Source organism: Channa argus, chromosome 15, assembly GCF_033026475.1.
Source record: "Channa argus isolate prfri chromosome 15, Channa argus male v1.0, whole genome shotgun sequence".
Taxonomy (NCBI): domain Eukaryota; kingdom Metazoa; phylum Chordata; class Actinopteri; order Anabantiformes; family Channidae; genus Channa; species Channa argus.
In genome coordinates, this window is record NC_090211.1 from 10,051,870 (window position 1) to 10,160,843 (window position 108,974).

Sequence of the window (108,974 nt, forward strand, 5' to 3'; positions counted from 1 at the left end):
AAAATACCTTTAATCCCTGACAAACAAGCATCTGTGGCTGTGAGTGATTTTTCTCTGTGTGTTTGATGGCGAAGCAATGGGAGGGTCCAGGTTAAACAGAGGCCTCTCAGTATCCGTAGGAGCCCAGCTCAACACAGATAAGGATGATCATGCTGAAAATGACTCATAGGTAAGACCCCTATCTCTGGATGCCCAGCTAAAGCAAACTTTATCAAGCCTCGTCCTGATCTGGATCTTAAAGACAAAACTGCATGAATTCCCTGTGCACAGAGGTTATATAGTGGAACAGTGAATGCTTTACTGCTTTTCAGATGGAGGGTTTACGTTTAGAAGGACCCTGGGTTTGCCACTGTAGGTCATCTTCAACTTACAGGATTCAACTCTCTATTTACCTTTTTTCATTCTCCAAAAACAAAAACTGGCTAGGCATTTAAACTTTTACATATTCTCCCATCTGTCACAGATGATAAGATTTTTATTTAGGTATTTTAGTTTGTTTGGCTAAAAATGTAAATAGATCAAAAACAAAAGCTCATGTTATTTTTGAGCCCTGCTGAGGCCTTGTTTTTCACCTCCCGTCCTTTAATTTCATTTCAGTACAAAAAAGATGGTAGCTGCTGATGGGAGGCTTTTACTTTCCATTATATCCTTGGAACACTATTGTACACCAAAGCACCCAGCTCAGGTCATCTGAGTGTGTGGTGCTTAAGTGCACAAACCTCATTTTCAAATTTATTTCAATAGTGGAGAAGAGATAACAGTGTTTCAGTGAATCATGAGTATTCCCTTTCAAATCACATCATCCAAGTCCCAACACACTTGACTCTGGATTAGAAGAACCAGATTAAAAAGCTCAATTTAATTAGAGTGAATGGATAGATCTACCACTTGAAAGAGCAATAAGTAAGGTCCCACTTATAGAGAGATATCTGCTGGCCCACTGAGGTCTGTACACCCCAGGTAAAATTGAAGATGTAATCTTTCCAGTGCGAAAGACTGAACTCCTCTGGCTGCCAGCTGGGGATATACAGAGCCTCATGATGTGCCCTGCCTTCCAATCACAGCCTTGTAGCCTTAATGTAGATCAATTATAGAACAGAAGAGTCACTGTCACATATGATTCACAATATCAATTTCATGCTCTTGGAAACTGTTTGGCAAGTGTTCCCTCTTTTTACATCTGCTAACCAATCGGAAGGCAACATGTCAACGTGAAAGACAATTTAATGGTGTGACAGTTAACCAGTGAGTGCAATGTAGAGGAGATTTTCCCAGCAGTCACTGCCTGTCATGGCCTGATATTTATTTATTTGCTGCATAGCCTCACACAAATAAAATGTCACATCTCATTTACACATCGAACCCTTTTGTGATGCAAAGATTCGCTTTAAATGCTAACTGTGGGGAACACTTGGGCTGATTAAAGACCCCTTGAAGCGTGTTCATATAATACATTGGATGTTTAGAGAGGGACAGCAGAAATGTTGCAGCGGTTAACGTGGCTAAATCTCCTGCTCTGAACATATTTTAACAAATATGTGACCAATCAGACGTGGCTCATACTGACTGGATGCTGGTTTTTCAAAACATAAGGTTTATTGCTTAAAGGAATAGTTGTACAGTTTAGGAAAATGGACAATGAGTTTTAGATGAGAAGGTTAATACCAGTCTTTTTTCAGTCCAGTAAATATGAGTTAGTTACAGCATGCAGCTGCAGCCTAAAGACAGTTAGTATAGAAGCTGTGCAAAGTCATTTATAAATGTATAAACTTATTTAGTTAAGGTATATGCGAGTGTTATCAACGTTCATATTTAACTTTTGTCAAGAAAGTGTTTTCACTAAAACACCAAACAACTCATAAAGCAGAAATTGCACCATTCTCATTCGTGTTGGCCTAAAGAATGATTCTGGGTTTAACAAACAACAACAACAAAGGCAAAAAGAAGTCAGACAAATATTTCTCTGAATTTTACTCTGTTAACACTTTGCAGACATGTCATATAATATCTCAGGAGAACACTTGAGCCCCAGTAAGATGTAACTGAATTCCTCTGTGTTCACTGTCCTCACAGATTCACAGACAACAGAGGCCACCGATTTCTATGTGCTCATGTGAGGCCAAGTGGTGGTGCTCTGAAGAAAAGGACAAGATGCTCTCCTCATCCTTGGAGGCACAGGTTTTTGAAATAAACATGCAGCAGTGCCAAAGTCATTTCACATTCTGAAAAGGCGACAGTCCACTAATCTATGAATAGGGCGCCTAGGAACCCCAGTGACAAATGTTATCTCAGCATGGCATAGAGGGTTCAAACCCATTCAGCCCCTGACTCACAGGCCAGTGCTAAGATTATGTCACTATAATCCCCAAGCAGGCTTTTTGTTGCCTAGATGGGCAGGTGATTCTATGTGTGAGCAAAACAGCACTGCAGGGGCAGCAAGGAGAAATTATTATTTATTCTTGGCCGGATAATAGAGGTTTGGACAGTCAGAGTGTTGTCATATTGTATGCACACATTTGAGGTTTGGGGAGATGTTATTCCAAAGGTATAAAAATACTGTAGAAGATGGTTTATGTTTTCATGTCAGGCCTTACATTTTACCTGTATCAGTGAGGATGTATTGGGGTGGTGGAAACAAACGTTTTTTTGAGTTGATTGATAAAGTCTGTGTCTCCTTTTTCCTTATCGGTGAGCAAACATTTTTGTAGAGCAGCGTGGTTCAATTTTTACACGTAATATAGTAAACAAGCAAATGGAGACACAAGGGAGTGGGATGAGGTGAGCGTAAATGGCACATAGTGCTTTTCTGATCCCAAAGGGAACCCGACGTACTGTGAAAAGCCTGTTTTAATTGATCGCCATAGAACTACAGATATCCTAAAAGCGTCTGTTTTCATAATAGCTTGTTTTCTCACCATAAGGAAACATAAAGGAAATTCCCCAGTCCACTAGCACTTAAGTTGGATATACCAAACAGGCATTCAGCTGGTGATTTTTTTTCACCAGCTTTATATGGTTTCTATTGCCTTTCATTTAAATGATGATGCAGCCTTGGATGAAGTCACTCACAGGGTTGTGATTCAGTGCAAAGTAATTGAAGTTCCCTCATTTGGAAGAGGTTTGGGGAATTAATCGCTGGATGCTCAAGGACACAGAACTAAGATGTCCAGAAATAAGACAGGATTAATTGAAAATCTTAATTACTTTCTAAGGGCATAAACATCTCAATATCAATTAAAATGTGTTTCCACTGCACTTAGAGGATATGAGGTGCAGCAGTTAATTAGATGTAGAGACTGACAGGTGAGCTCACCGGTTTTCAATATAAGCCCTTCAATTTAACCGCTATAATTTAAGGGCATAAATAATACATGTGACGCTTTACTTTCACACTTTTTTAAAACATTTTTTTTTACCTGTTATGTGTAAATGTTCAGAGCCACTAATTCAAAGTTGAACAAAGTTGAAGGTTAGATAGATAATGTAAAGCAAGGCATATTCGGGTTATAATTTAACTTTCTTAAATTATAGAGTGCATATTAAGCAGAGTTATATGACTGGGGCCAACAGGGAAATAATATCCTCCAGCCCCTTCGCTAGTGCTGTGCGGTTGACTGAACAGATAAAAGCTTGGGTAAAAATGGCTAGTGGATGAGAAAATGTTTTGGAGGTGTAGTGATTGTTATTCAAGGGACACCCTTCTATCACAGCCAGCAGTGAGGCCTTGAGGCCTGCCTGTCATCTCACTGAATTTCACACTTCCCATTTTTCCCTCGTATTTATTCATTTATCTATGATTCTTCTTAATTCCAGTTTATCTTTTGGGAATTGTTCAAGGCCCTTTGTTTCACTGTATGTTATTCCCCACCCCCCGCCCCCTTACCCCTCTCCTCCAGTTGCTGCTGCTTTTCTGGTTCAGCTGAGAAAAGCGACCAGTCATGAACCATTTAACCATGGGAAAGCAGGAGGGCCCCTCTAAACTGGTATTTCTGAACCAATCTAGGTAGTGTATTCGAATTGCAGAGTAACAAATGGACAGTGGAAGGGGTTTGTAATGGTGATTAGAGTCTGAAATTGGTTCAGATTTACAGTGTCAGTCAGAGATGGAGAGAGAGGAATAAGCAGTCTAAGCGGTCTAATGGATCCATCAGCTTGCTTCGGCTGCTCAGTGGGCCGAGTGGGGTCACCAGCCATCCGCAGGCACCACAAAAGCACTTCAATTTTGTTAGGAAATGTATCAATTTAACTGACTCGAGCGGCACACTGAAAACCTAATGAATCTGGACTCAATTTTCCAGCACACTGCCTCTATGAACCGGAGGAAACAATGTTGGTGGTGAAGGGGTGAAGTCAGGCCATCGTGATTGGCTGCCTCTGACTTCCTAGCCCTCAGCACGACCAGTCAGGAAAACAGGGGCAGGCCTCCGTTTATCTAGCGATAGTGGCAGCACCGACTGCTGTCACTCATCTAACAATCACGTCATTAAAGGTAAATTGGCTTCTATTTCACCGGGATGATAATGCTAATTGAGTGGCAAAACATAATACCAGGAACTGTTGTGTGTCGTTAAGGGGAGGAGGGGGACAGATTAAATGGCCATACAATAGTGGGCGTCAGGCATGGCAGATGTTGCTTTGTGCTGAGGACCGCATTGACATATCTCTTGCTTGTCAGGCCTGGGCTTCAGAAGAGACTTACAGGACAGGGGACCAGATGGTCTCATACAGAGCCTGAATAAAGCAGTTAAACAGCAGCACAGTTTAAAGACAACTCAGCTACAAGAAATGTGCTAGTTGTTAAATAAAAAAAGAGGGACTGCTTTATCGATCCAACCACAGTGAGCCAGGCCTGATGGCCAGCTAATGAAGGGACTCTGGTCTGTGGTTAGGTGTTTATTTAGCAGCCAGACCCTGATCACTGCTCACCCTCCCTTTATTGGAGCTGTCAGCCAGTTTTTCTTTTTTTTCCTATACTGGCTGCAGAATGACAAAACCAGCCAGCTCATAGCCGAGGTCAAGGAAAACTGTTAACTGGCTTGTATTCTCTTCACGGGAGTTTAGCCCTTTGATAGATAGAATCTAATGTTGCATAAGTAGATTAACTAATTCAACTGACACCCATGTGGAGGATTACGTTGACATTTTTTTAATGATACAGCAAACCTTAAATGTGAATCAAGTGTATCTGTAGTTTGTAATGTGTAGGACTGCGTGCGCCTATGCACTCTATACTTATACAGCATAATATAATGCTCGCTGTCAGGCTGTTATGGAGTTGAGAGGCTGCCCCTCCACTTGACCCGACCATTATGGCGAGCACTGATCTCATTTGACAAGGCTGGGTGAAGTAGCCCCTCAATGTCTGACAAGTCTTTGGAGAAAATCCTCCTCAATGCAGTATTAATATTAAATGGAATGAGAGTGAAGGTCCAGTTGTAATCAGCGTGCATCTGATCCAAGAGTGCAGTGTAGTAGACTGTGGCCCCTTCCTGTCAGCGGTGAAGGATGTGAAAAATTCATTAGAGAGCTTGTTAGCTGAGGTGTTCAAGAGGGGGGAATAGCATGTTACTAAGTCATACTTTCTGTTAAATATGATACCAATGGGGGAAGGAAATCTAGTTGAACTTTGAAAAGGATCATTCACAAATTGTCACACTTCACAGAAACTCCTGTGCAAGTCGAGGTGATTTATCTTTGAATCCGCGTCGACACTGTATTATTTAGACAATGTTTCCCCTGTTTTGTTTGACTGGCTATTATTTATAAAACTGTTATTGCCCAAAACATACTGAGAAACTCATGGATTCGACAGTGCAATCTGTTTTGATAAAAGGGACAGATAGATTACTCATGATCTCACCAAACTGTGAGTGTGATGTGGGATTTCTGGACCGTTTGCTGTCTTTTCTGTTTTTCCTCAATGAAAATAGACCCAGAGCCTTGTTTATTTCAGCAGGAACAAACATAAAAAAGCAGATAGATTTGTGTTGAAGCCCCATGGAAAAGAGAAGTTAGAGATGCTATTTTACAGGTTCGCAGTGACTATTTTATTTTTTCTCCCCTGTCCATCCCCAAGGTGTTTGACTGTGAGACATTTAATCGAGGGACTAGCAGTTTCATATCAGTAACAAAAATCAAATAATGCAAGATGATTTACTCCCCCTAGCAACTAGGGAGCGTACTCTTAGCAACCAGCCAAGCCACAGGCTTCGGTGTAATCAGCTTGAAAATATTTCAATTATTGTGTTGATTTTAGTGGATTTGAGAGGCGGCTGGTGTGCGCCTTAGTACATTCAGCCCATGACCTGCAGAGGAAGGCATTGATTTAAACAGGTGTCAGAAAGGAAACGTAGAAGCAATTTAAATGGGAATAGGATAGCAAAGTCATTGAGCATTGTTCAGTGCATGTGTGACATCCACCCGATGCTGCCAAATCAATGCAGCTCAGCTGAACTAAAAAAATCTACCTGGAGGAATCATCTGTGTGCCATGAACCACTGTAGCAAAAGGATTGCTTTTCTTTTCCCGTATAACCATGTCTCCTCTATTGTTTAAAAAAAAATAAAATGGCACTCTTCAGTACTTTAAACTGACTGAAAACCAATTGATTCTGTCATTAAAACAGGGCCAATGGACATTATGTATAATGGACATTATACCTTGTATAATCTTGTTATCTGTGTTTTTATCATTTATGACAACTTTCACAAGATAAAAGGTTTGAGGGACAGTCTCATGTCATCCAGATGTAAATAAAAAGTTTGAAAAAGAGTTTAGCATTTAGGCCACAACCACATTTTGCAAATTGTAACTTTTAATACTGTATTATTACTGTTGGTGTTAGTGGGAAATGTTTACTCAATTGGTTAAAGTGTGTTTTAGGACGTATCTAACCTATGTTTCTCAGTCTGCTGATGTATTTACATTTTTAAAAGTTGCACCAATAATCACTTCCAGATTTCCCGCTACTACCAGGAAAAGTGAGGCTAAAGTATTTGTTTAAAAGAGGTTTTTTTTCTTAGTTTTATGAAAATTTGCATATTCTATATTTATTTTAAGTTTTAAACTTTAACTCCACAAAGTACAATTATGTCAAGAACTTAATGTCGCTTTTCTTTTCTGTAGCTATTGTTATATTTTCCTATTTTAAGGGCTTTTTTTAGATAATACAAATTGTTCTGGTTTCGTATAGTGACACCATACCATACAGCAATTAAATGTGTTGCACTTGTTTTGTACTGCCACTGAATTACTTGGATTTACTTCTTAAAATCAAGCCTCATGTCGATAACAAAGCACCAACTGTTATAATGTGGGCATAATGTGTAGGTGTTATGTGTTATGTGAGCGTGTGTGCTATTGTGTTTTTTTGGTGCTGAAATATGATTTCTGTTCATTTGGAAACTACTGTAGTACTGAATTACTACTATAGCTCAAAGTTCACTATTTATTGAAAAAGGTGCTATATCTTTGATTCTGTGATGGGGTTGGCAGTGGCTCAGTTGGTAGACCATTGGGTCGGAGGTTTGCGCCCCGCTCTTCCTGACCACATGTTGGAGCTTCCCTGGGCAAGACACTGAACCCCCAGCAGTCCATCCCCATCCTCAGCCGTGCACTCCCGCTCCAAAGCTCGGTAGAAATTGGCGAGGGGTGCGTCAGGAAGGGCTTCTGGCGTAAAAAAAACAAAAAACTGTGCCAAATCTACATGCGGAGAAATGATCCACTGTGGCAACCCTGAAATCACAGGATAAGCTCAAAGGACAATATATATATATATATATATATATATATATATTCTAACTTCATAATCATCACAATTGACATACGGCACAATGAGAAACACTGAAAGGCTTCTACTTATTTGTGCTGTGTGTTATGAGCTTTTTCATCCGTGCTCCTTAACATCCATTGTTGTATAAAAATTATTAAAAACCTACCTAAAACTTAAAACATCAACATGTTTCTTTAATCCAAAACTTGTCCTTTTTACTTGTGGTTCCCTCCATAAGTACTGGAACAGCAAGGCCAATTAGTTTGTTGTTGCTGTCCACAAAAGGTGGATAAATATGATAAACAGAATGAGAATGATTGAACTAAAGGTAAATAATTATAGATAATAACAGAGAATCCTTTGTTTTAGCCCTGGGTTCTAATTGCTTAAAAAATGCAAATCTAAATGACAAGATCAGCAAGCTGTCTATAATAGAAAAGCAAAGCCTGAAAAAGAAAGAAAGCACTGGTGTACTGAGCATGATATAGGTCGACCAAGGACAACAATCAAAAGATGATGGCATACAGTTACCACAGTAGAGGCATTGTCATGGCTCGTGCTTGGCGGCTTCTGGCTTATTAATCTTTATTGAAGATGTACAATAACTCATTGTGGACACAGCTATTCACAGTTGTACAGAAACCTTTTGTCTGCACATTTACAGAGAAATGCAAAACTAAGTGGTATACTGATGCATAAATTGATACGAAAGGTTTAATGTTCTATATTGTATATCCTGACCTCTCATATTTCTCAGCTTCTTTAACTCATCAGTTATTTGATGTGAAAGCATCAAAAAAGATGATTTTATGACTAAGTTATAGGTATGCAAATCTTGGCGAGATGCAAAAAACTAAAAGCCAATATAAAAAAATCTGTACCTGAAGATTTTCAACTTAACTAAAACTGCCACCTAATGAAACTTAGCAGCTGTAGCCAACTGACAATCTATTAGCAAGCACAGTGTTACTGTACGTATTAGTTATGAGACTGGTTACACATTAAAATACACATGGTCACAACTCCCCTCCATCAGTTGATTGAGTACTCCTTCAACCTCTCAGTGGGGAGGCACTGCTCTAGGCAGCTATTATCACTGCTGTTGAAAGTCTCTTAATTTGGGGCACAAGCGGGTCTCGGGAAAATGCGCTGACTGTTCTTAATAGAACACCAAAGTGGGGGTTGCGATTGAGGTGCTACTGTTTTATAACAGGGTGGGGGTATCCAGAGTGACATCTTGTCAGAGGAGCTAGAATTTAAAGTTACCCTGCTGTTTGTGAAACCTTGTAAGGTTTTTTGACTGCTCCTATAAGTTAACAAATAATTACCAGACACCACATGTTAGAGGAAGGAGGAAGGGGGAAGGAGTTATTTTTAATAATATGAAAGGCTTTTGTGCTTGTTCAATATATAAAGCAAAGGTGTTGTCTTTTTTTAATAAAGTAATTAATGAATCTGGTAAAATCTAGGACTCTTGTTTATGTGTTTATCCATAGTGTAACTTCTAGTGGCAACCATAAAGACCTTTATCTCATTCCATGCAAACATTTATTGTTAAAGGAGACTTTGGGATGAGATTGGAAACTACCTAAAGAAGCTCAAGCAAGTTCAGTTGCCACTGAGAAGTGTGTTTAGGATAGTACCAGCTTGACTTCTTATGTGCTGGGTCAAATATAATTTTTAAAATTAAAAGTTTGAAAAAAGAAAAAGAAATTGGAAAAAAAACGCACAATGTGGCAACCACAACTGCACAACATGCAGTGTTTGAAAATGTGATTCCAGCTATTTGAAATCTTTCTCATGGAAAGGTGTTCTGTAAGAGCATTTATTAGTTGGTCTGAAAACACAGTGGGTGCACAGCAGAAACGGAAAGACGGGGCTGTTTCTGCCTGTAACCAATTGGCTACCTGCTGAGGGTATGCTCTTGTACTGAGACAATGACTTAATAGATGTCACATGAAGGAGGCATAACACACACTTCTAAGCTTTAACTATGCACACTTTCTATAGATATCTATCCTGAGGTCTTTATGAAGAATAGAAGAAAAAAAACATCAAAAAAATGTCAAGTTAGAAAGGTGCTAATGTGTGTGATCACATTAATCGTCTGACAGGATCTCACTTTCAGCGGTTAGTCCATTATGATTCGCGCTGATGTGAGGTCTAGGTGTCAGGTGTCATAATTTAATTGTGTTGTTTTCTATTTCTCTGGGATACTTGAGGGACTGGAAGGCAAAGTAATGCAGAGGAGTCCACCTCTGCTCTCTCTCGTTCCCCCTCTCTCTTTCTTTCTCTCTCTCTCTTCTTAATTGGAGACACTGGGGGTTCACATTACTTTTCACTTTAATCTTGACCTTAGAAGATAAAGCACTGATAAAGATGAGAATCATTATCTGCCCAGAGAATTCATGGAATAATTTCCTCGGCTGCTGCTCTATTCATTAATAGGGAAGCACTTTTGTAGTGGAGGATATCTTGAATTTGCAGACATGCTACAATATAGATGACAGAACAGGCTTTTGTCAAAAATTGTGTTGTCTAGTCAATTATTTTTAAAAAATGTTACTTTCAACCATATCTGGAAATTACATTTGCCAAGTGAGTTGATTTCTAAATAGTTTCTTAGAATAGACTCAGCAGGTAAGCTATCAAGATTAATACAACATCCAAAAAATCTGACAAGAACTTGAAACATGACCATTTTAAGAACTTGATCTGTTGTATTTGTAAATTAAATTTTGTTTAAGAAACATCTTAATCAATTAATGATTTGAAAATGATTATATTCCAGTGAGTTTACAACATTGACTTGCTGTCCTGTGTAAACATTAGCATCGTCAGTTGATAATCCATGTAGAAGACATGAAAAATAAATACATCGTTCTTCATCTTGTTCACAGAGACCTGAAGGTCAAATGTAAGATCAAACAACAAATAGATTTGTTTGGTTTTTTTAAAGGCTGATTGTTTGATGAATGTCATCTAAGAATAATGTTGGCTGAGATGTTTAGGGGTAACTTCCCTGAACCAAACAGCTTCTAACATCAGCCTTTACGCTCTGAAATATTGTATTAAGAGGAGGATCCATGAATGTGATAATTAGCTATTTTCAAAGCTAATAATGTAGATTAGTTTAGGCTGTTATGTAGGTAGGACAAAACAATGAAGCAAGGAACACCCACCCAAACTCTTGGCCATTGAGAGCTACCTATTCAATATCAACATCAGTAATACACCACTGAGTACCACCTGCTGTTCACTACAGATTTAGCCTGAGGTCAGTTATACAATAGAGAAAAGTTTGGGAAAGTTCAACTTTATGGAAATATGCTCTGACACAGTTCAGCTACAACCAGGTTAGAGCTAATTAGGAGCCAGAGCACAGATTGTGGTGTAGGCTACTACACCACATGGAGGAAAAATAAACTAAAATAGGTGGTCACTGCCATTTCATTATTATCAACTGTTTGACACGCTATGGGGCTCAGTAGGTCATTATCATCCATTAATATGCACTGCAATGTCTTTTGTTGTGACCACAAAAATATAGACTCTTTAGTATTAGGGAAATACAGTGGTTTGGGTTAAAACATTGGTCATAAACATAAAAAATTGGTTAAAAGACAATTAAGCAACAAGACTGACCACTGGTGCCTTCTTCCATCTTCCCCAAACAGGTGGCTTGAAACACGTTGTGCGCTATGAATCATGACACCAAATTCAATTCTTGCAGGCTGTCATATTTACTAGATTCCATATTTCGCCCCTGTCCCACACGTCTCACTCATAATAATTATGCCAGTAGCTAGGCGTTGACCTGCCAAATCATAACTATAGGTTAATATTCATTAACAGTGTGCTGTTAAATAGACAGTCAATGCTTGAATTGGCTCCAAAACTTGACCGACTGCCTGTAAGACAGACAACCACAGTACAACCCTTAAGGACACTAAACTTTTGTTGACTATTAAAGGTTTATCAGTGGGGGATGGTTTTTAAGCTTTGGTACATAAAAAACACACACTTGCTAACCCTCACCACTACAAACTACTGTAACAATGATCATATTTTCAAAGCTTACTTCCTGGGTCTTGACGTGTGCATGTGCCTGTGTAAATGAAAAACTTGCTTTGCACTGGAGAGGGCACAGACTGCCTTCCATCAAGGACAAAGTCACCTTGCTCTGGAGGAGAATCGAGTCCTCTGAGACACACTGTGGCTTGTGAGTGTACTGCCAGAATTAGGTCATCTCACCTCTTTGCTGGAAGTTATACTATTATTTCCTTAATGTCGTCTCCCTCCTAGTGTGTGACTTTCCTTGTGATTGACTTGTTTGGTGTATTCTCAAGCCACTAGTGGCAATGAAACCACCAACAAACATTTGTGGCAGAGAACAGTGACCTAAGAGCCACAGGTGCTGTGACACCAACAGACAGATTGAGCTACACATTTGGTTTTGCACACAAGCTTTTAAGGGTCTGTGTAGTAAATTACTTGATTTTTGTTCACCCATGGGCATTTAGCCATATTACCATTTTTCAACACAAAACAAAAAAGAAAATCTGGCAAAATTTGATATCTGTAGTATTTTACAAATGTATGTTTGATTTGATGTCTGCATCAGCATTTTAGAAAAGACTAATACTTGAAACAGTAAAAATTACAGTAGATATCATCCAGTTCGTACAGAATGCTCCCCAACCGAGAAATAAAGATCTGCTGGTAATGTGAAGAACATTTCATTTTAATGCATTGTATATCTTATGGCTCATCTCCTTACATTAGTGTAAGGAGATGATTTATTGATTCCATAAACCGTTCAAACATTACATTTTATCATTACAAATTTAGGCATTAGCAGGAGTCACTGTCGACATACTGTTACTGTAAGACTGTAACCGTAACTTATTTATTGTGTTCTGATAGAAGACCTAATAATACAGTATATAAATGATACTATTTGCTTTTAAAGAAAGAGAGAAGGTCAATGTAATGTATCTATTCAGCGTCAAGCTTAAGAAGCTGTAGTTGGTGCTTAAGTTATTTCCTCCCTTTCTTAATCACCTCTTTGAAAGCCCTGTTAGCTCATCGATAGCAGAGAAATGAATGTTATGTCTTAAAACGTTCCTTCCTCAGGTCCTCCTCAAACTGTCAATAACGGGTTGGGAAGAAGGGATCCTCGGCCATCCTCAGCACTGCTGATGGATATGCTTACACCTCCAAGAGGTAAACAGCATTGATTCTGTTCCACTATCACCTCTAATTTGCCTCCAGCCTCTGCACAATAAGCTTCTTTATGACTAATCACACCCATTTACAGGACTGATACAAAACATTTTGTATTTTCAGAAGTGTGCCTGAAGCTCTTAGACACACTGTGCCGGTATTGAAATGTTTCTGGGCTGTCACATCTCACCACTTCCTTGGCCCTAATGTGATCGATTGGGTTGGTTACAGAGCCATAACATGCTCCTCTACAGAGCACTTTTATAGTAACATTTCAGGCCCAGTTGAATCCTACTTCCCCTGGGCCATTAAATGAAAAACTGGACCTCAAGTAGATCTCTGAGTCTGGTCCATCTCTGAGCTTACAGGCACGTTAATGACAGAAATTGTACATGTCAGTACTACCAGAGAGCCCAAGGATTAAATAATGTGCATGTAATAGTGAGATCTGAGGTCTTGGCCTTGATGTGCTAAGAACATTTGCAATACCACTTTAATGACTAAAGGAAAGAGACGAGTCTGAGACACTTGCCTTAGCGGAACCATTTTTAATTGCAACAAAAAATGTCTATTAGTGAAGACTCCTTTAGGCGGACATTGTATTCATTACACCAGTCAAATGTTTAAGTGGTATCCTATTAAAGCTTGTATATTATTATTAAGGAGTTTATTATTGTAGTCAAAGAAGTATTTTAAAAATTAGACATTTAGTTTTTAAGCATTTACCAAGCATAATAATATTATGTATTATCAGTTTCTCACATTTATCTTTAAACTGCATAATGCTTGGTGTCCATTAAACCCACTGCATCTAATAAATGTAGTTATGTTTACCAAGTGACATTTAGCATTTATTTCCTAGCAAACTCAAACTGTGCTAAAATCCAGTACTTAATGACAGATGTGTTGGTTTTTCCTCTGCATGCAAAATTTCTCAATATATTACATATTATAAACACAAAACAGTAAAACAAATGTCAGTAAATTCCATGAATTCAATTCAAATTCAGACGTAGATGGTTATTACACCCATTTACGCAGACTGACTGGAACACACAATATGGCATTAGCCCCAATGGTGGTAACAGATGGCCCATGGGGGGTGTTTGCCAGATTTAAGAGTTATAAAGAACCGACAAAAACAAATAAATTTGGACAGTGTTGCTTTAACATCTGAGAACACTATTTAACTCATCCCATCTCAGGAAGTTTCCACACTTCACACTTCATTAACCTCTGGGGCACAGATTCCCTGGGAAGTCAAGGAAGGAAAATGCTTGTCTTTTTCACATAAATCACCACCAAACAGTGATCCCCCAATGACAACATTTACATGCACCCATTATTCCAGATAATAGCTGATATTCCAGTAAAGGTGCAATTCAGTGCTGTTTATATGCACCTTCACGCCTCCATCACATATATTCATGAACACGTGTATGAACAGAATTTTCAAAACACTACTGTGAGAACAATGCTCACACTAATTGTGAACAAAGAAACAATTGGGATAAGGCAAAGTTTACTTGTCTCAGTATTTCAGATTAAATTCCCATATGCCACCGAACAAAGCAAGTGTTTACATGGACAGAATAGTCCAAAAATGCCAGTTTATAATTTTTATAAGAGTCATACCATATGTACACTAATGATATCCAATTAGATATATTCTGTAGCTTTAGAGTTTTCCCTGTGAATACGATGCAAGACTAATTACTTTTTATAGTGCGATAATTAAAAGATAAGATCAGAGATCCAGCCATTGAAGGTTTAAATATTTAATAAAGACAAATTACCAAAGAATGTGTTGTTGTTTGCAGGGTCACTTTTTTATTGTTTATTCCTTTTTGGACAAAATTGTACCTTATTTAAAAATGCCTAAAATAACATGTTAATTGATTCCTAGCCATAATTCCAAACTTTTGATTTTATTTTGGGATAGCAAAACCCAGTAACAAAAATGCTAAATCTAGAAAAAGGATGCTAGCCAGCATGACATTTTTGCTACACTACTACAGGCCACAGAACCACCTGCACTGACACCAAACACTGGGACTGGACATTATGTGGCCTTACCAAAATCAAATTAACACGAGTTTTCACCATTTCCAGGGGTGGCTGTGGCTCAGTTGGTAAGGCAGTTGTCCACGGAACACAGGGTCATCGACACTGAACCCCTAACAGCCCATTCCCATCCCCAGCTGTGCAGTGACGGTCCAAGCCCGGTAGAAATTAGGGAGGGTTGCGTCAGGAAGGGCATCCGGCGTAAAAACTGTGCCAAATCAACATGCGGACGATGATCTGCTGTGGCGACCCTGAACTCACGGGATAAGCCAAAAGGACCAAAAAAATTGTTGTCACCATTTCCACAAAGCTACTGTCTGTCTTAACAGGGAAATGTGTGTTCTGGTATTTAGTTGCCATGCACTGCACCAACCATCTCTGTTTGGACTGGGTTTTATTTGCTGTTGGGTATAAACCCCTATATTAACCTTTAGTGACAAAGGCAAACAAATGAAACACAATATTCAACAACAACATACAAAATAACCATTTTCACATTTCACTACCTTCTTTTAGCAGTTATAATATAGCAGTTATAATACCATAATAATATCAATAATATTAGGTTGCACATAGTGAAAGTTTGTATTGTTGTTCATAAACCTCATAATTATTATTCCCTTTGACAAAGTAATTTTATATCCATGTCTAACTTACCAACCTTTAACATTTTTCGGTACAAACAAAGTGTGTTTGCCTCAGGTTTTATCAAACTATGAATGAATCTTCAAGCTCCAATTGTTCCTGATTGTTCTGTCTTTGTCATCCTACACTTATACTGGGCAAGTTGGATTTCTATGATGGTGGCTCATCGGAGCAACTCTGTCGAGACCTTAATGGCGGCCAATATGTTGATAGTTCAACCTTTCCCTCAGAATTTTCTGCCTCACTTTAGTCAATATGATGGTCATTGCATCGCCTTAATTCAACCATCTACTGCTGTTTTTGTGCCGTTCCCATGAGACTTTGCTCTGGTGTCTCCTCTAATCTTCTTTCTTGGTTCACCACTGTGTCTCACCTTATGTTGCCAGTGCAGGCCTTTGGGATGTGGTTATTGAACAAAAAATAGTTTCACTCACCCAACAGCTGAACATGTTCCTCCTACAGTGTTTCTCTTCTTAGCTATAGGGAGCTTGATGGTGATTCACATTGATCCAGCAAGAATGATTGAGAGAAATTGTAGGCTTATTGATGTATAAAACTTTATACTGAGACCTCGTGAACCGAGGTTGTCTGGCTGCATTAATTTGCCCACCAGTACAAACTTGTTCCTCTACTTCTGTCTTCTCCTCATATGAAGCCAGGGTCTTGTTTGGGTTTGGTACTGTAGATGTTGGTGTTTGGCTGGAAATTGCTAAAATAAATTAGTCAGACCATTAACTATTATTACACTGTGTGCAAGTGTTTGCACCTAACACCACAACAGTGTGCACAAGTGTGGTCTCTGCTTCCCTTGGATGGACAAAATTGATGGACCAAACTACTGTGTCCAAAATCTGTATTTTGACGGGATGAATGTGGTACCACAGGGTCCCCTACTGACTGGATGAGATGTGCCAAAGCACTTCTATTCAACAACCCATGATAAATCACCATGCCTTTATTTATTTTTTTATTTTAAATAAAATGTGTAGATTCCTTCTACTTTTGTCTGTAGATTTAGATCCACAGACCTATATGCCATACTTTGCATTCCGCCTCCTTGAACTGTGGTTTTAGGGGCCAACTCTTGTCTCAGCTGACCATGGTGGTCATCACATACTATACCAAACCTTTTAGAAGAAAGGCCATTTGCTTTTATTGCCTGGAGTTTGTGTTTTTTTTTTTTTTTGTTTGTTTGTTTTTTTATCTGTCACCGTCACACTTCTCTGTTAAGAATTGCTCTCTCATTCTCCTTAAACTACAGTCACTTGTAAGTGACAGCCTAACGCTCCCCACATCTTGTACTGTGCTTTGACTTAGCCTCCAGCACATGGAGGATCTGGTGATTGTGTGCAGCCTCATCACCTGGCAGATCCTCATTCTGTTTTTGTCAGATTCTTCCACTAGCTCCTTCACAAAGCATTTCATCTGGGCTCTGTGTAGATTACTTTCTATAGCTCTGTGACTCTGTTTCTTTTGTTAACATGCATCTAATGCAACATCAATGCGGTTTCATAAAGTTGGCATGTAAAGCTTGGAGACAAATGAAATGTGTGAATGAAGTCACTGTCCGTGTCTCATCCCAGCATTTAACACTGACCACCATCTTTCCCGACTTCATGTGCTTTAGTTGCTTAAACTTCAACCCTGTCACAACATTTTCCATTTGGCCAACGAAGCAGGGATGTCCTGGTGCATTTTTTCACACCAGTATATTTAGTACTGGGTTTCACTGATACCAATACTTAAACTTACAGTAAATGTTAGTTAAATATATATGTGACATAGTGAATTGAAAATGAATCTGACACACAATATTTTTTGAGTGTCTACATTACATTTTTTTTAAAAGGTGATCAGTTTGAACTCAGTAATCCCGGATTTGATATTGCATTTGGAGTTGGTTCACTTTGGAAACGTGTTTCAAATACTCGCTTGCTTTTAGCTCTGTTTTTCACCTTCACCAATTCCTACATTTCTGTCTGTGTTTGGTCCTGAGCACTTGGTGAACCGTTTTTTTTTTTACTAACAACAGTTGCCTGCTGTGGCTGAAAACAACAAAATGAAACCACTGAGAATAAACAAACAGGGAGATTTTTTTGTTTGTGTCACTGTGACATTACTTGCACATTATCATTTGACAACTTGTTAGTAGGAAAATATCTAACAACTGAATCATGCTTTAGCAACTATGAGCAACTTTTGCACAACAGAGGAAGGGAAATATTGATACTAAATATGTGCAAGATAACTTTTTTATTTTTACCTGCTGTATTTCTACTAGTAGTGGGTATTGTGATTCTAAATATAGAGGAATGCTAATTTTGCTATAATTGACTCAATTGATTTGGAGACAGAAAATATCACATTAAATGGCAGATATCAAGAATGCTAAGTGTAAACATTATTTCAGTCAAATGATTTTTCAAACAAAAATAAAATGTGACATCTAGCCATCTATCTTCAAAATTCATTACTTTTTCCGATTTTGATGGCACTTAATTCACCCACTGTTAGTGTTATTAAAATAACTTACACTGTAGACCCCTAGCACACTTAACTGAACTGTACTGTACTGTAAAATAGTATACAGTAGGTTTACTGGTCGGCACTGTCTTGGGTCTTGTGTCTTGTGTCCTGTCCTGTGTTACTTGTGTTGTCTGTCTACACTGTACGTCTGTACTGTTTTTTCGTCTGCACTGTTTGCACTTGGTTGCACTCGATGCACTTTATTATAGCTTGTGTTGTTTGTAGCACCTTGGTTCTTGGAGGAACGTTATCTCGTTTCTACTGTGTACTGTGTACCACTGTGTATAGTAGAAATGACAATAAAAGCCACTTGACTTGACTTGTATATACTTATCCTATTTTGACACTAAGGTATAGAAAAAATCCTTGATTTAAAAATGGATTCCAGGTTTAATGATTCACAATGTAACTGAATAGGTAGTCTCTATATGCATATAAGCAATAGTCTGCCAATTAGCCTACACATGAAATCAGAGCCAAACAGAGACCAGGGTTTTCATTGTAAATTGTTTTGATAATTTTTTCACAAATAGGACAAACTGAGAATGTGATAATTGGTATGGATACGGTAGATGTATACACAGATAAATGTATATTTTGCCATATTGCCTTACAACATTTTGCATTTTGGGAAAGCATCAACATTTTCATACAGTAATGTAAAACGGTATTACTCACAGACTTAACACCATTGATTGTACCAAGACTTTTAACTATGCACACCTTTGCAGTTTTTATCAATAAAAGTGAATGTTATTGTTCTTCTCTTGAAAATATTTATCAGCAACTGGAGATGAAGGTCTCAGGTGTTACTCTGTGACACCTGAGAAGATACCACTCCCCCTTCACATCTCACATCTCACACCATTTGAAACCTGTTGTCTCATACTGGCTTGTAATGCTCTGGTTTGCCAGTCAAAAGTTGGCAGCCTTGTTAGTTTGGAAGATTTATGGTATGTTCAAAAACTCAGTAATGCACTTTTAGTATACAAATCACACTCTGTGACGTATAAGTTACTCTTTAAATGCTTACAGAACAGGGGCATCAAGCCTTACCAGACACAGAAATGCAGTTCAAGTTGAGTTTGTTTAGTTTATCAAGATATGGCCTGCTGGTCTTAAACCTACTAAGGCAAGGAGTCAAGTCAGGCAGCATGCAACTGTTACTGCACAAGTGAGGTTTTGAGCTGTAGGGTTTACTGTACACCATAAAGTGTCAGATTTCATTTTAACCAAACACGTCTGCTGCAGTAACCTTACAACCTACTCTTATCCTTATGCCAAGACTTCAGATCTGTTTTGTTCTTTGTCCTATGAATTGTTAGGTTGTGTAATTCCAACACACAATACAGATCACCATAGATAATTAGGCCAGACAGACAACAACAGTTGTGATCATTTTGAAAAGACTCCAGTCACCTTTCACATCATCATACAGGAATGCAAGTGCTCTTATTGTGAAGAGCAGACGAATATTTAATCCTTCCCTACAGCTATTCCAAGACAATAAAGAACCAGCAAAATGTAGAAATGAACACTATTTAATGAGGAAGGCATTTTAGGAAGTGGAAATTATGAGCAAAAAGAGGATTTGAATTGTTTGACTGTCACCATAAGAATCATACAATAGTATGTGTAGGCTATTATTTTTATTAGTATTATGTTAAGTTTGTTTTGTAGGTTAGTACCATTTAACCACAATGTAGGAATCACTATATATATATATATATATATATATATATATATATATATATATATATATATATATATATATATATATATATATATATATATATATATATATATATATATATATATATATATATATATATAATAAAATAGTATCTACTAATGAGTATATACCTCTCATGTCATTTTCAAATATAGACATTTGCCCTTTTGCAAATATTTATCTCCAAATTCAAATATTTTACAATTGTTTCCTTGCTAATATTATTTTTTATTATATATTTTAGCTTAAAGTTGTTTTTTTCATTTCACAATATGTGATTGCATGTAGTGTATATTTAAAATATCAGCCTTCATGATGCACCAGTGAACTGCACTTGTTTGCTGAAACGTTTTTGTGAACTCTGATGCAAAGAATGAAACGTATCCTTACCCCCAGCTTTATGTAGATCAACGACACATAATGTAATAAAAACGTGAGTTTATCCCTCTTTTTCCATTTTTTGCTCTGTATTTGTCAGAACACAGTTCTCAATTGTCTTCATTAGTGTTGGAGATTTGCTTACAAAGATAATTGGAATGGGATAAAAAAACAAGATTTGAGGGATTTCAGGGCTAAAACATTTTGTTATGTTATTGTCATGATCATTTAATTCCCATTTTATGCCAGTGCTGACACTGAGAGAAATATGTGTCTTATAGGCTATTTTGTAAGTTTAACTGTTTGAAAGTCATCAACTTTAAAACATTTTTGTTCGTTTTTTTTTTTTTTCTCCAGGAAATAAAATCAGACCACAGTCAAACTGCAGATGGCTCAGTGGGAAGAAAGGTCACTTAAGCAAAGACCAAGTACGATTTTAATGAATGTTATATTCGCAGATATTTTATTTATTTATTTATTTTAAGAGGACACAGAAACCTGAGCAGTGAATGTTCAAGCATTAACAAAATTTTGATTAGGGGGATGTTCGCGAAACACTCGGAGATAATTAAAATTATTTTAAGGATCGTCCAGAAAATCAATGCAGATGGTAATTTCAGACTTATCCCAGGTATGCACAGGAAAGATAAGAATGATTAAATCCGCCGGCGCATTAATGAGTATGAGATGTAAAATAATCCTAAAAGGCATGGCAGAGATGCTGCAGGAGAAGCCAAATGTCAAGTGCCATTTTATTTTATGGAGGATCCCCTTTAAAGAGACACGCTTCTTTCTTATCCAAACTGAGCTTTCACAGCCTCCAAGATCTCTTACAGCAACACAAAGCGCACAAGAGTAGCCTGTAGTGACAGGCGGATTTGTGACGAGAACACAGGATGTCCACTGGAGTTGATTTGAACACAAAAGTGGTTTAACCCACCACAGTCACAGGTATTCAAGTTAATTTACCACTAGTAATAGATAATAATAGAGCAACTGGTTATTTTCCTGACACATATAGTGAAAGAGAAAACAGTAATTGGCATTTTGTAGCCGTAATGACAAAAATCGAGACAGTTTTTTAAAGAAAATCTAAAAATCAAAACGTAAGATAAAACCGTTTCTCCAAGGACCAGTAAGTAGCACAAATCTACATTTAATTTTGCCACCCGGCGCAATGAGATCAAAACGTCTAATCTGACTTAGTTTTCTTGGATATGATATGGAAAATAAACCGAGATGATGTCTGTGATAGACGCTGGTATTGGCTTGGAAATGAGAGGCTTATTTCTGAGGACGCAGATTTAGTCTGCAGCCCGCAATCTGCAAATGAGACTCTTAATATCGTGGCCATAATTAATTGCGCAAATTTGTTTCTATTAAATAAAACTAACACATACTGAGAAAACTCTATTAGCCTTAATTAAGCTTGATATCCTAATTTAGGAAACGTGTGGTTGAAAACAAGCCGTTTTGGTAGATTTTTTTTTTTCCCTGTCTTTCTCCGATAGTGAAAAACCTACCAGCTTTCTGCCTTTGGGCTGCTTTTCCTCCTTTGAGAGTTGGAAATGAGAAATGGAAATGGAAATACCAGGAGGTGCTAAATTAGCTGCCTGATCTGCACTTATTGCAGCATACAGGCCCCTATTACTTTGCCAATCTGTGCCTCTCTTTTAGCATTCCGGGCATGGACAAGCTTCGAGATAGCAGATTTATCAAATGGGAAAATGAATGCATTATGATCAGTTAAATTGAAAATCAGCGTCTGCATGACAGCCCGACCTGACACCTCCGTAATTAGAAAGAAAAATGATGGCGTCCGATGCATAATAGAGCAAAAACAATTTACACTCTCCCATAATGATCCGGCGTTCAAATTGAAAATTTCTCCGGGTATAAATTGAATTCATAAAGTATGATTCATGGACGACACATCTCCTGGAGGCTGCCTGGGCATATCGATTGATAGTTTGTCTTGAATCATGCAGCGTGCAGCTCTCAGGCAAGAAAAGCTTAACTGCTTAAGCAAATCGCTAATTTCACCTTAAGGCCACCAATGTGCAGCCAGCGATACTCCTATTCAGTGTGCTAATGAATTATGGATGAACTGGGCATACGTCCCAAATAGCCCAAGAGTTGCATGGAAAAATACACATCGAAGCATCTTAAGGGTTATTTCAAATTGGCCACAGTTATCCCACAATTCAGTAAATAAACCCAGAATTTCTGAAGAATTGACAACCTGCGCATATAGTAGTTTCCATGTGCAATAGTGTGAAAACGTTCCTAATTTAATCACAGAGGTATTTGAGCCACTAACATGACCAAACTGCAGAGCATTTTAAAACTCAACAGGAGATTAAACATATAAGATGCCTGCAAAGTCAAATGTTAAGATATAATGGAAGTTGGAAAACAAACTAATAAACACCACAAAGTGCAATAATGGATGTATGATCTCAGCACTAAAGCACCGTGCAGACACAGAGGGGACACCTTTAACCCCCCAGTCCATGCAGGCCTTAATGTTGTGCATGTTCACTGTGTGTGCCATGTTGGCTGTATGTGTCCTTGCCCTCCACCAACCTAATAAGCCATTGCTTCCTAGAGCAAACAGCTGCATGGGTTGAAATTTATGTAAATATTTTGAAAGGGACACTGGCTCAGAAATTCATTTGCGCCGGCTCAGACATAAAGCTCACCCCTCTGATTATTTTCAATTTATTTGCAAATCAAGGCCCAAAGAGGACACTAAAAGGGCTTGTGGATTTTAACAAGGGTGTGGGCAGCTCTACATGCAGCTCTGCTGGATGTGTTTTGTTTGTTTTTGTTTTGTCTTTAAAGTTTCTTTTTTTTATGTTCCCACAAACAGCAGCCTCCACATTTCTTTCTTGGGTCGTCTCGATATTGTGGTCAACCCTGCTAATATTGCAAAAGGGAGCAGATGTCCCAGATCCTGCACGGCGTCCCTGGGGACCACTAGCCCTATTAGAACAAATGTGTTCTGCTATTGTAAATAGGCACGTTTGCCTCAGCCCGTCCTATTACAGCCGACGCATGATCAATAGGCTGATAACACAGAAACATCAATGTAAAGCGACAGAACAATGAGGGATATCATCGAACATCTATCTTAATATAGCCCTGCTACAAGGGGCCCTGAAAAAGTGGAGAGAGAGGGAGAGAAAGAAGAAAAAAATGCTCATGAAAATGCCTCCCCACGAATCCCCATCTTCTATCCAATATGCACAAACACACACACTCCCAGCTGCCGGGGCTATTATTTTCCTATTTCAATTTGACACCCAGGCCTTTTCATGCTAATTCTATTATTCTTGGAAGTTTATGTGATTTCATATCACTAGAAATCGGTAATGTATTATAACCCCCTTTGAGCTAAAATAAACTGAATCCCCCTGCAGTAGCCACCGGGAAAATAATTACTTTCATATCAAAACTCTGCAGGAGTCGAGCGGGTCCTTTTCGCCTCAGGCTCGTAACCTCATTTCAGTGGGGGCTTATAGATGAATAAATTTGTTAAGGCAATATACAAAGTACAACATGAGGTTTTTTTTTAAGAAAGCCCTTCCTGTACTGTAGTCCTGCACCAGTATGCGCTGTTATTTAAGGTCTCACACGGTTTGAGGTGCTTGTATACAATAGATTTATTTAAGAAAAACCTTACATATATAAATAGTATAATACCTTTTTACAGCTCTTGAGGATTTTTGTTGGTCTCGTGGTCTTGTTTTCTTGACAAGTTATCACACATTAAAGGATATCAAGAGACTCCTGACTCACACGCGCACACACACACATACATACACACTTGCAAAGAGAAAGGGAGAGAGAGAAAGGGAGAGAGGGAAGAGAGGAGAGAGAGAGAGAGAGAGAAGTGAGCGTCCCACTGTCCAAACACCAACAGAGTGGAGAAAACTAAAGATCAGATGCAAAGATGAAGTTTCTGGTTAAGCTTTGGCCTAATGAACGTTGTCGTTTCGAGGCTATATCAGTATATTTCTGCTGTTATTATTGTTTGTTTCTTTTACCCCCTATTATTTATTCCATATCGACATCTTCTTTGGAGTCTGTCTCTGCTGGCCTGTCACTGAGGACAGACTCGGGCTTGTTGTCTAAATGCTCTTTTCTGTCTGCATCGACAGCTTTCATGAGTTGTGGACCGTGTTCGTGAGCGAAAGCTGAGTCGCTGCAAATGACAGAGGTCTGAGTACTTTTGCCAGTGGAAAAGGCGGCCCTGGACGGGCTGGTGTGCGCTGAACTTGTCTTGTCCTCTGATCCCACCTGTCTCTTTTGTGCGGCGTCTGCAGAGTCCGGCGAGCTGCTCCTACATCCCGCCGAGCTCGCAGAGACGCTGCAGCGGACGCTGGGCTGGTTTCTCTCCGCTGGCTCGTCGCTGTCAGAGTTGGTGGCCGCCGTCGATGATGTGGTTGTCTTCAGAGCAGTTTGAGGAACAATGAATCCAAGCGGCTGTGTGATGGGGTAGAGGAGGAAGTGTCCTTTCCCTATCAAAGGCCGTGAGGAGGGTAAGGCTGCGGGGTTGCGTCTCGGTCTGGAATCCGAAAGGAGGCTCTCGACACTAAAAGGGTTGAGTTTCTGTAGGCTGGAAGCTCTGTTGTCGTTGGAGCATATGCTTGACCGGTGGCTGGCGTCGGGCGAGTCCAGCTCGGATCCGCCAGCTCCCCGGTCCACGTGTCTTTGGTTCTGGTTTTGAGTCTGGAGAGAGTGAGGTGTTTGGTCGAAGCTCGACTGTGTTTCGTTTCCCTCCAGAGAGTCAAAAGGCGGGCCTGTGGTGTGGTCGCTGTCGGTCACATGCGACACCCCGCTGTCGCTGTCTGATCCCGGGGTGTGAAATAAATCCCTAGAAACGAGCTTGTTCTGGGACTTGAGCAGCCGGCGCTCCTGCTTTCGTTTCTTCTTCTCCAGCCTGTCCAGCTCTCTCCGGGCGATCTCCTCGGGGTCCATGGGCTCCCCGCTGCAGCTGGTGGGGTGGGCGTTGTGAGCAGGTCGACCTGGACCTTTCTTTGTGTTTTCCTTTTTCCTCCATTTGGCTCTGCGGTTTTGAAACCATACCTGCAGAGAAGGAAGGGGGGTGAAAATGTGTGTAATGTGCAATTCTGTCACTACAAGGGGAAAATTAATTAGTCCAAAAATTGTCTGTGTCTTAACGAGATGGTAATTAAACAAATAGTGATGATACATGATGCTCCTGTTGTTTGCAGACCTTTAATTAAGCCTTTGGTAAAAAACAAAAAACAAAAACAATCTGGTATCATAGAGACACCAAAAAGTTGGGATCAAACCTGAGAACTGAAGTGTCGGTTAGTTTTGCCAGTCATTATAAAAATGAACTTTTTCCAATGGAACATCACATTTAAATTGTCGTTTTATCAAAAAATTCTTCAGTTAAAATCGATTGTAATACACAGCTAAAACACATCATACACTGTACACTGAATGTTCCTGCTCTTTGTCTGTCCAGGGTGGTCAATAGATTTGGGAAATCATGAGTCAAAGTTTCTGAGAATTTATTTTTAGAAAAAATAAATAAAAAGACAAAATATCAGCAAAAATTAAATACCATTTTTAAAATAAAAATTGTAATTTAAATATAATTGATTTGACTAACATAAGCCATGAAAGGTCAGGCAATACACACCCATGCAGTGAGTGGTTTTAATTAATCACTTTAAAAATTATTATGGAGAATATAGCATGACCCCAAATTGACCTGTGCTACTTGGAGGATTTATTCTACAGTTTTTAACAGGCCTGACCATAAAATTAAAACACTGAGCCTTTGCCATGATTAAAATATAATAAACGAGTAACGATGCACACACACACACACACACACACACACACACACACACAGGCTTACTGTATAAAGGAATAGAGTTAATATTTACCTGAACCCTCGATTCTATCAAGTCCAATCGAAGAGCCAGTGCCTCCCTCATGAACACGTCTGGATAGTGACTCTCGTTAAAAGCCTTTTCTAATTCCTCCAGCTGCCATCCAGTAAAATTTGTGCGAGTTCTTCGTCTCTTGCAACCGGGGCTATCTTTGTCTGGGTCCCCCGAGTCTGACAGCAGAATGAGAATAAATGTAAACAAAGGAATCTTTTTTTTTAAATGCCACATTTTACCATCATTTTAAAAAAGACTGGTGTGATACACAGGCAGACATTTATTTCTGTAAAGTTCACAGCTGAAGAAGGCGACTGCATTTAGACATTTTGCAGCGTGTCACACACATGGCGCTGCAGCTCGTATCAGACCTTTCACTTTTTTTCTGCATTAAGAGCAAAGCTTCACGTGTTCAAGCCTTTCAATGCTCTGCTATTTACTGCCTGACAGGTACATTGTTTTTGCTCGGATGCATCCTCAGCTTTCCGTCACACAAATAAGGTAGGAGGCGAAGAAGAAAATAGTCCTCTGTCTGTGTATGTGTGTGGCTTGTCTGGCCCTTTAAACACACCACCAAGACGATCGCTTGTATCGCAACATCCAGTGTTTGTTTCTTTCTGTGTTTGTCTCTGTGCAACCAGCCAACCTCGAGGAGAGCTCTGCCTATTGTGTAGTGCAGACGGTGGCTTACCTGTCAGTTTGTACTGCTGATTATCTCCATTCATCCCGCAGCCCGAAGACAAGAGGGGGTTGGAATTACCCACTGAAGCCGCGCAGGAACCATTAAGTAATCCGTCTATTGAGAAAGGGACCGCGGACGCAGATTGAAGTTGATGCCCGGCTAATTCGTAAACGTGATGGTGGCTCAGATGGTACGGGAAGCCCACCATCCCGCCGAGAGAGCCTCCGAACTGGGCGTGAGGTGGATCCAGTATCCTGCTGTCCATCATCCCGCAGGCAAAAGGAAACGACGTCTGGAGGCCGGTGATGGAAATTTAAAAAGCATGCAGCGAGTGTGGCCAACGAGTAGGGGACATGATGTGAAGGGAGGGATGAGCTGTACTTTATCCACATGAACCTCCCAATAATTAGCCCAGGCTCTGGGAATATGAGACCCAATGAGAAGCGGTAATGGACTCTGACGTCAGAGACGCGCTCTGCAAACGCTCCCGTATCGATTGCTAATTAAAGCTGACATCCACCTCAATAAACAATATCAGAGCTGTCACAACAAGACAGGAGGGCTTTGATAAGAACTACATCGCAACTACACGGGGGACCCGCCGGGAGGAAGGGCTCACTGAATTCCGGAAAGAAAAGGCTACAGGCGGATAGGTTAGACCAGAGGCTCCCGGACTTTTTGTTCACTGCAAATAGATGAATGTTGGAGCAGATGACAACAACATGTATTGCATTTTATTCAAGTTAACGCTGCAGCTGTTTGTTATCAGCTATATTATTTTGTGTGTATTTTTCCTCTTGTCATTAGAGGCACATTTCATGAGACAGTAGCAGAGAAAAGTGAAAGCTCATAAAAACATCTTGACTGAAGAGGAATGTTGAATAAAAATAGATATTTTGCAGTGCATGAGTGTGGGACCCTTTCCCGTCCTCGACTGCAACTTTATAGGAAACACACATGTTAGTTATGGTTCACCATTAAAATATATTTAATGTCTGACACATTTACGGACATGACGCAAAACAAACAGGGGTGACTGCTGAAATATGGGTGCGTTCATGGTGGAGTTGAGATAAAGAAAGACACAAACTATAAAATATTACTGTAAAGAGAAAGCTTTTTTAAACCAGCGCTGTGTGTTTAGTAAAAAAGGAAGACCCATTAAGAATCAATACTAAATATTCTTAATAGCTATTAGAGACTAATAAACGAACAAGAATAACAAACAGAAAAATAGCCATTGCATACGATATTCAGTTCAGCAAACCAAATTGGAAAGCTCCTCCACTTGTGCAACGCCTGCATGTGACCAGCCTAAATCCTATCTGCTCATTAGCTTTTCAAATAATTAATTCGACTTTATTTATCCCAAGTCTGGCGCTGTCATGATGTTAATCAGAGTTGAAATTTCGCACCCCACTCATTCCCTGACCCTTGGCACCCGGATTGGCATGTTGTAATAACCTGAATCTCTCAACAGAAGCTGCGATAATTGTTACCCTATTAGCATGCAAATTGTTTAATTAATATTATTATGAGGAAGTATATAATCCGCTCGTCACTTGACCCCCAAGCCCAAATAACAACCCTCAGTATTTCAGTGTGTAGCCCTACATTTTAATGAACTCCTCAGAAATGATCTCGCTTATTTATCCAGTCGTGCTTTTTAGCAGCAGTGGGCATGCCTTTGAAGCGTCCCTCTCTTTGTATTCTAGCTTTTAATTTTTTTACACACATGGACAAGATCTTATGAATAATTCCTCCCCATCCATTTCTTTTTTGAACATCTAAAATTCAATAATTGCTTTTCGTCAAGTCCAAGCATATATATGTACATGCTGTCCCGAGCACACAGGAGCTCAAAGGAAAGCAGCCTTAGACACAGTCTCCAGAGACACTGCATTTAAATCAGTTTTTCTACAACCGGATGACATTGTCAGATTCTGACTTTAATTAACCTGATAATGAGGCGAACAAGGCCAGCATTCAGGCGCGCTGGTGCCCTGCCTTGTTACCTTTTTATAAGTGGTCCTTTGACAGCTGTTCAGAGGGAAAATAACAATACTAACAATATATGTTTTTCTCACTGAGACTTCTGAGTCTTATGTTGCAGCGTCACACTACCTCTCTATTACACTCAGGCCTATTGTTGATCTGAATCAATAAGAGCACAGGATCTATAGACTAAATGATTAACTTTCCACCCAAGGAGTAAAATACCAGGATAAATAAGTGGTGGAGGATGACAGATGCATATCAACGCATTTCAATATTCTGTGCTCATAAGTGCAGACGATCATGAGTGACATCAGTAACATAGGGAAACTGCCTTCTTTGAATATAAACCTAATGTAAAAATGTGGCATTTCCAAACAATTATGTGGGAAAACCATTTTATAAAAACAACTCAACATTAATACTTTTGCTGCCATTTGATATTTCACTGCAGGTGGCTGTTTGTAACCTCGAGGCACAGTCAGCTGTAACCCTTCACCTGGAGCTCAGTTTATAAGATCAAACAGCCTCTTTTCCCTTTAGAGATACACTTAAATTCTTTCTTGAGATTGGCTCAAAGGAAACATGACCAGGAACACACACTGAAGCCTGCAGACTGTGTTATACCAACCATGAGGTGATGTTTTCACTTGATACTTATAAATACACTCTTTATTGTTTTCCACATCATATGTAATAAACCGCTTTTGCCATCAAAGTGTTAAATGTTTCTTCACTCACTTAGGAGTGCCCTTAAGTTGGCTGTTAAAGGCCACAGGGATGAATTAAGTGAAGGGAAACACTGATGGAGCACATGGGAAAGTCACTCCAACAAACCAATTCTCTCATTCCCTTTCATGCAAAAGTTCAAAAATCTAAAACGTTACATATTTTCTTGACCTTTTATATCCATCAAAGTTTCACTTTGCAGCTAAACAAGCAGGAATCTATCACTTAACCCTCCTTAATACCAACTTTTGTGTGCTGTTTGTCTCCTTGAGTCTCCTAAGAGGATTTTGAAACTGCGCACTCACCTAACTCCAGATAACCAGATAAGTGAAATTCATATGAGTGCCAAACTTAATGTAGGTGTTCAGTGATACACCCCAACTCTCCCCAAAAAAGACAGAGGCCTTATCAACACAGCCATCCAACAGTGATGCCTACTTTAGCAGCACAGAATCAAATTCATTTTTAATTAGGCAGGCAAATTAATAGGCAGCAGTTTAGGAGTTTAATTACTCAATTAACTTCACGCACGTTAATTTTTAACTATCTAAATTAGGTTGCACATTATTCGATTTGATGATAATTATAGAATTAAATCTAAATTAATTGTTTTGGATGATTTGGATGAACTAGATGCAATTCCAATTAAACAGTGGGAGGAAAAAAAGCTGGTTGCCATTTTAAGCTCGCAAATCCTTTGATTCGATTTTAAGGAAGAAACTCTGCCTCGAAATTTTCCTCTGATCCTACAAATTCTCTCTCCCTCTAATCCCACAATTAAAAGTTTCCTCCCATCTAATTATCTGTAATTGTGCCGCTGTCAAAGTAGAATGGAGAAGTGAAAGCGATTGATTTGGACTTTTAATTCAGTTCATTTCTGATAGAAGAGAAAGTAATTCCCTTCAAATTACCTCATTCATTCCTGACACCCTAATGCCCTTCAAAACCTTTTTTTTACTCCCCAGCATTTATATATTAAAAATGAAGCTAGAATGACTGGTGCCTCCTAATAATAATAATAACCAAACTTCCATTAGAATAATAATTTCATTTCAATTAAAACTGACTTATCACCTTTGCTAAAACGTGCTTAATATGCCGAAAATTATCAATGCTTGAAGGAGCCCAAACTGGGGAGTCTAATTGTAATCAGCAAATCAGAGGTGCTTGTCGCTGCCGTGCCTTTGCAGAGAGGCAGTCTCGGAAATAGAACTAATTTACTCAACTCCCCCGGGAAATCCGCTCAACAGATTAACATTTTCAAAATATAGTAATGATATAATTTGAGAAATGGTGACGCCAATTTGTGAGGAGCCTTTGTGGAGAATAATTTGCATTTTTCCCCTTCGCCACCGCCTGCATTTTGCCCCCGTTAATTACAGCTCCGCAGATGAAGGGTGTGCTGTTTAACTCAGTGCTTATTATTCAACTTCAATCGGAACTCCACCGGAATATATGAAAAAACATATAAAAGTGTAGCATATCCAAAATTTTAAGCCATCCTCTGTATAATCCCAAATGGGTTGGTAAGGGGGCGAGGGAGGGAGGGGGGGTGGATGTGGAGAGGTGCACATGTAGTCCGCCTGTCACTGAGGGAGTGTGTTAACTGCAGCTCATGTACAGGAGCTTGCGAGCATGTATTTAAGAGAAACTTGTATTTCTACAATGATGGGGGCGTTTGATTTTCGGCACCAAGAACAGTCAAACATCCAAAATCCTCCTAGTAGCAACATCACAGTCTCCTGAGAGAGATATCTGAGCAACAGATAACTTCCCCTGTCCGTCAGATCACCTGTGTGCAGGTATATTCACCTGTGTGATGTGTTTGTAATTAAGAATCATACTATGTTCACAAGAGCTGTGCACAGAAACTTTGGAGGCTAAATAAAGTACAAAAACAAGGCATGAAGTTGAGACAGGACTAATGTAGCTATTACTTACCGTCACGCACTAACCTTGTCTAGTTTATTTTGGTTGTAGCCAAATTAGAAGTGGTGGTAGGATGACCAGCAGTGCCTGGCTACTTCCTCACATTACAGAGGGCTGGTAGACAGAGCTGGTGACTGTACTCTGCAGCACGGCCATCTGCTGCACAACACAGCAACAAGACAAGACAACATGCTTCAACACAGACAAGACAAACTGAAGTTTAACATATACTTCTGAGATGCATAAGCAACTGTTGCTATTGTTGCTTTTTCCAACAGAAACCTGAGTTATAAAAGTGTTTATTGTGGTTTCTAATTGTGCTTGTTCACTTCCACATTCTACAGAAAATACGTCCTACATCTTGTGCAGTCAGTGACCCACCACTTATAGCTTATAGACAAACCAGTACCACCCACAGACCTAAAAGGCCTCCTTGACCCTGCAGCAGGGCTCCATCCAACCACAGTATCAGAGGACTTGCTGTAAAATGCAAAAAAGGAGACCTGTTGTGCCCTCTAGTGGCGGTTTGCCTTCCTTTACTTTACTTTTTCCTCATGACCTGCCACATGTGTGTAAACACATGAAATGTCTGTAGTGTAATGTTCAAAGGGTTATAGCTTTATAGAGCATGTAAACTGACATTGTGCAATGTTTATGCCAACCATTTTCAGACATAAATGTGGTAGAAATACAAGCAGGCTGTATGCACTGTACATAGACACGTACACGGACGCACTCTCTACAAAACACCGACTGTGCATATGTATATAAAGCTACATATTATTTACCTATTCATGTATCTAAACTTTTTCCATTTTTGTCATTGGCACACACTGTTTTGTGTCCTTATCTATGTTCAGTGTCATGCTTGTTTTTTATGTGTCTCTTTTTTATAAGTACATTAAGAGCCACTACAAACCAGAATCAAATTGGTTTGCCCAATAAAGCAGATTCAAACACAGACACACACACACAAACACACACTCAAAGCCAATTAAGTCTCAGAACCACACGATGTAGTTATTGTTAGTTGATAGTTGATTTGAAATGCATTTATTTTTTGTCAGCACCTTATTTTTCCTAATAAAAGACAAACATTTTAAATTATTGAATCTCACTGCTGATTCTTCAGTCGGGGGTGTACGTAGCTCAGTTGGTAAGGCAGTCGTCCACGGACCATAGGGTCAGTGGCTCAGTCCCCAGTCCCGGCTATATTTCAAAGTGTCTCTGGGCAAGACGCTGAACCCCCAACACCCCATCCCCAGCTGTGCAGTGCCGGTCAGAGGGGCCAGGTGTTTTCAGAGTGGTGCCATCTGGCTGCAGCATTCACATCTCATGAGGCAGGTGTTGCAAAACCAGACAGAGAAATGTATGCTTTCTGTAACTCGTGCCACACCTTTACATCAACTTTAACATGTCACAGGACGGACAGTTGAAGTTGTGTCATTTAAATAAGTTACTTTATTGATCCTTTCTTCATATTTTTTTTCCATGTGAATTGTGCAGAATAAGAAGACTTTTAACCTGTAGTGACAACATATGGACAAATACACATGTTCTGTCAACCATGTGTATACTGTGGTCTCACAGTGCTCTGGGAGACACATTCACCGTCCCTCCTCAGCTCAGTGAACAGTTTGAAGAAGAATCCTGCTGCCATCAGCTGGTAAACCCTGTAAAGACACCACTCAGCCTGGAGGCATTAAACTGAGAGGTTCTCTGCTCTGATAAATTAACACTATAAGCCATCAGTTTGCATGAGATTTAGTCTGATTGCCATCTAAAACAATGTTGAGGCCAATTTTACTCCACTACGCTCACTCATCTGAGAGTCAAAACTTAAATTCAAGAATATAATCAAAGATCTGTTCTTGGCAAATTGTCAAAAGATTGGATGATTGGACTTGGGTTTAAATAATTCATGTCAAATTGTGATATTGGAATTATGTGGCTCTATCTCACTTTTTAATGAAATTGTGTTACTTTCTTTAATGCTGTATATTACGTTCAAAGACTGTTTAGTGGAGAAATATTTAAAAGATAGATGGCACATTATTATTTTTCTGGAGGGCATGTCAAATCTGCAGCGATCAGTTTATCAGAGCTGTTGTCAACCCACTAAAAAGAACCTTACACTTCCAGGATTATAAGATTGAATTTATTATGACTCTCATAAAGTCTAAATCAACCCACCACTTGGCTAAATCTAGAAGAAAGTAATGTGGCTTAGAGAGAAGGGCATTTTTGGAAATTAATATTCACCCAGAATGGATTGCACTCTAAGTCCGACATGGTCTTCAGTCTATTATCTTTTGCTCTAGTGGACAGATGAAACCATCACATCAAACGGCAATACAAAAAAGTTAAAAAACAGACATTTCCTCGCACCCTCAACACATATCCATAATATTAATGGCACAGTGCAACACTCACAGCTTGTTAGGCTAATGATAATGAGAAAAAGAATAATTGCAGGATTCATTGAGCACATTTTCCCCCTAAAACAGACCATGAATTAATCAGCAGGAGCCTACAAATACCTGTAGATGCCAACTTGGCTTTTATTAAGCAGCCAACTCAGCAGCTGGACTAAACAGAAGTAGGGTCTCGCTTCCCTGTGTGTGGGAAACTGCCTCTCTGGTAATTAGGTCCTGTAGGAGCCCAGCCTATTGTTTATGCATGCTCAGTGAGAGGTTGAAGGTTAAAGTAAGTCTGAACCCCCAAAAAGAACCCCCAAAATATGGGCTAAGGTGATTTTAAAACCTCAGATTACAGTATAAAATTTGTCTGGAAGTGAAGTCATGTCAACTGAATTTCTTTCTTTCTTCACTGCTACTCTTTCAACAAAGAGGTAAAATGCTGCACTTTTGATATACATCTGCACATCCATATGTAAGAAATAAATGTGAATAAATCTGCACTGTAAATTTATTTAAGTATTGACTGTTAAATAGAAAAGAAAATTAGCATCAAAATAATAATTCAATAAAAAACAACTCAAGTTGCTGTTACACTTTAAGTCTGACATCTTCTAGCTTACATTTAAACAAAATGATTTTCATGACAACTTAACAAACTCCATCTGTTGAAGACCATGTGATACAATTCAAAAGCCCCAGAAAGAATACTAAATGGAACTCATATGTATGGAAATACATCACAGTCACATCCTGTTTTTGCTGAGGGGGGACAACAAGACAGGATGAGCAACAGCTACAGTTGAATTAATTTACAAGTATCTTTAAGTGAGCAATTAGGTAGTGGAGAGGGTATAAAGGACGACACAGGAACCAAAAATCATGACAAGTGGAGTGGTCTTGATTGAATTTCTAATCAGAAAAAGGTCATCTGAATTTAAAATGAAACTTCAAGAGAGATGCAAAGTGTCATTTCATCGCCCCAGAGAACCCCAGAGAAGAGTTATTTAGTTCAATTCAAACCACTTTCAATCCAGACATATTTTGAATTACCATAGGTAGGTGTTCCTACAGAGCAATGTGATAAATATATGAATAATAACCAACACATTGTATGACACAATCTTTAGGCCATTAATAGAAATATCACCATTAGTGATCAAAAACAAAATAATATGGTATGTGACCTAATAAAAATGATTTTGGGTGCGTTATTTTGAAAGTAATTACAGGAAACTGATTAAGTGTGTATTGATCCACAAGTTCACATGATGATACTACTGTTTCGAAGGGCTGCTGTAATTTGAGAAACTACTTACTTGAAGTTTAATTGAGTGTTGGATTTCCGCCTGTGGTCACTAGAACAAAGGTGGTATCTTTCTAAAACAACAAAAAAATAAGAGATAAACATTCTTGATAACCATCAGTTACATTATAAAATAAACACCACCATTAACTTGATGAGTAACGATGAACAGAGTTAAGAACCTTCCAGATTTCGCCTGACGTTTCTTCACCTAAAGTGACGCAATACGCCGGACGCCGGGCAACGTCACTTTCGTGGGAGGAGCGTGCGTGACACATCAAAATTTGATGACAAGGGCTCGGAGCGGATCAGATCGTGATGCCGAGGGTGTGGGGCTCCATCGCTCGCTCTTAAGAAGGCTTGTTAAAGTCCGAGTTGAAGGAATAAGATAACATAGTTAGGATCCCACTGAAAACAACAGATCGAAAGGAAACCGGGATTTGGTGAGTCTAACGAAAGCGAGCTGTGTAGCTAACCTAGTCAGCTTGTACCGTAAAACCGTGTTTACCGTGTTTATCTGTTTTGTTGTAGTTGTTTTTGTTGTTTACGCTGAAAGTAAATGAGAAATGTCTTCATCCCCGTTAAATAGTATTTTATCCACAGTGTAATTTAATGTTGCCGTAGCACAAAGGTAGCAGTTAGCATTGGAGTGCTTCTAAAGTGCAGTTACTTAACGTTCTAAACGTTGCTAATGATATTTGCTGTTCGGAACCTGTGTATCTACAGTACGATCGTAACTAATGTGATCTGCGGTTGTCTAATCAACCTAAACGTAAAAGTTGTTGTTCGCTAGCTTTGTCCTGGCCTAGCTAGCCAGCGTTAGCAGTTAGCTAAACAACATCTTGGATCCATAATAATTCAGTTGCAGGTTAGCCAGAAAGCTAACGTTAGCTATGAAACTTAGCTATGTCATTCACAAGTTATTGCGAGTATGGTGTCCCAGTGGCTTATATGCAGTGAGCTGTCCCCTTTTAGGGGTCGGGGGGGGGACAGGCAACTAAACATTGTCACAGTGTGTTTTAAACCCAATATATTTAAAATATTAAAATGTTTAATTTTTGTCCTTCAGGTTGCTGAGATTACACCTCTGTCAACAATAGACTTTTTTCTACAATGGAGCTTCCAGATTTAGGAGAGCACTGCTCTGAAAAGACTTGCAAACGTTTGGGTGAGTATTGTTAGAAAAATAATTTGTGTCCTGCTTTTTGATTTTAAAACCTGAATTGAATTCTAAGATCAAAAACCCCACTTGACATTACAGATTTTCTTCCTATGAAATGTGACGCCTGTGAGGAGATTTTCTGCAAGGACCATATAACCTATGCAAATCACAAATGCACCTCATCCTACAAAAAGGTAATTGATGACTATTAATACAGCTCCTGCACTATGTTGAGCATGTTTTTATTAGTATTATTAACTTGACTTTCTGAACTTGAGTAAAATCAACCTTGGTTTGGGTGTTATTCTCTGTCAAAACTATTTTAGAAAATTGGTGTCAAAGAACTGTGATGGTTGTCACACCTTGCTTTTATTGTCACTCTTAAAGTTGACAACAGTGGTTATGTGTTATTATAATCAAGTCTTAAGGTCTTTAATCATTTGTTTGTTTAATGCCTGATTTTATAGGATGTCCAAGTCCCAGTGTGTCCTTTGTGCAACACCCCCATTCCCATCAAGAGAGGAGAAATGCCTGACATTAAAGTCGGTGAACACATTGATCGAGACTGCAAATCAGACCCTGCACAAAGAAAGAGAAAGGTGTGTGTTTATTTTATAAGTATAAGATGAATTTGTTATGCTTTACATGTAGTTAGATTCTCAATTATAACACAATTAAAGACTATTTTTCCCCCAATTTGCGTTTCAGATTTTCACAAACAAATGTTCCAAAGGAGGCTGTAAGCAAAAGGAAATGATCCGAGTCACTTGTGACCAGTGCCATTTAAATTACTGTCTTAAACACCGGCACCCACTAGACCATGATTGTAACACCAATGGGAAACCTCTGTCCAAATCTGGGTGGGTTCAGTTACTCTGTGCCTATTGATAATACTGTCTCTTCGTTTCCAGTGTGACAAAAAGAATGATATTACTTTTGTTGTTTATTTTAGACATGCTGCTGTAATGAGATCACAAGGTGCTTCCTCTACCTCTGCTTCTAGTTCATCTGCTTCAGGCAATTCTCGACCTTTTTCAAATGGTGTGAGTTCAAGTAACATAGGCCACAGCAGTGGGTAAGCACTTTCCAATCAGTATTTATTTTTAATTTTTAATGAAAAAAAGTTGTTGTAATTACATTTAAAATACTAATGTCTCTCTATTTGTTGTCATCTTTTTACCCAGCCCTACCCAGCGTATCCCTTCTTCTGTTTCAGCACAGAATGTAATCCCAGCCTCTGCATCATTTCAGGCTGGCATGGTATGGACTTCATTTACATGACATCAACCGATTCCAATTTCCCAAATAGAAGTAAAATGTAAAAATGTGTGTGCTACTCTGCTGGTACCAATACAGACGGAGGAGCAGGCCTTACAAAGGGCTCTGGAGATGTCTTTGGCTGAGTCAAGGCAACCCATTCAGCCAGCCCTTAGGTGAGTACATCAGCTTGGCATCAGTCCCAGTATGCCCATGTTAGTGTGATGCTGTTTAGAGCTTTAAACAGTGGTTTCATAACTGAAAGTCACTGAAGCGTATGTGTGACCCGTAGTGAAAATGTGGATTGTAACAAATATAGATTGGTTAAGTTGTTAAGTAAATAAAAAACTATGTTCTGCTAGCAAGGCTAGCAAAATTCATGTTGATATGTATATGAAAGAGAAATATTTTAAGTGCAAAATTGCCTTTTAACAAAAAGAAAACAGATGAGCAAAGGAACAAATCCTCGGTCTGTCTTGCTCAAAAGTTTACAATTGATTTTCATTTTTATCTGACTAAGTTAGATTTAGTGTTTATTAAGGTTGCAGTGAGGTGTATGAACTTGATGGCAGACCAAACACTTCGGCGCCACTGGATTAAAACTAAGGCTACAACAATTATTATTGTCAGTTATTCTGTCGTGTAATCTAGAATTTCCGATTGGTTTGGTCAGTTTAACAAAGGGTGGATTGTCATCCTTTTGCAGCACCCTAAAGGTTGGTGAAAGTACAGACGGTATTCAGAAAAAGTCTTGCTGCAATATCGTTTTAAATGCAATAAAGTTGGTTTTGTCGTGATTAGGCCAACTGGGTGTTCCTGTGAGATTCTTTATTAAGTGCTATTTAAAAAAAAAAAGATTTGATCTTGTGTAATGGATATTGGAAATTTTAGTTTTTTCTTTTTGACAATTGTTTGTGTTTCAGCCCTCAGGAGCAGGAGGATCTGGCTCTCGCTCAGGCTCTCGCTGCCAGTGAAGAAGAGTACAGACGCCAGCAGCAGAGACAACAGGTACCCGGAAAGCTTAGCCGTCACTAGCTTGCTAAAAGGAAAATGTGTAGGTACACTGTTGTCATGAAAACCCATCTGCTTTGAGCTTTTTTTTTATTGACAGCAGCCTAGAGTCATTTGTCATCCATTTTCAATGACCATAGGAAATATTTGGACTGATCTGACTTCCTTTCTAACTGTTTTTTTTTTTTTTCCTTTTGTCTAGGGAAGAGAATCCAGACAGTCCAACTGCAGCCTTTCTTAATCTCAGACCACTCTTTTAATTTCCAACTGTGCTAATTACTTACTAGAAAATGCACATCTGCGTCCAGGATCAATGATTGTTACATGAAGAAAAAGTGAAAGTTTCTGAGATATTATTACTTTTTCAATATAAGCACATACTTTCCCAGCAGGATCTGTCATTTTTACTAATTATTTGCTTTGTACATATTTTATATGCTAATCATGATGAACCATTATATTACATATATGAATACTGAATAAATTATTTCAAACACACCATAGATTTAGATTTTCTTCTTTATCATTCAGATGATGATATGCAGAGACTCTAAAGGTGTAAGACCTGTTATTTGGACAAATCAGCAACTGGACAACAACAGCAACTTAAATTTATTCAGCTTTTCACAAAGAGGGTCAGAGTTAGATTACAGGTGATGGTCTCCATATTATTTTATTCAAAACATTTTATTCAGCACAATACAGTATCTTGGGGTGGTGGTATACTGAGAGTGGACGTTCTTTTGCAGCAAGTTTTTAACTGACTTTTTTATGTATAAAAAGTTATCCAGATTTGGTTCAAGGCACTAAAGTGTATGTTTGATTTGTTTAGAATTTATGACTTTTAACTTAATTAACTAATTTGGCAGAACAAAATCTCAGGAAAAGTTGCAACACAGTATAATTCACTTAAGTTTATTTTTAAAACTACTTTTGAAAACTACTGTAGCACATGGCGTTCAGGATTTGTACAGCAGAGGGCAATAAGATTTCATATTTCAAAGTGGGTTTGATTTTTACAGCTATTTGGGGAAAACAAATCTAAGCTACTTTGCTTGTAAGCTTACTTACAGATATTCCATTGTTATTTAAAATGTGGCAAATGTTTGTTTTGTTCTCATATTTTGTTTTTGCCTTTTGCTGCCATTTTAAATGTCCACTGAAATGTTTGATGCAACCAGCACTGCCAGCAGTGGAAATGCTGCACTGGGAATAAGGCTGTTGTGACAGTAGCTGACCATGCTGTTTACATAATAATATTTAATAACCGGAGTTGAAAAGCATACAGCTGGCAGGCAAGGCCTCTATAACCACCTGCAACTAGTATGTGTCACAACATATCCAATTACCTTTATCAGCCTGTAATGGGAAGTTACTGTCTTCACTTTTTGTCAGGATATATCAAGTATCCATTGCTGGTATTGTTTCCTCAGATTCGTGCCCACGGCTCTTTCCAAGTATTACCTATAAACATGAACAAGGTGATGGGGGCTTCTTTACATTTGCACTTTCACAAGTGTACAATTCACGATTTGGCTAATACTATGTATTTAGTTAAATTAATAGAAAAAAGTTCCAGTTTTCACAAATTGAATTCAATAATGTGTATATCTCAAAAACACTTGAAGCCTCTCCCAAGCTGGAGTGCGAAAGTTTGCATCCCCTTATTTTCAAAATTTTTTTTAAAATGTTTTCACCAGTATAATCTTTAATGCACATTTAGCTAGTACAAATGTCATTTAATCAGAAATTTATTTAATGTACATTTTAAAGAAGTTATCAATATATTTTTTTATTTTTACACTGACTTTTTTCTACTTAACCATTTTTGTTAATTCTGATGATGAAAGAACATTTACTGAATGTGCATTGTTATTATATTAGGTTTAAGTTTGGATCCTCTTACATTGAAACTGCTTGTAGGGGGATGCAAAATTAATCCTAAGCCTAACATACAGTCATAATGAAACATAATAAGTAATACATTATTAATTATTAAACACAGTTTCCAAGTGTCTGCAGGCCCTAAGGGGAAGACACTGTCAAACATCTATATTTTTTCCTTATAAGATGCTTTGTGTTTCACTATGATCAAAAGGAAGACATCTGCCACTTTCAGCAGTACAAATGGTGTTAGAAATGACAAAAAAATAAAACATTCTGGTTACTGTGACATTTTAAATTACAAGTTATTCAATTAGGTTGTTAAAAAAATGATATCCAGTATGTCGTGCAGTGCTGTCACATTGGCAACCAGTTCTGACAGCATATTTTTAAGCAACTGTTGCCTAAAAAGCAGGCCAGTCCTGTTTTCGTCACATTCGTGATAACCTGATTAAAACAAGTGCATCAAAATAGAAAACTACCTTTAAAAATAGGAATTCTCACTGCAATTGCTGAAAAGGTCATTTCTTCAGGCGGAGAAAACATTCAGCCTCTGGCAAATGTAAGGTAGTTTTTCACCTCTGTCACTTCACTTGTCTCTGTGGGTTTTAGTGCAGGTTGTGATGAGGCTTGTTGAGGCATAAGGTTGATGCACCTGGTCCCTGTGACACAAACAACTGCCTTGTTAATCTTGGTGAAGTAAAGCGACATGATCTTTGTTGTGTTTTCTGAATTAGTTTCAGGTTACTTTAAGGCTTTCTGGCGGACTACTGCCTCGCCAGTTGAAGACAAACAGTTTCTGAACAAACTGCAATGATTCTCTTTGTGGGGAGAAAATGAATTAGTCCTGCTGACTTCAAAATGTGGCCATGAATCATGAATGAATAACTTCACTGCTACTCGTTTACTATCTGACCTTGTACTGCCAGCGTTTTTGTAGTGCTTAAATTCTTCCCAACATCTTTCAACAAATAACAGTGTGGAAGTGCCTCTAATGAATATCAGCTTGCAAACATAAAGACATCATTTTAGACATTTTCTTTACTGAATGTTAGGAGCCACTGTATCACCCAGATGTTAAAACTGTACCAGTTTATAATAGGCAATGTTGTGTAATGTTGATCTCCACATATTTTCCCCATTAATGTCAAAACATATCTTAAATTTATTGATGCAATATATGAGTCAGTGTTAGAGGCACACACGTGTTTCCCAGCTTGAGATTTATGTCCTTGAGGCTGAGGGGGAAAACACAGTGCTCTAACGTGGCTTCAATTTCCCGGGATCGCAAGTGTCATTTTGAAGCACAGCAGGAAAACAGGAAAGTGGATCAGAAAGTGTCCTTGTTGTGTCTGTGCTGATGGAAAAGTTGTAAGAAGTGGCAGACACCTTCTGTTGACAAGGTTTATTTAGATCAAATGCACAAGTAGTTTTCCACATACACAGCTGAAATGTTCATTTTTATGAGTATGGTGTTTTAGGATTGGGATTTTAACATAATCCATTACTATGGTAACACCATCTGTGTGTGAAACAGATTCAAGAGGAGTAACTAAAGGCAGCAACAAATATAACATCTAAAGAAGATCTTGCAAAAACAAAACATAAGAATTAAATCGTTGGAAAACTTTAATCTTGGGAAATGTATTTGGCAGTATTGTTCACAATTATCCAAATGTCAGTTCAGCTCCTGTATCACTTCCTATTAGTACTAAACCCAATGTATGTAAACGGTTCCCTGCTCGGACACCACACAGACTCTAAGGAGATGGTAGAGTCAAGCCAGTTTAATGCCCAAACCAACTGACTCAGACATTTTTGTTCTAACATACAGCTCCTCTGGGATAAGTTAAGGGTTGTGGTGCATGTCTGGAAGCAGCCTCACTGTCTTTCTTCAGCTGAGCAGCAAAAACACTGTTCACAGCTGTGCTTGTTTGAAAGGTTTGTCAGGGGAAGTTAGTGTTAGGCGAGCTTGTCCTTGCTTATCTGGTTTGGTTTGATTTCTCAGTGTGCAGTGTTCTAAAATGCAACACTGTTCAAGTATTAATTGGATAAATTAATACCAAAACTTGACCAAAGTATTGTTCAGAACATTTGCTTTGATATTCAAATTTGTGATTTTCTTCCATTTTTCCAGTGCAGTCCTGATTTTAAAACATCGGTGCAAAACTGACAAATGGTTTTTCACGATTTTCTGTGTACAGAAAATAAAACATTTCTGCATTGACAGCCACAACCAGATAGCAATAATAGCATTAATATGTCCTTGTGGTTTTAACGATATGGTGGACTGAGGCCAACATGGGAAGATATAAATGTTGGCCCTGATCAACAGGTGTCAGACTGTCACAGCTTGCAGATCCACCATGAATTTTAAATATTTACTGCTTTTACTCTAAGAAAAATTGTGTCATTTGTGTCACTGGATTTTATTATGGATTAAAAAGCAGTGGAAAAAGACATTAATTATAGTTTTAAAACACTGGAAGCCCATGACTCAGTGAGAGCTCTAAAGCTCAGAAGGGATCATTTTATTCCAAGCATTAAGTATACTTGACACTCGCTAGGGTATCAAAGTGGGACAGACTGGACAGGAATAGCACTGACTGAGTGTTATTTCCTCTCCCACTGAAAAATATTCAGTCATTAAATACATGAATGGTGTACAAGAATAAAGTGGGTCAAAGGATGGGCCAGAGTAAAAGCTGATTGTAAGCTCTTGTGCAAAATGTGTACAGGACATGCTTAACTAAATGGGCCTTGACTTCAATGATGACAGAACTGAACTCACCTTTTAACAAAGTGAGTACAAGTGTACAGATGAAAGAAAGGAGCTGAGGTCAACATCATTCCAACCCGGCTCCGCTGTCAGTTTTCATGCGATCAAGATTTATTTGCACCTACAAACAGAATAACTCCAGTTTGATCTGGAAAGAAAGATGATTTGTTGCCCAGAAAGGGCAGAAATATAAGCATTAAAAACACCAGTCAGAAACCTTTTGTATCAAACAGGTAGCAACACCCATTCCATGTTTGCTGTTTTGAGTTTTGGCTTCACTTTAGTGAACAAATCAATACAGGAACACATTTAATCTGTTGCCGTCAACTAATTGTTCACTAAGCTCCCAATTCTTTACACAAGTAGTGTTAAAACCTATGAATCAGTAGTAGTAGTATTTATTAGAATCAGTAGTAGTAACATTTACATTTTTGTATTCATATTTTTATATAAGTAGTATTCTAATGGTTTGTGCAGAAATTCTAATCTTATCTAAAATGTTTCATCAGTTCAGAAGAGACAAGTATAATAACTCTAGAGTAGAGTTGTTGTATCTTTGATGCATGTTGGTCACCTGGCACTTGTTATTCTACCTGGCATTCAAGTCAAAGAAATAAAATGGCTAAGGGGTGATAACAAAATGGAATTGTTTTAGGCCACTTCCTGTTTGAGGACCCCCTTTACCTTTCTCGTCAAACCATCAGTCTTATCTTTCCAGTATGTGGACGTTGCTGTCCTTAAAGAAGTGACCATAGTGCTGAGTCATGAGGAGCTGTTTCTCCTGTGTTGTGTCATGTGTTTGTGAAGTTTGTATTTTTTAATCTCCGGTGGATAAATCTGTGCATTCTTCCCTGCAGTGAACTGCATACACTGCTCTGCTTATGTCTGTGTGTTTGTCTTTGGAGTGGACAACTTTGTGCCTCAGTGAGTTCCTGGCTACGAAAAGTACATTCCCCACTTTATAGATAATCCAGCAATATTTGGAAAGACAATGTTGTTCTGGTTGTTGTTCTTACTTCTCTCTTCTTTGTCTTCTCTGGATCTTTTTGTGCATTTGTTGAAAGCCTAGTTTGCATCTCACAGTGTTTGCTTCACAGATTGGTCAAAGAAATAATGTAAAATCTTGACCTGGAAGAATACCAATTTTACAGACAGAATTAAAGTAGTTTTTGATTCCAGGCTCCAAGGGGAGCAACAGCAGCAGCAAATATAACATCTAAGGAAGATCTTGCAAAAACAAAACGTAAGTATTAAACTTTAATCTTGGGAAATGTATTTGGCAGTATTATTCACAATTATCCAAATGTCAGTTCAGCTCCTGTATCACTTCCTATTAGTTCAAAAACCAATGTATGTAAACGGTTCCCTGCTCGGACACCACCCAGACTCTAAGGAGATGGTAGAGTCAAGCCAGTTTAATGCCCAAACCAACTGACTCAGACGCTTTTGTTCTTACATACAGCTCCTCTGGGAAATACCTGGATAAGTTAAGGGTTGTGGTGCATGTCTGGAAGCAGCCTCACTGTCTTTCTTCAGCTGCACAGCAAAAACACTGTTCACAGCTGTGGGCACAGTTTTAAAATACAACACTGTTCAAATATTGATTGGATCAATTAATATCAAAACTTGACCAAAGGATTGTTCAGAACATTTGCTTTGATATTTGAATTTGTGATTTTCTTCCATTTTTCCAGTGCAGTACTGATTTTAAAACATCAGTGCAAAACTGAAACCCTTACAGAGCATTTCTGTGCAGGGTCTATTTTTCCACTTCAGCTTCCATTCATTCAATTGTCATTCATTTCACCCTGTGCTCCTGCTCGTATTTAATTATCTCTGCTTGTCATTTCTCCAACATCAGATTTATACTTCAACAAGCCTGGGGACAAAGGGGAACATCTTTTTTGACACTGCACCATGATCAAAAGGAAAGCTCAGGTCAGACATGCTCAGTCACAGTGAAGCACTCCTCTTTGTCTGGGCAAAATCAAATTTGCATGACAGGGCAGATTATTTTCAGCAAGTCACGTACGCTGCTCATAAAGAAATATCTGAAGAATAATAGAAAGCAGTTTTTACTAAGAAAATGCTTTGACATATTATGGCATTGTTGGAGCCCCGCATTGGTTTCATCACCCAGGATTAGTTGAATCAATGGTTTGGCACCTGTGGGCGCAGCTGAGCATTAGGACTTCTGTCCATCAATGAACTGGCTCTAAACACAAAGAACATGCAGATGCTGCTGATGGGAATGTCATCTGAGTAATGGACACATTTAAACCTTTACATGATGGTGGTTCTAGACCAAAAGCAAAAGGTTCATGAAACTCAATATAATTCAACCTGAGGAGGATGTGAATTTCTGAGAAGCTCATGACTGAGCTTCAAACAATTAGATATGGTACAGAATAAGGCGAAACTTCAAACTCTTTGTGGCACAAGAAAAGAAAAAGTTGTGGAATTGTTACGAAGTCAGTGGGATTCATGCTCTGGGAAAAGCTAATTGACCACGTTTACTTGCTGCAGCCTGTTTTTTCTTGCATCTGTCTTATACCATACATGACTTTGTAATCAATTTGCTAATACAAATATACTGTTTTATGGGTAAAAGCTAGTAATATTTTTAGGTGGAACATATTTTCCTAACACATAACACAGCGTAACCCACCTCTTTCCAGTGGCTGGACACAAGTATGTTAATTCAATACAATACTATAAAACCTTTCTCCAAGTTTTGCGGTTTTTAATAAATGGTAAAGGCTGATAAAGTTTTAGTTTTCAGGTGAACAGCAGAGGCTGTGCTGAGATGTACCACAAAGCTTTATGTGCAATCATAAAGCTTTTTTTACCTCATTTTTCTCAGTTTAATTCAAAGGGCAGACGTCAAGGGTTTGTCATCTGTGGGTTCACTATGTTCTCAGCGGCTGCAGAGAAAGCGGCTCTGAAGCTGGGGAGTTACAATTTCTACGTTTCAACAACAGCATTTTAACAATAACACTGTGCGATGACACATATCACCGTCTCCTTTGAATCCAAACTAAACCACGTGTGATCCTCCAGCTGCAGTCAGCCTACAGTCCCCCTCCAACTTTCTTTGTCTATTTTCCTTCAGACTTTAAATTATACAGAAGCAATAATTCGTTTATGGTACCGTGAGCACTGTTCCTCTGTTGTTTTGATTATGTTTTCTTTAAAGTGGTGTTTCTGAGGGCAATGAATGCTTCTCTTTCCTGACGATCAATTATTTCAGTCAGCCGATGGGCTTTTATTAGGGATTCTCCATGGAGCTGGGCGTTCTTCATTCAGCATTACTGTGACACTATAGATTGGGGTCACAACAAACTGATTCAACTACATTGGCAGCAAGCCTGACCACTCACCTCTGTCTGTTTTCTAATGAAGGCCTGTTGAAAGGCTGTTATTCTCTTAAATCCATATGGCTGTCTTGATCACATAAGGTGGGCTGGACTCTGTTACTGGATGCTTGAGCAAATAAAAGTAATTGTGTTTATAGTGTAAATAAAAATGCTTGTTGGGGAAATGGTGGAAAATGTTGTTTTTCTGTAAAGAGGGGACAAAAGTACAGCATGATGCATTTTATACACTGACCAACCTTAGTCCTAGAGGCCATTGTTGCTCTGAGATCAGGTCGATGGTGGCATTTCTCCTGCTTTCACTGCTCTGATTACCGCGGTGTGAGCACAATATGAGTTCATATTATCTGACACCACTGTACTGTCCATTTTTAGAAAGTGGCAAAGCTGAAATTCTTCGAAGTTGACATACTGTCAACCTCATGCACCATCAGAGGTTGCACAAAAGGCAAAACAGCTCTTTAAAGGAAATATCTGATTGCTCAATATCATTTGCTTCTCTTTTTGGAACTATTAAAGGTGCTGGCTGAAAGGTGGATACACACCTCACAATTGTATCGTACTCAAAAATAAGTGAAGATTTGACATCATCTGCATTGGTTTCCATAACAACCATGGGATAATAATATAAAGCATGTTGTGTAGACTTGGACTGACCAGTGGTGGTAATTTAAAATACAATGCTGTAGCATTTTCAATGCAATCAAACCGTTTTTTTATACCACTGCAATGAGTCTCCTGATGAAGCCTGTGACTCTCAGTCCCAGAGCTCATTGCTGCTGAAACAAATTTAAGACATGAGGTAAACTGCCTACTCATGACTGATTAGCACCAACATCATTTTTTGGTCCTCATTTTAGCTTTTGGTACATTTGTTTATTATTGATTTGAGGCACTTTGAACTTTATCTGCTTCTAGTTTTACTATATACATAATAAGGAATATATACAGATCTAAGGGATCTATACACAGATGTGTGAAACAATGGTTCTTGATTGTGATTTAATTTTCCTTTTCAAGTTTACAAAACAGTGTTGTGATGGTAATCACGGTTTTCTGTATGTAATTATTCTTTAACCCTGCCAGCAGTGACATCATCATAAATGGCAGGATTTTGTCATATTGTCCTGGGGTATAACTGTTTGTGACACATTTTGTAGCATTATTTTAAAAAATACTTCTTGATCCAGTGCCTAACCTAAGGATAGAATAAGAATAGAATAAATGATCTCATTTGAACCATTGAAATATGTATTTGCAGTCACTGAATACTTCTCTGCTCAGTCATCATCTCTTAAAAGAGAACTTTTCTAAATGTTTTTGTCATTCGCCTTGTCAGGGTATAATAAATTATTGCATGTGATCTCTTCTTTGTAACACCTAATTCTTGTGGGATGTGAGTCATGATTCATACGCTGCCTGTAGCTTTGAAGACTTCCTACACAGTTTCAATAGAGGGGTGTGTGAATAGAAATAGTTTTTTTCAACTGCACATACTTTCTTGACTCTCTCTCTTTATGCATAAAGGTCATTAAACCTGGAGCATTTTCAGAAATAACAACTACAAATCATGCAGCAGGAAATAACACACTATGGGCAGGTTCAGTACCAATGGGTTTCAATCTATATCTTAAGAAAAAACTTGAAAAAGCCAGTATGTTTAGAGGCTCGATTTACAGAAAGAACACAGCAATGAAACCTCCCAGCATTAGTTGCAGTAGGGGTATTTTAGGTGTCAAGTTTTAACAGGCAGAAGGCAGAAAAATTCATGAAATTAAAAAAAAAAGTCAGGTTCTGCTGCACTGATTTGGGCAACTTTTCTTAAAGAATTCACAATGAGTCTGATAATATTACAGAATTATTATATTACAGACCTATAATGCTAAATAACTGGAGTATTTTTTTTTCAACCAGATACTACTGTATAATGTTATTTTGACTCTGATGTGTGTGCATCAAATAATGCAATATAACTTTGGGCACCGTTTTTCTGCAGGATGAGTAGATTTACTTTGTATATTGAGGTGGTAATAATTTGGTGCTTTTATTTTAAGTAAAGGTTTTAATGTATGAGCTTTTTAAGATTATTTTTATATTGTGCTTTGCATAAAAACTTCCCTGTATTTCTTTCACCAGCGCCCTTATTCATCAGCACAATGTACACTGCCAAGAAAAACACATTTTTGTATTTTTATTGTCTTCTGTTAATTTAATGAATCAAACAGTTGTACATGGATCCCAAAACACACAATAAATGAGCATCAATTAATTTCTAAGCATATTTGACAACAGAATATTGGTCAAATCAAGTTGCATGTTAAACTTTATCCAAAAGAGTTTTGCAGCAGTAACTGCCTGACAAAGCTGTAGCATTCTGCTGATCTGTGTATGTCTTTCTGTGTTGGTCCAGAGATAGACTGGCGACCTCCTCAGGGTGTACCCCGGCTTCAGCTCCCCGCGACCCTGAAAGCGATTAGCAATTAAAGATAATGGATGTATGGATAGACCTTTTTTCAAAGTAATTTAACATTGAGGGGGTTAAAAGTTTTGAAAAATTAGACAATTGTTACAGTATTCTAAATTTAAAAAGAAAGTACCATGTATTTGGTAGTACTATTTGTACTACAATTTTATTATAATTTTATTACATAAATGTATCAATTGTCGACATATTATTATTTACTCACACTTCACTTATCTCAGAAGTATTGTCATTGCCTGATGTTGCTGCTCCACAGTGTAGTCTGCATTTTCTGATACCGTGTACATTTAGCTTAACCCACTAGCTTAGTCTAACAATATAAAACAGGCCAAATATAACATCCCCTTCATCCTTTACTGTATCCGCAAGCCTATGATAGCGGAAAATTCTCACCAAGGCAACGCGACACACCCAAACTGTTGCCTATAAGCTGCCTTTTAATAATTCACTTATTCACTGCATTTTCATGTAGACTACTTTGTAAAATATAATGCTAAATCTTTGTGTTCAGCCTGGAAATCAATGCTGTGTTTTTGCCATGCTTTCAAAGTGATCCCTCTGTGGTTGCCATGGAAACATTCACATGAAACAACACCCAGAGGTATTCCTGAATGGTAATATTCTTGACACTGAGGCCAGAATCCATCATTGTCCAAATTAAGCAGTTTCTATCGCTTTCTTCATTCAGCTTCTCAGATAAGGGTGGTCCTGTCTCACGATGAACCGGAAGGTTTTATCTCACTGGTGACATTTTTTTTCTTTTTGTTTATTCTTAAATGCAGCGCACTTGAATAAGGATGAACCAAGATGTCTAACATACCATAAAAGAAATGTTATAATAGGCTTTGCTGTGGTCTTAAGCTGTTTCAGATAATCCATGTGCAGAAATAAGACAAAAGATTAAAAAGTATGTTTGGGAAATAACACATGACAATACGAGAGCTGTTCAAATCATACTAATGTAAGGTTGCTCAGGGTGGACCCGATGCTCTATCCTATCATTTTGTCTGACCCGGTGGATATTGTTGAGTAGTGGATGTTACAATATAGCAGTGCAGGTTGCCCGTCTTGTGAGGTTGCATCTAATTGTTACTTAATTCAAAATTTAGGATGTAGAGCCAAGTGAGGAAGAGCAGCTGGCCCTGGTGATTGGGTAAAGTATTATCCACTCTCACTGGAGCATGCTGGAACAGGCAATGATGCCCGAAGACTTGAATGATTCATCTGAGTTTACAATTGAACCAGTGAGTAAATAAATGAGGTCCTTTATTTAACAACTTGTTTTCAGTTGTTAGGGCCTCACCATAACAAGAACTGAGCCCATGGATCGTTTATTAATGGTGACAGAAACCTGCAGGTGATGTTGTGTGCACATTCGACAGTTGCAGAGGTGGCTGGGTGGCTCAAGACACTGTACAATTACTCAGTTAAAGGAACAAGGACTACACATCCACATAAAGCTAAAGAATAAAGCCACGTCTGCAAATGTGTCAGGTGTCAGACCCTAAAAAACAAAACAAAACAAAAATAAGCATTGTAATGATAAAAAAACAAACAAACATAAAGCCAATAGAAATTTAAACCCAATCGCTTGATGCATTTGTGTCAGAAACCCACAACATTGCCATTAAGAGGCTTTTTATTTAGCATATGTGTTGGTCATAACTAGGTGAATCATAGGTGAGATTAACATGATTGATAGCACCACCTGTCTGCCTGTTCTCTGTTGCATGTTATTCCTGTCGCCTTGTTATTCTTGAATTTTTTTTAAATGACAATTTCTCTCATTCATTGACAGGATACAACACCAACTCAATGGGTATTGTTGTTTATTTGGATCTCTAGCACTGCCCTGACAGCTTCCTACAGGGCGCATACGATGGTGCTTTATAGCTTTAATTATGGCTCACATTCAGTGTGGCATTGTTTTTATGAGCTTATGCAATGTCACTTTTACTTCCATTCAGGGTTCTTGTACTGATGGCAGAGTTAGACCACTGTGTAAAATCTTGTCCAGCACATCCCAAATATTATTAATGAAGTAAAGGTTCTTGTGTGATGATGACATATCATGCCCCAGGCACCACTCCTTCACTTTTTTAGCTTAATGAATCCTGGCATTGTCATAATAAAACATGCCTGTACCATTGGGGGGAAAATTGATGGAAAAACCTCGTCATTCAGTATATTCATGTAATCATATACTCACTGCATAAGTCAGGGTTCAACAACTTCTTAACAGCTAATATGTATTAATCATTTCAGTATTTTTTTCAATGGAAGACTCTTACCTATTTGCTTCGTTTTATCCAGTTAATTGCCTTTTTTTTTTTAGGCCGGTCAGTGTATGAAAATATAAATAGTGACAATACACTTCAACAGGCAATTCATAGTTATGTATGGACTGTGCATTACGGCATTAGATAAAAACCATGAGCCAGACACAAACTGCAAGAAGACAAAGAAGTGCCACTAGTAGCAGAATGACAAATACAGATAGACTGAAATGTTTATGTGGAGTCACTTTTCTGGGGATGTTTTTCAACCACAGTTGTAATCAGACACACTTATGTTGTAAACTCTGGATGGAATTTCATTTTTTTTTTCATTTGAGGGCACTCAACTGAAAGTGCTTTAGTTTTGTATTAATTACACCTGTTTTTTTTTTTAGAAATCTAATGTGTTTCAATATATTTCCATATTTGTACAAGATATAGACAGTTCTATATACAGGTGGTGCTGCTTTAAGTCAAATGCAACCATCAAGTCATGGCACGGAGATATGTACTCCTTTTGTAAATACAATTTAATCACGTAAATTGTTAATTGAATAATAAGCGTGGTTAAATGGAGAACAGTATGAGAGGTGTGATATCGCTATACTTCACCAGTCAACAAGACGCTCAAATAGTGTGAGTCTTGACATAAAAAGGAAATCTTCATTATACCAACACCTTTCGGCACAAGGCTTGAAATCCAGAGGTGTATATAGAGAGACTCAGCAGTATTAGGTGTCCCGGGCACCGATAGTTACAAAACCACCCCCTTTATTGATGTAAACCTGATGCTGAATTAACATTACACATCTACAGTTGCTAGAAATACAGTAGCAATAGCACTGTTTGCAATTTCCTAGTTTTCTGCCTAAAGTGGTCATGAAATGTGATCTGATCTTGAGTAAAGTCACAAATATGTGTAATATAACGCAAAGTGATGGTGGAAAAAGAAATAATAACCGATTGAACCAACTGATTGTGCAATAACCTCAAGGAAATACCAGTAGCTGTGGCTTAAACCTGCACTTCGTTCAGGAGATATTGGACCATTTTTCATTCGAGAACTACTTCAGCTCAGCCAACACTTATGATCTCTGGTGTGAATGGCCATCTTGATATCATATTCAGTTGAGGTATGGACTCTGGCTAGATCACTACGAGAGTATGTGTCACTGAAGCCATACTGTGGTAGATTTATGTGAGTGTTTACAGTCTTTTTCCTGCTGCGTCACCCAGCTTCTTCTGAACTTCAGCTTGCAGACAGCCACCCTAACATTATCATCTAGGATACCTTGATAAACTCGGAAAATCATTGCCCTTTACAAATACAGGAGGTCCAGATCCAGAGGCAGCAAAGCCCCTGTTCTTCACTGTTGGGATGATGTTTTCGTGTTGGTACTCTGTTTTCTTTTTAAGAAATATGCAATATTGTGTGTTCTTCCTAAACAATTTTACCTTTGTTTCATCTGTCCATAAGACTGTCAGGATGTCAAGGTGGTCTTTGGCAAACTGTAGTCAATGGTTTCCTCAGTGGTGTCCGGTCACATGTTGTCACAAGTGTCCTTAAGTAAGACACTGAACCGCAACTTAGTGGCTCCGTTGCAATACAAGCTGCGTTGGCAAGATGCATTGCAGCTCCCCCATCGGTGTTTGAGTGTGTGTGTGATTGTGAGTGCAAATGGGTGAATGAGAAGCAGTGTAAAGCGCTTTCAGATCCAATAGGTAGACAAATACAATATAAGTGCAGAACATTTATTAACATTAACATATTAACATTTATTTTAAATCAATAACACTGACAGTATTATTTTTCTGTCCCCTTGTGTTGGTTGACTAAATTGAATCATGCTGCCTGAAAGTGAGCAATGGTTTCATTTACTACACTACAACATGGTAAGGATTAATACAAATGTAAAGGCCAGGGAACAGACTCTTCACAGGGACACTCAATGTGCCTATTATTTGTCAGCAACCCTGATTACTGTGAAAAGATTGCTGGGTGCTGCAGCTTCCCTCCGTACCTTCAGTTTGTAACCCTCTTCTGCAGTGAAGTGTGAACATTAAAGTGAATGTGGAGGAGGAGTCCTCACTAGGAGGAAATGGGTGGGGGGGGGAGGAGAAAGAGTAAGATACCAGCAACACAGCCAGATACCGATGTACGTTGAAAGGAGAGAGGCTTCAGTTAAAAGAGTATGACCATCTCAACAGAGCCAGTCTGCAGGGAGTGTCGTTCTTAAACTGAGCTGAGCGCTGAGGCTTTGGATACAATCCACCAATCATCAGCCTGGTATGTTTATCACACTGCATCTGCCTGATCTGCATGCTGATTCTGCTGTTTGTGCAGAATAAAAATCTGAAAGGATCTGTAGAGTATTTGAAATTCAAATTATTGATCCACAATTAGCATTTTGTTTTTTAACCTTTAATTATATGTTGCAAAAGTGTTATTGCTCATAGGCTGATATTTAAAGTTTGATCGCTTAATCTTCCCCTGAGATTATGTAGCTTTGTTGTTTATTGATAGTGATGCAACATATGCTGATGCACTTTTTCCTTGTATCAGCTCATCAGTTTGAATGATGGAGCGTCTTCGGTCAAACTGTAGATTTTTGCCCACTGAGTCTGCTTTAGCTGTGCTGCATCGCTTTCACCCTCACTCTCCTCTGCTCTGCTGTTTGCATTTCATTTGTTTTGTCTCCAAAAATTCTAATTATATCATCACATCTGTCAAACAGAGCTCAGCCAAAGTCTGTGAGTTGCACAACCTGTCAGGTCTCACACGCTTTATTACCAGCTCATGAAGCTCCTGTATCCTTGTTTTTTCTGATCCCCCCTGAGACTTCTGCACAGGTTCTGAGCTAGCTGGAGTCTTAGCCTCGCTATCCCACTGCAGTCGGATATTAGATTATCTTCTCTAGTGGGAAGAAAGAGGAATGAGCCACACCATAAAAGTGGTTGATGAAGTAGGGCATGGCTGCAAAGCTGAGAAGAAAATTCCTCTGCAGCAACAATCAGCTATTATAACCCTGCTTCTTTATAAGGTTAATAAAAATACATTGCCATCACTGTAGAGTGACTGACTGTGATCAGTGTATCCTCTTCATTTTGCTCTTGGTCACAAATCTGATTATGCAGATAGACTGGAAGCAGAGTTTATAATCAAAGGATCTTCAAAGTTTAATAATATTTAATTATTAATTTGAAGCTGGATATTGCTGTGATTTGAGTGTTGGAGGAGTCAAAGCCAGAGGATGACTTAGAATAATGTAACAGGATTTCAGGATATATAATCTACATTAAAAGCATTTGTATTATGTCTGATTTAGCAGCTCTGACTACCAAATCTTTGCAGCAGTCTGAGTTCCTCAGTGCTGCAGTATCATCCCAATGTCATGAAATTTACAAGCAGTAAAATTTTTTACCATCATAGAAACAGTGTAGATATTATTTAATCATACAGAGTGTCATGATTATAAAAGCTAGTCTGTTATTTTACAGTAGGTAAGATAATTAGTAACCCTCATTCCTGTGTCTTCAGGTAAATATAGCCCAAGCTGTTTTCTCGCTTTACCGTGGTAGCCTACTATGAATAAGCTTTTTTACTTCTTCGTTTCTGCCTTAATAAATCTGTGATGATTTTAGCTTGAGCTTTAGAGTTGTTATCAAGTGTGTTTCATTTTCAGGGCTGGAAATTGCAAGCGCAACATAAAGTCTGTCTTTGTAATGCAGAGAAAAACAGTTGTAGATGAAAATGCCTCATTTGGGCTTCACTTCCGCACAACAAAGCTAAAAAGAAAATGCCAAAACGCAGTCCACTGTGTGAAGATGACATGATTGGGTTTGTTTAGAAACAAGTCAATACCACACTCTTATGATTGGGCAACAATTGCTGCTTTGATGTCTACACAGCAAAAAATGAGGATGCCCTCATTTTTTATACGGACATCATGTAGAAGAAATAAAATACTTCACTTTACATCACATTTAATGCCTGAAAGCTAGAGAGTGGGGTGTTGTAATGTGAAGGAGCCTGCTCTTCACAAACTACAGAAATGACTGCTTCAATTTTGAAGAATGCAGCAAATGTAGTAATCATTTGAGATATGAATAGTAACACAGTAAGTTTTAAATTCTTTATAAATTCTAATAAATGGTGTCCTGAATTTTGATGTGGTTTAATTAACCTCAACAGAAATGATTTACAGGTGTAGTTTAGTGTTTTTATTCCAGAATTAACTCTGTAGCGGGATTAGATTAAATGTATATAGTTCATTACATGTGCATGTGTCTTTTCACTGTGACTCATCAATTTCACCATCAAGAGCAGCTCTTTACTTTAATGCCCCAATTTTGCATCCCTCATCATCCAGCAATATGACAATTTGACAAATACTGAGAGTGCACAGTGACGTCAATCTTGACTTCATGAACCTGAAATACATCAGAAGCTCCAAAGTGAAAATGTTGCTGGTCATAAATTGACAGAGATAAATCACTGCTGCCTATGACTGGGTGAAAAACTATGATGTATTTTCATTTTAACCCAGTCAATCTAGCAAGATGACAGCTCTCCACTCTGGGTTTAAGACACACTTTCTCAGATTTCAGAGAAGAGGACATGGCTGCTGTAAGTGGTTCGATGCACCTTACCTGAAAGAATTCTAGTAAAGTCCAACAAGTTGTGACAATGTGTTGTATTGCAATAGCTAAATAAGTATTCAAATTAAACAGGAAATGCACATTAACAAGCGATATGCCCGGCTGGTCTGGGCTGGATGGGATCTGACCTAACTACTGTTCTAGCAAACAGTATGGGAAGGAACATGAACATGTTCATTAATGTAACCTAGTAATGTGATCTAATGCCTTGTGACTGTGCAGCTGGGACAAATATATATATATATGTGTGTCTGGAAGGTCCAGTTACTGGTGAATCAGTACCCTGAACAAACACTACACAAATGTAAAACAGATTTACTTTTTATTTTCTGTGTATAGAAAGTTTCCTTCCCTTATAAAAAGAAAATGAAAAAAAAAAGACAAGCAGAAGTCAGTTGATGGATATGAGAACATCTCAATATCCCTTGGAGTTCAGTAAAATTAAATAGTGAAAAATAGAATAAATATGTACATCTGGTAGAGCAGCCTCAAAAACAGTGTAACACAATGGACCCTTGAGGGAGGCCACCATGATACCTGATGCATCTTAATGAGTTGCAAACATCAGAATCGGAGATGGGAGAGACCTAGCTGTACCTACATTCCTGCTTCCAGGTTTATCACCAGTCAAAAATTCATGAAAGAAATATAATATCAAATTGTAATTTCTATAGTCTGATAAGTCCAAAATTGAACTGTTTTGTCATCAGACTAAATGCTGTGTTTGGTATATACCAAAGACCTCACACCCTTACAAATACACAATTCCCACTGAGAAGCAGTGTGATGGAAGCATCATGTTGTGTGGATGCTTCTCTACAACAGGCTGTGGAACGACTGTAAAGGTGGAGGGGTTCAAATGAATGCGGCAGATCTAGTCAAATCCTGGAGGACAACCTGATGCGATCTGCACGAGAACTGTGAATAGATTGGAGGTTACAAGTCTGAGCACAAATGAATGGTTGCAATTATCATTAACACTGACAATATTCCCAGTGCACATTTCACAGAATGTCACCAGCCAATTAAAAAAAGCATCTCATTGCTGTCTTATTAATATGTGTGACAGGGGATTATTTGGATAAAGAAATCTTTTGGTGCATGCAGAGCTCCTGTGTTGTCATGTCAATAGTGTCCACCAGTGCATAAGCCCAGATGTCAAAAGAAGTGAGTGAGAAGACTGGTTTAGGAAATGGTATTCCAGCTACATTACATTATATATTCTGTGTGCTGTCCCGTTTCAGAGCTGCAAAATGTCAGACTTTGAGGATTTTACCAAGCCAGGAGGGCAGGCCAACGTATCTGAAAGCTACCAGCTGAATCCCACCAGTGTGATTGTGTCAGTCGTCTTCTCCCTCATCTTTCTGCTGGGAACCATCGGCAACAGCCTGGTGCTGGCTGTGCTTCTCAGAAGTGGGCAGGTCGGATACAACACAACTAACTTGTTCATACTCAACCTGAGTGTGGCCGACTTCTTCTTCATCATCTTCTGCGTTCCTTTCCAAGCCACCATCTACTCTCTGGAGGGCTGGGTGTTTGGTTCCTTCATGTGCAAAGTGGTCCACTTCTTCATCAACCTCACCATGTATGCCAGCAGCTTCACACTTGCTGCTGTTTCCGTTGACAGGTATGTTTAGTATTACTTTTAATTTCCAAAAGACAAAATATTGGCTTGTTCTCATGTGGTAAACACAAAGCATAAACCCAGTGCAAGGTGACCACTGAACTTTTTCTGCCCTGTAGGGCGTTTGCTTACGACAGAGGGAGCAGTGCACCGCTGCAAGTAAAATATATTAGACGGTTATGCAGTACAGTGTAAAGTACACAATGTTTACACGATGATGGGACTGATCTGAGATAATAAGAGCTAATCAACACAATAAGCACACTTACTTATTTATGGGAAAAGCGAGAGAGAGAAATGGGGAGATTGGAAGGGTGGGGGGGTGGCGGGTGGTGCTCTACCCTTCAACCCGTTGCCTCAGTAGTACAGTATATGATAACATAGTAGTGTGGTATCATATAGGATTGTTAACAAAAGGATGTGTGTTGAAAAACCATGAGTGAAGAGAATGAGAATGAAATAAAAAGTTTGCATGGGTTCAAAAAGTAAATCAGAATGTTGTTACAGTAACTGCAGCTTAGCTGCTCCCGGTGAGTGTTGGCCAGCTGCATAGCAGTTTCTCCATCGGTGTGTGATTGTGAGTGTGAATGGGTGATTGAGGAGCAGTGTAAAGTGTTTGGAGCTGTATAAGTGCAGACCATTCAGCACTGAAATTGAACTCTATACCCTATACTGACTTAAGAGTGCACTGATATTCATTTTACCTTACACTGGTTTTTAGTTGTGTAAACTGAATTTGCTTGTTTTTTTATGGCAATTGGTTTGCATACTTTTATAAGTAAGGTAACTAAAAATAATTTACTGTGCAGGTTTAAATGTAAGTGGTATTATAGCTGCTTTTCTAAAGAAAGGCCAAATATCTCCTGCTGCATAAAGTTTTGTTGTTTGTTGCAGCAGAGAACAGCAATGTTGGAGCCAGGGATTAATGACATAGATTATCAGATTAATTATCAGAACTGCTGATGACTAATATGGTGGGTCCTATGGTAATACTCTTGCTTTCGTTACATTCTCACAATGTGTTGTTGTTGTTCAACAATTTAATTGTGCACACACTTTGGACATGGGCTGATCTCCAGCATCTAAATCAGAGAAGAACACTATGTTCCACTGTTGCAATTCATAAAATCTCAAGGCTAAAAATCCATAAAAGATTCTAGAAAGGGGATAAGTTATTAACTCAAGGGGATGTTTTTAAAATGATCAAGGGTAAAATAAGACTGACTGCACAAACCAGTAATCAGAGGGAAGTTTTTTAAAAGGTTTTTTTTACAGTGGGCAATTAGTCCTTCCTGCTGTTCTGTGCTACAAAGGAATCCAAGCACATTTTCTAGTGGACACATTAAATTAAATACACTTTTAATTAGGGTGTAAACAAATACTTAAGACATTTAACTAATGCATGCCCTGTGATGATTACTGACGTAATGAAATCATGCAAAATATATCCTTAATTCTATTTATTCACCATTAACAAATAATCAAGTCACTATGCTACCAAATGACCTGAATTTCTGCTTAGGGAGGATTTTAGACCTGAGCATTTAATCGGTCACTCTGAAAGCAGCTGCACAAAAATAAAAAGCAATTACGTTTGAATACATGTTTTCAGGTGCAAACATGATCTGGTATTTTCATGCCATGTTTAAAAGCTAGCAGATGGAACAGAAAACCAGAGGAGAACAGGCAGGCTTACTTAGGTGCAGGTTTAAGCTATTTGTCATCTCTCTTTATAGCAACATATTATTTCTCCAGGACAATTTAATGTTCAAGCTGTTAGGGATTATCTGGAGGAAGAGGCTTGTTACAGTTTGGCCAAGGAGGTCTTGATACTCCAGTACCTCTGACGATAGAAGGTGAAAAGATCATAGCTATGGTGGGAGGGATCCTTCACAGTGTTGCACTGTGTTTCATGGATTTGTTGTATGCTGCATCATGAATTGAGCATTAGACAAGCATTACTTAAGTTTATGTTATGTATCAAGTCTCAAAATCACATTAAGGCTTTACCAAAGCTTCTGTTTGTTCACACTTTTGTATGTTTTTTCTATTTTATTTAATACACTTAACGCATTTCTTGTGATAAGGTACATTTAATTCATCACAAATGTGTTTTTCTGATCTGAAGACAAAAATATCCACCCTGGGAACAGCAAGACCTCAGAGGAACACATTAATGGAATTAGTCAAAGACTGATAAGACCTTAGAAAGGCGCTGAATCTGTCATTGAGAGAATAATGCATCAGCCCTGACTGAAAATTATATCCTCCACAGAGTAAGCTCCAAACCATCATTAGAGCTGTTGGGCAACATTATCAGCTGAGTCAATATGAACAGAGTCCATGTGCAGCTGCCCTCCACAGAACACACCTTTGCTCATATTGGCTGTTTTCACACTCTAAAGGATTCAATAGATTTTTTTCTAGCCATCCAGATATTTCCCCCTGTCTAGGAAAGAACAGGGACATCTCAGTTGAGAGGTTAATACATTTCTGCTGTTTTTCTCCAGAGTTCCTGTGCAACAAGTAAAACCAGGAATTCCCAGCTGTAATATTCAATCACAGTTCAGCCTGAATGAACAGCAGGACACACACCCACACATTTAATGGAAGGTACTTGCTGCTGTAGTGTGCAACCCAGAGGCAGATCATACTGTGTTTTTTTGTTGGAGATATATTCACAGCAAAAAATATTTCGTATAAAACAAAACCATTCGGAAACATTGCTTCTAATTTGAGTTAATTTGCACTGGCAGTTTATAAAGAGGTTCTGGAGATCTGCAATGCAAATGTAACTAAGGTAACAGTGTAAAAAAACAGTAGTACAAATAGTATGATGCATAGTAAATAGACATCCAGTCTCCAACTTTTAAAAATATAAATACTGAAATTCATTCAGGACCAAATCCAAAGTGATTACATATAATTCATGTATGATCTTTGCACTTTTAAGAAGAAAATATCATCATAATAAACATTATAACAAGTGGTTTCTGAATCAGTAAAACATATTTCAAAATCTCAGTTAATACACAGACATCAAAACATTTTTTATAATGTTTAGATTTTAATAGAATCTTCATTTTATACATAGCTCTGACAGTTTCAGCCTACAATACAGACTAATGTCTGAAATATTGCTGTTTCCCAAGCCACTGAGCTTCCACATGTAAGTTTTTGTCCTATTCCTGTTGAGAGTATCTTTGGCCCCATTTCAGTCAGACCGAAGAGGCCATTTTTTCATTTTTCTGGAGTGTTGGCTGAAGCGTCCAGTAAATGTGGACAGGGAGGATACGGATTGGATTTTCAGCTTTAGCCCAAATCCCTGCCTTGGGCAAAAGAAGCTGCAGTACCTTAAATATTCCCTGTCTTGCTCTGAGCTCGTAAAGCAGCATGTGGAATCTGAAAACGGTGTTCAAAGAGGAACACACTCAGAGATGATGAGGCAATAACTTCTGCAATGACATGTAAAAACTGTGCAGTAACATATTATTAAAAGAGATTGGTGCCATAAAAAAGTCAATCTCTTTTTTTCATGACAACACCTGGGGTACGGTGGGATTTGTGTCGTTATCGCCTGCCTTCTCAGCAACATCAAAAACAAAACATAAAACACAGTTGTGTCATTTGGAGCATTGCAACCAATTTGACATATTTCCCTTAGGGGTTTTTTTTTTGTTTTGTTTTTTCAATTGAACAAAACCCATAAATGGCTGTGGTGTGAATGAAAACAATCCACCGGAGACCCTTCAGTGTGTGCAGTGATGCTCACAACAATGACAGTAGAGGCTGCATCCTTGGATGGATATCCCCTCCATTTAATTATTCACTATTCACTATTAGTGATGTTACAAACACTCTCATTATGTCCTGTTCACTCTCTCCTCACTTGACATTTAATTCACGATGTGTAATGTAAACCTTTAAGACCAGAAAATAAGTGAAATATCATCCTAAGTGTAATTTGTAAAAAAACTGAAATGTGTGAAGTGACTCCTTCAGCCCATAATTCTTTACTGCACTGGCTCAGAATGTGAACCAGCAATGTGATGTAGATCACGTCAGTGTTATTTTCTCCTTTGTAGGTATCTGGCCATTCGCTACCCACTGCGCTCAAGAGAGCTGCGAACCCCTTGTAATGCAGTGGTTGCCATGGTGATCATCTGGGGTCTTTCCCTGGTCTTTGCTGGTCCATATCTCAGCTACTATGACCTGATTGATTATGCCAACAGTACTGTGTGCATCCCTGGGTGGGAAGAGCAGAACCGTAAGGTGCTGGACACATGCACCTTCCTGTTTGGCTACGTCATCCCCGTGCTCATCGTCAGCCTGTCGTACACTCGAACCATCAAGTACCTGTGGACAGCCGTCGACCCTCTCGACGGTATGTCAGAATCCAAGAGGGCCAAACGCAAAGTCACCAAAATGATCATCATCGTCACTGTGCTGTTCTGCATATGCTGGCTGCCATATCACGTGGTGATCTTGTGCTACCTGTACGGAGACTTTCCTTTCAATCAGACCACATATGCCTTCAGGCTTCTCTCTCACTGCATGGCCTACGCCAACTCATGTGTCAACCCCATTGTGTATGCTCTGGTGTCCAAGCACTTTCGCAAGGGCTTCAAGAAAGTGTTCAGCTGCATCCTCAGCAAAAATGGGAGGAACAGGGTTCATGTGGTTCACGTAGCCAACACTGTACCTGGATTTGAGGCAGCCTCTACAGAGGTTTCGCAGATGAACGAGGAGAACTTACGACAGAACGAATGTGAGATGATAAACAGGCCAATTGCAGAGCCAAGAGAAGCCACAGTGACTCTGAATTTGCCTTTTCAGCGGCAAACTTGACAAGTGACTCACCTTTGCTGACAGGCTTTGCCTTATGTTAGTGACTTTAAGGGTTATGTTTTAAAAGTTGATGTTATAAGATTCATGCACAATACAGAGTTTTAAGTCCACTACAGAAAAATGTGTTTGTTTCATCATCTGTAATCCAGTACTACAGTACTCAAATGAACATTCTCAGTGTTGCCTATTGCCACCTTTTGCCTTAATTGTGGCTTGCACTTTGATATTTATTTAATTTTATTCAGTTTTTGAGAATCCACTTTATTTCAGCACTTTTTAAGAGCAGCATGGAGTGTGTCTCATAACATGTCAGTATGTTTCACCTGTACGCCTAAATGGCCCACATAGAATTTCAAAGAATCGAAACTGGAAGGACAAATCAATAAGTCAGCACCGTTGGGTGTTCATTTGACTTTCAACAGGGTTTGATGCAGGTTTACAGTCATAGTACAGCTCCTGCACATAAGTCAGAGGGAATGGAAATTCTCTGCATTACTTCAGTTACTTCTCCTTCGCTAATGTGATGTTCATCCCGTGCAAGTCATCAAGATGCCAGTATTTTCACACCATGTGTGACTGTAGGTTTAATGTCCAGGTGCTTTAATATTTTGTGTGGTCATTTGCCAAAATAAGCTCAGATTCGAGATAAAGAAGTTGGCATAAACCTTTTTGACTACTTTTGAATTTGCTAGTCGATTATCAAGGTTGCAGTTTTTCGAAGTGGAGGAGGGGGTTCTTTGGTCTGTTTGTTTTGTATCTTGCATGCAGATGCTGTTCTGTTCTGTCAAGATATTATTGATATATTTAAATTATAGCTATGTTATAATGTAAAATTGCTTCAAAATCAGGTGTCAAATAATAAATTGATCATTTTTATATTAAAACCAAGCAGATCTTATTAAAAGTCTTTTGAACCCTACTTAAAAAATTAATACATTTTGTTGATTTATTTGTATTTTGCAATGACTGTATTCATGGCATGTTTCTCTTTGATGTAAAAAAATATGTTTAAATCAATATGTTTGCGTTGTTTGCCACAGCATTTAGGAGTTATGTATTTTAAGTGTGTATTTAATGCATTCAAAAAGTTACAAGCTGTGAAATGATTACTGGTATTTACATGAATTCCCTCTCTGTTTCACTGTAAGCTTGTGTCCTACCTCAGATCTGTAAAAAGAAGAATCATATTTCCTCATTGCTGTATTCAGTTCAGATTGTGTAAGATGCTATTTTCCTCTGGAGAGACTAATTTCAAAACACATTCCCCTTTGCACTGAACAATTTTCCTCTAGTGTGTTTACTGTGATATTGCTCTTTGCATTCAGTATATACTTATGTCTCTGTGTTTGTTCTCTTTCATCGAGTAGAGTTTCAACTCTAACAGCCTGTACATTTTAAGAATATATATTTAAATACATACAGTATTTCAAAATGCTCTAGTACATGATGTAATACACATCTTAATGACCAAATAAAATATTTTCTGCTGTGATATTTTAATGGAGGCTTTATTAAATTCTCAATGTGCAAACTTATTTGTGTGGAATAAAATTATTTATATTACACAGAACTACTATTAAACATTAGCTCCTGTTTCAAAACCATTTAAAAAAGAGAAATATTGACTCTAGGCATTGAAGTATCTGGGGTCTTTCCCTGGTCTTTCCCGGTGCGTACACTGGATTTGTAACTTGCTTTAATGCTATCTTTAGATGAGTAGGAAAAGAACGCACATGTCTAATAAAAGTAATGAATACATAAAGTAGTTTGTGATATATCTCCACTCACTTTAGTAATTTAATAATTGTTTGCTCTGTATAAGTGCCACAAATTGAAATGGCCTCATGTCACATGTGCTGCTATTTCAGCAAACAGAAAATAAATAAGCTTGCTGAATATATAATATATAGCTTTTCTATCTATCTATCTATCTATCTATCTATCTATCTATCTATCTATCTATCTATCTATCTATCTATCTATCTATCTATCTATCTATCTATCTATCTATCTATCTATCTATCTATCTATCTATCTATCTATCTATCTATCTATCTATCTAGCTATAATATTTAAATGCTACTTTATGTTTCTGCTGTTGTCTGCTGCAGGAGCAGAAGATATATTAATACGCAGCACAACAGAGCAGATCCCCACGAGAATACTACTTCTGTGTGATACAGCATGAGAACAGGGCCAGAGGCATTACAGGCCAAGCTGCACTTCAAAGAAGACACTAATGAATAAATTAAGCTCCTTGTTGTCATATAAGAAGCACACTAGCATAACATGATGACATTCAAACTTAATTGTTAATTTTTTTGTTTTTTTTATGGTTTTGTTTTTCTTTTGTTTTTGTCTGCACAGGAAGACAAACCTAAGGGGAAATTGATCAATAAATCAATAAACTAGGATGCTGTACAAAGAGATGGCCAATAGCAGTAAATACAGCACATAGCCCACCAGAGGTGGAGTTAGGCTGTCTGAGGGGCAGGGGTGAAAAGAAATAATAGGTACCTGCAGATTAAAATGAGACTGTGCATCACAATTTTCTGTCTCATCACATCTGTCTCAAATTATTGCAACTCTTGACATGCTCAGTATCAGGCCTGCTATATGCATAGGCACTAAACAATTGTTTTCTGGGGCGCTGTTACCCGGCCACAAGTCAAGAGCAAGAAAGATGTGTCCCGGTGGTAGGCCCCTGCCCACCTGTTGTTTAAGGCTGAGGCAGCAGAAGAGGGACGTGGCTAAGTTGCAAGTGTTCCTATGGTACCCAAATGACCAGCTGCAGCCCTGCACAATATACCCAAGTAAGAAAACTCCAGAAAGACTTAAAGTGTTTATATAAAGGGCATATGTGGCATTATGCTCACGGTCCATTACACAGGATTTCAGTAGAACCCTGATGGGCTCTTTTACCATTTTGTTTACCAGGAGGGTACTCATACGGGACCTTCAGCCCATTACAGTTGCGTCTGCAAATCGATCTCAACCAGGATTTTGCACCAATCCTGGTTGACCGGATCATTGCAGAATCCCTGCAGGATGCAAAATCTGCAGCTCAGTCTTCTGTCCCAACCCTACTCCATGTATCTGCAGCCTTTGACACTGTAAACCACCAGATCCTCCAGTCTGCACTTTCTGACTTGGGTATCTCTGGTACAACACAAACTTTTGCCTGTTTCTGACATCTCTGCTTGGATGAGAGATAGACATCTTCAACTAAATCTCTCCAAGACACAAGTTCTAGACATCCCATCCAGACCTCAATATAAGAGAGCATCATTATCAATTTCAGATCTTCATTGATTGTCCCCGCAAAGTCTGCCAGAAAATCTGAGGCTGACAATTCTGGGCTTTACTGACCACATCTTCCCCATTTCTCAAGCATGCAGATTTGCCCTCTACAGCAACAGATAGATCAAACCCTACACTACTCAACCCTTTGAATGTGCAAACCAACTCATCGTGTGTGTCCTGCTCATATCCTATCTTGACTACTGCAATACCCTGCAGACAAAGCTAACAAGCACACAATCAAACCCCACCAGAAAGATGATCCAAAATGCAGCAGAATATCTCATTTCTCTCCAAATGAACATGATGTTGAACATGAAACCCCCATGTTACTATTATTAAAAATAAACCTTTCCCAGTCTATTCCATCTTGTATTTGTTACTTGTTATTTTTAGTTTTTTTCATTGACTTTTTTTTTTGCTTGCTTTCTCACTTGTAAGTTGCTTTGGATAAAAGCTTGTGCCAAAAATTAAATGTAAATGTAACTCTACGAACACTGTTACATCTTCACTTAAGGGAACTTTATTATGTTTGTCTTGCTTGTGAGCGTACTTTGTAGAGCACTATCACATTTTCTGTCATTGACAGTTCATCCATGAGGGCACTTCATTTCAGCTGTCACATTTAAAGGGACTCTCCATCCTGAGTTAAACATAATAAAGATGGCAATCACAGCACTTTTGTGCGTTTTCTGCTTTGTGTAGTCACCTTGGAGAACATTTTATCATATTTGCTCTACTTCTGGCGGCACCTTAGAGGGCACTTACCCAACTCTGAATTGTGTAGGAAGGTAATGTTATCCATTTGTTCACAAAGCCTCAAGCACAATACGATATTTGATAAAAACATCTTATTGTTAATCCAGAATACTACAGAATATTTAAACTGCAGATGTCTGACAGCACCTCTCCACATTAAGATAATTTATTGAGCATATTTCTATGAAAATAATAGTTTGTAAAAAAAAAACGGCTGAATTTGTTAGTTTCACAATCCAGGATGTATCACTGAGGGAACAAAGGCATTAATCAAACACACATTCTGCACTTCAGTAAGTGAATGTGTATCCACACACGTGGCCAAAGTGTATGTTCTTTTTTTTTTTTATGACCTTTATGCTTTATGTAGCTGCGGAAATTAGGTGTGTCAAGTTGGAAATAACTGTAGAAAATTTACACTTACATCACTAACAACCTTGACAGAGCCTGTGCTGGTGCTATGGTTGCTCTGGAAACCAAGGTGCAAATTGTCTTATCAGAGTCCATCTCGCTGTGCTACATCTACTAAACTGAAACCTGAAAATTTAAGAATGATATGAGGAGTAGATCAGAGGAAGAAGATGAAAGCTTTAAGGTGAGCTTGAGGTTTTATGATTCGAAAAACAATTTTACTGCTAAGGTGCCAAAAGGATCATGATATTCTTTTGCTAAGTTGTATTTGGCTGATTTTTCAACCAAATGTGAAACCTTTTGACAGAATAAGTGTTATTGATGAATCACCTTGCCGCAACGGAAGGACAAAGGAAAGCTAATACTCAATGCCCATTAGGACAATGGGACGTAGAACAAGTGCTATAATGTTTTCCATAGTCTGTTTTTCTACTTGAGGAATAGTTTAATTGTTTCAGAATTCAGATAAACAAATAAATAAGGTATAATTCAGGTTTAAGTATTAACCACAAATTTCATTTCATTTCATTTAATCAGGATTTATTTCACTCCTTATTGCATCATTGTACAATTTACAGTCAGTGCTTTACTATATTATGATTGATGCTCTCTCAAATGAGACCGAAAGGGAGTAGGCTGAAACCAAAGCTCATTTCTAACCCTACCCCTTTGTAATTGCCTACACATATGATGCCATTCTAATCCACTTTATATCACAAATAAATAGGACAATAAATAGAAAGATATATCTAGCTGTTCTCAAGCAATAGTAAAATAAACGCTTCAAAATAAATACAATATGAATAAAAAGCTTCATAAACGCAGTGAGAGTTTCACATTAATTCATCCCCAAGTTTGTTCCACAAATTCACTTTATTGAAGAAATCTGGCCAGCTTGGTTTGACCATTGCATTATACTGTTTTGCATTTTCATCATGTATTGCATTTAATGTTGACTACTATGTGCAATAAAACAAGAATCCAGAATATACAAATTGTCTGGGCAACAGTTACTTAAAGCCTCTGTACAACAGGTTTGCCAGCAAACTGATTAGATTCAATAACTTTACAGTGATAACTGTGCGTTTCATTAATGCGTGGGTCACTGGACCAACCTCCTGCCTGTTGTTTTGAAGAAACCATTTTGTTCACAGCAGACCAAAAGGTAAAGTTGACTCATGGATTATGGGCCCTCATACCATGCTCACTGGAATGAGCAGGTCAGCAAGATACAGAGATTTCATTAACAGTATCATAAACAAATTACAGCTACAACGATGAAGTCATACTGTGTCTTTGAGAAGGGTATAATTGCATCAAAACACCTGCAGTGCTGCTGTACGTCTGTGTTTGCTGCTGTAGTATTGAGTATACAAAGATTTTAATTAAGCCTAAAAACACCTAATCATCTAATTAGGGGTTATTTTCATTCATTAGATTTAATGACATGGCTCTAGGCGTTGACTAAACAGCATGTTAATATCGCCCAAAGAGATCATTTTTATTCTTTACTATAGTGAAAATTGGAAAAAAGTCCAATAAAAGTGTAGAGCTTGACACGTACACTGTGTTGCGTTATTTGCTCCAACCATCCCCTGCATTTAAACAGCTGTTCTCCCAACTATGAAGCGTTGATTAACTTGTATGAGTCAAGTTAAAAGCAGCAGAATTCTCGATAATCATAAAAAAATTATTATAATTATTTATTTCAAATTGATCCGTAAATGTTTGAAGTGCCCCATTCTCCCAATTCTCTTACTTAACAGAGTTTGTATTAAAGAATCTCATCAGAGCAAAGAACCACCTCCAGATCAGAGTGCACATATTTTAATGGTTGCACCGTTTTTGATCTTTGGGTTCTGTGCTTCAGTACATTCAATTTAAACTTAAATAATGCTTGTTCCACTGAAGTGTCATGTCTCAGCATTGAGAAGGTTCATACTATCAGCATCTAAATACATAAATAAACACAGGTGTAGTCCTTTAAACACAAAGTGCCCAAAGATTTAGGTTTTCAAAAGTAATTTCAGATACAAAAATAATTTAATTAATATTTTGTGCAAAATCGTTTGCAGTCTTTGACAGGTTGAACCCTTCAGCTGATCAACATCATCATCCAAATATTTTGTATGTTCCCAGCTGATGAGCTCCCAGACCTTCCCTGCAGCCATGTTTAGCTTTTGGTTGTTGTTGTTATAGTCTGATCTTGATCAAGTGGAATGTGACTTAATCTGAGCACACAGCACATAGCTACTGTATATGGTTCTGTTCATCCTGTTCCTTCTGTCAGTAGTGAAATCATCAATAAATGCCAGTGTACTTTGGTCATAATAAAAAAGCACAACCTAGTTTAACAGATACATTGATACACTAAGTAACAAGGTGTTTATTTTTGTTTGTACCTTTATCTTTTTACCATTTTGACAGAAAGCTATTTTTGTTTCTTTACACAAACCTTTGTTCCTGAAGATCAACAGCTTTTGGTCGCTACAGCTGAATGTGTTCCGCACATTGATTTGGCATGAGTTTTAATGCCAGGTGTCCTTCCCATTTTTTATTTGGGCTCTGGATCGGCACCAGGGTGGCTCTTGATGGCTGGGCGGGGCCACATCTGGTGTGTTGAGATTCAAGGCCAAAGCCTTCTGCATCCCAACCAACTATCTACCATTGAGCCACCAGGACCCCTGTTCCTAAACTCACATTTTTGTATATTTTTGTATATTTTGTATATTCTTTACAAGCAGCTTTTGAATCTTTGCGATTTAAACACTATGTATTTAAAGAACTACACTTCTAACAGGTAGATATTATCCATAATTTTTATTCAAATGTGTTTAAGCACTGGACCTAAACATAAAAAAACATAAACTATCCTAATACTTCGGGATTGGTCTGTATTCAGATCTGTATTTATGTTCTGTAAACAAGCTGAGCAATAGAGTAGGAGGATCACTGAGTGGTGAATCTATTATTGCAAGTAAACTAAGAGTGCCATCTTCCGTTTGTACCAAATCGCTGCAGTTTGATAGAGTGGCATTTTAGCCAGTCTAGTAATACAAATTACCAGACTAGAAAGTCATAAGTTATTAACTGGGTATGCTGATAATGCATAGCATCACCACCTCCGCATGTAATTTATTCTATGTGCACATGCATTAAAGGACAATGAAAACTGATAAGATTAAACACAGAATCCAAATACAGGTTTATTGCATGTAGTAATTTTATTGTCCAGGCACCTTTAAATGGTCACCATGCTAGTTAGCAGAGCAGGAACAGGTCCAGGATACTGAATGTGCTGTCTGGGCTGCTGGTAAAAGTCTGTTTAAATACATATTTACATAGAAAATGTGAAATAGAGACACATTGAACAAAAAACAAAAAACAAAAACAAAAAAAAAACTGTCTAGTCAAAAGATATAAAGCTAGTATCTGGTATTTATGTGCCCACATCTGTCTGAATGTCACACCATAGACATCATTAACTCGGTTATATTAAAGGCACAAAGGCTTGTTACATACATATTATTGATCTTAATAAGGGAAGTTCACTTTGGGTCTTTGAATATTACAACTGATTTGATATCTCTATATTTCCAAAGAGATAAATAATGGAAGATTATTTATCTTCGTAATGTATTCAAGTGTATAATTTAATCAACAAGCACTGCAGAAAAATGCACTAAATATATTAATCAGCTTTAAGTAGGAATCTTGAAAAAAAAGCATCAAAAAACGGCAAAGAAAATAAATAAAAATCCCTACACTGTGCTTCCATGCAACATGTGCAATACAGCACTGGATTTAAGGTACACTCATATTTCTACCTATTTTCCATAATACAAAAACTAGCACATTCCTCATTGTGGACTCCAACTCAAAGTTGGGTTACAGAGAAAACAAATAAATAAATAAATGTAAAATAAAAAGCACAATAGCCCCTAAAATATTAACACAATTTACTTTCCTCTCTGACTCCCATTACATTCACATTACTCGTGTGCACTCCAGTGTAAAAGCAGTGTTGATGCTGTGCTTCAGTGTAAAAGTATCATCTACAGTCGCAATAAAAGGTAATGGCACTTGCAATTTCTTGCTTTTCTGCATATGTTAGTCATGGAATGTGATGTAATCTTTACCAAAGTAACAAATATCAACAAACACTTAATTTCCACGCTGATAAAACACAGTCATGATAGTGAACACAGCCCTTAAACATACAAACTGATGGTGGAATAACTAACAGCCACACCAGGCTTCTGATGTCACTAGACGTCAACTGGAGTCCGATCTTAGCACACCTGGAGTCCAATCAACACAAAGAGAATGGATGTGTGGTTTAGAACTACATTTAGTCATAAAAACCACTCCAATATTGTCAGTGCTGTATTCTTTATGCTTTATAAAACTTCAAAAACCTGCAATCCAGAGTTTGTGATTTCCTACATCATAGAGTAACAGCAAAAGACTTGAGAGATTCATTGGATACATCTCAGTTCATGAGTCAACTATAAGAAAAACAAATGGGCATGGTACCCCTCGCAGCACACCCCAGAGGAAGTCATGGCTGTCCAAAAACAACCCTGACACTCCATAAGGATACTGGGACAATGTTTTGTGAACAGATGAAATGATGGTAGAACTGTTTGCGGAGAAATTGAATATGATGTTGTGTAATGACCTCAAGAGAGCCGTTCACACCAGGCGGCCTAAGAATATGGCTGATCTGAAGCAGATCAGTAAGGAAGGGTGGTTCAAAATTCCTTTTGAATATTGTGTTGAATCTGGTGATATAGATAGATAGGTATTTTAAAAAAAGCAACAGTGCCATTACTTTTTCTTGCAACTGTATTTTGCCAAGTAGAGGTGAAAGCTAACTCAATTTGGCTGTGACATTTTCTTCAATACTGCAGCAATAAAACCTAAATATCCTACTTCATGAAGTGTTTTATCCAAATGTTGGGGATGTTTGTATTTCAAGATGGATAAGAAAACTGCAGTGATAAAACATCTTGAAATGTCTTTCGTACAAGGGCTGCAGTGTTTTAACATAAAACATTTTAACACGAATACCAAATAATAGAAGTGAAGAGAAATATTAATGTGAAAGGAATTCCAGACCGAATCTATCATCTACTTTTTTTAGTCTTTGGTGTAATGTGCTCTAACAAAAGCAGATAATCTGGCAGGCACAAGAAGTAATAGTGTTAAACAGAAAAGATTAGTCCAGCCCCTAGAACAGAATAGAAATCAACAAATAAAGAAGATAAAGAAGCTGGAAGAAAACCTAATGTAACATAACTGCAACATTTCAGTGTCTGTTAGTCATCATCAGCTACCCTATATAAATATGTAATTATGAGAACTGTAAACATACTGTAAAATGGTAGAGCACTTAAAGTATGTTTCAATCTTCATGTTATCTTCCTTGCACAAACCTATCAGTGTTTGATAGTATTCAGATGACATTCACTGGCCTTCTCATTCAAATGCTGCCATGTGAACTACAAGCATGTTCTTAGGAGTGTAAGCAGAAAAGCTGCTGCTGGCCTGTTTTATGTATTGTGCTGACCTCTACTGCTGAAGACAGTATTTTATTTTAAAAGTAGACATTTAGTCATTCAGTGTTAAACTAGAATCACTTTAAAGACAAAGTAATAACTGGCCTCCAAAGTTTGACTGTTGTAAAAACATATTACTTATCCACAAACAGGATTAAATAACAGCAGGGTGAAAACCGTTTCCACCTCAGCTAAACTGACATTTCAGCCCGATGAACTGACTAAATTATTAGTCAGTTATTAAACAGGGATTTTAATATTTTGGCTGTTTTTATGCGTAGCCTCTAATAATTTGGGAAATTTTTCTAATGTTACTTTTTAAAATCATATAAATGCTGTCAATTTTGGATTAGGGCATCAAGATGACAAACAACTTGCATAGATATTTAACTTGCTATTTCCAATCAAATCTTTTACAGTGTTAAATAAACATAGCCATTGGCTACATTTACATGCAGGATACACAAAATAACCAGAAATATAAAATAACCTTTACAATGTGCAGCAATGCAAAGCTATAAAAACACCGGTGTAATCAATAACTTTGTGAAACATCTTTGATTCATGGAGAAATTGTGTTAGAGAGGAACTAATTCAATTATGTTCATATTAAAAAGGACTGCATTATACTTACTTAAAATATTACAAAGGTGATACTTTAAAAACCAAACAAAAAAAATAAATAAATTGTCCAAATTGCTTGATTTCATTACACTGTGCAGGCATTTCTATTTTTCTGGTTATGTTTGATGCTTTAAAAAATTAGGTTGCAGCCTGTACATGGAGACATAGTCAACGGTATAAAATATAATACAATGAAAGTGCAGCCGGACTCAATGCCAAAAGTTCTAGTAAGTGAAGCATTAAAAGCACTTAGAACAAAATTAGAATCCAAATGGCTCAAAGACAAATCTGAACATCAGCCCTATTTTTAATGTCCTCACTCCTGCTTCACTAGGATTAAAAATGAACAAATTTAAATACTTTAATAGATAGAAAATCTTATCTTTTAACACAAATTGTATACATCTGGTACCAATTCATATAAAAATTACAAGTGTGGTTATTTAGAAAGGACACCTTCTGATGCATCATATCAAAAATATGTAGCTTAAGTAGCACTTTTGTTCTTCGTGTTTCTAGTAAACTTTACAATGCTACATCACTGTCCTACAAAGTGAATGATGTCTTTATTTCTAGTCAGTGGTGGTAATTGTACAAAGTCACGCTCCCTGTGACCACTGTTTTGCTCTTTAGTTCTTCTACTGTATCATTTCTTCTCTGTTCCTTCATTCTCCCTCCCAGAACACATCCTCTTCTTCACTCCTCTGTCCACAACATGCAGATCAATCAATCTTTTCCACTTTTCCAATAATCTTCTCTTCAAAGATGGGCAGGATAGCATCGTCTTCACGCACCTCTTCAAACACCACCCCACAATCAAACTCGTCACTTACCTTCTTGAAATAATACCTGAAAAAGGGGAACAAGGTCAACTTCTCCGGCTTACATTGTGCCCAGCAGACGTAAGTTCAATTTAAACAACACCGGAAACTAGATTGAGAAAACCGATCAATACATTTTAATCAAGCTAGTTAAACAGCACCACAACTCCCACCTGTAATTTCCTTTCTTTGTCAGCAGTTCTTTGAATTGACCCAGAGTGATGACCCTCCCTTTGACGGATGTCCTGTACGGTATCTGCTCCTCACAGAAGTAATATGCCACAGTAGTGTTTTCACACGGCTGCTTTTTAGTGGCTTTATGTCTGCAAATAGAAAAAACCCAAAAAATATTTACTTATTTATTTGGAAATGGACACAAATGGAGAAAGAATCTGTGTTAATATGTAAATTGAGGTAGATTGTTTGTTTAACAAATAAGTCATGATCCTCCACTTTCTGAGATGTTTGCATAACCTTGCATGGATTGGATTGGATTACAAACCAGTGAAAAGACTGTAGAATGCAGCATCTTTACTGCATTTTATAGAGAAAGAAAGTAATACATAACTAAAAAGGTTCACAATCTTGTTTTAGTTTTTTGGGGTTTTTTTTTATGACCAAGTTCCAATTCTAATCTTTTGGCTATCTTTAAGACATTTTCAGGTTTGGACATCAGAGGTGCTGGTTTGGTCTCTTGTGATCTAAGCACTAGGCACCGAGCCCGTGTGCCCACAGGTTTGACTAGAGGCTTCACCCACTGGCAATGGCACATAATCTGGCTTTCATCTGCCTCTTACTCAGTTTCCCACTCCTCTCCATCTGCTAAGTACCCACCTAAGAGAACAGTCAAACATCAAACAGATATGTTTTTAAAAAACATCAAAAAAAAGATTCTCTCCCAAATACACTGGCTAGTCTGTGTCTGTGCTTCTGTTAGAAAACAGAAAAACCCTTCTACTTCTTGTGTTATACTCTTTCGAGTCTTTATGGGAAATTACATAAACAGAGCCAGTGTTTTCTATCATCAATTCTGATCCTAGTTATCCTAGTTAGCAATCATTAGAGTGTTGGGCACCGCATAATGACACACTCAGGAAGGAATTTGAGAAGAAACAGCTAAGAACTAACCTATAAAAGACTCTTTTGTAGCTCTTTAACCCCCCCAGCTCTGGGAAAATAAGCTCACAGTAATCAGAAAGGGAAATTATGTGAGATAGTGTGTGTGTTTATTGGGGGGGGGGTCACTGGTAACATACTCGGGCTCTGAGAGCTCGCTGTCAGAAACGGCAGGCACCACGTTGAGTGGAGGGAACATTGCAGGCCTGACTGCGGTGCGACCCCTCTGGATGACCTCCATCACATACCTGAGGGACCAAACATCCACAGTAGTTAGAAACAGACTTCCTTTAAGATGCCCACAGTCTAGAGAACAAAAGGTTAACGTATTCTATTTGATTTAATGACAAAGTGAATAAATGCGATATCTTCCCTCGTGGATCATGTTAAACAAATTCAGTTACACAACTCAGCTAATTAATTTGATTTTACATTAGTAATAGGACACCTGTCTTATTATCCTGTCCACCTACCTTTGCTTGGGTTGGAAAGTTCCAGACTTCAACTTCTCCTCCTCAAGCCGCCGGCGAACCTCCTCTAGCTGGATGAGGGGGCTGGGAGCAGGGTTAGGGGGCATGGTGGGATCCTGGATGAAAGGGTGAGATGGCTGCACATTGTTCCGTAACTGACTATTGATGCACGGGTGCACAGACCCTGACCTCTCTGCTGAGGTAAGACGGGATCCTTCAAGGCCTGTGGTCCTTTTAGATCCAGTGGTACTCCTAAAATGTGTAGGATATTCATGGTCACTTGTCCTGATGACATAATTGGTAATATTTTAAACCAAACACACAACATGACAATAAGGTAGCACACTGAGATTTTGTTTTAATTTTTTTTAAGATTAGTTTAAACTGTGTTAAAAATGAATTAATGGTCATTACATACCCATACGGGCTCCTCTTATGTTGAACCATTTCTTTCTGTCCTTCCATCAGCCACAAGAGGATTTTCTGGTTTTTCTCCATCTCCTCTGCAGGCCCCAGCATGTCATAAGTCCGCACATCCTCACCTTTCTTGAACACTCTTTTACACTGTGTGCCACCTTTGCTGCTGTTCAATGACAAAAGAACACTGGTAAGAAGCAAAGACAATGGAACTGTGGCTGCATAAATGAAAAAAACGAAAACTAAACTTTTAGTTTCATAGATACCTATAACCTGAATGCTCCATAGGGTTGAACCCCATGCCATCTGCGTAGCTGCGAGACTTTGATCCATAAAGACTTGTCTCCACGCCCCAGGGAAAGCTGCTGTGTACATGCATGGCTGCCTCAGCCTCCACCTGCTCTTTGGACTTTCCAAAACCTGTATGATGGATGTGGTGCACAAGTTTATGGTGGTACAGGTGGCCAGTCTCTCCTTTGAAAACATGCCTGGAGGGGTGTTTACCCTGACTGGATGACAGCGGCATAGCAAGTCCCATCCCTTTGCCCCCTTGGAAACCATCTGGTGAGTGTGACTTGGGAGAATGGCGGCCTGTCCCTGGCGATTGGCAGCCAGGAGTCTTCATTACGCGCTGGACGTGGTCATCTAGGATGCTCTCCGGGTCCTCCTCATGCGCATCTCTGAGAAAAGGACCACTGTAGCTGATGTCAGCATATCGGGAATTATAATTCAGCGGATAAGCACCAGTTGGGAATCTGTGACTGGATAATGCTGTGGATGTGATGACTTCATCACCATCCTCTTCCTTTAATATAAAAACACACAGAAATAAAAAATATTATTTGGAAGAAAAAAAAATCCAGTTTATCTATGTGGGATAAGAGTATCAGAGACTGATATACATTTCAAAATTCAGATTACAAAAACTTTATTAAAATAGTTAACATGCATACCTTAACAAATTCTTACAAAGTCATTGGACAAAACTGAGAATGTTTTCCACCAAAGACTGTATGTGCTGTATTTAATAAAAATTGCAGATAGCAAAACACATCAGTACAGAGGGAGTTGTAATTCAGCGAATAAGCACTGGGGGGGAACCTGTGACTGAAAGACTGCATATGTTGTATTCATTTCAACCTGCAGATGGCAGATTTTAACAACATCCTAATACTTGTCTTCTACTTCATACTGCAGAGGTTTGGAGACTGAATCAGTCAGATGTGGAGCACTGTACATGCGCATATAGTAGCACATTTCAGTTATTTCACATACTGACAGGCACATCAGAGTACAGTTTCACCTCTGAGTGACCGAGACAAAATTGCCCTCTGACAGATTACGATCCAGGGGGATATATGGGGTTGGGTGCTGCAAACATTCTTTACAAGGTTTTGGTCAGGGGTATAGTCACAAGCACAGTGAAAGAATCTCACACCATTGTTACTGCAAAAATTATGACTACGTAAAATATTAACTTAAATATCAACAAACTGTCAAAAAAACATTTTATGTGATATTTTGGAAGTACATACTACAGGATATACAGTTGGATTGTCCATCAATAACTGTATGTAAATGTAACCATACATTTACTATGAGTGTATCAGCAACAGCCAGGGTCACAGCCTGTTCCTACATGATCTGATCTTCCCTGTGCCCACTGCTTTCTTTAATCCAATAATACCAGAAAAGATGTTATTTTTAATAACTGATTTTTATATCTACTCCATATTTGTGTACATGTGCCACACTTTTCCACAGCATCCCTCTTTTTTCATTTGAAAAGGAAAATCCTTGGCAAACAATAGCAGATATCTGACGCTCAGGAAGTGGAAGCATTTGCTTATGACAGTCTAGCTCATTCATACAATACCATGCTTCTCCTTATAAGAAGCAATGGTCTGTTGTCAGGTAAACGCCACATAATACTGCAATTTAAACAAGCAATGAGCATCCTGCTCACATGAGCCTTTTAGCGACTGATTTACTCAATGCACAGTGCTGCTCTTGTGTGCATTCATCCAGAGCATAGCAGGACCACAAGGCCCATTGTGTAAAAAAATTACATTAGGTGAAGTCATAATTTGGCAAAAAAGTTATTCACATGTAATTGGATTTATGGATGTTCTCCTTGCAGCAACAGAATGATCACATCAATTTTTACCGACGTAGAGGATATTTAAATTCAAATATCTTTAGTAACTTAGATTATATGGCTAAAAAGCTGAACCAAAGTTCATTATTCTTTCCACAGATCCACTGTGAGTACAGTATACCTTGATTATAGGAAGTCATTTTAGGTTTGCCTCCAGGTTTAATAAAGCAAACCTTGAGCTGCATAGTGGCAGCTTCAAGTCTTTTCAGAGCCAAACCAAATAAATCGTCTGCCTTGAGACTTAATATCTGGCACTGTGTACTGAGGGAGATTTCATTTGTGGTAGCAGCAAGCATTTCATCCCTGTTCAAGTAACATCAAAGAGGCGGCACACTGTTCCAGGCTTACAAGTGGCCGAGTGTCCAGGTGCTCCATCTGACTGATCGACAAAGCCAGATCGCTGACAGGCCAAGGACAGAATTCTCCAAATGATTCATAATGTGTTTTTATTCCCCATTCAAATAGCTGGCCTCATTAATTTCATTAAGGCCAGACAGATTCAAGTCCCCTTTGTTTCTGAAAACTTTAAGCCCAACGGCCAGGCACACATCTTGCTTTCTGGCTCAGAAGCAGGCTTTTGTGGTATCTACTGATACTTCTCAACCAACAAACTGCTTATCAGTACCCCATCTATGGTCATAATTTATTTAATCATACTTTTATTAAATTAAATTAATGTTAGGAGGAAAACAAACTCCTCTGATATTAACTTCTGAAGAACTAAGGATCATAATAGAATCTGTATAATAGCTTTTCACATATTTTGGAATGAAAAAAATTAGAATCAAATAAACAATATCGGAGACTAGAATGTTTATTATTAAATGAGTTATACATTTTCACTCTTTTCTGAATAACCGGCTTTTTGTTGTTTTTTTGCTTTTGCTTCATACTTCCGTTTCCCTCTGGCCACAATTATTATTCAGCTGCTATCACCAAAAAGCTACTCAGAGTGCATCACATGATGTGATGTTAAACCTTAACTAATTTATTAATGTTTAACTTTTCTGAGTAAAATATAATGACACTGTGAGAAAACCTTTAGAGCAAAAACACATTCATTCTTGTTCTCCCTGCACCTTCTTGATTACATTTTAGTATACTGGAGGTCACAGACAGTTCTCTCCACTGTGAACTTCTGTTGCACATCCTGAGAGATGCTGCTTGTTCACACACATTGAACCCAATTAACAAAACAGTGGAACTGGTTGTGCTTTAAACAGCAGACACTGGTTCAGAAAATAAAGTCAACATACCAATTGTACTCTCTTTAGACGCTCCTCTAGTTGCTCTTGAGCCTCTCTCTCCCTTAGTATGCCCTCCAGTCTGCTTATGAGCTCTGCAGCAAACCTTTCCGGCTCCACATGTATGTCCTTTGGAATCCGGTGTGTGCGCTGGGAAAAGAAATGCCGCAATTTCAGTCCTTTATTTCGACCATTGACTTACTGTCAACATCAAATGGGCAGATCTTCTGCCGTGACTCCATTAGCGACCATATGAAACAACTAAAACATAATAGGGAACCATCAAATTGGAGCGTGTCAAATGTTAAAGCAGAGAACTGCCAAACCGACATCAGCCAACTGTCTGCGACAAAGCCCAACTTTCATCTGGTCCAAAAAGTTGCCACACTAAGACTCCAGCCACTGGCCAATTAGCACAAACATTTTGTGTTTGTGTGAAATTAGATAACTCTCCACAAAAGCAAGTGGCAATGGACTGGTATTCTGTATTATTCTATATATCTATATTTTGTACGTAATCTCATACAGAGCTCTTGTGATCACTTGATGATGTTTCTTCCACATGGCAAATGGTAAATACTCTGCACTTACATAGCGCTTTTTTACCTATTGGTACTCAAAGCACCTTGCACTGCTTCTCATTCACCCATTCGCACTCACACACTGATGGAGGAGCTGCTATCCAGCTGGCCAATACTCACCGGGAGCAACTAAGTTGGGGAGACTCTGACATGTGACAGGAGCCGGATATTGAACCAGCAACTTGGGGGATTGCTGGTTCCTGGCTAGCTCTTTGGTAAAATATGTTCATACTGGACTGTTCAGATGAGATGAAAAATGAAAATAAACAAGAAGAGTCTTTTGTGGATTTCATTTTGACATTTCTTTTATGTCACTTTCATTTCAATACTTTGCTGGGCTGAACAGCCAATCAAAGTGGACTGCCTCACATAAAGTGTCTGCTGCTGAGTCAACATGCTCAGTAGAAAAAAACAAAAACAAAACTAGGGCTACAGATGGGCCAACATTGGCCGACAGCTGACCATCAGTTTGGCGTGTCACGGCTGTTAAACTTCTTCTAAATTGAAATAAACAACAAGACTTTAACCCTGAACACAACTGAAGCCAGCTATTCTTTTCATACACAAGGGAATTCATTCTGTATTTTTAACCTTTGCTCAGTGAATTAGAACACTCAAAAATAAATGTCCCTGTAATCTTTAACTATTTAATACGTGTTCCAACAGTAAAAACAACTTAACCTAGATCTTTTTGTTTATATTTCAAAAAACATGTAGGAACATAAACTCAAGAGAAGCATAATTTCAAATAACAATCAGAATCATATCAATGGGGACACGACTGACATTTATTTCTTCTCTGCCTTGGAACAATTATTGTACAAAAATCTAAATCAAACCATTTTTTAAAGAAATGGCTAGAGAACAAAGTGACATTAAAAAAAAATAACCTACAACCCGGATCAGTCTTCATATCGCCAGTGAAGTGAGGTCATGATTAATTTGTTGGGGCAGGGAAATGTGAGTTTCACGCTTTGGGGATTTGTGCTCTACTGTACAGTCAATGCATTCATCCTAATCGAATGCTACGTGTGGAGTTTTAATTTGAGGACCTCTGAGGCCTAATTAGAGCCAGGGGTTTTCCTACCAAGAGACAGACTAAGCTGCAGAGGGAGGCATCAGGCTGTCACAGGGGAGGATTCATGTCTGCTAGGCTTCAGCACACTCAGCTTAGGAAAGCATCAAGCTGCATTTAGACAGCCTTCTCTTTCACCATCAGCTATTCTTATACTCCATCACAGGCCCTGCGACACAGCACAGCTTAAATATGCACACCTCCAATGGTGGAAACAGAGAAAAATGAGGCAGAGACAGACAATTAAAGAGAGAGAGGTGTGGAGGCAGAAAGTGAGAGGGAAGGAAATAACCCATGAATAACTCACTGGAATATGAGGTAGTGGCACTCGCCCATTTGCTTTGGCACTTTCATGCATCTCCCGGCGATGCTGTTTGCGGTATCTGTAGGGTGGAACTCCATATCTGGAATTAACAACAAAGACATTTTTTAAAACATCCTCATGAATAAAGAACAGAGGCAGCTTTGAAGTTAGAAGCTTTTCACTGCATTTTTGTCTAAAACGAACACCTAGTAAGTCTTGATTAATCAGTACAGCAGGACAGGTATTTTCACATGCTTAAAAAAAAAGCTGTGTCTTTCCTGCACCACAAGTGCTCTGGCAGATTATAGTTACATACCCAACACATCTATGAGCCTAATTCCATGTGGTACTGGTCATGCTGGGTTTTACACTCTCTTGTGGTGGAAGTTCTGGACCAATTAGCTGATAACAGCCTCTAATCCATTCAGCTTCAAACACATTTTTGTCCAGTTGTGAACGCTTTGAAGTTTCTTTGTCTTAATTCCCTTCCACCAGCTCTATACCTAGAAAAATAGTCTTTTTGAAATCTTCCTTCACCAGCACATGCCTGTTTTCGCAATCTATTGAAATACGTGTCCTGCTTGCAAGTGATCCCAAATTGTACAACATATTGTCTTTAGTCTTGCGTGTGGACAAAGTTTCTGTGAACGAAGAACAAATCCACTCGACTCATTCCAAATTAAGAACCGCTACTATAAAGAATCAGCTTGAAACGTTTAAAACAGTCGCACGCAAAAAAAAGGAACTATTCTGTTTTTTACAGTTTAATTATTCCTCTTGTTGTTAGGTTTGAGTACAAGAGAAACATTTAAATGTCAAAAATCACCAATTAAACAATTATTTCAGATTTTTAATAATGCCAACTTATACAGTATGGAATGTCTGTCTCTTAAATAACGGCTGGGAATACTTCCATAATAATGGGTTCAGTTTCACATTCTAATGACAAAACTAGGCTGTTGCAGCCTGGTGTATCCTTTATGACTATATATTACAATCCTAATGTAATAATAAATGCGAGTGAAATACATACACACTGCTGTCAGTTAGTGAAACTGTGTCTGCGTCGCTGGACATACTCTGCTGCTCACTATCGTTTGCACTGGTGGCTGGAGCCAGAGCATATCCAGTGTTGACATAGTATGGGTTGATGGGCTCCAGATATGGTGCATGCCTAGAAAAATTAAGACATACAGGAAAAGCTGAAAAATGAAACAGATTTTCTGAAATAGACCACGTGATAAATATGCTAAAATATGCTTTTATAAACAAAAAGGTATACGGCTCTTTGAATAAACAATGAAGAAGTATATCACCCAATAGAGTGGGGAGTCTTACTTGTGTGTTAATCATTTCTGGACAACAACAAACGCCTAATGCACACACATCAGGTTGCAGACTAAAAAGATGTCACATATAAGTAAATGCAATTCACTGTTGGTTTTAGTGTCTCTATGGACATTGTTGAAAATGTGGTATTATACTCCAAATGAATTTGAGTGTGACATATTTAGATGGACATTATGCTGCCCAGTGAAAAGAAAATACACCATACACTCAGGCTGGCCAATAAATTTTCTAAATCAGTGTCACAATTTAACAGATCATAATTTTCAGATTTTAAGAGCTTCTTTTTCAATGCTTTTCTTTCTCTACAATATTAACAGAAGTGTGGTGTTAAAACTTTGGGCCTGGGTATGTTTCAGAGCACAAGATAGCAACACGGTATTTGATTTGGAATGTTGCGATTGCAATTTAACCAATCCCCATGTGAAGGTTTGTAATTTAAAACAACATTAAAATATTGCAATAAGAGTCACAATCTTTAAGAAAAGCTGTGACAAAATCAGGCATTTTAGACCACAATAATCAGACAAACACTGAGATTTCAACAGATTTTGTGAATGCACTAAATTCAATACTTTGAGTACTAAAAAGTGTAATATAGCTGGCAGCCTTATTCTGATCGCATCCTTTAGAAAACTACTATAGAAGAATGGTTGGGCTTCATTTGACAAGATATTTATTCTTAATCATTAACTTTGCTGAACACATTTCTTACAGGGCTTTATACACATGAATAATAGATGTTAGGCATCATCACTTTTTATTCAAATTGGAATTCCCTTAAGCATTTATCCCACGCTTTCTCCCTGTACCCAGAGTTCAAAATGAAACCTTTGCGACCAGTAGATTTTCATTAGCATTTTCATTCAACAACAGCGAATAATTACAGAGGATGGGTTGGTGAAGAGTTGGAACAAAAAAAGTGCAGTCAACCCTAAATTACTTTTTTAGTTTAGATTATAGAATAGGAAATGATAAGGGTAAGAGGAAAAGCGTATTTTTCCCATAACACTGTTCATAATCCCCCACTTACTTATGTGAACACTTAACCCATAATCACAAATTAATGATTTTGCAGTACAGGTTTAGTAATACTGCAAGATCATTGTACCTTAGAAAGTGGTTAAATTTTGGATTCTTTGTGATCTGGTTCAATATCATATTGTTTCTGTTTCTTGTTTTTTTCATTAAAACAGATAATCTGAAAATAGTATATATTTGTGTTCTTTGTTAAAGAATGTTTAAAAATTACCTTTCCTTCAGCTCGGAGCTCTGCAGAATGACAATGAGGTGAATCTGATTTAATTTACTCTACAATGCTTCTAGGGCTTCGTGTTTATATCAAACACCCCAAAACTGGGTCCCAACCCAAGTTTGAAGCTATGCTTTCAGGGCATATATAACACGTACAGTACAGTGTCTGCACTTTTGTTGGAGAGATCAGTGTGCATTTATTTTGGGATAACAACTGGCCATGGTGTCCCCAGCTGTAATCACAACTTCCACATGTCATTCCTTACTCTTTCACTTTATCCTGTTTGTCTCCTTCTTTGTCAACTGCTAAATAAATGTTAAGCCAAAAAGAAAAATACAGAAACGAACATGCATCATTTCCTCTTTTAAACAGGTCTAACTGCAAACTCAGCATTATTAAATCATGGTTCAACAACTGAATACAAGACATTGATTTTAAACATTTGAGAAAAGCACCGAGCAGTAACACAATCTATATTGTTATCCACCATTGTCTCAACTTTAACACATTATGCTGATTTGGGTCTTAAAAGATTACTCAAAAGCAACAATTTTAAACAGAATGACAAAGATAAAGAAGATTACTTAGTACACAGAGTACAATTCTTCCTTGAATGAAAACAAAAATGAGCTGTTCACACTTTTACCATCTCCTCAAACATTATTAAAAAATTGGCCATTCTCCTTCAAGTCATCTGATTTCTTAATGCTGATTGAAAATGGTGTTAAATGTCCTTTATCGTCTGCACACAACAGTCTTAGTTTTATAAATGGCCAAGGGGTGACGCTAAAAGGCTAGTTAAAAATCAAGAGTGACTTTTCAATTCCCGCCAAAGGCTTGATTGCTGAAACAATAGTATAATAATACTGAACATAAATGGCTGTGGAACATCAATCAAAATGTCAAGGACCAACACAGAACTGAAAAGGTCTGAGCAAATCTTACTTACAGAAAAAGCATTTTGGTTTTTATGATTAAACTCAACTGGAAAAGCTGCATGCAAAAACTTCAGAATGTAATGAAACACAAGAAGATTAGACCACAGACAAAAATGCAGCAAAAGAAGCAGACATCTGCAGCTGCACTTTCAATGGAAAGTCTGGTTTTAGTTCAGTTATGATATTGTACCTGGTCAAATGTAATCAGGATCTGTTCCATTCCCACTGCCTGTATCTCACTGTGATCACTGATTCAGTCACAGAAAAGGTTTAATCTGGGAGCTACTGTCTGCGTGTCAGTTGGCGTGAATTCCTGTCCATCCTCATAACATTTGTGCTACAGGTGCAACATTATGATTATATGAACCTGCGTGGATTTGTACGCCACAATAACAGCAACTATTTCAATGACCATCAACGTGTTACCGAATGTTTTTTACTGCAAATGATCTCAATTGCTTGTATAATGCAAACTTATTACATTATGAGCTTCATATGTTTAAATGTGCAGTGACATCAGGTAAGTTGTGTGAGGACACTTGGATTATAAGCTTGGTCCAAATGCTAAGCAGCTTTTCATTTGTGTAACATGACTACAATTTCTCATGCCAGAGAATCACCATGTATGTAGAGTAAATTAGTAAGCACAGTCTGATTACTCGAAACAAAGATTTAAAGCACAGTAAATACAACCCACCGCAGCCCCAGATGTTAACTACTGAAACCACAGACCCCAAATCTAAAGCAGCTAAAGGTAAATTAAACAATTTTGCATCCTTGCTTTTCCTACTGTGACATTTCTAGTTTGCTCCAGACCATATGTTCTACTTTGCTTCTCATTATAATGATCATTTGCATATATTTAGTCATATGGTGAAAGCTGCACATTCAAAGGTTGTGATGATGCCTAATAAACAAGAGTTCTTCAGGAATGTATAAAAGTTTTCAAATCCCAGTGACAGTAAGGTCAAACATCCCTTTACACAAAGTGCCACACAAAATAACTAAAAGTAAACAAGAGATGGCAAAAAAAAAAAAACCTGACAGTGGAAAAAGGCCATGTTCATAATTTATCACTTCAAATAATCTGGCATACCAAAGTCAGCAACAATGTGAATTATGCAAAGTGCAAAAAGATGACTATCTGGATGTGGAAAAAGATATGTAAAATGCAAACAACTCAAACATCAAACAATCAAGCAGTGAGGTCAAAGTTGGTCATTCAACTGGGTATCTGCAATTAATAGAGTTAACTAATAGAGTTCATTAATAAGAGTTAATTAATAGACTTAATATTTTGTCAAGTGGCTTTTGTCAAAAGCCACTGGATTAAACAAACATCATAATATTTGAATCTTGTGTTGAGATACAAAAAGCAAAAAAATAACAAATACATTTCCCACCATACCTGCAAAAGAAACCAACACTGCGACTTCTAAGATTTACCCATCACTAGCTGCAGAATTACTGATAATCACATCCCACCATCGCAGTCTTATCTCAAATCTCTCTTGTGCTACACTGGGTCTGTTTTCATTTCAAACTTGAGGCAGCATTCATATTGGTTTGGGGTTTCAGGTTCATTTCTAATTCAGCAGTTTGAGGCAAAAAGCTGCATGGTTAGAGGTGAAGTGAAGCTTTCTAGATTTCTGGGAGGATTTACCTGTACTCGTGACTGTCCTGGAATCCTGCACTGTTGGCAGCTCGCTGTGGTGCCGTCTCCATTAGCAGCTTCTGAGTAAGCCGGCTGCTCGGTGTGGGTTGACACTCAGGCGGCTCGTCTGGCTCTTGGTCACATCTCCATTCTTCATCTTCATTTAAAGTTGGCAAATAACAAGACAGTGCCTTTCCATTCCCAGAAACAGAGCTCTGGTCACTGTACATCTTAGGGCTCTCTCCTCCTGTCCGTGTATATTCTAAATAAATGTCAGACTTCAGGAATAAAGGGTAACTGTTTTCTTCCATCATAGTCTGTATCTCAGTTTGAGCCTGGTCAAACATTGCAGGATCAATGTGAAGCTTCATCACACAGTCTTTGATGAAGGATTTGGTAGCTGGTTTGATCTGTCTTGAAACAATTCCATTATTGTCCAAAATGTACTTCTTATAAATAGCCTTGGCCAGTTTTACCTTCTTCTCCTCATTGCTCTCATTAGCTTCAAGTTTGCGGAAGCCGCTGCATGCAAACCAGAAGTCCAATATATCTGCACACTCCTCTTGCCTGAGGAACATCCTAAACAGATGGATGCCATCCTGATCATCTAGGAGAGAGTGGAGGGATTCTGCCCACTTTATGTAAGGCGGTGTAGGGGAAGCACTGCCCTCCGGCTCATAACCCAGATCCAGGTCAGGTCGCCTGGGTGTAGCCACAGATGCCTCACATTTGAGACCTTCATTCTTTGAGGAAAAGCCAAGGTTGCTGTACTGGTGTCCATCACTGCATACTAGCTCACCTTCTTCCCCTGGGACTGGAGGTCTAGGCGCATCCTCAGTGAAACTGCCTCCCAGGTCTGCTAAGTAGCCCCTTTTGTCGCTTATGCTCATAGTCCCAGCATCCATAAACCACGTTGCCATAGAGCCCAACCCACTGCCCAACTATTAGATCCAGACCCCTACTGATGCCACTGCAAAAAAACTCCTGCAAAGGTAAAAAAAATATATAGTGAGATGCAGTTTCATTACATCATTGAAAGGTAGAGTAGTGCACTTTAAATTCTCGTTTTCAAAAAAATGGCAAACAAATTAAACTTCTTAATACTAAGCAAAAGGTAAGATTAAAAATAAGCTGGCTGATTAAGTGTCATTCGCCTGCATGTCAGAGAACTAATACCTTCTAGGGAAATTTCTTTATAATTCTGCTCAGTTTGCACTTTATCAAATTTTCATGAAAAACTCATGTGAATAAGTTAAGTCTGAATACTAGAACACATGCAAATGCTGCAGTCCAGAGGATTTGACAATGTGAGATGCATTACTATAAAGATGTATACCCACAAAGTAGCCTGTGGTTCAGCTTCAGAACATTCTGTATGGTGTGCTGGAGATGTTGGCTTTTTACAGGCAATAACAGGAATGTAGTATTGCATTCTTTGCCAAGAACCACATTTTAAATAGTAAATCTTTTTAATTAAATAAAGAAAAATGCCAACATTTATGCATTTGATTTGTGGTACATTTGCAAACCTGATATTTAAAACTAAAGCCATTAGGTTTCTAATAGGGTTTGATAGTGTACAGGCAGCTTCCTACCATACGTTATAAAGTTACTTGAGGTTTATAAAGTCAAGGATAACACAGCCTTAGTCTCTCTAATATTAGCTGACATTTGCAAGACTGCAAATGATACTTTATTGATCTTTGTGTCATATTCTCTTCTCATTTCACTCCCCTGCCATCATAGTGGAGAGTCAGCTGCTGGATACCATACCTAATGATTTTAGGGATTGAATATCTTTTTCAAGGACACATCCTGGTCCTCGTGCATTGTCCCTCAGCCATCCTGCTGAGCAAACACATGGTACTGTCTGTGTGACCACCTCTACATTCCGCACATACACAGTAACCTCAGTTTCTCAGTAATTACTCTTGGTGCCAGTTTCCTAATGTAACCTAAGTGGAAAACACTACCCAGTAACTTTTGATTTTGCTTAGATACACACATACATGCATCAGGCTACTACAGCCTGCCTATCTTTATGGCCCTGGGCAATCAGAACAGGGCATATGTGAGAAATAGTTCATTAGAAAACAAATGTTCATGCTGTCAGTCTCCATTACACTTTGAATGTAAAAAAATAATTCTTCTGTTTGTGTAAACATTAACTGCAAGGCTGCGAGATTATAAATCAAGCTTTAATGTTTTTGACACCTTTACTCTTGTTATTTCACTTGAAATATTTTTAATGGTTGCCACCACATTTCCTTTAGGGCACACCCACTCTCTGTCTAGTCTAATACAAACACAAATCATTTATCTGACTAAACAAAGGCAGTAAAGGCAAAGGTGTTAACACTGTTATTATCTGAACCAACCCTGAAGTGTGAGCATCACGTGCAATGTGCATAAGCTGTGTTGAACTAAAAACGATTTTTAAAAATAATAGTAATTTTTTTTTTTTTTACATGCACATTTCGTGGCCCTTAAAATGCGACAGCATTAAGCATCTACAGACTAGTACCCTGCTACCTGTACGTACTGATGCATCAACACAAGAGAGGTTGGGCTATTGCTATTTCAATTAAATTAACGGTCACAGGTGTGTGGCCAGACCACGACATTTGTAAAGATTTAGATGTGATGTCTGCCGGTCAGAGCCAAGTGTAAAAAAATGTCTTTTTGGGTTTTTTTTTTTTTTTTCAAACAGAAATTGTATCAGTTGGTTTCTTTGATGTGAGCCTCTCATCACATTCATGTCTTGGCCTCTCCAAAATGAGCAGATCAGCAGCGGCGAGTGGGGGAGGGGAGCCAGAAACAAACTCCATACGCACAGACACACACACACACACACACACACTTACACGGGCAGGCCTTACAGCAGCCAACCGACAAGTGCACAACTTTGTCACACTATTCACCTATTAATATCTGCGCTATATCCGCTATCAGCTGCCGTACCAAACGAATAGCACGACCACCGCAAACATTTCCCTACCGTCAGAGGACACCGAGGGAATCCCACATCAATTTCCGAAAAGACTTAAAACCAGCAAAGCGATGGCACATATCTCCCGTCTACCGCAATCCCAATCTCTGAGCCGGAGGAGGGGGGGGAAAAGTGGCATATACTCAACCGGTAAAAATCTTCTTGCTGCTTTCGGATGCATTGGCCATTTGGACCGACATAAGTCCCCGCGAACACTGTCATAATTGCGAAATGCAAAGACTTTAGAAATAACAAAGAAAACAGTCCGCTCTCCACCTCTCCATGGCTGTCTCTCACTGTCTGTGTGGAGCTGAGGCTACACAGCAGATGATGCATAGCGCCTCGCCCGTTCACTACACAAACTGACAGTGTTTGCTTTTGATTCACATGCACATTGTTATCCCCCTCCCTCTCTCTCTTCAGAATCAAAATAATTGTCCTGAAAAAAGCCACTTTGCATTTAAAAACTAGAGCTCTTATGTCTTAAAACCAAAAAGTATAGCACCGGCGTTTAGGGGACCATTTAAACTTCTATTGTCATCTCAGTGCCACTTCCTGATCTGTACGTATGTAATACAAGTATTGTAATCAGGCTGAGCATTCTTTTGCACAAGTTTTATGAATCATTTACAAATCATTTATTATATCAGATGTACATAACCCAATAAAAATGTGCTGCAGCTAGATTCAGAATCAAGATTCAGCTATTTTATTGATCCCATAGAGAAATTGTGTTGCCTTGTTACAGCTGCTCTGAGCGTGAAAGTAGAAAGAAAGAAAAAGAACATCCACCAAACCAAGGCAATAAACAAGTGCAAACTACTGATCAATAAGTAAGAAAAAACCCAGCTAGACGAGTAAAAATGAATGAAATAAAAATAGTAAATGAAAACAATAAAAATTGTCCATTTGGGGATGAGTTGAACAGTTTAATGGCCACTGGGAGAAAGGAGCTCCTGTGACATTCTGTGGAGCACTTGACTGTGATCAGTCTCTGGCTAAAAGGGCTCCTCTGTGCAGCCAGCACACTCGAGCGGGTGGGAGGGACTGTCCAGGATTGAGAGGAGTTTGGACAACATTCTCCTCTCAGCCACAACATGGAGAGGGACCAGCTCCTCCCCCAGAACAGAAGCAGACCTCCTAAGGGGCTGCCTTTGATCCAGGGGCTTGTACACAGGTAGGAGGTGGATCAGGTTGTGGTCAGACCTGTCCAGGGGGGGAGGGCGGAAGAGCTATACGCATCTTTAAGATTTGAGTACATCAGGTCCAGTGTCTTCTCCCCCCTGGTGTGACAATCCCCATCCTGTGTGAAGGTTGGGAGAGTCTTGGAGAGTTGCATGATTAAAGTCACCTGAGATCATAAAGAGGGCGTCAAGGTGTCAGGTCTGGAGTTTGGCTGCAACCGAGTGTATAACGTCACACACACCGTGTGAGGGACAGAGGGAGGAATATAGACGGCGATCAATATGGCGTGTGAGAACTCTCTGAGCATATAGTAAGGACGTTGGCCCAACCCCATCAGTTCAATGTTGGGGCAACAGACTCTTTCTTTCACAGTAACAGGATCAGTATGACACCACCTGTTGTTGATGTCCATGACCTTTCCTCTTTCCTCTTTTCGCTGTCTCTCCTCTGATCCGCCTGACTGTACTGAAGCCTTCAATACCGATACATGTGTCGGGCATACTGTCCTGCAGCCATGTCTCTGTGAAGCACATTAGTCTACTCTCTCAAGAGATATTTTCCTTCCTCATCAGCACAGTCAGCATTTGACAGGTCATTAACATCACTGGGTATAAAAGGAGCATTTCACAGAGGCAGAGCCTCTGGAATGTAAATGCGGGCAGAGGTTCATTAATCTGTGACAAACTGTGTCTGTAAATTGTAGAACAATTTCAGAAATAGGTTCTGAAATTTATGTTAAGTGAAGTTCATTAAATTACGAAAACTTTGAAGATCCTCAAAAGATTCAGAGAATCAGGAGGAATCTCTGTGTGCAAGGAACAATGCCGAGGGTAAAAACTGGATGTTTGGCCCCTCAGGCGGCACTGCACTAAAACAGGCATGATTCTCTACCGGACATCACTGCATGGGCTCAGGAACACTGACTGTGAACACAGTTCACTGTGCAACACACATACATCAGTTAAAGCTGTATCATGCAAAGAATAAGCGACATGTGAACACAATCTAGAAACACAGCCGTGTTCTCTGGGCCAATGCTCATTTAAAAAGGTCTGATGCAAAATAGAAACTGCTTGATGGTCAAATAAATCCATATTTACATCTTTTTAAATTTATGTTTTTGGAAAACGTGGACCAGAGGAGAGGGACCATCCAACTTGTTATCAGCGAAATGTCATCTGTCATCTTGTTTATGTTCTATTGTGAAAAAAATATGGGTTGATGAGATTTGCAAATCATTGCTTTCTGTTTCATTTACGTTTTACACATCGTACCAACTTTTCAGAAATTGGGTTTTACTTCTAATGCTGTATATAACTACTATTTTTTAAATACTTTTTATACTCTCATCATTTGGATATTTAAAGTGCACATGCTATTTGCAACACTAATTCAAGGTAGGAAGTATGCGGGTTTTCATTGCAACAATGGACAAGATGACTTCACTGATTACTTTATTTGGGCTTCAGTTAAATCAGCATTACGCAGTTTTTCTCTTTCCTGTTAGGTGGTGCAAAGATATGGGCGTTTTACATTTACCACCAGGACGTTTCACTACAACAGCACACAAAGTTGTAAATTGTAGCGTAAACTCAAATACCAGTGTTTATGATATTTTACTGCAAAACGTAACAACTTGCCATAAATATCTCTGTTGTAGTAATGATGGTGTTTCATGTCAGGTTTTCAATATATACCGCAGTCGGACAAATTTTTTTACCAATTTGCAACTTCTGTTTGAAAAATATTTTTCTACCTAACAACATTTCCTTAAGTACTGAAACAGTCCATGACATATTCAGTGCACATAGTGGGCACACAGAACTGCCTATATGTTGTAACAAGCCATTAAAATGTTTTGAAATCAGTATTTCAACTTAACTAAGCACTTTATTACATTTTTGTAAAACCAAACCATTTGAGAGAACTGGAAAGAGCAGGAAAATAAATTTCCACTCTTATCATGATCTGAATTGCCTGCTCAAACATAGAAAATTGCTGTAGTGTGAACTGTGCACTGTGCTTTCAATATTCATGTCAGCAACATCAGAACAAAAAGATCCAACACACTTCAGCTTCCCTGGGGCCATATTAATTTTGGGCAGCAAAACTTTCAACATCTGGATTTCAAATGTTATTGTATTAACTTTTTGGGGGGAAGCCCTTGGTGGCTGGGCGGGGCCACATCTGGTGGGGTGGGATTCAAGCCCGCAGCTTTCTGCATCCCAACTCTGTCTGTCACCAACATGGCTTTGCAGTTCTGGTCACATAATTTGTGAATTCAATAAAGCACAAACCGAATAAAGATTTCTAGTACCACATATCATCATGTGGCCATCAACAAACAGGCTGTACAGCTGCAACTGATAAAATGAGAATTGCTGTCTTTCAGTTGTAAAACATTGATAAAAATGAAGCAAATGTTTTCAAAACAGTATTAATCTCTGTGTGTGTAGATGTACTGGTTATTTGTGCAAAGACTTTTTCAAAATATAGTTCAAATGATGATGATGAAGTGAATGCTGAAGTTTTTACCTTGAGTCTGATAGTCCTCCTCACGTAGCCTCCAGCAATACGACCATGTACTGAGTATTCCATTGTGCAGTTACTAAATATGTTGCTGTGCAGTAATGGTAACATCTGTCTCATCCACAGGAAATGGAAAAGTCTGGCCAAAGCATAATGCTGGTATAACAGAAATAAAATATGACTTAGATTCATAATATATTAAATATCAACACATTTCTGAAAGTTTACTTTGTTACCTGAAACATGGGTCAAGCTTTCAAAAAATTTTTTTGCTTTACACTGATATTACAGCTCAGCACGGTGGTGGAGTGGTTAGCACGGCTGCTTCACAGCTAGAAGGTCCCTGGTTCAAATTCTAGCCCATTGTGGCCTCTCTGTTTGGAGTTTACATGTTCTCCCTGGGCTTGTGTGGGTTTCGTCTGGCTACTGCAGCTTCCTCCCACAGTCCAAACACATGCATGTTAAGTTAATTGGTGGCTCTCAAATTGCCTGTTTGTCTGTATATGTCTGTCTGTCTTGGCTCTGAAATAGAAGGCACTTGACCAGGTTGTTCCCTACCACATTCTGTCAATCCCACACAAGCTCCTTGGATAACTAGAGCAACACTGAATTCAAAGCAGTCCTGTTTTCAAAATGCTAGTCAGACGCAAAGGGTTTTTCTTGCTGGTCCTTCAACACCAGCTGCAGATGAGGGCCATGAAAACTACAAACATTCCTTTGAATAATCAGTCAAAGCATTAGCTGATGTTGAGAAGGCTTCTCACACTCAATGGTTTAGGATCACTACCAGTGTACCCAAGTACACAGGAATACTACCCATCTACATAAAATTGTTTGTAATTTCATTAATGTCCTCCTTATCCATTTATATGGGATATTTTAACTCTGCCTATTGAGCTGCACCCACTTTTTTTATTTAAAAACAGGCCAAACTAAATCACACGTTTTCCTTTCACTTTTTAAATGATGCTGTAAGGTTTTTTGATATACATGGAGGGGTTTTATTCCCATATACATAAATGGTCATATCTCTTAACAGGAAGCTATGTGTAAACAGACCTGACCACTAATTTAAAAAATCTGATACAGTTTGCATGTGCAGTATATAGGGTATAGTATACAAACTGTAACAAGCTGTAATAAAACTAAAATTCTAAGCATTTTGGAAAGTCAATCTGTAAAGCTTTAATTGCACATATCAAAATATACAATAAACTGTTTGTATCAGTTATGCAAGCGCAAGAAAGCTTGTGACCAGAAGGTTTGTAAATTGAATCTCTTGAATAGCTACAAACATCTGGGTGTGGAAGGAGAATGAACAATATCCATCCCTCCCTTGGCAACTGCAAATAAGAAGCCCTTAAGCAACTGGCTCAGTGGAGCTGCTGAGCAGAAAGAGGAACAAAAGAAGATATCTCTCTTTTCAGCTCTGAGGTGTAACTGTATGAACCAGACCTGGTTATTTATGAAATCAGCGAAGCTTATGCAAAAGCTGCCTTCTGTATAGAATGTTTCAAGGACTTCAAGGAGTTTTATTGATTGTCAAAAGAGCTAGCATAATCATGGCCCCTACACTTACATTTTGTTTCACATTTGAAAATGTTTTCAAGTTCTTGAACACTATGCTGCAGTTAAGTGTTACCAGAGGACAACTTTATGTTCCCCAATTCTGTCCTTTCAGTAGTCTTTTGTTCCACCTGTCAGTGTGAATTTAGACTTCCTTGTAGGCCTTGGCTGAAATAGGCTTATCTCTGCTAAAGACTCTCTGATGAACAAAAGCCCATTAAGACGTTTAAATCAAGACTCCCATTCTGAGCACACACAATAGAGATTTCTATTTTTCAAATTGGCTGTCTTTAAAGGACACACCTGAAGTTAAAACTAATAAAAGGAACAACAAATAAGAAAAAACATCTCAACAGTCCTCAAACTAAAACTGAAAAACATATATAAGGCATACAGATGTCATGTACTGTACACACTTGAAATCTTTGATTTATTTTAAAAAACAATATGGGTCGAACAATATGGGTCGAATTTAGGCTATTCGGTTCTGAAAATGATTCAAAGAGAAATATCAAAAGACTGTCAGAGAATGTATTCTGGAGTCCCGCTGATGTCCTTTGTCCTGGCTGAATATATCACGACTAACAAGCCTTGGACTGGATTAGGCACAGAGAATTGAGCAATAGACTAGACTAGATTTATATTGTTGGATATTCTAGTTCATAGAGCTCCATATTCCCAGAAGGAGGGAAAGTTCTTATTAAAAGGCCCATATTTCCTATGGTGACATAATTCCAAAGACATGCATGCGTAACCAAATGGCCAAATACATTGTCAGACATATGCTGGCTTGAAGAAATTCAAAATAATTTAAGCGTTCAGTCTATCGAGGTCTTCAATAATCTGGTCATGGGATGCACATTCACTCGTCAAATCAAATGACGTGCTTTGCTTTTGATGAGAGGGAAGACACAATAAAAGCAGTATGGCACTGACATGAAAAACGATAACAGACATAACAGTATGATAAACAATACAATAGAAAGTTAGTGGTAACAATAGTTTTCTCTCTCCGAGCTTCAAAAGCAGACATCATACCTGCTGATTTACCTTATTATGTGGTTCTTGGATTTGTTGTGCTGAATCGCAGACTACTCCCACCGCTTTTCTATGGATCGAGTATAGTCCTTCGTAGTCTGCAGTAAAGACTGCCGCCATCTTTAATCACAACACAGTCCATCTGTCGATGGTTCTTCCCTTTCTACCCTCTCTTTCTCTGTTCCAGTCTCTCTGTTCCAGCCCTCTCTGTTTGTTGTGGGGGGTTCTTATTTTCCATCCAACATCAAACCACCATATCGACAGGCTCATGGGCCGCCCAGTAGGGGGGAAGCTTGAACATGCTGCATTGGCTGTTGTCCTTTCCAAGCCGCAGATTAACTGACCACATTTACTTTTCTCAGAATGATATGGATAGCTCGCAAAAAAATTATTTCAGCTCTTAGGCCTTTGATTCGAACAAGCCTGGTCTCAAAGCTCCACCATGATGATTCCTGAATGCATCTTTTTCTCAGATGTTTTGAATGATGGGATTTGGAGCTCTCTTTGATTGAAGGCAAATCTTTGTAACTACTTGCAAAGTTCTTAATTTATCCACAATAAAATCTGATCATTTAAACCATTAAACTATTTTGACATATTTTTCTATTACCAGCTGCTCCGCAAATGTAATGCAAAAAACACATCTTCCTTATAAGCAGGTCTCGGCTGGAAATCCTTGATCCTACCAACTAAAACTAATTTTGCTTAAGCATGTAGAGACTACATTTATAAGTACAAGCAGTCTCTCTGCTTTCATCCAACTAACGCATTTCATTTAAAGTGACACTTCCTTTTTGTTCCTCCTAGTCCCCTTTTTGCATTCAGTGTTTGAATGCAAAGCGTATCTTGTTTACTGATACTGCTTTGTGCCCCAAACTCTTTCAAGGAACAATAAGAGGAGTTGAATTTCAAAATGGTAGATGCTCTCACCTTCCTCTCCTGCTGCGTGGCTCGTCCGATCTTGTTTGTCTGGTCCGCCATGACTGGGTGCAGTCCCATGCCTGCCACTCACCAATACTTTTATGAACCTGTTTCTGATTCTTACTAGTGTGTTGTTGAATGATGGGCATCTTTACTTTATATTACAGCTTCAGTCGTGCAACCCTATTGGAGGAAACAAGGACCAGATGATTGTCTGCACAGTCATATTGTAGCTATGGTAACAGACCCAACAGGCATAAGTGATGTGCACCTAATTGCTGCGTACAATTTAAAGAATAACATGGGAAACATAAATTACAACAGATTTTTGTCTTGTTACGGTTTTCTGATAAAACGGGTTAATTTGAACCGAGCACCACAACTTGCATCCATCTACGTGAGTATAAGGTTGTGAAAAACCCAGTTATTGGGGAGATAAATGTAACGAAAGGAGGACAAAGATAAATGAAAAAATTGGAGAAAGAGAGTGAGGGATGATATTGCTTTTGTTGTGTTTCTACATCAGCTGCTTACCTTTCAACTGCATTTCACACATGCATGTCTCATTGTGAACAGGGTCAGATCTAGCATAACCTCCTCACAATGACCAATTTTCTCCCCAGACTGCATCAGTAAAGACCTGCTGAGTTTGCTGCCACTTGCATTTGCCTGGATTGTGATATATTTAACACAGATTATTTCCAAAATGTATCGTGTCAGTGGCCTGTATAAACAAGCAGTTGAGTTAAGATGAAAAAGTAACATGAACAGGAGTAAAATCTGTGTTGAACTCCATCATAACATATATGTATAAATGATACTCTATATAACATTTTAGGCCTTATGAACATTAAAGTTACTTTACACAGAAAACGCTAACGCTGTGGCAAACCCTTTCACACAATAACTGTCAATTTAAATATCTAGTTAATATTACCATCTTACGTTCAGGACGTTATTCCTTTGCCTGTGGACAGTCTAGAGAAAGTCTCAGCAAACAACTCAACACACAGTCTAAAAAGAGAATAAATTTAGGCATAAAAAAATCTCAGCTGTCCTCAATTTAACACCAGTCTAGTAAGTAAAGCTACCCATAGCATTTAACTAATGGTAGCATTTAAACTAATAGTAACATTTTCTTTCTCTTTGCTACATACTACATACTTCTTAACTTTCTAAAATTACAACATTAGAAAAAAACCTTCTATGTTTCTTTCTCATGCAAAAACCTTGACCTGATAATCAGTAATTCTGTCCTCCAACTTAAGGATCTAATTAGACTCCTGCTGGCACTCAAGATACTACAATGCATTAAAATATCCAGTATAAACCATCATAGGCTTTCTGGTTTGCTGCTGTATATAATTTTGTGCACTTCAGTTGTCTTGTTTGCATGAGGAAAAGAGCAAACTGCAGAGAAAAAGTGTGTCAGCACAACAGAAGAAATAGAAATCCTTGAAGACTTAAGGCACAGGAGCATTCTTGCACAAGCAGCAAAACAAAATAGGAGGGTTTTTAAACAATAAATAATTAAACCATTTCTACATTAATGCTTTTACTCTCTCAGGGAGTGTGCTGAACAAAAATGCCCCAAATCCATGTGATCTCCCATGTTGAGATGTTTAAGGGGGGCTTTGATAAAAAAAAAAGACCTGCTAAAAATTGTATTCCATGTTACACTGTAAAATTAACCTGCTGCAATTTAAAATAGTTTAAGATATAGTAGAGTAGAGTACAGTTTTTTTATGGTTATGTTTTGTTACATTACACTTCTCTGTTATAGCATGAATCTTGGTTAACAAAAATATACAAACACTCCCCGCCCCAAAACTTTAAGATGTAGCCTTAATTTGGAAATTATTATCCTGAAGCCAGGGTTTACTCTTGTAACGGTTGTGTAAAAAACTGTCACATTAAAGGTGCTCTGAATTAAATTTACCTATCCAACAGACGCTCCTCTGTTGGTGTGTGTGCTGAATGAGTGCGAGAAGCAGGTCAAGGTGAAACTCCAAATCTGTGATTTTTCCTGCTAACTCATTCCCAATGGAAATGAGTCTTATTCATTTTTCAAACAGCCTCTAGGATATCTGATACAAAAAAATGGGGAAAGAAGCCCCTCAGGCAAGCATTCATCTTTGATGTTTGGAAAAGAAAGACAGTGAAAAGCTGCAGTCTAGCTTCATGCATATTGTATTGCTGAGTAAAAAAATTACATGCATTCTACTGATTCTCAGTGTTATTAGCTATGCAAGCTCAAGCTCAAACCGTGCCTCATACACAAATTGTCGTATTGCTCCGGTGGCTAATTGTCAGAGGTTTTAATACTTTCAAACCTTTTCCTCTACTTTAGACATAGCATACTGAAATGTGTGCAGATTGGTTTGAGTTCATGCTCCCAGGAAAATTAACCTGTTCCATCATGGGTTCTCTTATTAACCATAATCTTAGCTTTGTACATTTTCTGCAATGCAATTTGCTGAGCATGCTCCAAATTGACTTTCTAAATCACCCAATAGCTTTTTCCATATTTCCTATTATTATTGTATCAGTGAATGTAGTCTAAATAAGAGAAATTCAACAGCACCGCAACCTACATGCTCCAAAATAATAATTTTGATGATACACTTTCATCAATATCCTTCTGAATCTCTTGGAACAAAAACTGAACATTAAATGGTCATTGAGGTGGAATGAAGACTCTTTAGCATATAAAGCACATGAACACATGTAACGTACTAAATTGAAGTAGGACACAGCAATACAGCATGGCCTAGTTATAAAGGCATTTGCAAGCAGTTATTGCCTCCCCACATGTGGCTCTTCAAAGGAGGTATAGTTGTGATTAGTATATTACAAATTGCTTGTTTACTTTAGTAAACCCTTTAACAAACTGTTTTCATAGCCTACCGCACACACATTTTAAAGTTAGCAGTGGGATTTATGGGATAGCTTTTATTTTAGCCTAAATTTCGTTTTTATCTTTTGGCAACCATGGGTGTTTTTTAATAAACCGGGTGCATAAGAGTGTAATATGCTCTCTAATCAGGCACGTTTCTATATTGTGTTACCATTGCTGCCTCTAGGTAGCGCCACATGTTTTGTTTAAATTGACTTGTTAACGACAGCTATCCACGTTCACCTTAAGATGATATTTTTACAGAAATCTCGGCTGTAATAATCAACATTTGTAATGTGTCAAAGGGGGTTGAAAAGGACAGAACACATAAAACCGCTGACTCCTACTCCAGAAAAGCAGTGACCTCTGCCTGCTGAAGGCTGTCACACAGCAGAGATTGGGTTCTCACTTGGTGGTTAACAGCCCCCCTTAGTGGCCGAACTCCAGCAGTGCGTGTATCCTGGTTGCTTATCAGCAGCTAAAGGTTCACGACTATTCAGAAGGGAGGGGTCCAGCCAAGGCAATTTAAGGGAGGATGGTCTAGGTTACCCGCCGGACCACCAGAATTACCGGATGAAAAACTAATAGTATGGAGTGTACAAAAGTCATCGCGCTGAGCTCGTCAGCGCAGGCGCGGTGGCCAAGTGGTAAGGCGTCGGTCTCGTAAACCGAAGATCGCGGGTTCGAACCCCGTCCGTGCCTTTTTGTGATGTACATACAGTACTACAGTAGTGGACACATCAAGACACCTGTAATATTCTCAACTTAAATTTTTACACATTTGTGTAAAAGCAGTGTAAAAACTAAAAGAAACACAGAATGTGTAGAGCTTTATATTTGTTTTAGTAAGTTCACTTAAGTAGGTTTTTTTAATTGTGTAATCCCTGTTATATAATTGAAGATTAATAAATGTGTATGCAAGTAATGTATAAGTGTGTTCAGTCACTTATACATTAAACGTGGTTTAATTATGTTTATAAAATAATTTATTCAGAATTATGGGCCCAAATTGCTACTGAACAGACAGGCCTTAGGTTAATTCAAGTGGATTGTTATTCATAAAGAACAAAATGGAAATAATTCAAAAGAATAATTTTTGATTTACCCCTGCAGTATATTAATAAATTGCTGAAAGACAGCAGTCATGCTTTGAACTGTGAACAGATTGGAGGTGGTAGTCCCACCTGGGTGCATTTTTCAGAATTTCAAAAAATGTTACACATCATTCTAAGTTTTTTCTCTCCTATGAAAACACGTTTTAACCTCACATTGTGATAATTTACCATAATCATGCATACTCAGCAGATTAGTACAGTTTTCTGGGTAACACTCCATGTTGCAGCCTCAATCATGCAGTTTTGATTCAGTGTATCAACACCTTCCATCTGCCTTTGAAAACTGACATTTGTTGATGGTAAAATTGGAACATTTGAAAGCTGTTGCAATGGTTTCCAAAAGCTTTAGTCAGCAACAGCCACAGCACATCACTGGTGGAAAATGCCTTAACTCCATCTACAATCACCTTAAAAGTAAATGCTGCATTTAGTCCATTAATCAATACTTTGGTCTTTACAAATAAGGTCCATATGGCAAAATTGCTGGTTCCAATGTTTGTTCATCACAATGTTACAAAAGCATTTTGTCCTTTATAACACTATAAGCAGCTTTGGACATTCAAACAAACATTGCTCCTTGTAGATTAACTGAAATTATTGTTTAGTATTGTAGCAAAAAGGTTATTTATGGAGCATTTGCTCCAAATCTGTTTTTCAGTCAAGCACTCAAGAGGAGCTAATATGGATCAGTCAGTTCCATTGTGATCTATTATTGTTGTAATGTGGTTGTGCCAGCAGCTTGTTTCCATGACAACTTGTTGGGCATTGTGTAATAACTTAAAAAGGATAGATCCCAGAATACAAAGAAAGAAATATAAGCAAATATATATTGACTTCATTTGTAGGTATATGTAACCATAATGCTATCTCACTTTAGTGGGGGAATGAATCTGTCACGTAACATTTGCTCCAACAAAATAAAGAAAGTAATTATCAGTTACCTTCTAAATAGTTTTGACATTCACACCTGCTGCTGAAATTCCAGATATGGAAACAAAGTAAGCATCTATAATTCGTATGTGTTAATGACAAAACATTTACTGCCCTTCCGCCTATATTTAAGTAGAACAGGTGCAGCAGTACAGGCTTGGAAAATATATTTTAAATGTATCCTTATGAGTCTCTTACTTCTTCGAACTGGTTGAAAAAACAGAGCCACTTTTCATATGTAACACATAGCAGGAAATGTGCCGTCCTGAGGAAAGCAACATACCTTGAAGATGATAGAGCCATTTGGCCAGATAACTAAAAGTCAAATTTAATATTCCTTTTCTGGCTTCTGTCATTTCTTGCCAACTTCTAAAAATGTTGTGAAATTGACAGATCAGATGATTGTGCACCCAAATCTATGGCCATATCAAAACTGCTGCAAAAATATGGAACCATTACCACACACTCAATGTCCATAATTCATTGATATGACCATGTTTCAACCACATTTGGTCTTTTTCAAGGTCTTCACCCCTTAAGTTGAGAGGCCACTCATATACCATACAAACAGATTATAAAGAAAGACTGTGAAAGAGCCAGAGAAATTAACCTAAAATGAATAATTGAGCCTACAAAGACAAAATGTAAAGGAGCCGGATCAAAATAAGTAGAAAAAGACAAATGCATCTGTGACATATTGGCAGTGGGTCCAGGTCGGCTGTGGGCTGCTCACACACTGATTCCCTCATTTGTATGAGCAGCAGCATTTTGAACTCAAAGGAGGGTTTTACACAAGGAATGCAAAGGACTGTAAACCTTACAACTGTATATTTGTTTTGTTATTTAAATTTATTTATAAAGAAATAAAAATGAAAAAACATAGGAGAACAGTCCAAAATATACTTTGAGTGTATAGCCTTCCAACATACAAACATAACAAATCTTCTACTAATTGTATTCAATCATACCTAGACATAGCAAAAGACATATGCTGGTAGGAAACCTTTGTTGGTTATTATTGTTTATGTTTTGTGCCGTTCAAGCCAACACTTTGTAGTGTGCCATCTGGCTCTCAACTGGGGATCCAAACAGTTTATTAAATAACGCAATTAATATGGAACGGGCTCTGTCAGCTCACCCAGCAGCGATTAAAGAATGAGCTCATTTGTTGTGACAACCATGCTGTCGTGCATATGTACGATAGGCAACCCACATTCCTTCCTGCAAACATGCCATTCCAGAGATGTTAATATGAGGTCAGGGGAATCTTTCTTAATTAGGTTTTACATGTCAACTGCAGATGATCTGAAAACCTTAAAAACCTGGAGACAACAGGTTTTTTGTAGATGTAATTTGTAGATGACTAGCGGGTGCTATGCCTCCCCTAACTGTCTCTTTGGCCTCACCTCCAGACGGTAAACATTTATAAGCCCACTCTGGTGAAGACTGATACTTCAGGTAACTGCAAAGACTGACACAGATGCCAACCGCACAATGACAATTGAGAAATCATCAACAAAGTCAAGAGCTGGAATTCTTGACGAGCATTCAAACCTGGAGATTCATAAGACAGCTACTTGTACTTGGGCAGGTAATAAATTCAAATCTTGGATAAAATGAACAGTTAGAGATTTGCCATTCATCAAAATCCCATAAAAAATATTACGCTGGACACTTAATAAGAGATGGCAGGGGTATATTATGTGGAATAATAAGGTAATCATATGCTGCTCACATCTTGTTGTACAAAACATGACTAAATAGATTTAGACATGAAAATATTAGCAACCTGGTGTGCTAATGGTCACTGATAATAATAATTAATGTCAGATATCATCCCTTTGGTTATTATAATGTGGTGGATAGAGTGTATGACTTCCATGGCTCATACACACTACAATTGGTCAAGTGTTTGCAGGTTATGACCCAGATACTCATAGCCGGACCTGGACTTTGAACACAGCATCGCAGCATCATCTCCCATTTCAGTCCACACTCGTGAGCAGTGCACTCGTTAAACAAAGAAACTGTTTGTTTTCTCTATGAAGTCATAGACGAGGCTGTTGAGCATAATATCTCATCATAGCAGAAACATCTGGGAAGGCATGTTTATGTGGTGTATAAAGGCAAGTTAAGGTGTTGGAAGAAACGTGGGACTTGCACAAATTAGGTCTTAAAGAGGTTCCCTGTGGCATTGGTTCCACAGCAAGCTTTTAATAGAACAGAAGAAAAACACAGGTTTGGCTATTTGCTCACTAAATATGTTTTTTGTAACTGTAAAAGTGTAGTCAAAAACTTTCCCCAAGCAAATGGAGACAGTTTTGCGTTATTTAGAAGGCACCACCCTGCACAGTATATCCACAAATAAAGGTACTGTTGTGAACACCAGCTATCTGATTTCTATCTTTCCCTCGCTGATTAACATTTGACCTCCTGGCTGAGCTTCGGCTGAGTTTCAGTCGGGGAATTCTCAAGTTGCCTTTCTATTATGTAAATCTACTGCGACTGTAATCCTTAACACTTTCCAGACAGTCATTATATGTTCATTTAGTCAGTTTTAAATAGCAATTGCATCTTTTACTAGTAAAACAACATCTGATATAAAGATATCTGCAATACAACATTCACAAAAAGCACAGGGGACATAAAGATGCATTTATTGTGTCAGTAAATATTACATGTTGGATGTTCGTAGCCACACAGAAAATCTGGCCACAGGGCATACTTCTGGATGAAAGGTGCTTTTCTCAAACATTTGGCCGCATCTCTGTCACACTTGCACAGCATTTTTGCACACTTGTCCTTCAAATCATCTGCAATGAAGAACATGTGTTTTTTAAGTGACAAGCTGGAAAACTGGTTTACTCTAAATATATTTATTTCTTAATTTATCAAACACCCCACTATGGGGCTTTTTTAATTGGGAGCTTAAAATACCATTAAAGGGCAGCTTCACCAATTTTCAACTTGATTTATAATATAATATAATACAATAATATAATATAACTATCTCTCTACTTTAGCTCAGATAGCATTATCTGGAAGTGTTTTATAGTTTGGGTGATAACTTCTGGAGAAACAAGTCAAACAAGGCTAAAACCTCTGAAGCATGAGCAACTAGTTATCATTGCCTGAACTGTAAAACGGAGGGTTTGTTTTAAACTAGAAGCAGAGAAATATTTTAATAAAAGAAATGCTGGGGGAAGTTTATAACATTCATATACAAGTAAGAAAATAGAAACCATAAGAAGCAAGTTGAAAATCAGTGAAGTTGTATTTTAAATAAGTTAAAAACTTGACTTGATTTCCCCTTCCAATGCGCTGGGTGCATACCATTTAGATGAACTCAATAGATATTTATAGATTACATAAAGCCTGATCTGCACTTACATTCAGATTTCTGTGTGCATGATGTTTTTGTATATATTACTGCAAATAAGAAGCAGCTACCTCTTTTCCAAATAAATAAAAAAAGACCTAAGTACACGTATGAACAAGGTTAATAAAATAAATACCGCACTCAGCTGTCTTGTCCTCACATGTCCAATGATAGTGGCCTGTTTTGGTTTGGCAGCCAAGACTTTCTGCATCGCCATAACAGCAGTCATGTCTGTGGCAGCACCTACATACAGAAAGAATAATAACATGATAAATGTTTTGTTTTGAAAGTTCTAGCAGTCTAGACTATACAGGTTCGGGAAAGCAGTGGGTGGATTGTCACAGCCCTTTGGTTTGAAACACACCACAACTATTTTAATAGCACGGTACAATCTCCAAACGTTTTCACAACTGATAATTAACAAGTTTTTATTGTTGTTCTTTTTTTCCTTTGCTTTTGCTTTGTGGGGCGATCAAGGAAAAGCAGGTCATGGCAATTGGGATTTGGGTGTAACCATCGGATCTGCTGAATTTGGACATCATTACTTCGTTCAATCCCAACTTTCCTTCACACACCATTCGTGGTTAGGTCGACTCATTCACAAACAGAAAGTGTGTGACTGAGAAGAACTAAAGGCATTCAGGCTTAGAAATAATGACGGCCCCTGTAGTGGAGTACACCACCAATGTATGCTTTTGCAGCACATAATACATAGGTGGGTCACATATAGAGTGCTAACTTAAAAGCAGTCTTGACATTGAGTTATATTAGTATATATATATATATATTAGTTTTCTTCAGGAGTGTCACCGAAGCTGCTGGCTCACCAGTCTGCCTTGTCTCTGGGCCAGCCTTGACCACCCAGTCCGCAGTAGCATCCGTACACCATGTAAGCTAAGGCAGATCTCCCGGTGCTGCATTTGATTACTCCTGCCAACTCGAGTAACCCTCTTTTTGTCCGCTGGGATCTGTGGGCTGCCACAGAGGCCGCAGCCACTGCAAACACCAATAAACAATAGAAGTGTAGGAACACATTCAGCTGTCCAACTTGTTTAGAAAAATCTGTCGTCACTTTGCATTGATTATTTGCCTTATAACTTTATATACAGGTGGTGGAACAATTATAGGAATACTATAAAGACAATCTCACACAGTCTTTGAAAAATGTTAATTAAAAACTCATTTGCACTAAGATATTCTTATTTCTCTTATTATTTGTCTCATTAATATTAAGCTTCACTTTTAATGTTAGGTTCTAAAAACGTAGAACAAATGTAGCTTTCTGTAGGAATGCGTAGCAAACAGCACAGCACTGAACAGGAGTCATTGGGCTGACTTTACTCTTTCTCACACCCGATGAACAAGAGAAGGCTAAACTCTTCCGAAACTCCTTAATATAAATTATATTTGAGTTGAGATACTGGAAAAGTTGACAATAGTGTAGAGCAACATGAATTCAACCACTGTGCCTATGTAAACAAGTAATATCCTGTTACCTTAACTGACTTCCTCTAGGTTGTTAAACTTGCTTTTCATCACTAAGGCTTCACTTCAAAGTAAATAAAAACTTACCAGATATCAGGAGAAGTATCCGGTAAAACACAGTCATGGCACGCAACAGACAGCTCAACTCCACAAAAGGTGATGTTCACTTTCACTCTGTGAGTGAAGCATTGAGAGAGGAGCTGTTTTTAGTTGCTGTTAGAATAAATCCATTGGCCAGAAGCAAATCCAATGTTTGTAAAGCTATGCGCCCCCTGGAGGAAGCAGCCTGGAGGATTTTACTGCTTCCTACCAGCTCTACAGCAGGTGTTTTTGTTGTCTATTAGAGAAAACATGTAGGGACTTTCTAAAAAAATCAAATGTACAATTTAGCAAGTAAAACCAAATAGCCAGTGTTTTAAGATTTATGTCATCTCCTTTTCAATGTAAAACTTTCTTTTATTCTTGTCTCAATGTTCTGTTTACTTTCACATTGGCCTTTAGGTAAATCATAAAACAAAAATGGTGTACTACAGGTTCCTGGCTCTCTGGCACGACTTGATATTATCAATAAGGCAGAAAGTCAGAAAACAAATTAAGCAGTATAACTTATACCTTACTAACTGAAGTCATTTGCTACAGTCATTTTAATTAGACTGATACACTGATACTAAAAATTCCCTTTTTTTTTAGATTACTAAACAACCTTGATCCAGCTTCTAACAACAAATGCAACCAATCTTGATAACTATCTCTTGTGTTTTTGTTATACTCTGATAGCATGGTTTCCCTTCATAATCGTCCTGGGATTTAGTCATGCTTCCTTCTCACCTTGTAAATAAACACATCAGTTGGGTGAACAGAAAACAACCTCCTGTAAAACAAACACTCATGACATCCTCTGGCTATCATTATTGTCAGAATGATTTACCGAGCTGCACTCCAAGAGTCTGAGTTAACAGCTGAGGTTGTTTTGTTGACAAATTGTGGATCTGATCTGGAAGTAGTCTCATATCTTTGCTTTTCATCTTTTTATTATGTTTTATGAGAGTATATTTTTAGCTCTGTCACAGTGGACTCTATTGTCATCCATAATGTGGTAATGTCAGGGCAGCTACATCTGAAAAGACTCATGGTTTGGGCTTTGATAACAGGGGACATATTGGGTTCCATTGTCATGTGTCTGGACAATGTGAGATAAGCGCCTCCTCCTGCCACAATGACTGTACTACACGAGGAGACACGTCCCTTGATGCCAGGGTATCTGATCATTTTCAGCTCAACCTACCCATTGCCACAAAACATCCAGCCAACACTGGTCATATAAGACTAAAAACACATTAATTTCTTATTGTCCATGTGAAGCCTGAACACCCTACCAGATTGCAATAAATGGAATAGAAAGATTAATCTCAAACAATTTATGTGGTTTATTTGTTTTCTCAATATTAACATCCAAAAAGACTGAGGGCAAGAACATATGTAAATGTAATTAAGATTGTAAACTTCATTCGGGCTCCTCCATCGGTGTGTAAGTGTGTGTGTGATTGTGAGTGCAAATGTGTGAATGACAAGCAGCGTAAAGGACTTTGAGTACAAATAGGGAGAAAAGCCCTATAAAAGTGCCGACCAGGTTTGTGCCCCACTCTTCCTGACCACACGGCGAAGTGTCCCCCAGCCGTGCAGTGCCGGTCCCAAGCCCCTTGTGTCAGAAAGGGTATCAGGCGATTCTGATTCAATTAAAACATTTTTTAATATTTAGGGAAAGCATGACTTTCACCTTTGCTTACTTGATGTGACAGATAATTTACCTGTAAGAAGACATCACTTGCAACCCAACTCTGCCTAACTGTTGCAAAAAACTAATCATCAATTCACACAGCACTAAATACATTTAATCAACATCAGAGCAGATGTAAATTAGAAACTAGAGATGGATATTTGCTGAATGCAAATGAAATTAAACTTAAAAACACACAAATTAATAAATCTATGCATGCAAAAAAAGCTTTTCAGTCTTGGCTTGAGAAAGGAGTTTGTTCTTTATGACATATGGCTAAGTAGTTAAAGAGTCACTTCACCAATTTTTTACTTTCTTTCTATGTGTTTAGTTTAGGGTGTTAATGCACATTCATGTTTTTAAACCTTCCTCAGACTTCCCTAAATCTAAATATTTTTCTGCTTTTAGCTGAAAAACTTCGTCCAGATTCCATTACCCAGAAGAGT

General features: G+C 38.3%; 5 protein-coding genes and 1 non-coding gene across 17 annotated transcripts; 3 read left to right on the plus strand and 3 right to left on the minus strand.

Annotated features, from left to right (window-relative positions):
- Positions 1 to 20,143: 20,143 nt before the first annotated feature.
- Positions 20,144 to 29,497, minus strand: uncx (UNC homeobox). The gene is made up of 3 exons (XM_067478382.1): positions 26,961 to 29,497; positions 26,270 to 26,445; positions 20,144 to 25,433 (listed from the first exon to the last, which is right to left on the minus strand). Exons 1-3 carry the CDS (start codon positions 27,217 to 27,219, stop codon positions 24,402 to 24,404), a joined length of 1,467 nt encoding a protein of 488 aa, XP_067334483.1. The 5' UTR covers positions 27,220 to 29,497; the 3' UTR covers positions 20,144 to 24,401.
- A 6,105-nt stretch (positions 29,498 to 35,602) lies between these two features.
- zfand2a (zinc finger, AN1-type domain 2A) lies at positions 35,603 to 39,255 on the plus strand. Of its 2 annotated transcripts, none has more exons than XM_067478288.1 (10): positions 35,603 to 35,770; positions 36,397 to 36,495; positions 36,589 to 36,683; positions 36,957 to 37,088; positions 37,198 to 37,349; positions 37,442 to 37,564; positions 37,674 to 37,749; positions 37,846 to 37,922; positions 38,670 to 38,800; positions 38,960 to 39,255. In XM_067478288.1, exons 2-9 carry the CDS (start codon positions 36,441 to 36,443, stop codon positions 38,779 to 38,781), a joined length of 822 nt encoding a protein of 273 aa, XP_067334389.1. In that variant the 5' UTR covers positions 35,603 to 35,770; positions 36,397 to 36,440; the 3' UTR covers positions 38,782 to 38,800; positions 38,960 to 39,255. The 2 variants fall into 2 exon arrangements, with proteins under 2 accessions (XP_067334389.1, XP_067334388.1); XM_067478287.1 differs by having other exon boundaries at positions 35,605 to 35,770; positions 38,670 to 38,754.
- A 14,427-nt stretch (positions 39,256 to 53,682) lies between these two features.
- On the plus strand, positions 53,683 to 64,205 carry galr2b (galanin receptor 2b). Its single transcript, XM_067478449.1, has 3 exons — positions 53,683 to 53,839; positions 57,456 to 57,838; positions 61,921 to 64,205. The coding sequence occupies exons 2-3, from the start codon at positions 57,465 to 57,467 to the stop codon at positions 62,681 to 62,683; spliced, it is 1,137 nt and encodes a 378-aa protein (XP_067334550.1). The 5' UTR covers positions 53,683 to 53,839; positions 57,456 to 57,464; the 3' UTR covers positions 62,684 to 64,205.
- Positions 64,206 to 73,685: 9,480 nt separating this feature from the next.
- Positions 73,686 to 97,106, minus strand: axin1 (axin 1). 11 transcript variants are annotated; one of them, XM_067477881.1, is made up of 13 exons: positions 96,038 to 97,102; positions 93,428 to 93,577; positions 86,728 to 87,702; positions 82,558 to 82,698; positions 81,528 to 81,624; positions 79,577 to 79,714; positions 76,667 to 76,967; positions 76,429 to 76,582; positions 76,164 to 76,328; positions 75,749 to 76,030; positions 75,416 to 75,523; positions 74,333 to 74,482; positions 73,686 to 74,187 (listed from the first exon to the last, which is right to left on the minus strand). In XM_067477881.1, the coding sequence occupies exons 3-13, from the start codon at positions 87,636 to 87,638 to the stop codon at positions 74,061 to 74,063; spliced, it is 2,574 nt and encodes an 857-aa protein (XP_067333982.1). In that variant the 5' UTR covers positions 87,639 to 87,702; positions 93,428 to 93,577; positions 96,038 to 97,102; the 3' UTR covers positions 73,686 to 74,060. The 11 variants fall into 11 exon arrangements, with proteins under 11 accessions (XP_067333982.1, XP_067333975.1, XP_067333976.1 ...); XM_067477874.1 differs by having other exon boundaries at positions 76,429 to 76,967; positions 96,038 to 96,145; positions 96,956 to 97,101; XM_067477875.1 differs by having other exon boundaries at positions 76,429 to 76,967; positions 96,956 to 97,106.
- A 3,366-nt stretch (positions 97,107 to 100,472) lies between these two features.
- trnat-cgu (transfer RNA threonine (anticodon CGU)) lies at positions 100,473 to 100,544 on the plus strand. Its single transcript has one exon. It is a non-coding gene; the product is annotated as a tRNA-Thr (tRNA).
- Positions 100,545 to 104,528: 3,984 nt separating this feature from the next.
- pla2g10 (phospholipase A2 group X) lies at positions 104,529 to 106,998 on the minus strand. Its single transcript, XM_067478370.1, has 4 exons — positions 106,839 to 106,998; positions 106,094 to 106,262; positions 105,403 to 105,509; positions 104,529 to 104,700 (listed from the first exon to the last, which is right to left on the minus strand). Exons 1-4 carry the CDS (start codon positions 106,873 to 106,875, stop codon positions 104,552 to 104,554), a joined length of 462 nt encoding a protein of 153 aa, XP_067334471.1. The 5' UTR covers positions 106,876 to 106,998; the 3' UTR covers positions 104,529 to 104,551.
- Between the last annotated feature and the right edge of the window lie 1,976 nt (positions 106,999 to 108,974).

Bases quoted from the DNA above. Each gene is read 5' to 3' on its own strand.
- uncx (XM_067478382.1), bottom strand. From the start codon at position 27,219: ATGATGGACAGCAGGATACTGGATCCACCTCACGCCCAGTTCGGAGGC. The intron at 26,446-26,960 runs GTAAGCCACCGT...TTCTGCTGTCAG, and splicing joins TCAGCAGTACAAACTGACAG to ACTCGGGGGACCCAGACAAA. The intron at 25,434-26,269 runs GTAAATATTAAC...CCTTCTCTGCAG, and splicing joins TGATAGAATCGAGGGTTCAG to GTATGGTTTCAAAACCGCAG.
- zfand2a (XM_067478287.1), top strand. From the start codon at position 36,441: ATGGAGCTTCCAGATTTAGGAGAGCACTGCTCTGAAAAGACTTGCAAA. The intron at 36,496-36,588 runs GTGAGTATTGTT...TTGACATTACAG, and splicing joins AAAGACTTGCAAACGTTTGG to ATTTTCTTCCTATGAAATGT. The intron at 37,089-37,197 runs GTGTGTGTTTAT...TTTGCGTTTCAG, and splicing joins CTGCACAAAGAAAGAGAAAG to ATTTTCACAAACAAATGTTC.
- galr2b (XM_067478449.1), top strand. From the start codon at position 57,465: ATGTCAGACTTTGAGGATTTTACCAAGCCAGGAGGGCAGGCCAACGTA. The intron at 57,839-61,920 runs GTATGTTTAGTA...TCTCCTTTGTAG, and splicing joins GCTGCTGTTTCCGTTGACAG to GTATCTGGCCATTCGCTACC.
- axin1 (XM_067477875.1), bottom strand. From the start codon at position 87,638: ATGGCAACGTGGTTTATGGATGCTGGGACTATGAGCATAAGCGACAAA. The intron at 79,715-81,527 runs GTGAGTTATTCA...TTCTTTTCCCAG, and splicing joins TGCCACTACCTCATATTCCA to CGCACACACCGGATTCCAAA. The intron at 75,524-75,748 runs GTAGGTGGACAG...TTGGTCCCTCAG, and splicing joins ACTTTCCAACCCAAGCAAAG to GTATGTGATGGAGGTCATCC.
- pla2g10 (XM_067478370.1), bottom strand. From the start codon at position 106,875: ATGACTGTGTTTTACCGGATACTTCTCCTGATATCTG. The intron at 106,263-106,838 runs GTAAGTTTTTAT...TGGTGTTTGCAG, and splicing joins GATACTTCTCCTGATATCTG to TGGCTGCGGCCTCTGTGGCA. The intron at 105,510-106,093 runs GTGAGCCAGCAG...TTCTGTATGTAG, and splicing joins CCCAGAGACAAGGCAGACTG to GTGCTGCCACAGACATGACT.